This window comes from Nyctereutes procyonoides, unplaced genomic scaffold (genome assembly GCF_905146905.1).
Source record: "Nyctereutes procyonoides isolate TBG_1078 unplaced genomic scaffold, NYPRO_anot_genome, whole genome shotgun sequence".
Classification (NCBI taxonomy): Eukaryota; Metazoa; Chordata; class Mammalia; order Carnivora; family Canidae; genus Nyctereutes; species Nyctereutes procyonoides.
In genome coordinates this window covers 16141996-16286174 of record NW_026575130.1, presented here as the reverse complement: position 1 = coordinate 16286174, position 144179 = coordinate 16141996, and the positions used below count along the sequence as shown (strand labels likewise).

General features: G+C 36.5%; 1 protein-coding gene and 1 pseudogene across 2 annotated transcripts; one reads left to right on the top strand and one right to left on the bottom strand.

Moving 5' to 3' along the window:
* Positions 1 to 24779: 24779 nt before the first annotated feature.
* Positions 24780 to 25710, top strand: LOC129521179 (tubulin alpha-1B chain-like; annotated as a pseudogene).
* A 5883-nt stretch (positions 25711 to 31593) lies between these two features.
* EMCN (endomucin) lies at positions 31594 to 127059 on the bottom strand. Of its 2 annotated transcripts, XM_055342549.1 has the most exons (12): positions 126855 to 127058; positions 90684 to 90815; positions 84749 to 84826; positions 75971 to 76081; positions 64342 to 64380; positions 53168 to 53260; positions 52687 to 52740; positions 50782 to 50877; positions 46320 to 46344; positions 44644 to 44705; positions 38856 to 38929; positions 31595 to 32892 (listed from the first exon to the last, which is right to left on the bottom strand). In XM_055342549.1, exons 1-11 carry the CDS (start codon positions 126922 to 126924, stop codon positions 38895 to 38897), a joined length of 795 nt encoding a protein of 264 aa, XP_055198524.1. In that variant the 5' UTR covers positions 126925 to 127058; the 3' UTR covers positions 31595 to 32892; positions 38856 to 38894. The 2 variants fall into 2 exon arrangements, with proteins under 2 accessions (XP_055198525.1, XP_055198524.1); XM_055342550.1 differs by lacking the exon at positions 84749 to 84826 and having other exon boundaries at positions 31594 to 32892; positions 126855 to 127059.
* Between the last annotated feature and the right edge of the window lie 17120 nt (positions 127060 to 144179).

Genomic DNA, 144179 nt, shown 5'->3' with positions numbered 1-144179 from the left:
TGCAACCAGATCACTGCTGTGCTTTATTAAAGGCATAAATCTGAACTTGTGCTGAATATGTACAAAGGAAATTTGATTTGTACATCTTTATAACATCAAAGAGTTACTCTAGTTTCCAAAGGCAGCCTATTTACTGTCTCATTAAAGGATCAGCACCACAGTAATATTTTCTAACGGTTGATGTCACCGACAGGTCTGAAGTCCCTATGTTTTACATGCAGTGGCAAATGCAACATAATCATAAATAACATCCAAGTTAATACCTACTCCTTCAATTTGTCAGCAATTTATCAGGCATAGAAAGAGTGATAATTTTAATCAGAAAGGGAGACAGAACATGAAGACTCCTAACTCTGGGAAATGAACTAGGGGTGGTGGAAGGGGAGGAGGGCCGGGGGTGGGGGTGAATGGGTGACGGGTGCTGAGGGGGGCACTTGATGGGATGAGCACTGGGTGTTATTCTGTATGTTGGCAAATTAAACACCAATAAAAAATAAATCTATTATTAAAAAAAAAAGAAATCTCACAGAGGAAGGCATAGACATGGCCAACAAGCACATGAGAAGATGCTCCGCATCTCTGGTCATCAGGGAAATACGAATCAAAACCACAATGAGATACCACCTCAACCAGTGAGAATGGGGAAAATTAACAAGGCAGGAAACCACAAATGTTGGAGAGGATGGGGAGAAAGGGGAACCCTCTTACACTGTTGGTGGGAATGTGAACTGGTGCAGCCACTCTGGAAAACTGTGTGGAGGTTCCTCAAAGAGTTAAAAATAGACCTGCCCTATGACCCAGCAATTGCACTGTTGGGGATTTACCCCAAAGATACAGATGCAATGAAACGCCGGGACACCTGCACCCCGATGTTTATAGCAGCAATGTCCACGATAGCCAAACTGTGGAAGGAGCCTCAGTGTCCATCGAAAGATGAATGGATAAAGATGTGGTTTATGTATACAATGGAATATTCCTCAGCCATTAGAAACGACAAATACCCACCATTTGCTTCAACGTGGATGGAACTGGAGGGTATTATGCTGAGTGAAGTAAGTCAATCGGAGAAGGACAAACATTATATGGTCTCATTCATTTGGGGAATGTAAAAAATAGTAAAAGGGAATAAAGGGGAAAGGAGAAAAAATGACTGGGAAATGTCAGAAAGGGAGACAGAACATGAAAGACTCCTACCTCTGGGAAACGAGCTAGGGGTTGTGGGAGGGGAGCTGGGCGGGGGGTGGGGTGACTGGGTGTTGGCTGCTTAGTGGGCATGATCACTGGGTGTTATTTTATATGTTGGCAAATTGAACACCAATAAAAATAAATTTACAATAAAAAATTTAAAAAGTGCTAATTTTATTATTGTAAAAATTCAGTGAAAGATTAAGCTTTTTGGTTAGAAAAAAACTTTAGGTATTTAAAGAATCTAAGGAGAAGGAGATAACAGAAGGAGAATGAAGGGGGAGGAAGGGAAGAAAGTCAAAGGATAGCTACCTTTATTTGACTGGAGAGAAAAATAATGATGTTTTCATAAAGATTTGGGTAAACATTTCCAAGATCTGCCACCAGCAAAAAAGTCAACAGAGTCACTTTGATAATGGATTCAGCCAAAAGTGCAAATCCTGTTGCATAAATACATTACTTCAAAAGCAGTATTGCCACTCTCAGTGACAAGTTGTTAACCCTACCAGGTCAGTGTATCCAGGAGAAAATGATGTTTGTGTGTGGAGTTTCACAAAAAGAATTGGTAGGCACAGTGATATTTTGTAGTCTAGCTGAACATGAGGGAAGTGATTTCTCACTGATGTCATAATCCAATGAGGATTAGTCATATGTTCCCATCCACCTGCAGTGAAGGCTGGGATATGTAATCTGTGACTGTGAAGCCACTTTCAATGTCATCTCTATACTCTGGTAATGGGGGGGGGGCAGTTAACTCTTCCACATGAGCCATCACTGCACTCAGGAAATAGCGATGGATCCCCTTTTGATTTACTTTTCTGATAATTTCTTTTATTTATTTATTTTTTTAGATTTTATTTATTTATTTGACAGAGAGAGAGAGCACAAGCAAGGGGAATGTCAGGCAGAGGGAGGAGAAGCAGGCTCCTCACAGAGCAGGGAGCCTGATGTGGGGCTCGACCCTAGAACCCTGGGATCATGACCTGGGCCCAAGGCAGATGTTTAACTGACTAAGCCACCCAGGTGCCTCACTTTTCTGATAATTGCTGTTCTGAAATGCAAACATCTAATCTATATTCAATCCTCTGCATTAGAAAAAAATTATATTCAGTTCAATTGAATAAAAATCGTTGTACTAAGTATTATAGGAATCTGATGTTCTTGAGTTTCAATGTTAGATTCTGTGAATAAGATATTGTTAGGGTTCTCAGGGAACTCACAGGGGATATATTCTAATATAATTCAATTTCCATAAAACGTAGTAAGTGCCAGAAGTTTCATATATATTTTTAAAGATTTTATTTATTTATTCATGAGAGATACAGAGAGAGGCAGAGACATAGGCAGAGGGAGAAGCAGGCTCCCCACAGGGACCCCAGTGCAGGACTCCATCTCGGGACCTTGGGATCATGCCCTGAGCTGAAGGCAGACTCTCAACCACTGAGCTACCCAGGCGTCCCGAGATTTTACTTATTGATTTATTTTAGAAAGAAAGAGAACACAGGGGAAGGAGCAGAGGGGTAGAGAGAAGGAGGGGGAAAAAATTTCAAACAGAGTCCTCACACAGCATAGAGCCAACATGGGGCCTGATGTGGAGCAATGTGGGGCAACGTCGCGCTCAACCCTACAATCCTACAACCCTGAGGTCATGACCTGAGTGGAAACCAAAAGTCTGTGGTTTAAATGACTGAGCCACCCAGGTGCCCCTATTCTTCCTATATTTTAATGAGGCATCATCATTAGAGGATCATCAGAAGTTCAGATACACTGTACTGACATTGGAATTAAGTTTATGTCACATGTCAATAAATGAGATAAACATTAGGATTTTACTGTATCTCTAAAATGTAACCATGTAGAGAACTTTACATTGCATTGAAAATGTCTAATTTTGAAGAAAACTCTTCTCAATTTTGTATTTCCAAAGTGGAGGAATAGCAAGGAAGCAGATGCAGACTAGCTAATTTTTATTTCATATCTAACACATGCAGTCAGTTTTCTATTGAGAAAAAATAATCAATATTTTATTCTCATGAGCTTTAGTTCAAGAAGTTTTCCGACTAAGGAGTTTAACATGGCACCGCAGGATCATGACCACAGCGCCTACAATAAACACTTCGTCTCTCCTACATCATTACTTGCTATGTTCTTCGGTGGCCTCCACAGTCAGAATCACTGCTTCTCATTCCACTCCTGTCTTTTTCGATAAAGAATCAAATGCATTTTTGGATCATCAAGTGGAATTAGGTATTGTGATGGCAAGAAATTAAACCCTAAAGGCCTGGGGTCTGGTGTGACCTGAAATATACATTTAACCATTCAGTGTCTTAGTTCCTTCATGTGTGAAATAGAGTCTCAGAGTAATGAAGCTTCAATACCCTGTGTATTTTGTTGAGTGAGTCTATTATTCTAGCACATTTATGCATTATTATGTTGTCTATGCAGGGAATTCCGATTTTAAAAAATCAAGCCTGGTGGATATAGGCTCTAGCTGTTTTGTTAGTTAGATATAACTTACCTACCTGTTCAGTTTGGAAATCAGTTGTTTACACTACATTCTCTTTATGTCTTTAGCTTCTTCTAAGCTCTTTCTTATCTCCATAAATACAAATTACCGATTACCTGAAGCTAACTTCATAAGCTACAAGCTTAAATACTGCACAACTCTTATGTTGGGCAATACTTTAAGGAGGAAGATAACGTATTGAAAATAAATAAGCTTGGTTTTGGGAATGCTTCCAATTTTGAATCCTTGGCAGGGGTGGACTTCCACTGGAAAATAAAATTAGCCAAAGCTCTGGCTCAAAAATCTTTTGAAAGATAAAGCTACGGGGATTACTCTAATGTATCCAAGGTGTCCGTGTGCTTTGAGTACAGCTAATAACAAGCTCCCTGGAAAATATGATGAAGATACTGGCAGATTATCAAAGTTCAGCAAAAATCGACTGCGTGCACATCTAAGACTACCATTTCCAAAATAGATTGGTAGATTTTAGGTTTATTGTTTCATTTGGAATGTTCAGTTTGGGAGTGTGGGAGGCATTTTCATAATCACAGGGAAAGGGACAATAAGCTTTGCCTCCTACATACAGTGTGTATCCTCATGCTGTTTTATCTTAGCATCTGAAATTCAAAGTATCTTCCTCCAAAGCAAAAGGCCACCCAGGAGCTGGAATGAAAGGAGCATACGGAGAAATCTGTGGTGAAACTTGGCCACGGTCCCCGAAAGCCCCCCCCCCTTCCTGTATTTTTAAAAGAGGGTTGGGTAATATTTGAGTGCTCATAATGTCATCAACGCTCTACCCACCAGACTCAGTGTTTAGGAGTTCTAGAGCAGCACAGTATTCTCAGAGTGATTGGACTCTGGGAGTGACAGATGATATGACTTGCCTGTTCCAAGTTTGGGGAAAGTAATGAAAAGTTTTCAGATCACGAGAATTTCCCTAGTAATCCAGCCACATCTCAGGTTCATAGAAAAGGGTTTAAGTTTCATAACTGGATAAACTCCCTTTCTTTTCAGGAATTATATAACTTCCAGCAGTCATTTTCAACTAAGGAGATGAAATGAAGGTTGAATCAGAGTCACCCGTGACACTGTCAACACACTCTCTCCTCTCAACAGGCCCCATTTTCTCCTAAAGATTCTCGCACATTCTTGTCTCGGGGGCAGCATGGATAGACTCTGCCACTGTGATCAATAGTTACTTATAAGAGTGGGATTGTATCTCCCAAATACTGGGATGGGGAAAAGGTAGAGAAAGAACTCTGTTGTCTTGGAGCAACATTTCTCAACAGTGTCCTAGGTCTTCGAGTATTTGTGAAGTTAGCAAAAGAGACCTGCAGGTAATGTTCATTATTTTTTAAAATAACCTTATGGAAACTTTATATCTACTGACAATAAAGCTGCTCTAGCTGCTGGCTGAAACCATGTCTCTTGTCTTCAAGCTAAAATTATATCAACTGATGGTGATGAGGTGACTAGTGTAAAGTATGCGGAAGCTCTGCTGAACACTTACATGTTCCTTGATGAATAGAAATGGAAAACATGAATTTCTATTTTAATTAAGTCTAGTCATTTGATGGACTATTTTCAAAGATACATAGAAGAAAAATAATTAAAAGGCATGTGGCACTAAAATGTTTGGAAACCACTGACCTCAAGTGAAGCAGGTTTCAGCACAGAGGAAATGTCTTGATTTTTCTTTAATCAATAACTTCATTATTGATATCAACATCTATAAATTTCTCTCTATATATACATATATATGTGTGTGTGTGCACAGATCTATAATAAAGACTGAAGAAAGAACAAATCTCTTAAGGATAGAGTTCTTTATATATTGACAGCTGTAATCATTTATTAATTTTAATTAGGATCCTTTAAAATTATTCACGTTTGATTAATCTTCAGTAAATTTGAATTCCACACCCTTGCTCTTCCTGGAATGGGTGCCGTGGGTGGTGAGATCGTGGGAGGCTCAACTTCAGAATGCATTTTTACAAAATTACTATCATCAGTAAGTTCTGGGTCTTACATAAGTTATGAATGATTGACCTTAAAAATATATCTCCAAAGATGATGTTTATTAATATAGTTCTTGCTGCTTTTTTGTATAATGGTTGATAAATGAAAGTTTGGACATTCAGGTGTCTGTCTTTCTTTAATATTAGTGAGAATTTCTACCAGCAAGCTGTCATTAAGAAAGTCATTACTAAGGAGAGAAAATCCTAATGGGAGACCCTGAAAGCTACCGGCTTTTAACTTTTGGGGAGCAACAGAAAGTTATTTGTCCTTTTTCTACGTCCTTTCTAATACCAATTAGAATTGCACAAGAGTGGCAGTGCTTTGTTAAATGGCAGTGAGGAGGGACGCCTAGGTGGTTCAGCAGTTGAGCGTCTGCCTTCTGCTCAGGTCATGATCCCAGGGTTCGAGGATCAATTTCTGCATCAGGCCCCCTGCAAGGAGCCTGCTTCTCCTTCTGCTTATGTCTCTGTTTCTCTCTGTGTGTCTCTCATGAATAGATAAATAAAACCTTAAAAAAAATAAATGGCAGTGAGGAATAAGGGCACGTGAATGGTGACATCAGTTCCAGATGAACAAATTTCTCGATCTGTTGGTTTTATCTTTAAAGTATCAGTAAGAAAACAGTGGGGGGCACCTGGGTGGCTCAGTTGGTTATGCATCTGCCTTCTGCTCAGTCATAATCCCAGGGTCCTGAAATAGAGCCCCACTTCTGGCTCCCTGCTCAGCAGGGAGTCTGCTTCTCCTTCTTCTATTCATACTCACTCTCTCTCTCTCTCAAGCAAATAAATAAAATCTTAAAAAACAACAACAACAACAACAACAACAAACAAAACAATGGAAGAAGAAGGCTGACCCGTTGATTTTCCTTCATGGAAGAAAGATGTTTAATTCTGAAACTAAAGTGCCATTCTAGAAGAATTCCGCATTTTAAGGCAATAGCCAAACAGGTTTTTGAGATTCCAGGTCATCCTTCCAAGTTGCTTGAGCAGAGAGAAAACAGAGAGAGGAGAGGTACCAACCCCAATTCATTTACATATTTATTTAACAATGTTTGGGTACCCTTGGAGTGATCTTGGGCTTTTTTATTTATTTATCCGTTAGTGGTCATAGCGACTCCTCAGTCAGATTTTAACACAAGGAGGTCGGACAGAGAAAGAAAGGATGCAAACCTTTGCCCTGTGTGAAATACTATGTGAATTCACCCTTCTGATCCCTCTTCTTTCATCCTGCCTGTTTCCGTTGTAAAGCGGGAATGATAGCGGGCAACTCCGGGCAGTCAGACGCGTTTCCCACCTGTGGAGTGGAAGATCCGCTCTGCATGGGTGCCAGCTCCTCCTCTGCAGGACTAGAGGACCAGCCCACCGCGGCCCGCCCGGAACAAAGTCAGGAGGGGAGCTTTTCCAGGTTGATGTGGGTTCTGAGAGCCTAAGCAACAATCGCAGGGCAAAGTCAGAGATCACTGCCCCCTGGTCAGCAATTCCAAAGTTACCCTCACCCCACTTTTCACTTCTCAGTGAATTTTGTGTCCTTTGTCCTCTTCCTCCCCACACAGCCCTCAGCGTGGCGCCGTGCACGCACCTCCGCACCTCTGCAGCCCCGAGCAGGTTGGCTGTAAGGCAACTTTGCGCGCGTGGATGGAGCGGGGTGGGGGCCACGCCAACGCTCCGCTTGGATCCCTTGGATCCGCCGTGGGAAGCCTCGGGGCCCGAGGTCTCCCTGCTGCGTCCTGGAGCCTGCCTCCGGTGCTGAGGGAAAGCCCATTGCCGCGCCGGGACTCCTCGCCGCTGACTTTGGCCGCAGACTCTGCAGGCCGGGCTGGGTTGCAGCGTGAGCCTCTGCCTCCCAAGCCTCCTTCCTCTCCCCCTCCTGCTGCTGGAGTCACACCTGCAGGCCACCCCGAAGCCTTCCCCTGTTTCCTCCAGCGTACCCAGCTCTGCCCTCACAGGGTCGTCTTGTTCTCCCGCAGATCTCTTGCGGTCTCACACTCTCTTGGCAAAGGCTCCTCAGAGGGCCTGAGCAAACACAGCAGGGAAGTCGGCTGTGTCCCATGTCTTAAGGCTCCACGTCTGAATGAGAACAAGGTGCTTGGACACCCACCGATTTTCTGCCTCGGGATTCCAAAATACGCTTGGCCATTCTCCCTCTCCCTTAACTCTTCTACCGCTTCCCAGCCCTGGAGCAGGGATCAGCCAACTTTGTTGTAAAGGGCAATATAGTAAATGTTTTGTGCTTGCAAGTGATGAGGTCTGCGGCTCAGCTACTCAACTCTGCTACTGTAGTGTGAGAGTCACCGTAGGCCACACATAGAGGAATGGACGTGTCTATGTGCCTGTGTTTATTTAAAAAACAGGTGGCAGAGCATATTTGGCCTGTGGGCCATAGTTTGCGGACCCCTGGTCTTTCAAGTACACATCAGAGATTTCCTTTGGCTGACTTACTGAGTCATTTATTTAGACCTCTGGAAATTGAGAAGATCTTTTAAGCTAGGAAAAACAGGAGGATCTGTGTTCTGTACTGGCATCTGCTCCTTTGGAAATGCCTCGCTCTGCAGTCAGCTTTGAAGGCTCTCTTCCCTGGGGGTCTTGTGAGGGCCCTGTGATACCTGCTCCCCAGCTCTCTTTCATTTTGCATGCAAATTGCTAAGCACCCCACTTCCTATTCTAGCAAATGAAGCTTTATTTTGTTGTTGTTGTTGTTGTTGGTAGAAATCTTAAAAACTGAAATATGCAGAGGATGACTGCATCTTATAAAAGCTTCTAGCAACTACAATAGGAGTCACCATAGCAACTCACATTTTTTTTTTTTTTTGGATTAAAGCATTTTGGAGTGGGAGCTGATGAGAAAGAAAAAAAAAAGTGTATGCAGCCAATTGAGGATTTGACTTTAGCTAGAAAAATACCCCAAAGTTTTCCCAGAGGCATAGGAGTTGGAGAAAAGGAAGTAGAGCTGATAAAACATCCCAGGGCTGAGAACAAACTCAGGTAGGAAGTCAGTCAATCATAAAGCCAAGTATTCTACAGTTATAGGTGAGATGGGAAGATTTTTACCTCCCTGATATGCTTAATTGGTGGTGAACATGGATATTTTGTGATCAATGTTTAAATGCTTACTGTTGTTTCATTTATGGCTCTGCTTGGGTAGTCTACTTGGATTGTACCATCCTCAAAGATAAAATTTAGACAGCAGCACTGGGCCCATTTGGATTGTATTTGGCACTAGTTTCAAACTCCAAGACAGACTGGAAGATAATGGTCTCTGTTCTTGGATGTGGGGTGGTGGCAACGTAAACCTTGGCTCTACCTCCTGAAAGAGATCTTCAACTCGGAATGGATTTCCAAGCCATCTCTCTGTCTTTTGGCATTTCACCCTGATCCTTTGTCCTTCCTTTCTTCTTTGTTTTTGCTGAGCACTCAGGCAGAGCCAAGGCTGCAAAATAAGCAATAGGTGATAAAGTTTCATTTACACAGAGCCTCTTAAGAGGATGACAGTGTGCAATACTTTTTTTTTTAGATTTTTATTTATTTATTCATAAGAGACACACAGTGAGAGGCAGAGACATAGGCAGAGAGAGAAGCAGGCTCCCTGCGAGGAGCCAGATGCGGGACTCGATCCCAGGATCCCAGGATCACACCCTCAGCCGAAGGCAGATGCTCAACCACTGAGTCACCCAGGCATCCCAGTGTGCAATACTTTTAACAACGCGTCTAGAGAGGTGAAGGTTAATCTTCAAACTAGTGTCAACATAGCATATAACAAATATAAATCATCAGGAATAATAATTTTTACAAAGTGATGGACTGAGAATGACTGCAATGACTACTACAGTAATGATGAAATGTGTATCATCTCATTTGATTTTCACAGCATCATCTGTAGTTGCTATTTTACAGATTAGAAAATTTAGTCTCAGGGTTTAATTCTGATGAAATGATCCAACCAAGGGGATAACGCTGACAATTCACAGAATGGAAATTGCTGGCTAGTCTGGCTTCTGATGGCTGAGACAAGTGACTAGGCTCAGGATTCTGGAGCCAGATGATCAGGGTTTGAATTTTCATTCTCATGCCTTGCATGATAAATTACTCAGCTTTCCTGTGTCTGCCCCACAGGGTTACTGGGAGGATTAAGTGAGCACTGTTTGCAGAACATTCAGAACCATGTTTGGTATATGTACCACATCAGTGTTTGTAAAATAGATAAATATACCATGTTGCTTTCAGGAAGCTGAATACATTAGCTGACCTGATCATTCTAAGCTTCATTTTCTATTTAACTTCAAAATAGAGAATAGTAATAGTACTTATGTTATAGCTGCTTACGAGGCTGATTGGACTTAATGTAAAGATCTTAATACAAGGCCTGGAACTTATGAAGGGCTCTATTCTGGTAGCTTTTGAAGTAGCCTTGGTTCCCCCCAAAACAGAACAAACAATATATATATATATATGTCTGTATGTGTATATATGTGTATCTACATATGCGTATATTATGTACATATTTACTATAAGGAGTCGCCTTATACAACTATAAAGACTGAGAAGTCCAGTATCTGCAGTCAGCAAGCTGGAGAACCCAGAGAGTTAATAGTGTAGATTATAATCTGTGTCTGGGTCTAAAGGCAGAAGATTTATGTCCCAGTTCAAAGGCAGTCAAGCAGAAAACACTCCTTACTCAGCCTCTTTTTCTATTCAGGCTTCAATGAGCACCACTCATACTGGGCAGAGTGATCTGCTTTGCTCTGTTTATCAATTCAGATGTGAATTTCATCCAGAAACACTCATGCAGACACACTCAAAACTAATGTTTATATTCCTCCAAAATTCATATGTTAAATTTCTAAACCCTAAGATGATGATTTAGGGGGTGGGGACTTTTGGGAAGTGATTAGGTCATGAGGGTGAAATCCTTGTAGATGGGATTAGTGTCCTTATAAAAGAGACTGCAGAGAAAGAGATCCCTTGTCCTTCCACCATATGAGTTTATAGCAATAAGATGGCCATATAGGAAGCAGGTCTTCAACAGACACTGAATCTGCCGATGCCTTGATCTTGGATTTCCAGCCTCCAGAACTGTGAGAAATAAATATCTGTTGTTTATAAGTCATTCACTTTATGGTACTTTTGTTATAGCAGCCCAAATAGACTATGACAGTGTTTAACCAAATACGTAGGTACTCCATGGCCCAGTCAAGCTGTTGGGCAAAATCAACCATCCACATTATTATGGTTGTTTTCACTTCTGTTGTATTGTCTTCATATGTGGAGGCAAAATCTATGCAAGTACATCAATCACACTAACATTGAATTGTATACAAGTGTAAATGGTTAACATGGAGGATAATGTGTATAATATTTAAAATTTCTTAGATCACCCATATTATTCAAAGATTAATCCGCTTGGCTGAAAAAAAATTCCAACTATATTTTAAGGACATTGCTTTTTCTAGAGAAGCATCTTGTTCAGGCATTAGACTACTAAAGAGCAGTAGGTTGACCGAAAAGACAGTGGCCTCAAAATAGACCGATGTATAAACATACTAGGACCTCCTTAAGTGTTGGAATTTTAATGCATCAATTGGGCAGCAGGCTTTTCAAACTACTAAACTAAGACAGAGTTCGTGCAACACAAAGCACCTTTGCATGTGAGGGGAACTTGTGAAACATCACAGGTGGCTTGCTAAAAAAGACCCAGAGGAAATTCCTACAACCTACTTGAGTAAGGGCTGTGCACAGCTCCCTCAACCTGCCACTAGGACTATCAACACACAGCCTTGGTAACCTGGGAAGACAAGGGGCTTGTGCCACCATGCACCCTGGCCTCCCCTCTGGCTTTCTTTCTGTCTCCTCCCCTTTTCTCTCCTTCACTTATACTGGACTTTCTGAGTTTTATCAGTTAGCCATGCTTATCCTTAGGTTCAGGCCTGTGCGAAAGCCATTCCTTTCAGTGGGGGTCATTCTTTCCTCACTCGTGGTTAACTGCTTTTCATCTTCTCTTAGCTAAGATAACATTTCTCCAAAGACGGTGTCTATGATGGCCCAGATACGATCAGAACCTGCTGAGATATGGCCCAAGAGTATATATGTTACCCTCTTAAGCACCATCTTTCATTTAATTATTTTTCTTACTATATTTTTTAATAACTACATGTACTAAGGGCAGGATCCATTTTCACTCTATGTTCTCAGTTCTTACTACAGTGCCTGACATATAGTAGGACCTCATTAAATAGTCTATCTAATCGAATTTAAGATGTATCGATTGTCAGACACATCAGTATTTCGTATACCTCTAGAGAATAAAAAACTTCCAATTAACTATGACATAATGCTTTTTTAATAATTGATCATTTTTATTCTATATTTACGAGAAGATGTTATTCAGTATAATTTAGACATAGGTTTTTATCACGTTACTCTTGTACACATATGAAGAGAATGAAATAAGTTGGTTAGTACATTTCATAAATGCCTTCATTACAGAATCTGAGTCTTCTCAATTATTTATTGTATTTTTTATTGTGGAAAAGTATACATGATGTAAAATTTAGTATCTTAACTATTTTAAAGTGGACAGTTCAGTGACATAAAGCATATTCACATTATTGTGAGATTTATTTTTTTTTACAGTTTATTTATATACACATGCCCTGGCAATGACAGCTCCACCATAACTGCAGCTGGCCAAAGTGATTTGAGGATGCATCCCATTTTCAGAGATGTTAAAAGTGAAACAAACAAACAAACAACAAACATAGTATTTGCAAAATAAATACTGTAAACTGTATAAATACATGTAAGAAGGTCTAAATATATTTATGTAAATAGGCAGGTAAATAACAATAACATCTTGTGCTCAATACGTGTGTGAAAAATGAGAAGTCCTCATCTGATTGCCTATACACAGGCTTCTTTGAGAGCTTTAGAAGTCAAGGCAGGAGTGTGGCATGATGCACTCTCCTTTTTCTCTTGCTTCCTGCCTCTCTAGGGCAGGGCAAGAAGAGAGATGGGGCTTTCACTTTTGTGGAAGAAACTTGGGTATCTCTTTCTTTTGAGATTTCATACTTTTTTTCTTCAGCATCTTACCCTTTCATTGCGATATCTGACTGAATTTATATACAATGACTTAGGGTCTTGATTCTGGTAAGGCTTTAGGACACTATAAATATTATCCAGTCAAATCTTTATTTTATAAAAGAAAAAAATTGATATCCATAGAAGTAAGAAGCAACTTTTTCATAGTCACAGGTAGACAAATATAAAGAGCACATGGAGTAGATACTCCAGTGTAAGGTCATAGGCTAAGCAGCTGGGAAACCTAAACTCATGCTATGTTCATCTATAATACATCGGGCTGATTGTGTCCTCTCAAAATCCGTACCTTGAAGCCCTAATCCCTAGTACCTCAGAATGTAACTATATTTGGATATGGGGTCTTTAAAGAGGTAATAATGATTAAATGAGGCTGCTAAGCAGACCTAGTCCAATCTGACTTGTGTCTTTATAACAAAAAATTGGGATGTACAGAAAGAGATATATAGGATGTGGCAAGAAGACAATTGCAAGCCAAGGAGCAGGGACTCAATGGAAGCCAACCCTGCCAGCATCTTGATCTTGGACTCCCAGCCTTCAGAACTATGAAAGAAATTTCTATTGTGTAAGACTCCCTATTTGTGGTATCTTGTTATGGCAGCCCTAGGAAACTAATACATCTTAATGAGGATTGAGAAGAGGGGATTCAGAAAGATAATTACAAAGGAGGAGTCCACTAGAATGTCCTCAGTAACTTACAGCAAGATTGGGTTATTAGTATAGTCCGAGACACAGGAGAAACTAAATCCTCCCTCAAACCACAGTCCTCTTCATCCTGAGGCACTCAAGGAAGATATGAGCCAAAAGCAAGTCTACAACACATGGTGGTGAAACATGGCTTGGTGTGGAATGCCATTAGAGGACTCTGGTCTGTTAGGCTAGGGAGTAGGATGAGACATTTTTTCCTTGAAGTGAAGTTGCACCTGTTTTAGCCTCTTATTGCAAGAGGACAGTATACACAAGAGAAGAAAATTATATCCTTGGCAGTTTCGGGTTTTTATTTCCTCTTGAGTAAGTCTGAGCTACTTATATTTCTCTATAAAGTCATACATTTCATCAAGATTTTAAAATTTATTAGTGCCTAATTGTATGGAGTTTTCTTTTCTAATTAAAATAATACATCTTCTGTATTCCTAATAAAACTTTTCTTCATATTTTGTTTGTCCTTTCCATATTTTTTTCTTTGCTACTTTTTACTGCCTCAAAAGAAAATGTAAATCCTTCTAGTGTATTTGGTTCCCTTCGAATCCTCAGAATACTTGCTTTTACATGCTGCCATGGCCTTTTAACCTGTGCTGTCATGTGGGTTTCTCTGTGATATAGAGATTATGTTCTTTTCCAGCTTTTCCCTGATTCTTATGGTAGATCAGCTTTATGATCTTCTGAGTCTTCATCATTATACTCTGTTCTCTTGTCCTGCATTTGATATCTTTAACTTGCTTGTTGCCTCTTCCTTGAAGGGAATAGATCTACACCTGGTGTTTATAAACAAATACAGTATATGGGTTGCCTTTGATCTCACTCTCTAGCCACTTGATTATTTGCTTTGTTGATTCCATCTTATGTGCATGATGAGAGAAGGGCAAATTGTTGCACATAGTCCATTTCTGTGCACATTTCCATTTCTGGAGTTTGATACCCTTTTTACCCAATGCAATCTTACTGAAGTTCAACATGTGATATCCCTTCTTTAACTCCCCCATCCCAGCTTTCTTTTGTAATGAATTGAATCAGTGCACTAGATGAAAAAGGGTAGTACTCAGAATATACTACTTCTCTGGCTCTTTTCATGCCTGTGCTTAAGACCTGTTCCGACTTTCTGGCCAGTTATTTTCTGAGTGTTGTATTCTCTACATGGATACAGAAAGAGGGGTTGATGTCCTGGGGGAAGGAGAAGCTTGACAATATCATCTTGTCTGACTCAGAAAAATAGAATTCACACAGTGGCAGGATTCACACTCGATGTTTTGGTTGGTTCATATCCTTCTTCTGAGTGGGACAGTGAGGAAATAAAAAGATATTTTTCTTTCCATTAAATAACTTTTGCAGAACAACAGATCTGCTTTCTTTTCAGAAGAGAAGCAAAATACATGTGGGGTGATAGTTGTATTTCCCAGTCCCATTTCATCATTTTAATTCTAGTTTTAGGCAATTGTAAAAATTTTCATCCTTTTCAGTGACTTCTAAGTGGCATTCGGGTTTGTCATTTTGCTTCTGATACATTCACAGTGTCTGGAATACCTTAAGTGCTCAAAAAATAATTCATTTCATAAATGGATGAATGTCACATTGTTACATTACTGGATTATTAGGACAATTAGCTAGAAGAAATTTTTAAGCAAAGTTTCACTATTAAGGTTGGTTTCATTAAATTCTAGTGCCATTTTTTTTCCTACTTACTAATGTGGGTATATAACAGAAGCTAAATAAATAAATAAATAAATAAATAAATAAATAAATACAATCTTCAAAAAAATAACAGAGGCTAATAACTTGATTTGGAATTTTTGATATGTAAGAAATTGTATTGAGATCAATATTTTTTTTCACAAAAATGTAGAGTGCCTTTTTAGGTTGGCACTATGCCAAGGTAGAATTATTTTCAGCTAGGGATTTGGGGATGACTATATAAATATGAAGAGCACAAGTTCAATATGCAAATATATTTTTATATTAATAGTAATTACAACATATGTGAAATATAAAAGAGTAACGTAAAATGTGCAATGAGATACAGATGGAGTGACATTTGGGTTATGCTATGGGGTCTTTAGAGTAAATCATGAAGGCTAAGAGTTCTGAAGGATGAAGATCTAAGAGGAAGAGCATTTCTGGGTAATGTAGTAATATCCAGAGTCTAGAACAGTCAGGAATTATATATAGTTAAATGTGATTGAAAAAAGAGGGCAAAGGATAACTGGAAGGGTTTTGAAAATGCAGTTATTTATGGGTCACTGAGGATAATTTTCCCTAGAATGCATGGATGGTACTAGATTCAGAAGGGTGTAGACCATAAGTTGAGTGATAATGACTAAGTAAGATATGTGAGTACAGAGCTGTGAGAACTGCATGTGGATTTGAGTTATATAACTGGGTAAAGCTTCCTTCAAGGAAATAGATTTAAAATAGTATTGGATAGGTTAGAAGAGAAAATATCTAGAGAACTATTGTGCACTTATAGAAAGAGATGTATGTATGTATGTATGTATGTATGTATGTAGTCATAAGCACGCTTGACCTAGAGTTTGAGCCATGTTGCTGCTTCACTCAGCCAGGATTTGTCTGGCATCTCTTGGAGTCATGGCTTTAAACACTGGATGAAATCCAAGAGAGGAAAAGTACAGAAATTAAAGTATAAACTAAGAATGCTTGGAGAGTATAACAAAATGAACTACCAGGAAAATTGCTGGGGAAGCATTACCACAGATTTTCAAGGACTCTGAGCAGATGTCAGAAGAGTGGTGTATTCAGGGGATGTATAAACTTAAATAGTAAATATAAATTGAAAACTCTTAGTAAGGGATATAGAAGAAAAGTAAGTCCAGGGAAGCAGAATATGAGTATTATGGTATTAAAATCATAAAGAATGGGCATTCACTCTTATTATTTCCTTCTGCCCATCCTTTAAATGTTGGCACTTTCCACTGTTTTATTCTCACTGTGTGAACTCTCCCTGGGATAGTGTATTCACTCTCTTCAATCATCACACATGTGCTGATGATGTCTCAGTTTATATTTCCAGGGAGATATCTCTCCTGAGAGTCAAGCTTCTAATTCCTACTGCATCTCCATGTGGATAGATATACATATGTATAAATAGATATTGCCAGCTCCGCTTCTTCACAATTAAACTTACTAGATTCACTCTCACGTCTATGTTTCTTCAACTGATACCACTATTCAACTAGTCATAGAAGGGAGCCACCCATCTGGGAATCATCTAGGTTGCATCTCCTTTGCTTATTTTCATATCTTACATTATAGAATGCTGTCAATTTTCCCATCTTCTTCTTTGCAGTAATTGCCTTTGTCCAGATACTAATAAAATTTAAATGGGCTATTTTAATAACAATCATCTATATATATATAACATTAGGCTGAAGCCCCTTAAGCATAGATCTTTATCTCATTTTTGCTTTTTGGCACTATTTCTAGTTGCTAATTATTTATTGAGTGGATGTGTAATGTGACAAAAAGTAACTGATTTATGAATGTCCCTATTTTGGGGCACCTGAGTGACTCAGTTGGTTGAGCATCTGACTAAATCTTTAAAAAAATGAATGCCCCTATTTTTCCCATTTAAAAAAATAGGTTAGAGGCCTTGCCATTTCATTTATTCTCCTTTGTTCTACTTTGGAGGTTTTTGCCTTTGCTAGGATGGTTCTTTTGTTCTTTGGGATTTTGTAATAGGGAATTAAGATAAGAAGGAGAGATGGAAGGGAAGTCTTCAGGCATGCAGAAAAATTACTCAGAAAAGCTTTAGAGGAGATTTGAGAAAGTAAGTGTATTTTATGAATACAATGGATGGGACAGAGAAGAGAGTTTTCAGAATATGTTGCTGTGGTCAAGAAATCTCCCTCAAGTGTTGAAAAATACAAATGGAAGAAGATCGGAAACATACAATTCAAAATGATTTTTGGTTGCCTAATTGTACATGTACCATGACAAAAGAGTCACAGATTCAAGACAGATACAAACAATTAAATACATTACACATAAATGAGTGAGTGAGTGAGTGAGTGAGTGAGTGAATGGGTAAGATACTGATCAGCATTGTCAACTAGATGGATGGAGGGTATTTTATATCTACATAAGAATTATTGCAGGCTTTCCCAGGTACTGGGTCATAACCAGAGAATTTTGTGGCACTTGATTTAGAAGGGGTGGTTTTTATTTTCAAATTTTCAAGATCAGATGATAATTATTTCATAATAGTAAAGGTGCTTTGATGGAAATGTATCCTGACGAGCCTATTAAAATAAATTTATATGCGAAAGTGTGCCAAAGTATTGAATAAATTGATCTCTTTGATGAGATTGCTTAATATTTTCCAATTATATTGTATTTACAAATATAATTATTTCAATTTTAATGTAGTTGGTGTGCTTTGTGAGTATGTGTATATTTTGTGATGGGTAATGTTCAGCTAATATGTGTAGCTATCTTTACTGTACTTCCTATTTACAAGAGTAGAACTTATTGATTTAGCAAAGAACGGTTGCTCTAGCAGATGCCATCCAGTCACCTGGTAACTATTTAAATATATGCTGTAGATTGGGGATTTTAAAACCTAAGCTTGATTTTCACATCATTACCAATTTTTTTTCTTTTCATAAGCTTATTTCCCCTTTGTGAGCAATTTTATCAGAAAATAGCCTCAAGACAGCATTAATAGTGTATGATCAAGAGAGCAATGACAAAAAGAGAGAGAGAGAGAGAGAGAGAGAGAGCAATGACCCCATCAGTCACAGATGGTTCCTCTCTACAAATCTGCAGCATGATGAGGGGTTGGTAAAATAATCCTACCACATCCTTAACTATATTCTTAATAATAACCTCACTGCGGATACCAAGCACAAATACCTGCTGAGTTTATGTGTAGGATATTCAATTTAAAAACCTGGTGGTAGGGCAGCCTGGGTGGCTCAGTGGTTTAGCGCCGCCTTCAGCCCAGGGCCAGATCCTAGAGACCCAGATGGAGTCCCAGTCAGGATCCCTGCATGGAACCTGCTTCTCCCTCTTGTTGTGTCTCTGCCTCTCTCTCTTTGTGTCTCTCATGAATAAATAAATAAAATCTTTTTTAAAAAAATAAAAAACTGGTGGTAATATTTTGCAAGAAGAAAACTGCAGTGGGAATGTTAACTGATTATAATTTAAGATAGTTTTTCTTTATAAAGATGGTACAGGCAACACTTTATTTTGAAGAATTAATTGGATAGTTTGACAAACATTTGGTTTCATCACTAAGAACTGGCTCTGAACTCTTGATTTTAAAGTATTGCTCTATCTTCCTATTCCCCTTTTCAGTTTTGGGTATTGGAGTTACTAAATCCCAAGATTGGGATCCCTACACCATTTGGACCTAGTCTGAGCCATTAAACACATTGGTTATCGAGCATTTGAAATGTGGTGAATCTGAACTGAGATACGTTGTTTAATTGTAAAATGTACAGCAAATTTCAAAGACTTCATTTGAAAAAAAAAGAATGTATTTCTTTTGTAGTTTATATATATATATATATATATATATATATATATATATATATATAACATGTATGTTAAAGTAATTAATTTTGTCTGTTTCCTTCTAGTTCTTGATGTGCTACCAGGAAAAATTTAATTACTTATGTGGCTTACATATTTCTGTTGAATAACATTGCTTAAACTTTAGAAAAATTGTCATAGGATTGTGCATCTAGTGATGTAATTTGCTTAGGTGTCAGTGAATGTGTAAGCTTTAATAATTCAATTAGCTCAAAACATTCTGATTATGTGTCACCAAATATGTACCTATTAAATTCCTTTAAAAATTTTTTCTCATGAAGCTAATATGTTGAAAAAATAATTTGCTCTTATGTTTTTGGTGACTGAATGACTTCTTGTTAACATAATGACAATTTTTTGGTAATTCCAGGAAAGTTGGTAAGCCATCTAATTTTTCAGGTATAAGGAAAGCAAAAAAATGCCAGCTTCCCTGATGGAAATGGCTTTGAACTAATGTCTGAAGACTTGGGTTAAAGCCAAAGGCTTCTTGGTCACTTACAGACTGCATTCTCCAGTAATAAATTATCTTGCTGGGAGCCAACAGTGTGTTTTTCATATCTACAAAAAGGAGAAAATTAACAATAACTGCCCAACTTATCTACAAGGTTGTTGTGGCAAATGGAATGGTAATTTCAGTAAAATTTTTTGTAAACCATTATTACATATATAAGGTATGGTTTTGTTACCTTTTACTATAGAGGCAGTAAAATTATACGTATATTTGTTTTGTTATGTTTTTTGTTTTTTTTTTTTTTTGTTTTGTTTTGTTTTTTTTTTAAATTTTTATTTATTTATGATAGTCACACACAGAGAGAGAGAGAGGCAGAGACACAGGCAGAGGGAGAAGCAGGCTCCATGCCGGGAGCCCGATGTGGGATTCGATCCCGGGTCTCCAGGATCGCGCCCTGGGCCAAAGGCAGGCGCCAAACCGCTGCACCACCCAGGGATCCCCTGTTATGTTTTTTGAAGGAGAAAAATATATATGTAGTATTTATTTGGTAAAGCTCTCACAGTGCCTAACCTAAGATTTATATTTACTCTCTACCCCAGATTCTAGCCAGAGATAATGACCTTAAATATTTCTGTTTTCAGTTCTGCTGGGGCTCATTATTATAATTGCAAATAATAAACTTACATCTTTTTCTGTAGATAGTGGCTAATTGACCCCTTGCTATGAGTAAAAGGGAATTTAACTCACTAACACTACCTCCCAAGTTAAATAATCTGTATCACTCTTTAATGCTTTTATTGCTTCTCTTTTTAACCTTAAATAATATAATTAAACCCATTATTTTCTCCATGAACTTCAACAGTATCTCTGGGTTTCTCCTTGTGTAAAATACAGGCATTAGTTTCCCTACTGCATCTCTCACCTCTCCTCTTTCTCTCATCCCGTAACTTCTTTTAACCTTGCCATGATTTTGTATCTTCTAAGCTTGAGTTCAATCTTAAATCCTAGGGCAGCCCGGGTGGCTCAGCGGTTTAGTGCTGCTTTCAGCCCAGGGTGTGATCCTGGAGACCTGGGATTGAGTCCCACGTCAGACTCCCTACATAGAGCCTGCTTCTCCCTCTCCCTCTGCTTGTGTCTCTGCTTCTCTCTGTGTGTGTGTCTCTCATGAATAAATAAATAAAATATTTGAAAAAAGAAGAAAAAAATAAATCTTATCTACTGAATAATTCCAAAATTGAAAACCTATGAGCATATCTTAAGTTATTATGATCAGATAAAGTGTATTCGTAGCAGAATGCAGGAGTGAGGTTTGGTTTCCCTCAAAGGGTCTTTGGGCATTCTTTCTCCTTGTTGACTTAAAAGTCATGCTGGGAGAGAGAAAGAAGTATGGGCTTCTATTATTCCAAGAGGCACTTTATGTATCATGTGCTCAATACAGTACAAGATGCACTTAAGCCATTAGAGCTTGCACTTTTATGGGAATTTTTGCCTACATGAAACTTTGCAATGTCTTCTAGAGAATAGTGGAAACCTGCCTCCTCATGTCTGTAATAGGAAAATACAGATTGTAATTGGTTATTATGGTTGTCCATCACCTTGGGATAAAAGAAGCAGGCAGATCTGTCCTTCTAAGGACAGATCCGGATATCTATAGAGCTTGACCCTAGATTTTTTTTAAAGATTTTATTTATTATTCATGAGAGACACAGAGAAAGAGAGAAGCAGAGACATAGGGAGAGGGAGAAGGAGGCTCCATGCAGGGAGCCTGACATGGGACTCGATCCCAGGTCTCCATGATCACGCCCTGGGCCAAAGGTGGCGCTAAACAGCTGAGCTACCTGGGCTGCCCTTGGCCCTGGATTAATCAATTTTTTAAAAATCCGACCTTTTTAAGATAGGGGAAGAGTAGAGGGAGTTATAAAAAAAATCCAGGCCTTTGAAACAATTAAGGAGAGAGACACAGGTGAGTGGAGTTGAGAATCCAATGTGGGTGATAGCTGGTTATTCATTAATATTAGGTTGAGTAGCAAAGGGAATTTTCTGGAAATATTTATGTATGTATGTATGTTTTAAAATATTTTATTTATTTATTCATGGGGGGGTGCAGAGACACAGGCAGAGGGAGAAGCAGGCTCCATGCAGGGAGCCTGATGTGGGACTCGATCCCAGGACTTCAGGATCATACCCTGGGCTGAAGGCAGGCACTAAACTACTGAGCCATCCAGGGATCCCCACCTGGAAATATTTAGACTAATGTTTGTATGTTATGGGTGTGAGGCTTTGATTGCTTCAGTAAAATACCTTATTCATTAATCGGGCTCAGCAAGGAAGGAAATCTTTCTTGATCTTTGGCCCCCTAAAATAGACTAAGACATTAAGACTAGGAAATATAATTCTGTCATTAAGTTGTTTCACTTGAAGGTTGCTATTCTGAACATCAAAATCACATATATTCTTTTGGGAATATTCTTAATTGTGTGTTTTCCCTTCCTGCATTAAAAAAAAAGTGAAAAAGCAAAATTAAAAAAAATTATGGTTTGCTTCTTCCCTTAACCATTTCTTGCCCATAACATACTCATTAGCTGAAATATACTCACAGTTTCCTCAATACCTATAGAAGAAGAGGCAAAACTTTTCTAGGATACAGCTTCTATTTATGCTCCAACCTTGTATACCTATTTACTTGTCTGTATTTGTTCTCTGCTACATTTACATTTAATGTTTTGCTGTTGATGTTTTGAAGTTATGTTTTTCATGCTCAGTTTATATGCTAGGCATTGTAGTAAATTATTTGCATGCATTATTTTACTAAATTCTCTCAAAACCTTAATATTGCCATTTTAGAATCAAGAGGCTAACTGGCAGAAGCTCATGTCTAACTCAGAGTTCAGCATTCATTCCACTCCAGTGCACTATACCCATCATCCACCACTTGGAGAACAAGCAATATCATATAACACTAAATGCTATCTATGCTCATGTCCTCACTTCATCCCACCTGCTGCTATTAGCACTAAGTCAAGAAAAGCCCTTCCCTTTAAGCTATCTGTCTTCTCTTGTACCAGACAGTAAATTCTTAGAGGGAATTATCACTTATGATGTCTTTTTGTAACTCGTGTGCCCAAAATAATACTTTGGACTAGTAGGTGGTAATAAAACTTTATTGATTATAATAATGATAATAACTATTAGCACTTGGTATTAATAGCTGATTTCAATTTCTATTCCCTTCCCACACACATTTCTTAAAGCTTCAACCTTTGCAATCTTCCCACACTTCTCTAACCAGTTTGACTTCAGATCCATACTTCACACTCTGAACCTCCTCAGAGTGGGAAGTGCAGCTATCAGAACTGTTCTTTTTAAATGAAAATTCATGCCAATTCTAGGGAGCGGGCCAGATCCCAAAGACAGGATGTAGCTGAGGCTGAACATATTTTCTAGGATGCAAGAGTTCCATCTGATACTCTACTGAACCATAATTCTTAGGTAATAGAGGCATTAATTAAAAACTGCCTCCTGTAGCACACACGACAAACAGTGGTACTGCACTCAGCAAATAAGTGGGCTTTAGTGTAAAGCCAGGGAAAACCTCATCTGTGCCATTTCATCTATCAAATCATCTAAGCTCTTTGAGATAACTAAATGGCATTGCAATGGGAGCAGCAGTGTCCTGGCTGACAGTTTTTATTTTAAATGTTTTCATTTGCTTTAGTTTTAGTTCTAAGCAAAATGCACAGTGCTTGCGCTTATAATTTAGATGCAGCATTATTATGCTGTACTGCAACACTGGCGGAAGATAGCCCTTACTCTGCTAATATATTGCCAGCACACCAAAGAAAGCTCCTACCTTTTAGCACATGTGAGCTCTCTCTCTCTCTCTCTCTCTCTCTCTCTCACACACACACACACACACACACACAGGCTTGGTTTATATTTGTAAGCAAGGAAGTGCATGGATATCATGAACATCTGATCCTAGAGGAGGTTAATGAAGACCTGACTCTAATTTGAGTGAACACATAAGCTTTTGTACCCTAAGACATTGCAAACACTATCTTAAGTGTACTTAAATCCACGTGGTCCAGGACTACATTTGGCCAACAAAATATACATGTTCCAGAAATCAAACAAATCTGTATCTTCAAAAAAGTTTTCTCGAATCACTCATCCTTATCGCCTTTTTCCTCATTATCAAAAAAATCCCTAAAACCGTTGGTAGTTAAAATAACTAATCGTTGCCATGGCATGGGGGATTGGCTTGTAAGAACAAGTGGCCTCACTTTTGCCAGAAACTATCCTTTCAGGTGCTCGATCCTGGATAACACTGGTCCCAGGGGAGGGACCAGGAGGGCTGCTGTGGGGGCACTGGGGAGAGAGTAGGCTTAGGATAGCAGCTATTTATCAATGATACTGAAGCATTTCAATATTTTAACAGCTTATCAGATAGATGTTAACGTGGTTAAAATCTCATTTATGCTAGTAGGTAATACTAGATTCGTGACACTTTGAAATAGAGAAGGTTCTAATCTAGTGGTAGACTAGAAGGGTTTAGAAATTCTCCCAGGTGTTGGAAAGGGATCTCAGTTTTGCCAATTAATTTGGAATATAAATGCAAGTAGTTTAAACCCTGGTTGTTATTAGAAAAATCAAGAAGGAAAAAAGTTAATTTATCTTGTGTCCTCATCCTAATTTCATTTAATTGTCTCAATAATCCTGTAAGACTGTATTAGTTTACTAGGACTATCATAATAAAGTACTACAGATTGAGTAGCTTAGCTTAAATGAGAGAAATTTATTTTCTCACAATTCTAGAAGGAAGAAATCCAAAATTAAGGTGTCAATGGGGGCTGATTTCATTCTGAGACTTCCTTTCCTGGCTTGTAAATGGCTGTCTTCTCCCTGTGTCTTCCCATGGTTTTCCCTTTATGTGTGTGTGTGTCCCCTAATTTCCTCTTCTTATAAGGACACTAGTCATATTGGATTAGGGTTCATCTTAATCACATCATCATTTTATCACTTTAAAGACCCTATCTCAAACACAATCACATCCTGAGATTATTGGAGGTAATGCCTTCAATATATAAATTTTGGGGAAGCACAATTCGGTCCATATCAGAAATTTAGTAATATAAACGCTCCTTTTAGAAAATAATTATAAAGCCAGTGCATTACTTACCTCAATTCAGCTTGTCAGGGATGGTAACTGGGACCTGGTATCTCCTCCTGTCACCTGCATCTGCTAACCTGTAGCTGCCATGCACAAATGCATCTCTGTGTTGGCCAGACTGGTGTCCAGATCAACAATGCCTGCTGGGAGTTCCATTCCTTGGAACATTGCATCCAGCTCAGTGGCCACATGCCAGGTGACAAGACCACTGGGGGAGGAGATGACTCCTTCAACACCTACTTCAGTGAGATGGGTCCTGGCAAGCACGTGCCCAGGGCAGTGTTTGCAGACCTGGAATCCGCAGTCATGGATGAAGTTTGCACTGGTACCTACTGCCACCTATTCCCACCCTTCCATCACAGGAAGGAAAATGCTGCCAATAACTGTGTCCAAGAGCACTACACCATTGACAAGGAGATCATTGATCTCATCTTGGACTAAATTCAAAAACTGGCCAACCAGTCCACAGGTGTTCAGGGTATCTTGGTTTTCCACAGCTTTGGAGGGGGAACTGGTTCTGGATTCATCTCCCTGCTGATGGAGTTATCTAACGATTATGGCAAGAAGTCCAAACTGGAGTTCTCCATTTACCTCCCCACCCCCAGGTTCTACAGCTGTAGCTGAGCCCTGTGACTCCTCCTCACCAGCCACATAACCCTGGAGCACTCTGATTGTGCCTTCATGGTAGACAAGACACCATCTATGACATTTGTTATAGAAACCTTGATATTGAGTGCCCAAATGACACTAATCTGTTGCATTAGCCACATTGTGTCTTCCATCACTGCTTTCCTTAGATTTGCTGTATCCCTGAATGTCAGTTTGACAGAATTCCAGACCCACCTGATATCCTATCCCCACATCCATCACCCTCTGGCCAAATACGCCCTTGTCATCTCCGCTGAGAAAGCTCACTGTGAACAATTCGCTGTAGCAGAGATCACCAGTGTGTGCTTTGAGCCAAATAATCAGATGATGAAACGTGGCCATAATTAATAAATGGCTTGCTGGTTCCCAAAGATGTTAATGCTGCCGTTGCCACCATCAATACCAAGCATCCCGTTTGTGGACTGCTACCCCTCTGACTTCAAAGTTGACATTAATTACCAGCCTTCCACTGTGGTACCTGGGGGAGACCTGGGCAAACTATAATGAGCTGTGTGCATGTTGAGCAGTACCACAGCCATTGCTGAGTCCTGGGTTCACCTGAACCACAAGTTTGACCTGATGTATGTATGTCAAGTAAACTGTGTTCACTAGTATGTAGGTGAGAGCACAGAAGGAGAGTTTTCTTTTTTACTTTCCTTTTTTTTTTTTAGATAAGGGAGGGGCAGAGAGAGAGAGAGAGAGAGAGAGGAAGAGAGAGGAAGCTTAAGCAGGCTCCCTGCTGAGTTTGGAGCCTGACTCTGGGCTCCATTCCATGACTCTAAGATCATGACTGAGATCATAACCTGAGCTGAAATCAAGAGTTTGATGCTTAACTGACTGAGCCACCCAGGTGCCCCAGAATGAGAACTTTCTGAGGCCTGTGAGAACATAGCTGCCCTTCAGAAGGATTAGGAGGAGGTTGGTGTGGATTCTATTGAGGGTGAGGTGCATGTTATGCACGCAACATTGGCTTCAACATTAGCTGACAGGCATTAAAGCTTTCTGGTTAGATTGCCTTCACTTTTAACTGAGATCGTCTCTTATTTTTCCATGTGTACTTATAGAATTTTTCCATTACGCCTCAAAGTAAAGGGTGTTTGTTTGTTTGTTTGTTTTTTCAAAGTAAAGGTTTAAGAAAGAAAAAAGTATTAAAAAGTTTATAAAATATTTTTAAAAGTCAGTTTTAGTAAGGCATATTTTGTATCTAAAATTATACCCATTTTAAGTGTACAGCTTGAGTTTGGGCAAACATGTGTACCATCTAACCCCCATCACAATCAAATTACAGAAATTTCTATCATCTCAAAAAATTGCCTGTGCCTATTTCCTGGCATTCCCCCTTCACTCCTGGCTCAAGGCAACCACTGGTCTCATTTCTTTTCTAGTGTTTCATATAAGTAGAATCATAAAGTATGTATACCACCATCCCTGGTTTCTTTTTTTTACCACATGATGCATAATGCTTTTGAGATTCATCTTTTTTTTTTTTTTTTTTTTGGTGTATCAGCAGTTTGTTCTATTTGATTGCTGTGCGGTAATCCATTGTATGACTATACCACAATTTGTTTATTGTTTATAGCTTTTGGCTATTATGTAAAGAGCTAAAATGACCCTTTGGTTATAGGTCCTGCCAGGACACATGTTTTCATTTCTTTTGGGTAAATACATGAAAGTGGAATACTGTGTCATAGGAGAAGTATGCATTTAAGTTTTGAAACTTTTCTTTTCAAGAAGAATCTGCTAAACTGTTTTCCAAATCGTTGTATAATTCTACATTCCCACTAGCAGAGTATGAGAGTTCTAGTTCCTCCATATTCCCTCCAACACTTGGTATTTTTGTCCTTTATCATTTTAGTCTTTTCTGTGGATATTTAGTTGTATCTCATTGTAGTTTTAAATTAGCATTTTCTTGATGACTAAATGATATTGAGTTTTCATTTGCTTATTGGAAAAGCATGTATCTTCTTTTGTGAATTCTTTTCAAATATTTTTCCTGTTTTTAGTGGATCGACTTCTTATTTTTAAGTTTTCTGAGTTCCTGATATGTTCTAGGTATAAGCCATTTGTCAGACATATGTAATTTCAAAATTTTCTTTTATTCTTTAGCTCGCATTTTAGGTTTATTAGTGCTCATTTCAAGAGCAAAATTTTTACTTTTCATGTAGTTCAACTTATCAGTTTACTTTTAGTTTTGCCCTTTGGTGTCCTATTAAGGGGGTCTTTACTGATTTTATAGAAAGCAAATGTGATGGATCTGCATTTAATGTTTAAGTTTATGATACAGTTCAAGTTAGTTTCTGTGTAGTATGATGTAAGTGTTGACCTTAGTTTTTTATGCACATGAGTAAACTATTGTTCCAGAACCATTCCTTTCTCCTTTCTGAATTAATATGGCACCTTGGCCAAAAATCATTTGACTATATATGCGTGTGTGTATAGGGGGACATCATCATATATTTACTTATTTCTGAATATCTTATTTTGTTACATTGATTAAATTCTATTCTTAGGTCAGTACCACACTCTTTTGATTACTGTAGCTTTATAGGAAGTCTTCCAATCCAGGAGTGTGAGTAGTCCAAATTTATTCTTAAAAAACAAACAAACAAAAAGATTTAGCAATTCTAAGTTCATTTTATTTTTATATAAACTGTAGAATTATCAATTTCTAGAAAAAATGAAAACTGGATTTAGAATAGAATTTTGATAAGTCTATCACTTTAGAAATGATGTCAATATTGAGTAGTTGAATCTATGATCTGATGCTCTTTAATTTAAGAAGTTTATTAGTTTTAAATGTATAAAGAGTGCACTATTTTGTAAAATTTATTCCTAAGAATTTTATATTTATTGTAAATAGTTTATCTTTTAAATTTTCTTTTTTTTGTTACTAAATAAATCAGTTGATTTTATTTATTGATCTTACATTCTGTAATCATAACAATTTTACTTATTAATTCTAGAGCTGTTTTGGGAGTCTCATAGGATTTATGCAGATTTTATCATCTTTCTTTCCAGTCTACATATGTTTTTATGTCTTGTACTATTATTGCATTGGCTAAGACATAGCCCATCCTCCCCAATCTAGTCCAGAACAATGTTGAATAAAAGTGATAAAAGAGAATATGTTTACTTTGATTTTAATTTTAGAGAAATATTTATTTTCATCATTTATTTGAGCTAACTGTAGATTTTCATAAATGTGCTTTCTCAGACTGAGGAGGTTCCCTTTTAATCCTAATTTGATGAAATATTTTATCATAAATAAATATTGAATTGTATCAAGTACTTTTTTTGCATCTATTGGGGTAAACATAGGAATTTTTACTCTTCATTCTACTAATATGTTGAATTACAATGACTGATTTTCAAATGTCAGATAACTTTGGATTCCTAGAATAAATCTCACTTAATATTTTTTATGTTGGTGAATTTTAGTTGCTAAAACTTAGTTAATAGTTTTTGGTTTTTTGGTATTTATGTTCTTGAGGACTATTGACCCATAGACCACCTCCCAGAGTGTTTTTTCTCCTTATTGTAAGGGTTTTTATTTTCCTTATTGCAATGTCCTTGGCTGGTTTTGTTATCAGAATAATAATACAAGTCTGTTTTAATTACTTGTGAAGTATCCATCATTTTTATCATTTATGTGTTCCTTTTTATTAACTAACTTTTCTCATGGTTAGAGGTCACAGCTTACTTCTTTGGGGGCATCTATATCATTTTAGATTGGATGATGAATATTTTGAACTTTATGTTGTTGATATGTTATTTTTGCTGTATATTGTTTTTATAAAAGATGGTCACACTTTGTCCTGGGAGGCCTTTAAATGTGTTGTTTTTTCATTTCTTCAGGGCTTGCTTTTAGGCTATGTGAAGGTTTATCTAGAGTCACCTTTACTCTAGGGGTATTTTAGCGTGACTACTGAAGGGTGACTCATGTGGGGTCACTAGTCAAGGTGATCACTAAGGATTTTCCAATATAGCTGGTCAGATCTTGAATATCTTCCTGCCCTGTATGATGTATAGGAATTTTCAGCATATAGCTCTTTTTTGCCTGGTTTCATCCTAAGTGTATGCATAGCTTAATATCTCATTATCAACATAATTGGTCTGAAATGTGTCAAAATCAGGCCTTCACAGGGCTCACAATTTTATTTCTGTCTTCTCATGGATCATAGTCCAGTTCTGCCTTTTATCTATTGTCTGAAACAGTAGTTTAGTTTTTTAATTGTTTATAGGGGGATGATAAATATGGTCCCTATTTTTAATTCTCGACAGGAGTATAATGCTTTCACCCCTTTTTATAGATAAACTTAGATTAGAAAGACTAAGTAACATAGTGATGAGGAACAGGGATTTGGGATTTAGGTTGGAATCCAAATTTTTTGCCATTAACTAGTTGTACAACCCGGGTAAGTTATGTAAATTTCTGTCTTGGCTTCCATATCTTTAAAATGGATATGCTTATGTTTATGCCTACAATGATAATAACAATAAGAAAAATAATATTAGAGATTATTTCTTACTATTATTGTTATGATTAACTGAGATGATGAATGTGAAGTGTTTAACCTAATGCCTAGCACCTAGTGAATCTTGGGTATGGTGTTAGCCAACTAATATTATTGTCCATGATCACCTCAGTAGAATTCTGACTTAAAGAAAAAAAAAAAGAATTCTGACTTTAAGGTCAGGAATGTAACATTGATGAACATGATAGATGTTTTTCCATTATTTATCAAAACTGCTTTCTTTTAAAAAGTATCTACAACAGGAAAACATATTCAGGTCCACCCATAGGCCAAACCCCCCTGAAGCAAGGGTAGAGTATACTCATTTGATTAAACATGAGAAATCTAATTTGTGTTGGTGGGAAATTTTTAAGGAAAGATCTGAGGATAATCCATCATGAATTCTTAGTTCAGGATAACTATTATTCAGTTAGCTACAATGATGGTATCTTTAATATAGGTAATAATTAACAGTTTCATAGTTTTGAGACTAGTATCATCCAGAACATGTCTTTTAAAGGACATGTCCAGTTTTCTTTTTGGAACATAAAACCTTGAATAATCACAAGTAGGACTTAACAGAGAAAAATCAAGGAAAGCTAGCATGTTCATTGCTGAAGTTTTGTCAATGTCCTAAGTTGATCCTTATGATGGCAGGTAGACAAGAAATAAGACACAGATTTGTCAGATGTGTAATGGAATATTTCAGCTCAGCAAGGGGAATTTAGAAGTCTTTCTCTGCTGGCAGATCACAGCCATAGTGTCGGCCAACAACATCTGCTTATTCTCAGATGACAACAGTGCCAGTTAATTAGCCCTTGTTTGTGTTTTGACTATTGATAGACTTAAATTATGTTCATATTGTCATACAGAATAAATACATAAAAAGGTTTAGCTTTGATCTAAATACAGCCTTTCTATTGCTGCAGTGACATTTGAACTGTATATCAGAATAAAAAGATTATAAGTCAGGCATAAAAGTAGATCATCTAAATAAGATAATTAAAAAACATCTGATTAATGATAATTTTGGCTTGAAAACAAAATACCTTACTTCAACAGAAGTTTAAGTTGACTTATAAAAAGGCAGACATTATCTAGGAGAGATATTTGGTGCTACAAAATGCCACTAATATCTCTGCAAAGTCCTCGATCCTCTTTTCACTTTGTTTTAAAGATTTAATGCTATATTTGTTAGTATAAAGAATATTCTTTATGGAAAATTCTTGAACTAGAAAGAATTTCATTGTTTTATGGCCATTAGAAAGCTTTCCCTCTTCTAATCATTGTAAACTCTCTCCCAACAATACTTATGAAAAGTCGAGTAAATGGTTTTTCTAGAAGCCAGAATAACATATTACTTGTGGCAATTTAAATTGCAGAAAAGTTTGTCTTTTTGCAATACATTCTGTGTAGCATTCTAGAGATGTTGGAATATTTTCCTTCCATAGACAGATGCTCTGTGTTTGGCTTGCTCCAGCCATTGCTGTTCCCATTTAAAGGCTTCTAGGTTACAGCTGATCATAGGCAAAGCACCCCCCAAGGGAAGTGTATGTACTAGAAATCCTTGCCTTTTTCCTCTACTTTCTTGCTTGCTTTTTTTTCTGCCCCCAAATCCCCCGTCTCGCTTCTCAAAGAAACACAAAGAGACACCAGTCAGTGACATAGATATGCTTGCTTGGTGTACTTGTTTGGAAATAATCCAGACATCAAGAAGCTAAAACCAAGATGATTATTTATATAATTCTTACAGCTGGAGGTTTTGAAATACACTTTAAGAAAAAAGAAATTTTAAAAGGCAAGTTTAAATACACTATTCTATCTCCACTATACTGCCTTCACATCACTAAGATAACTTAGTATTGAAAGCAGCCTAGGTAGTCATAAAAGTTAAAGAGCTGCCTGCCACTGGCAGCTTATTAGTTCCAAGGCTTTCCATAGAACTTCAACCAACATGACATTTTGATCCCTTGTGTCTAAGAAGTGGTCAAGGTTAATCAGTCAGCTTTCAACAGAAGAATTTGCTCCTGATGGAGTGGCAGTTATAATCGTATGATATTTTTAGGAAAGTGATACACTGAAAAACAATATCATAATTATGTATTTATGAAGTGTTGGTTTCTACAAACTGGAGATTTGACAATGATTGCTAGAACACATCATTACATTTCTAGAAAAAATTAAAAATGCACAGACACTGTCAACCAAATGGATTACAAAAAATCTCAATCCTGTTATCATCTTAATGAATGCAGTACAGAGCATCATAAATGCCGTTATGTCCTTGTCATATAGTATGAATTACAAATAGAAAAACCAGAGAAATAGGAAACTAACTTCCCTTTAATGGAGTCTGATTCGTGAACCCTTTGTTCATTTCTCACTTATTGTAGATGTCTTTCAGTAGTGAGTTCTTATAATCAAATGATCAGCTCCTAGATATTCATAATTATATGAAGACAATACCATCGCCATTTTCACAGTCACATTACAATATCTTTAGTGAGTTGAATATTGTAATTTTTTATTAAAAGTAACACATGAAAATATGAATAAAATATCTTTATGTACAAAGGGGCATGGCATGATTTCTACCTAATGTTTAATAAGACACTTGCAAATTATCCCTGCATTAACATAGTACAAAACAATAAATACAAACATCAGGTAATATAAGGACACTGAGAAAACAGAGAAGTCTCCATGGATAGGAACTGTCGACTTTGGAAGCTTTAAACTCAAAGGAAGGTCATGTCATCATGAACCCACCTGCCTGGGCTGTCAGGTTAACTGCTCACAAATGTCCTTCCTAAAACTTGATCTCCTAAGATTGTTCCTATAAAATGTGGTAATGTGCTTTTTCACATCTCAAATGACAGGAGAGGCCCAGGCTTCCTTTGGATTCTATGAAATTATTGCATGTCATCTGGACATCACTATTGGGACAGGCGACTGGCACAGCCTGGAGAGCAGATCTGGAAGTCAGGATTGAGTCCACAAAGCTTTCTCCCTTCCTATTCCTGGAGCACAGAAGCTGAAGATTAAGCCTGTGGGGGGGAAAAAAGTTTCAGATTCCAAGAAAGTGAAGAAGTATATACATAGTGCCATAGTATATACATGGTTTAGTACTATCCATGGTTCCAGGCATCCAGTGGGGGTCTTGGAACATATCCCCTATGGATAAAGGGGACTAGGGTGCTGCCTGCCATACTTGACTCCTCGCACCATACAATTCCAATCTTTGCTATAACCCCCGTGGTCCATCCACCCAGGCACTCATGCTGGAAATGTGGGCATATCTATACTCCTTATCTTCCTCATTCCCCACTGCCCACATTCAATCGATCATCACCTCTGAAGAGGTTTACCTTCTAGACATTTCTGTATTCCATTCTGCCTCTTTACCACCATCCCTACTGTACCTGCAGAACTGGTGAAGTCTTTGTACTTATCCTAGGGAATACTGCCATAGTGTTTTACCTTCTCTGCTTCCAGTCTTACTCCTCTTGAGATAATCTTTATTAAACACTCAGTGATGTGTCCTAAGCACAGATCTCATCATATTCCGCTTTTGATGAAAGTCCTTAACTCTGTTCTATCATTAATGGAACACAGTTCAAAGTGTGTTGCTTGGGGTGACAATGTGAGTAACAAAGACATATATTGGCAACTTTTACACTTTGCTGCTGTGTGCTTATCAGGGTTAAGCATGAACAGATATCTCTCTACTTCTCCTTCACAAGAAGGAGAGAAGAAAAGCCAGGGCTTTGCTTTGTTTTATTACTTTAGGATTTTCTTCATTTGCAGCACAGAAACAACATTCTCTGTTGCCCCCAAAGGAGCAAGAGATGGAGGGTTCTGTGCCTAAGTAGGAAAGGGGAAGCAGTTTCTTATCCTGCAAGTCTCAACTCAAATGCCAGAAATTTCTATGCAATTCGCCATTAAATTTCAAAGTACCATGTCTAACTTTACATACCACTGTCCTATTATTTCCCATATCAAAGTAACATTATTTTCCTTATGTGTATTTCTCTTTACTTCTATAAGCTTCTTGAGGACAGCAACATGTCATGTCCCTCTTTTGACTTGGCCTTGTGCTTGGCAAAGAGCAGGATCTCTGTCACTTTTTGTTCAACTGACCCATACTCTTCCATAGGTGAGTTCCCAGGTAAAGTCGAGTTTGTAGCACAAACCATCTAGGGAAACACCTGGATTTATGTGAATAGGATAATGCTCATGATTAATACTATATTGATTATTTTTTCAAGGATCAGCAAGCAAACCGAAGTTTTCATTTCATACTCCACATTGATAATCTTTTTTAAGACATGGACTCTGCTTCATTAACAATTTTTTTCATTAGTTGGAAGTTTCAATTTGAAGGTACCAATATCAGTATTTGCTTCCTTTCTGATGTTATAATCTCTCTAAATTTAGTGTATTGTCTACAATAATGACAATGCATGACCTTATGGTCACTGAATGTCTCACCATCCTAAAATTTTATAAATTTGCAATTCTTATAAAGAATAAATGATCACTTTTATAATAAAGTATCATAATAGATTATTTAACAACACTGACACCACTTTAGCAAAGAAGCAAAATGGTCTTAAAAGAAAAGATCTCCCAGCCCTAAATTTAATAGTTGTGCATTACTAAGAATTTTGTTTAGGGCCATTACTAGGATAAGAAAATAGAGCTCTTTCATGATGTTTTCTTTTTAGCTCCTGCTAATCTGTCTTAAAATGTAAGAAGAATAATTGAAAAACATGCTAAGTTTTTCTGGAAGTTCACAAAGATGCATTTAGATTATCATGGTACCATTGAGAAACGACAGAAGTAGAGTGGATTGTATCTGGGAGAAAAGCGAAATTTGGTACTATTCCATATTGCTAAGGGTCTGTGGGATGAGATTTTCATAGAAGCCACTGGTCTGTCTAGTGGCTAGTTCTTATCTGAAACTCCCTTTGCTTCTTAAACGGTCAGGCACTTGGAACAATGGAGGGAGAGCCAATTGGTGAGGAAGGAGGCAGGTTACAGTAGCTCCCTCTCTTCCTATAGCACAGAATTGGTTCTAGAACAATCAAATGCTTTCTGTTCAGTTCTAAAATTGTCCTCCTCCCTCATTTAACATATATCTTGGACATGTTTGCAGTAATTAAAAAATTGTCTTGAGAATTATTTTTGCTTAGTTATATAATGTCACTGATTGGATGAAGCCTAATTTACTTGAAATTTCCATATCATTACACATTTAAACTGTTACTAAATGTTTGCCACTATTCTGTGTACATTAACTTTTAATATAATTTAAAATTATGTCCTTATGAAAATTTCCTAAAGGGAAGTTACAAGGTGACAAATGTGAATTTTCTAATCCTTTAGTGAAAATACCATCAAGCTGTTCTTCAGAAAGATTAATCTAAATTTATACTTTCAAATGCAGCATATAGATATTATTTGCTTCACCAGTATGACTTTTAAAAATTATGAAAAAAGGTTTAAGTAAATTGAACGTTATAATTTTCGTGGTCTTAATTTACTTTATTATTATTACTATTATTATTATTCTGGTAGCTCTTCTGTAATTTTATATTACCATTTCTATTTCCTCCTTTACAAGTTGCCTGTTCCTGGCCTTTGCTCATTTTTCTATTTCCTAATCTGTATAAATGCCTTTGGTATATTTAAGATATTAGTTAAATGATCTCATATTTATAGCAAACATTTTCTTAATTTGGTTTTTGTTTCATAATTTTCTTTATGATAATTTTTTTATGTTTGGACATTTTAAGTCATGATGTGAGAGAATTCTTATCCTTCCATTGAATTTCCTCACATTGTTTTATGTTTCAAAAAAATTAATCAGTTACTTAATAAAACATACATAATTTTTCATTTACTCTCTTCCTCTGGGTATTTAGTTCTTTTTTTTTTTTAAGATTTTATTTATTTATTCATGAGAGACACACACAGAGAGAGGCAGAGACACAGGCAGAGGGAGAAGCAGGCTCTATGCAGGGAGCCCAATACAGGACTCAATCCCCGGACTCCAGGATCACGCTCTGGGCCAAAGGCAGACGCTCAACCACTGTATCACCCAGGCATCCCAAGGGTGTTTAGCTCTTTATCCCTTTCCCCATATAGACACTACTAGCTTATGTCCCCACCTCCACACTCATTATTGGCCGATTTGTTCACTTATTGGCATCAATGAAGAAAGAATGTACTTTGCCTGCTCCACATTTATGCATAGGAAGTCTGGCCTTAGCAGAAGTTCTTTGTGACAGAGAATCAGTTCCTTTAGCTATATTATCTGTACCACTCCTTGTCATAAAAAAATTAATCTCAAAAGAAAATAACAGCACATTTGCATTATAAATGAGCACAAATATATATAGAAACGTATATCGCTAATATATTTCTAATCTTTGATACTGGTGGCCTTCAAAACTTTACACAAATTATTTTTGTTATTAATGCTTATTTTGACAGTGATACCAGCAAATAGTTGGGACCAAAGTGAATTAGACAAAGAAAGTTTAAGATAAACAATCTTTTTCTTATTCTTAAAAAGTTGTGATCCCCAAATGGAGCAGTGCTACTGCAGTGAAAGGATAATATTTTTTGAAACTCTTATCAGTCTTCCTCTTGTTGATATAAGTCTTGAAGATTTTAGAATCTGTTTGAATTGATGAATCAGTTTCAATCATGGTCACATAGTTTTTAATTTTTCTCTGATCATTACCTTATTTCTTATATGTGATTTCATGTTACCATGAGGCAAATCTTTGCAGAGGGCAGGCAAAGATCACAGATTATAAGTATTTTGGAATTCTTGTCTGTTCTGCCAAATCACATTAAATATAATGCTCTGCACAAAATAGAGGATCAATATATGAAGCAGCAAGCATTAAACTATTCTGGAATTTGATTTTTAGATGAGAATTTTTAACATTGTTAACTTTCCACATTAGTGTTTGCTGCTGCATACAGATCCAGACTTCTCAACGTCTATTCTCAAATCTTCTAGTTCTGATAACCATATTCCTATTTATTCTGAATCTCTGAGATGATACATGATTTATCACTGATCATCTAGAAAGTCATTAGTCACTGGCTACTACATTCAAAGTACAATGATTACCAAGAGAAATATACTGGAAAAAAAGTAAGATGAATAGTAGAATTGATGTGTCAAACTTGTTCCTTCCCTGTACTTTCTGATCTTTATAGAACATTGTTACATAATTCCAAAATTACAAAGAAGAGCAAGAAAAGGTACTTATTTCAGCAAATTAAAAGACATGAAATTAAAGGGTAGGAATATTTTTTAAAGTATGAAAAATGGGAAGGAATGGGGAACTGGACAATAGTTTGTTGAGCTTGTTTGGGTCACTACTATTCCTTACCTATGTATAGTTTTTCTTTGTAGCTGAAAAGAAGACTTGTCTTCCTCCAAATTGGATGATTAGTTGATCATTTTGATGGTTTAGAAAACATCTTTTAACTAGTCATGAGGTTGCCAAGAAACCAGAGCTGGTATGCGAGGAAGCTTTTCATATCCTAGGTAGGTTTGGACCACCTGTCTCAACAAACTTCTTAATTTTCTCAGCTTCTCAAACTTTGCATCTCAAAGTGTCCATTGTAAAAGGATGGGTAGACTCTCATATTCCTCTCATTCTAATCCGTCTTTGATGACCAGAAAGGGATAGGATTGTGATACTGGTGCTCGTGTCTGGATGGCACTCTCCTGTTTTGATCTCCTTCTACTGGCCAGAGAAGCATCGCAGGCACTCAACAAGCCCTCTCTGAGTGTCATAACAACATTGTCTTAGTGGCTGGGTAATAGGCCTAGGGAGTGGATACAACAATAATATTCTTCCCTCTGGACACTACCCAGAGTGCCTACCATTGTGGTCAGGTCAAATCTGGGCATATACATATTTATTAGATTTTGCTTTTTTTACTCGTAGCTACCAAAGGGTAAATTCTTCTGCAGGTTCTAAAAAGCATCAAACACTAATTGTGATGGCACTTAATCAGTGCTTCCCGTGAAAACTAAATTAAAATCAGAAGAAACCCTTCTTACCCAACTCTTGGAAAGCAAAAGACAATTCCATGCTAAACTGAGAAGGTTAATTTCAGCACACCAGAATCTGGCCTGAGCTGCTTTACTGAAATAAGACAATGTACCTGGACTGCACTGACTCCTGGTCAAAGCAGAGAACATGCAGAATAACAGGGTTGCTTGTAACCATAGTTTGGGAAGGTTTCAATTATTTATTGATTCACAATTGCTGTAATGAGATTGTTGGTTTGCATCTGTTCTCACAGAGACACTCTGGCAGGCTCTGTCCCTCGGCTAGTTATACAGCAGCAATATGCCCTTGTGACCAGCTGGGTATAACAAACCCCAGCTGAGACTACCTTTCTGGATCATCTTGTTTGAGGTGCCTTGTGTACACACCCATGTTTCCTGCATCCACAGGGAAAGAAAGTATATCCTTGTACAGACTTTACAGAGTGAGGACAAATGGACCTCCTACCTGCCTTCTCTGAACCCCTTCCCCTGAGCCAGGCTTTGGCTGTGATGCACATCCTTCCTTTAGTGCAGCTGCTGCAATGAACTGAAAATGTGTAAGCACTGCCATTCTGAGACCTCCGTTAGCAGTAGAACCCTGTCTCACCACTACCCTTAGTGTGCATATACTGACCGAGGCAAAGGCAAACTGCATTGATATGAAAACATTACCAACAGGCAGAGTGAATTGTGTCATCTCTGAGGTAGGCAAGGCAACTGGAAGAATCTTCTACGGCCCCCAATATATGCATTTCTCTGGAAAATCTTAGAGTTTGTTTTTAGACAAATAGACAATGATGGTTTCACTGACACAAACCATTAACTTTTCAGCTTGCTAAAGTCTTGAAATAATCTAAGCTGCAGCATTCTCAAAAAAGCAGATATTAATGAGCATCTCAGTGAATGAAATTAAAAAAAACTTACATATTTATGGCCCAGGTGTGGGGAGGATTCATCAAGTTGTCAGTTCTTGCTTTTTCCTTGTGCAGAGTGCTCACCTACCAACAGAAGATATGTTTTGATCTGTAAGCTCATACAGCGACTAAGGATGAAAATAATGTTTCCTGGCTTGTGTTTTTATTTTTGCAGGAAAGTCCAATTTCCCTGCAAGAATGTCCTTAGAGCCAGAATTTGCCACTTGGTATTGCTTGAAAATTGTTCACCAAGATTTATGAGTTTTTTTTTTCCACCATCATCTGTCTTCACCCTAAAGGAGCAATGCCAACTAACTCCCTGGGACTGGGGGGGGGGGTGTGAGTTACCAAGAAAGGTTCCCCAGGGAAGGAGGTAGAGATTTTTGCTTTTTCCTTGAGCCTAAGCAAAACTATGTTATATGTTTAAAGCACCATTTTATCAGGAAGTCATTTCTAGGGTCCTCTGTTTAAATAACTTAGTGAGAGCTTTGTGAAAACAAATTTAGAGGCCAACACGAACTCCTTGGTGATATACAGAGCAGCCCAGGGGATGTTACTCAAAATAACCTGATATTCCAGCAGCCAATATAAAGATAAATGTTGACCTAGACTGATGGGGAAGCTGAAGATTCCAAGTGTTTTTATTTATTCATAAAAGACACAGAGAGGGAGGCAGAGACATAGGCAGAGGGAGAAGCAGACTTCTTGCAGGGAGCCGGATATGGGACTTGATCCCAAGACCCTGGGATCACGCCCTTAGCCAAAGGCAGAGCCAAAGCCTCAACCACTGAGCCGCCCAGGCATCCCTAAGATCCCAGGTTTTAAATGCCTCTAAATTCATGATCAACACACTTCACACCACCTGCATCTTTCAGGTAGATTCAAGTATCAACATTAGTCACACTCTAAAAGTAGAGTGGGTCAAAGTTTCTGGCTTTGAGAGTAAATATCATTGCTTTGCTCCAGCTTTTGCCTGTCATTTAGAAACCTGTCTCCTGGGAACTCTGTTGATGTTACCTGTCATCAGCACTATCATGGTGATAATAAATAGTGCCAGAGACCGACAAGGAGCACCCGGGCCTCCCTTAAGAGCCTCTTAGGTGCTGTGCTCTGAGAAATGCCGGCACAGAGTGATAGCCCTTTTAGCCTCTTTCTAGCACAACTCTTCACTCACTATCACTATTTTGCAAAAAGCACAGAACTTCCTAGAATCCATGGCTATGACGTACAGGAATGAGAAGTGAATAAAATAAACACTCATTCAACCCCTACTGTTCGTCAGAGTCACCTAAAGCAAATCATATGAAAATCATTCCAATTCTTAATATCTCCTTCCAAGTTCTGTTTTATTAGGAATAGAAAATATGAGAAAGATTCAATATGAATCCAAGAAATTATAATAATAATGATGCCTATGGTAAAAGCAAATGAAACACATACCTGGGAACAAACAACTGAAAAGAAATATACCAATGCCAATAGTGATTGTATTGTGTTGTATTTCATGAGTAATCTTGAATTCTTTTTCTAGTTTTCCCTCTTCTCTATTATGAATAATGTGGTCTAGTATGAAAACAGCAGTTTGAGCCATGAAGAGATATTACAAGGCAGTGATACAGGTTGATTTGGCAAATGAAAAAATAAGTTCAGAAGGGGGAAAGACCATGTAGACCATGTACACCAAAGGACAGTCAAAGAAGCCTTGGTGGAAATGCAGGGAATAGTTAAATATTGAAAAGCTGAGAAGATAGAAGCTGAATGATGCCTTTCTAAATGATGACTTTAAAAAAATGATTTTATTTATTCATTAAGGACACAGAGACAGGCAGAGACATAGGCAGAGAGAGAAGCAGGCTTCCTCTGGGAAGCTTGTTGTGGGACTCATTCCCAGGGCTCTGGGATCATGCCCTGAGCCAAAGGCAGACGCTCAGCCATTGAACTACCCAAGCACTGCTAAAAGATGACTTTCTAAATCTCTTGATCTTTTTGCTCACCATCAAACTTTTATTCATTCACTCATTTTTTTATTTGAAAAAATAAGCAAAAAAGTAACTGTACATTTAGTAATTACCATAATATACTAATTAGTATTGGTATACTAATAATATACTAATAATGTGGAATTACCATAATGATGAACTGGTGGAGTGTCCCTTCACAAAAGGGACCCAAGCACCATCTCCTCCTTCAAAAGAGCTTGAGTTCAGCGAGGAAGACAGGGGCAGGAGATGAATGGTGTCTGGTGAATATGAGTTAGTAAATGGTTCACCAACTGAGCAAGAGAAGTCTGATGGATTACGAAAGGTCTTGTAGACATGCTAACATGTTTGAACTTCATCTTAGGTAATATAAACTTACCAGTTTTCTAAGGAGAGGAATATTATAATGAATTCAGAACCACTTTTTCTTCTTTCAAATGCTTCAAAATCAAATAGTGCTTTAAAACTAAATGCAAAGATACTATGGTTGTTTTCTTCTGTGAAGTCATGTATTCCTTAATTAATTTAAGAGGTTTTTCTTCAAGATTCTTATAGTCTTTTATATTAGAAATAATACAATGGATATTAACTTTCTTGGATATGCTGTAAGTGGCAATCATGTTTAAAATGCATCATGTCACATGTATATTTTGCAGTCAATCATGGTGATGTTTAACTTAGCAAGATTTCTTACTAAAGCTGAGTGGGATCATCTATGTTCTCATAAAGCTCTCCTTGATCTGCCATATTTGGTGCTCATTTGTTTCCGAAAGCAGATTCCTATTGTATTCTAGCAAACGTTTTCTTTTACATTAAAGAAAACTCCTAATTTAAATAATCAAAATTTAAACATTTATGGGTTACATTTTCAGCAGAAGAACATGATTGACAGAGAACATACTTGAAGAAAGCAAGGAATGTGGATGGATAAATACCATGGCCTAACATGAGGAGGCTTTCAATCAAGGAATTGTCTTATTAGGAGCAAATGACCAGAACAAGAGCCATGTCTCATGGAGGCTTCTGGAAACCCAGACACTTTAGCATCCACTGGCACATCCCCTGAAGATGGGTTACTGCAGAGCTCTGTTTCCTTGGAAACATAATTTATTGACCTCCAAAATGGCCCAACTTATCCTGAGATACAATATCAGAACTTCTAAATTAAAGTACTGACAAATCCAATGAGTTCTTATGACCCTTGAAGCTCAATGTTACCATATAGGCACATTAACACTACATTTTTTTGGGCCACAAACAAATAACATAAAATGTAACAATCAGCAATTCTGAGTGGTGGGTAGTCAGATATTTGTTCTATCAAATTCTTTTCTGTAATTTTCAGATTTCTAAAAAAATTTATATATGAGATAGTGGAAAATTGAGCTGAGCCTGTGCATTTATATCAAACCTACTCATTTCAGATTTTATTCTAGCTATATTTTAGGAAAAGTGTCACTGTTGTGCAAAAGATATTTAGGTAAAAATAATTATAACAATGTGACTTCTGTTGAGTATAGTGAGCATACTTTTATTTTAAAAGAGTATATTTGAATAAATTTAAAAGGAAGTGAACAGAGATTTGTTGATGGTTGTTTCAGAAACTAGACTTTAGTAAAAATTTTAGTAGTACAAACAGCATTTGAAGATCATTATGTTTTTACATGATTAATTCTAGACTATTGAAACTGACTCTGAATGAGCAATTTCAGTTTTACCTTATCACCAAATATTTTCCATGGTAATCAGCAAGGTTGACCATTGAGAGGTTATTTCATTAAAAGAAGTATGATTCCTAAGTTAAGGTTGGCAGAAATAAAAGAACCAGAGAATAGATTTTTTTATTTCCATGGAAATATTTTCTCCTTAGACCTGTGACTTGAAAATTCACTTATGATGAAAAGGAATCTTGGAGAATTAAGGGTCTTCTTGACTATCCTCCCATCAGCTACCACAGTGACTTGTTGCCACAGTGTCTATGTGAGTGGGAGAAATCAGTTTATTATGTCAAATTGTCCCTGGGCCTTAAAGAAGAATCCAATATTAAATTTCAATCAAGAAGTAAGGTTCTTGAGAATTTTCCCACACCCAATCCTCAATTCTGATGTCAGTTGTCATTTCCCCGGTAGAATTGGGGGGTAGGGCAGGTGGTCCTGATCTTAGGCCTCTCTTCACAAGGGTAACCGGGGGCTCCTAGATGGTGGAGCCAAATGCTGGTTAGCTCACCATCCCACAGCTCAGAGAGCACTGAGGCTGCAGAGTGTTTAGTTAAAGCCCCACGGGAGTAAGAAGAGTGTGTGAAATTATTGTGATGCTTACTTGCAAGCACCAGGCAGATTCCTGAGAACTTTTCTTGGCAAATGGCATGGTCACACTCAGGATCCTTACTTAAGACTAGTTCACGTGTTGGCTGCTCTTCCCTAACCAGGTTAAATAGGCTTGGCAACTTAGTCAAGACTGGCAAGTAACCGGGGGAAACCTGTAAGTGGTTTCCAACTATCCTATGAATGAATTTTACTCCTTTGACCATTCAGATGGTTATCTCCAAGAGAACTGTGTACACATAAAGGAAATATGTGCATCGAAGTGTAGAAGAGATAAAAGAATGAAGAAAGTCTCTCATAAGAGACAATGATTCCCACGAAGGGTCAGGGCATGTCTCTGGATTCTAGGTACTGTTAGTTTCCAAGGCCTCTGCATGTTGTAGTTTGTCCTCATTAGAATTTCCCACCTGAAGCCTTTGATTCTGTGTTTGACAAAATTGTTTTTTGCTATGTATATATATAATGGAGTTTGTTATTCCATAGCTCTTACCTGACATACCATCTATACTCTGTGACTATTTTGTACGGGTAAGATGAGGGACTGAATATTGTAAATGTATTCATGTAACTTGATATTTAAATTGGATTCACATGGATTGTTTTGTAGAGAGAATAATTATTTTTTACATATGTTTTGGAACAAGGAGATTTTAAATATTTGGCCTACTCAAAACAAGAAAAAAAATAGGTACATTTTCATGCTTAAAAGCTACCTAGCATCTCATTTTTCATTACTCTTGATTCAAATATAATTCATACAAATAACACCTATATTTTGAAAAACTTACACATTTAAAATCCAATTTAAAAACCTCAATAATTGGAAAAAAGAAACAGGATATTGGGTTTTCTCCTCATTGGGAAGCTCAATTGAAATTATATGAAATGATACAAAAATAGGATTTACACTTTACCTGATGAATCCTGGTTCCAGCTACTATACATGGCCATTATCGAAAATGAAACAAAGCAACAGCAATGATAAAAACCACGTAGTACATTTAATGTTCTTTCTGCTACTACTGCAGAGTTGAAAATGTCTCAAGGCCCCATCGTTTCTTTGGAACACATAATCATATTATTAAAAGCAACCTTTAAAAGTACAATAGTCCAATGATCTTACCAAAAATGATATTTCTAGGACTCATCTTTTATATAAAGGAGAATTTTGTATTTTAGGGGAGTTATTAGTTGTCTATTTCCAAGGAAATTATGCTTTTTTAAAAAAATATTTTATTTATTTATTCATGAGAGACACAGAGACAGAGAGAGGCAGAGACACAGGCAGAGGAAGAAGCAGGCTCTATGCAGGGAGCCCGATGAGGGACTCGATCCCGGATCTTCAGGATTACGCCCTGGGCTAAAGGCTGCGCTAAACCACTGAGCCACCCAGGCTGCCCGGAAATTATGCTTTTTGATTGTGTTTCATGTGAACAAAATCCAAGTTAGATTTTGAAATAACCATTTTCAGCTAATCAACAATCTGGGAGCTTACCAGACTCATGAGAAATTGTCTTAACAGTGAGAAGCTTCACACTCTCTTTATCGGACTGAGGTCTATTTGGAACAGAAAACATAAGTTAACACCACAGTATTTAGTAATTGTATGTCTACGAAAGAAAGCATGCATGATATAAACAGAATGAAGAAGATACACAAGCATCTATTTTTACAAGTTTTTATGGTACAACCTGTCTTTTTTACACACAGACATACATATACTTTTATAGCACTTTCTCTTTCTAGAATCAAGCCAATAAATCTCTGTCACACTGTTAAACAATGATAGATAATTAAATACAAAAATGGGTCGTGCGAAACACTTGTCACAAGGTCCATATCACACAGATCTCCAGTTCTGAATTATGGAAGGGAAAACACGGGGATGTTTCCAAGTCTTTTGGGGTCATGCTGAGTTCTGGGGGTTTCCCTTTTCATGAAGGCCTGACTACTGCAGTACAGTATTTGAACTGTCTAGTCTAACCAAGAGTTCCCACCTATCCTTTCTCAGATTCTAAACAGCTTCAAACCCAGATTACTTTCCTTGGACATCTCAAGAGACTCTATTTCTAATAAAGAACAATAGGTGATCTAGGGACATTATTTTTAAAGCCCACAACCGGGATCCCTGGGTGGCACAGCGGTTTAGCGCCTGCCTTTGGCCCAGGGCGCGATCCTGGAGACCCGGGATTGAATCCCACATCGGGCTCCCGGTGCATGGAGCCTGCTTCTCCCTCTGCCTATGTCTCTGCCTCTCTCTCTCTCTCTCTCTCTCTCTCTCTCTCTCTGTGTGTGTGTGTGTGTGTGACTATCATAGATAATAAATAAAAAAAGTAAAATAAAGCCCACAACCTGATAAACATACAAAAACAGCTATATAAAGGCAGGCTGCAGACTCAGGTCAAGGAAGAATTCTTCACCACAAAACTTGTTTGTGACATTAAAACAATTTGTCTCTTTGTACAACCTTGATTGCAGCAGCTAGCTGGATTGGTAATAACTGCTTTCCTGTTTTCATAAAGTCAAAATAGAATAACTATCTACTGCTAAGACAAAGCCACTCAGAGCTGTCTCAAGGTGCAGGCATGATTACTACCTAATTGTGATAAACATAATGACAATTTCCCTGGGAAAACTGTTTTAAAACTCTATGTATATTTTCTATGAGTTTTTTCCTTATAGTTATTTATATTCATTCTTCTATCTTTGCATTTCATCTTTATTTGTATTTATTTGTTTTCAAGAGAGAGAGCGTGAGCACACAGGAGCAGGGGTAAGGGCAGGTGGATGGGGGAGAGAGAATCCCAAGCAGACTCCCTGCTGAGCACAGAGCCTGCAGGGCTTCATCTCCTGACTCTGAGATCCTGACCTGAGCTGAAATCAAAAGTCGATGCTTAACTGACTGAGCCACCCAGGGGCCCCTGCATTTTATCTTTTGATTTCTCATTTTGCTACCTTAGTCAAGCTTAAAAACAATCTTCCCTTCTGGTTGTTGGAATTTCTCTGTTGATTCAGAAAGAGTTCTGACAAACAGTCAAACCCTGTTTGTGCTCTTTACACAAAATATCTTTTAAAATAAACCAAAAAATGTGTAAACCGAAGATTAATGTTTTTCTTCCTATATAAATGGTAGGGTCAGAGCTTCTGGAAAAAGATGATGTGGCTACTTACTGGTCATTTCCATTTTCTGGTGTGCCTAGGGGAGGAGAGAATAGTTATTAGAGCTGTGAGAAGCTTGGCTATAAAAACAAACAAACAACAAACAAACAAAAACAACCTCAAGACCCCTGCTACTTTCTGTGCAGAGATGTTTGTAAAGCTATTTTGTAACTTTTATTTTATCTCCCTGGAGCACCTTTTCATATCTGAGAAAAACTAGCCAGTTTTTCCACAAAAATGGTTACTATTATTCCTCAGGTATGGCTGATACATTCACGGGAGAGTCCTAAGTAGGCCAATTCCACTGAATTTAGTTCTGGACTAATTTTAATCTTATAGTTTCATATTGCTATGTGAAACTACTATCCATTATCGCACATCCCACAGACACCAGAAAATGTCTCAGTTTATTTCAGTATCTCTGAAAAAAATGTTCCTCCAAGTATTGAATTACCTTTTTATACTAGAGAATTGAATTTTGGGCTCTCCTTTATACATTGCTCTTTCTGGAGACACAAATCACTGTATTTGTGGTGAATGACAATGGAGATGTCGCTTCTAATTGCATCTGGAGCCCACTGATTTGGCCGCTCAAAAGTGTCCTGCTAAATGTCATGGCGAGGCTACTAGATGTGACCAATCTTTTGTTCATTTTACTGGGCTGCTCCACCAGAGTGTGATAGAAGACATTTTGAGTGTAGAGTGAGAATTCAGAATGATGCATTCTGCACAAAGCCTTGGCCTTTAGGGAGGAGATGTTTCTGGTCAAATCTTGCATTATTTGTGGCATATTAGGCAAACTAAGGTAATTGCTTAGGGTCCCCCTTGTTTTGTTCCTGATTTTGCTGTGGTTTTATTCCATAGCTCCTCAAGTTTTGTCCTTTGGATTGCCTTTCACCTCTAATGTAGCCCTTGTCATTGGGATATGCCCTTTAAATACGATTCTCCTGGTGGTGATCATCATTGTTTTATAAAGAGTTTGATTTCCACTAATATTTGGGCTACTTCTATTTCTGTCACCTTGGCTGAAATACACCATCATGGCTCTTAATCCCTAGGATTTAACTCATGGTGCCATATGCTGTTCACCAACTCGATCTCACTTTGTCTTTCCAACATCAGTAGGATTTTTAACAGAATTTTTTTATTCCTCTTTTAAGTGTTATGTATGATATCACTCGTGATGCTCATAATCTTGTTTCAAAATGAGTTGATACTTTTTTGCATGCCTGTTTTAATATTTTTTCCTTCAAATATTCTAATATGGGTTCATTAGCAGATAGATGCATACCAACAGACGACCTTCTGCATAAATGCTGTTCTTACTTGGGCTAAAGCTTAGACTATTGTCAACATTATTTGGATAAGCTTAATTTCATACCGAAATCTCTGATTCATGTGGTCTTCCACAAAGCAGGAAGGGGTTACAAATTTCTGAACTTGATAAAGTCTCCCCCACATACTTGAAGAGAGATTAGCTGTGGGTGTCTAATGGTGCTAATTCAATAAAAATGATGTAGAATTCTGTTTGGAAAGCAAAGTTAACAATAACCAAATAGATTTGGCTAATTGTACAATTGCTGAACTTTTTTTTGAACTTTGTTCTAAAGTATTATATGTCTCCAAAATGACTCTCCATAGCTATAGGAATTTTATACATTTTTTCCTAAATGATCTAATTCATCCATCGTCTTCTTTAATAGAAAAGCTCAACTTTTCAAATAACTTATTTGAAATTCTTCTTTTGCAAAAGCAGTCTTTCAGTATAGGGTATTTTCACAAATGGATTTAGCACATTAATTTTTTACCTATCCTACATACTCAACATCCACAGGGTTCAACTTGGATGGTCGATTTCCCATAAAAAATAGAATTGGTGGTTTAGAAACTTAGAGTAATTAAACTGATTTATAAAATTGCTATTTCCCCTCTGGAAATTGACTAAGGAAACAAATTTCAGACATTATTAAGAAGTTTATTCACTAACTCCCAAAGGGAAAGGCATTTATTTGTTTTCTTCTTATTTTCCAATAAGAGCAAAAGTGAATACTACTTGTTTTTTGTGTACCTGTGCCTTGTACTGTCATGCTTATGCCCTGAACTCTCTGTGCAATCCATGGTCAGGGATTGGCTGCAGGAACAGCGTCCATTAATGTTCTGGGGGCACATTGTTCATGGGGTAAAGAATAGTCTGGCTTGCATATCTTATAAAAATAATAAGTTTGGGAGTGCCTAGGTGGCAAAGCCTGTTAAGCATTCGGCTCAGGTAGTGCCTTAGGGTTGTGAGATCGAGCCCTGTCATAGACTCCACACTCAGCACAGCATCTGCTTGAGATTCTCTTTCCCTCTCCCTCTGCCTCTCCCATTCATATTCTCTCTCTCAAATAAATAAATGTCTTAAAAAAAAGATAAAAACAATCCATTTTTACTTCTTCGAAGTGTATGAGACTTGCGTGATATTCTTGTTAGTGAAATATTTAGAATTGAAATGAGGAGAGGAAACCTATTTTATTGAAAATTTAAAAATTTAATTTGACAAGCATCTAATAAAGTTCTGTATATATTATGAACAAAGCAATGTGAACAATATGTGATTTGTGACTTGGAGGGCTTGCTTGATGTTACAGACTGTTTTTGTCCTTCTAAAATTCATCTGTTATATCTTAATGTCCAACGGGACAATATTAGGAGGTGGAACATTTGGAGAGTCATTAAGTCATAAAGGTGGAGTTCTCATGAATGGGATTAGTGCCCTTATAAAAGGGACCCCAGAGAACCCTCTTATTGCCTTTGCCATGCAAAGACACTGTGAGAGGGTGGCTGTATATAAAGGAGAAAGAGTGCCCTCATCACATATCAGATCTGAGGATGCCTTGATTGGATTTCTCAGCCTCCAGAATTGTGAGAATTTTTTGTTGTTGAACCCACTTACCCACCATACTTTTATTATAGCAGCCCAGAAAAAACTAAGACCCATCATGCCAGGGAAGCAGGCACATAGAGAAGTAACTGTATGACAATGTGATGAATAATATAAAATTCTGTGCAATTAGAAGTAAGAAAACACTCTATTCTTCTTAAAGAGATGGTGTGTTATAGAAAGATACTCTCAGTTGCTGTTTGAGCTAGATCTTCCATGGCTAAATTGGAGTTTGGGTATGTTATAAAAGTTAAGAGGTGAGCGAGGTGTTCTAGGCAAGGGAATAGTATGGATGAAGGCATGGGTACATGACACTACATTTACACAACCAGGGCTTGGGTCTGGAATGGAAAGATGGGTTGGTGTTGAAGACAACAGAGGGGAGTGCTGAGCCATGCGACCTGAAGGAGGTTCGAGAGAGCTCAAGTGTCTGGGATGAAAAAAAGACTGAAGGAAGACCGTAGGAAATCTAAATAAAGTAGGGATTTAATTAATTAATTACAATGTATCAATATTGGCTTATTACTTGTGACAAATAAAGCGTACATACTATTGTAAGATATTAATAATAAGAGAAACAGGGTATCTGGTGTATTGGGAACTCTCTAACTATCCCTGTAACTTTTCTGTAAAACTATTTTAGAATAAAATTTTTATTTAAAAAAGGATAAAAATATAATGCCATTATGAAAACCATCAATATTTTAAGAGGAGGAAGAAGATGAAACAGCAAGAAGAAAACAGAGAAAAACAGAGTGAGGATGTAAAAGAGAATAGTGCTATTGCATTAAGTAATTTTAGTTTCAGGAGTAGAATTTAGAGATTCATCACTTACACACACCAGTCAGTGTTCATCACAAGGGCCCTCTTTAATCCCCATCACCCATTTCACCCACCTCCCCTCCAGCATCTCCGTTTCTTCTCTATAGTTAAAGAGTAGCAGTGCTATTTTGAAGAAAAGAAGGAAGGTTTTAAATGCTATTGGAGAGATGAAGGAGGATAATAGAGAATTGTCCAGCTAAAAGCCCACTAAAAATTGCAATTATGGTCAATCCTGAGGAGCTGAATCAATTAGCAGAACACACAATCATGGAAGATACCTTCATTGGGAGGAAGCTGGGCCTCTCACAAGGGAATAAATCACAGAACACTCTTCTTGAGACTGTGGGCTCCTCTACTAAATTCTTAGCAACACTGACCTCTATTCTCTGCCACATGGAAGCGGAAAAAATCTTCACTACAGATAAGGTATGTCATTTGATGCCTTCTTTACCACCATAATCCCCTGACTACTCACAAAACTGGGGTTATTTCATTAAAAAGAATCTGTCCATATTTGATATTATCTGCCACTAGCAGGTAATCCTCCCTCCTTACACTCATCAGCATTCAATGGATTTCTCTGCCCCTTCCCCTCTATTTCTGTGATCATGCAATAGTGCATTTTATTTCTTTCTTTAACTCTCCTGTCCCCTTAAGAGTTTAAATTCAAGTTTAGACTGAACATATATTCACATTTCAGAAAATGAAATGAAAAGAAACCCTGTTACCTACCTGGGTCTGCCTTCCAGCACATTCGATACAAACCCACAAGAACAAATGCTGAAAGTGTCACTACAATCAAAGCAATCACCACTGGCAAAATGACACCTACAAAGTATTGAGGACATTGTCAATTTGAGTGCCTATTGAATTTAACAGTAAATAGTTTACTGAACAAAAGCATGCATGCATCCTTCTTTCTTTACACCTCACTCTGTTAAACTACTGTATTTTTGGCAAGGGTTTATCAGATTCAAAATTTTACTCCGGTTGTCATTTCTGATGTATCCACTTGATGTCAGTCTTGCAACCTTTTGAAATAAAGTTCCAAACCTAAGGATGCTGGTTTCCTCACCTTCTTAGAGACTACAGAAGTGAGGAGATAGACTGGAGAAGCAGAAGATGTCCTCTAGACCATGGTCAGACCCACTTCACATATTATATACTGTACTACTTTATAAAAAAGTATATATATATATATATATATATATGATATATATATATCATATATATATATATGTTTTTGCTAAAATGCAGTGTTTCTTTGAAGGCCATTTTCAACATAGTGAAGTTCCGTGAAGGTGAACAATTCATTTTTATGGAGCTCTCTGCCTGTGCAATTTTGACTTATCTTTCCATAATATATCTTAAAACTAGAAAAGACATAAAATAGCATAAGTGGACATAAATGGATATCTGAGTGGTTATGATTTCTAAAAATGAACACCTGATTCAAGAAAGATATACGTGTGTGTGCTCGCACATTTAGGAGAGTAGTATAGCGACAGTTAAATTCGGGTGAGTTTTTATTCAGAGGAGAGTTTTACTGTTTTGGTTTGGTTCTTAACATCTGTCTTCTTTTGTACAGTCTTTGCCCAGGTTAAAAAGATAGTGATGAAAAGACAAAGCTGTCATAGTCATACAACTAGAGATGTAGAGGCCACAGTTATTATTTAGCTGAGTATTCTCATCTGCTTGCATATGTACTCCTCGTATTTATCCAATTTTCTGTAGGATGGTTTATACTTCCAAAGTTATAGTTAAACATTTGTTTCATATTAGACCTTGAGTGAGATCATTAGTGCCTCCCAAATTAAAGATGCCATGAATCAGCAAGTTAATAAATGGCATGCTGACTTACTGAATGGAATGGCTTTACTTAAGCCTAGGTGATCTTTTATCATCAGTTTCATAAGCATTCATCTTATTCTTAATTTCTAGGGAAATGAGTGGATTTTTTTCTAGTCAGTCCTAACATACACGTATATATTACATCATATATGTATATGTATGTATACGTGTACATATGTATGTGTATATATATGTATACATATATATGTTTTTGCTAAAATGGAGTATTTCTTTAAAGGCCATTTTTAACATATGGTAAAGTTCTGTGAAGGTGAACAATTCATTTCTTTTTTTTTATTTTTTAAAAATATTTTATTTATTCATGAGAGACACAGAGAGAGAAAGAGAGAGGCAGAGGGAGAAGCAGGTTCCATGCAGGGAGCCCAATGTGGGACTGGATCCCAGGTCTCCAGGATCAGGCCCTGGGCCAAAGGCAGGCGCTAAACTGCTGAGCCACCAGGGCTGCTTGAACAATTCATTTCTTTGAAGCCCTCTGCCTGTGCACTTTGGCTTCTCTAAGACTAGTCTCATCAATTCACCTTGACCCTTGGTAGTAATTGCTTAGCACTAAGGTAAAAAAAAAAAATTCCAAAGCTGTGCTCATTAAAATCAGACTCAATAGTAGGAAATCCTCAAAACAGGTGGCAGTTAGGTAATATTATAATGAAACTGCAGATTCAGTAAAGTTGATAAAAGGCTGTCTGTAATCGAATCCTCTCCTTTATCAGCCACATTCAAACATTTTACATATTTGGTGTCACAAATGAAGATATGTCTGTTACTCACTGGAATAAGAGGGGCTGGCTGAAGAAGAGCTTGCATTTTTTGCATCCTCAGTACCTATTATTTTAAGAAAGAAAAAAAATAGTCACCTTTGGTTAATGTATGACAATTCTCAAAATCTTATTCCTTCCCTCCCTCCCCATTTAAGTAAGCCTCTGTAATCTCTAGGTATGATGTGTCAAGTAGAAAAAAATCTCTCTCATTCTGAAGTCTGTTTTGTAAATTAAGATTGGCAAGGAGTTAATGTACAATTTGATGAGTTTGGGAAAATGCATATACCTCTGAAACTATCACCACAATCAAGGTAATAGACATATCTGTCATTTTCAAAGTTTCCTTGTGTCCCTGCTTTACCGCAGATGTGCAATTTTATTTTGTATTTCAGTTACATCTTGATAAAGCTGTTAAAAAAGATTTGTAGGATTTTCTTGGTGAGAAGGGATCAAGTAAAGAAAATTCCCACTCATGCATACAGAAATCATACCTTGAAACTGGGAGATGTTTCCTGGAATTGTTACTGAGATTGAGGGTAATGTACTGGTATGAGAAGGCGATGCATCTGGTTGTAGAGTGCTAACTGTAGGAAAATCACAAATCCAGTCAGATGAGGGTATTGATTCTTCTTACTGAATTTCTTTGCAGAAATTACATTTTAACAGCTTGCATTTCTGAGGACCTGTAAAAACTGTTTATTGTTGAATAATAGGATGCATACAATTATACACTAAATCATAAGTTCATCTATATTTCCTGTAAAGATGATTAAATTTAGAATCACAAAACCTGGGTATCAGTATCATATCTTTAAGAACTGGCTAGAAAGCTTGAGTAAGTTTCTTATCCTTCACTGTAGCCTGTATCATCTGCTGCATGAAATTCTTATGGGATGCAAATCTATTCAAAAGCAGTACTTTCATTTCAGATATTATAATTTTGGGGAATAGAGAAATTTTCTCCAACACACATACTTAAAACAGGCATAAATGCACATTTTCTTCCACAGAAAATGTTAATTTTAAGTTAATCATCATTATTAATTTGTTTGCTTAAGTTAACATCTGCCATCTTCAGTCAGAAGGACTGAAACAAAAATTTAAATAAAAATATATTATTCAAAATCCACTCTCAATAAGTTGCAAGGAAATACCAATATTTAAATGTCTTAGGAGCTCATAGTATTTATTCTTGTGAACTTGGGATAAAGCACAGTTTGTTATTTAGAATGATTTCGAAAAAGAATTATTTTTCAAACAATGTTGTTTAAAGTCATTTCCTTTGATCACACCTGTTTGCCTTGTCTCACTGCTAAAGTTTAAGTTCCTGCAGTGTGAAGGCCGTAACTCCCATCATACTCCACATGGAGCTCTAACTGCAGTGGGTATACAGTGAAATGGAGCTGGCTGCTTGGCTGAACCAAGAGGCATCGCTTATAATTATGGCCCCCTTAGGAGTATTGAGGACGTGTATAATTGCATCAAAGAAATTGATATTGCCTATGACTGCCTTGGATCTTTCCCTCTTAGCCACCCACAGCCCAGCACGCACTGCATGCTCATGCATTTTTGACATCTGTGGGGGAAGAATAATGTTTAGAGTCTGTACCGTTCTTGCCATGCAAGAAATCTGTGGGAGGAAGCTAGATATATGCCCATAAGAACAAAGGAAAATGTCAGGCTAGTGCACTAAACAGCAGAAAAAGAAATATTAAATGAAAGTGTGGGAACTAGCTGAAACCTTGGGTACTTTTAGCTGCTTTTTCTTGTGTCAAGTGTTTTAGTGAGAACGTTGCTCTTTTGATTGTGTTGGTAGAGAACAAGATGGCTGATTAAGTTACCAGTGACATTAATCCACCTGGGATATCCCGAGGGTTAATTTTCAAGACTCCATATCCTATCTTATTACCTTCTCATAGACAAGCTAAGTGGCTACAACTCTGAATATAACTTATGTGGTTTAGATAAAACTCCAAACTTTCCTACTTAAAACATGTTGATTGTACAGTGCCAGCTGTTAGTGCTAATGATCCATAGGGTTGGCAATGGAGTTAATGGCTCTTGAAAGAATTTATTCACTCCTTGGACAAACATTTTAAAATTTTTGTTTTCTTTTAACTGCAACCTTCAATTAATAAATAATTTCTGGGGGCACTTGGGAGGCCCAGTCGGTTGAGCATCCAACCCTTGATTTCGGCTCAGGTCGTGATCTCATGGGTCATTGGATCCAGCCCCACGACTCATGAGTTGGGCTCAGTGCTCAGCAGTGCTTCAGATTCTATTTCCCTGTCCCTCTACCCCTTCTCCCACTCATGCTCTCTCTCCCTCTCTCTCTCTCAGATAAGTCTTTAAACAATCATTTCTGAATCCAGTATATTTACACACACACACACACACACACACACACACACACACACACACACTTTACCTCTATCACATGTAATCCCTTCTAGTATTTTGTTTTCTTTTATTTAATTTTTCCAGTAGTGGTCATGAATTTCTTTTGGAAATTAACTCACAGTTTGAGAAATCCTGTCTACTATCATGCTCATATTGATGAAATTATTATTCTTGGCTTAATTCATAAGTTACAACCCTAATGGAATTCTTTCTGTGACTAAGACATAAGCATCCATGATGTGTTCAGAGCTCATGATCTCTATGGATTTTGTTGAGATTCTATTATGCTACATTACTACTGAAACAGCATCGGCAGAGGAGATACAGGAGAAGTACAGTGGAGTAGTTAAAAGCATGATTCTGAAGTCAGAGTTCATGGCTTCAAGTGTGAATATAGAACTTGTTTCCTGTAGAATGCCAGGCAAGTCACTTAACCTCTTTCTGCTTGAGCTCCCACATATACAAATGGTGATTTTAATAGTTCTATATCATAGTGTTGTAAAGTTAAATGAGTATGCTTAAATTTAAATGGTTTAGAAAAGTACTTGATACTAATATATTTGTATTATTTTATAATAATATTTTATTATTATATGATTTTATATTATTTTAAAATATATTGTGATTAGGCCTCTAAAGAGTTGTACTTTTCAACCAAAGTCAACGTGTTCCATTTTCTCAAAAATTCTTAATGTATGCAATAGACTATTCAGACACCTTCATGTTTTTGGACACTTATTTTCTCTAACCAGAAACTGGAATAATTGGTGTATATAGCACTCTTAGATGACATAGATTTACTGTGGGACCCTGACTTTTGGTGATTATAATGATTATTTAATTGCAGATATGTTGTGTCATAATTTAAACCCAGTTTACAAGCTTCAGCCCAAAACTTGGAGCAGAATGTTTGAGGTAGAGACCCTTAGAACCAAATTCTTTGTGATAATGTGTATCCAAATTTACCCCACTGCATCTGACAGTTGATATAAACCAATTATTTGATAAATCATTGGGCTATAGAAAGACAGAAGACCTATTGATGTCCAGGGCCACTTTAGTGGCCATAAGAATGAGCCTCAGAAAACTCCAACTATGGGCAGTGTAACTGACCAAGCTTCCCCACTTGCTTTCTGAAATTCATCACTGTGTTCTTGCTGATGCCATGCCTCCCCCAGGCTGCTCTCAGCCAATGACTGAGCTTAGTAAAGATATGAAAGCAGTCCTGTTCCTGGGAGCCAGAAACTCCTCCGAAGAGAAACTCAGGCTGGAGGAGTCTCTGTTGCTCTCTTAGAGGAGAGTATATAAGATACATAGATATTAATGGGAGGAAAGTGTGAATGGCAGTAGAGGATAAGACATTCTATATGAGAAAGACATATTCTATTTTTATTTCTTATATGTTGTCTACATTATTTTCTAATATATGGATACTTAAAGAACTACCCAAGGGGCTAAACTCAATTGAATTGAATGATCATTTCCCATTTTTTATCAATAATTGGGACTCTTGTTTAATTGCAATTTGATGGATTCATGTCTCATTTTTAAAAATAACTTTTTAGCCTTTGACACAATAAATCATTCACTGCTTCTTAACAGCTTTCCTTCATGTGGCTTCCAGTAGGAACACAGTTTATGGTTTATTCTCTGGTCTCTGGCTGGTTCCTCCTTCTTTCTCTGAGTTGTAGACCCTCCTGGAGGGTCCTGAGGCTTAATACTTGGTCCTTATCTCCAACTACAGTAATTTCTTTGATGATCTCATTCTGTTTCAAGGCTTAAATCAATCCAATGATCCCTGAACTCGTATTTCCAGCCCAGATCTCATTCTTAAACACCAGATTCATAAAGCCACATACTTACACAGCAAATAACAAACACCTTAAATTCAACATGTCCAAACTTGAACTTCTGCTTTATCTGCAGCCTTCCCATTTGGCAATCAGTCCTTCCAACCCGTCAAGCCAAAGACCTCATGGCTATTTTTGCCCCCATCTTTTCCATCCTATCCCACATGCAGGATCACTAGGAATATCTATTGGTATCACCTCTGAAATATAAACAGAATTTGGGGACTTCATGCGACCTACCCTGTGACTACCCTGGTCTGAGCTAATATCATCTCTATCCTGGAAAATTTCCAAAGTATCTTTGCTTCATCTGGCAGTCTTCTCTTTAGCTCTCAGATTTATATTCATAAAATATGAGACATATCATGTCACTACTTTCTCAAGATGCCCAACATTCCCCATTCCACTTATAAAAAAGCCAAAGTCCTTGTGATAACCCTCCAAACTCTAGGCAATCTGCCTGGCAAATTTCCTGCCCCACTTCCTCAGCGCAGGCAATGCAACACACAGGGCCTCTCCTCATGTTCTAGCTCTGCCTGGGTGCTCTTCCTCCGTGTGTTGGTTTGCTCACTTCCTTGTATTTATTAAAATCTTTTTTAGGAAAGCTTACCCTGACCACCTTTTTCAGTCCTGCAAACTGGTCCCCACCTTTCTTCACCTCTCTGGCACTTGTGATTCCTCTTTCCTACACCGCTGTGCATTCTATCTTTCTCATCTAAGACCTTTGAGGGAAAGGATAATATTTTGCTCATTGATGTTTCCCAAATGTTAGGACAGTGTCTGGAAGTAGAGTCCATAAGTCTTTGCTTTATAGATAAACAAACTTTTTGGCAGAAGTCACTAATGTTAAAGATGACATGAATTAAGGAGCATACCTTTTGTGTCTTCATATTTGGACAGGAATATGTTTAAGATCATTGTACTATTAATATTTTCATTCATTCTACTATAAGAAAAAAATAGATACCTACACCAGTCCAACAGGAGACATTGAAAGAAATAGAGGAAAAGAGGTAGTTACTGCATTTAAGGAACATACATTCTAGTTGAAGGTGGGGAGCATAGCCCAAAGCGGACAGATGTGAAACAAGAAATAAAGAATAAGGCAAAACAATATGTCAGGGATTAAAATAAGAGAGACTCTGTTATTGCTTATTGAATTTTACTTATGAGCTAACTCTTAACAAAAAGGATCTGTGGGCTTAAGCAATGATTTATACCGCAAGTTGAATACAATAGAAATAGGAAATCAGAACCAATGCAAATGGATGAAACAAACAGGCTCCTTCTAAGAGTTAATGCCAAACATTAATACAGTTTCTGATATTCTTGTAAGAATTGATTCTGAGCATCTTGACACTCAGGGAAAGGCAGTCTACTCTAGGCTTTATTATCAGAGAAAAATGGCTTATTCTATAAGTAATTGGCATACAAGGGTTCAGACAACAAATGCTACAAGTATAGTTGGTGCCATTCTGTGTTTTGGTCGGGGTTGGGGGGATATGCTGATATGATCCCTGATGTCTCTTCTAGCTTTAAGATTCTGGATTCTTGTCAAGGTTCCTTTCAATCAAGATTTTGTCATAGCTAGAATGAATTTTCACCTATGACGGCATGCCCTGTCTACTTAATGGGCAAAATATCGAAAGGAAAGTTCTCTGTTCTCATCAGAACTTACCTTTCTGATCTTGCTGTACTTTTTTAAAAAGATCTTATTTATTTATTTATTTATTTGAGAGAGAGTGTGCATGTGCACAAGATGGAGTAGGGACAGGGAGAGAGAGAGAAGCAGACTCCCTGCTGAGCCCCAACGTGAGGCTCCATCCCAGGACCCCAAGATCATGACATGAGCTGAAGCCAAACATTTAACCAGCTAAACCACTCAGGGGCCCTGACTTTGGTGTACTCTTAAAACAATGCAAAAAAAAAAAAAAAAAAAAAAGAGTTTTATCTCAAATTTCTTCCCTTTGCTTTGAGTTATCAATGTGACTAACCTTGGGTAACAGAATCTTCTAACCCAGTGATAACTGTGAATGGAGATTTATTTACTTTATGTAACTTTGTAGAATTACATATTGAAGAAAGATGTATTTTTTGTGATTTGAATATGAATAGTTATTAATTTCCAGAAAGCTGGAAATTATACAATATACATATTGTACACAATATACAAAGAATGAATGAGGCACTGTGTTAATCATCTTATTCTGAAACATTTTTAATATTGTGTTTTAAACATGAGAGATATTGTGACTTGGAGACACAAGGTAATACATCTGACAGTAAGTAGAACTAAGACGTAAACCAAGTAGGACTCAGAAGTTTTTCTCTTCCCTTTTCAGTATATCATGAAATCAACAAATTTTAAGTGAGTTAAGTTCATCTTACTTGTTGATGGTACCATTATCAATGAAATCAATGAAATATTTTCTCAGCATTCTAAAGGTTTAGAATGTTCTTACCCTTCTCCTAACACAGATACATTATCTTACCTTAAATTCACAATCTGGATAATATGACCTGAACACACCGGAAAGTTTTACAGTATGTAACTGTGTCAGCTCTGAGAGTATGAGGGTAAGCATTTCAAAATATGGGCATGAAAACATTAAATAGGCTTTTATTTTCAAACCCTTTTGGAATTCTATGTGTCGGGCACTATTCTAAGTGTTTTACAAATATTAACTCATTCAATTATTACATTGTAAATATTTGCATTTTACAAAGTGGAAACTGAAGCCCAGGGAGATTAAATAATTTGCCCAAAGTCACACAGCAAGTAGGTAGCAGAATCAGGATTTGAATGCAGGCTCTAGAGTCTGTGCTGTCAAACATGACTTTATGCTGCCTGCTGCTGCATGTCAGCAGGAATGAGTTACAACTTCATGCCTCTTATTCTTGTCACATAAAACATAGCCTCTTTCAATTTAGACCCAATCCAGACAAACTTCTTTCCATCAAGGCAAACCATAAACACCTTCCTTCAAGAGGCCAAACCAGACCATGCAGATACATACAAGGAGACTGAGAGAATTATTCCTAATATATCAAATAAAGCACACTGTAGAGTTTATAAGGTACATACCATTAGTATTAACATTGAAGTTTATTGGTTCTTAAAGTGGATGCTGGGTAGCTAATCAGTTGAGACTGTAAGCTCTTATGACCTTCCATGTAGACTACAGAGGCACAAGCCTCTCCTGGAGACTCAGCCGATTTCTTGAACTAGAGGAGAAATCACTTAGCTATACCCAGATTTATACAATTTCCTAAGTGAAAGTTTATGTCACACCCTACCACATCAGTATTGACATCTTCCATTAGTGACTCCTTTTATTCTCAACTAATCTTTTAAACATTATAAAATTTCCAAGTTAAAAAGAAACAATAAACCTCTAGATATTGCTTTGCTACAGGTGTATTTCTAGCTTGAATGGATTCCAACTGAACCATTGTGCCAATATTCTGTCATTCAAAGTTAGAATACTCAGATAAGTAACCTTCTGTATAAAAGGACTGATGCTTCACATCATATGAATTCCTAGAGGTCAGCAACCAACTCTCAGCCATTACATAGAATGTTGAGCACAATGAAAATGCCAGGATGGAGCATTCTCCTTTCCAAAGGTCAGTGGTCAGGTTTGGTAAGACCTGTAATGTCTGTTCTGGCTTCAAATTTTCCATCAAAATTAATGTCTATAATGCAGTTGAGGTTGTGAAACACAGTTAAAGTAAAGAGGATGGTTACAATGAAATCGTTCACAAGTTGTGCTGATCACTTGTGATTGGAATGTTGTTGCAATGATTAATTTTATATGTCAACTTGACTTGGCCATAGGATTCCCAGATATTTGGCCAAGCATTAGTCTGAATGTGTCTGTGAGTGTATTTTTTGGATGATTTAACATGTGAATCAGTAGACTGAATAAAGTAAAGCAGATTGCCCTCCAATGTGGATGGCTCTCATCCAATCAGTTGAAGACCTGAATGGAATAAACAGGCTGACTCTCCTTCAGTAAGAAGTAAGGAGTAAAGAATAAACTCTTCCTACCTGATTGCCTTGAACTGGGACATTGATCTTTCCTTGCATTTGGACTCAAATTGAAATATTGGCTCTTTCTGGGTCCCCAGCCTTCTGGCTTTCAGTCTGGAACTTACACCATTGGCGTTTTTGGTTCTCAGGCCTTGGACTGGAACTACACAATACTCTCTCCTGGGTCTCCAGGCTTCCAGCCTGCTGGCTGCAGATCTTGGGACTTCTCAGCTTTCAAAATACATGAGCCAATTCCTTATAATAAATCTTTATGCATATATATATATATATATATATATATATATATATATATATATATATTTTCTCTGGAGAACTCTGAGTAATATAGTTGTATTTTCCAGAAAATTGAGGGCAAATGGTTTATTTCTTTCCCAATACACTGAGGCACATTGGTCCATTTTTCTTCAAATCTAAGGTCTTGTATCAAAGAAATCAAGAGTCTCATTTTCAAGGACACATTATTAGCTCTGCTTGTCTGTGGAAAAATGATAAGGCTGAAGAAAAGTGAATTCCATCATTGCTTAAAATTGTTGTGAAGGCCATATGATTCCTGCATATATCTCTAGGGAATAAATAGCCTTGCATCACTTTTTCTTTGCATTTCCTCATTAGCTCTGAACTCAGAGCTAGAAAAATGAGTAGGCTGGAAGCTAGAAAGTCATTTCTTTTGTGAGTCTTTTCCTCCTCTTCCTTAAACTGCTTTCCTAAATCTGATACATAACACAAGCAATGCTAAAGGAGGGGGGGGGTGGGAATCTGCCCTCCTCCAATCTTAACCTAAGGTTAAGAAGTTTGAAGTTTGTCTATAACACATCATTGTAGACCTATATGGCTACTAGAGTTATTACAGTTTTGTGTGTGGTTTTTATATTTATTTATTTATCTATCTATCTATCTATTTATTTATTTATTTTGGTTTTTACCATGCTAACTAGTCTTCCTTGGTAACCCTTAATGGCCAGCTCCATGTATCACTCATAACTCTTAGGTAGTGTCACATGTAATGGAACAAAAGGACTATTTATTAAATCCCTGGGCTAGTGGTGGTTGGTTGACTATATGGTTCTGTGTATTTAGACTAAGTTTAGACTAAATTTGTGGTCTTACTATATATGCTACAGTGAATGATTGAAGTTTGTCTTTCCCACATACTTCAGACATTGGGCATAAATTCTTCATGCCTTGCATTGTTAAATACAACTATCCACTCATACTACCTATCCTCAGTTGAATGGAATATATCTACATATCTTCAGACCTTGATCAATCATTTCCCTATTTCTATGATTAGCTTTCTTTTTTATATACTGTTAGACATCATATCTATGTACAATTTCTTATAATTGATGCTTTATTTATAGTTGTTTTTACTTATTTTGAATTCCCCCCAAATTTTTACGTAAAACAATCATCAATTTCTATACCCTTAATAATATTTTTTGGGGTCAGTAGTAAAAACATAATTTTTCCAAGAAAATGAAAGAGGGATACATAATATGAAAAAAATTGCCAAATGTGAGAACTATATGTGATGTAATCAAAGGCTAAATGCATATTAGCTCATATTTATGAAAAGGAAGCAGTGCTAGTAATACTTCTGTGGGCTAGGATTTTGCCTCAACTTCTACTTAAAAAATAAATGCTAATTATTTCTTTCTTTCTATAATATGCCTATTCTTGGTCCTATGTGTGTCTTTCACAGATTTGATATTTGACCATCTTTGATAATAAACAAATTACTGGATAAATGATTACAGTTGTCAACAGATGTATAATGGCTATTTCTTTCTTTCTATAATATGCCTATTCTTGGTCCTATGTGTGTCTTTCACAGATTTGATATTTGACCGTCTTTGATAATAAACAAATTACTGGATAAATGATTACAGTTGTCAACAGATGTATAATGGCTACTTTGTCATTATGCTTTTTTTTTTTTTGAGTGAGTCTGAATTTAGTGTTTACCCAGAACATGTATCACAGAAGTTAAAGACTGACTTTTCTCATAGTTTATAAAATCAGTTTCACTTCTTTTTAATCCACTGTTCAAATCAATGATGGGTTTATTATCTGTCTTAGAGGAATTAATTTCTATAACTCAAAATTTAAATAATGTAAATGGACTTTTTATAATAGTTAAAAATCAACTATAGTTAGAGCTGGCATTTTGTAATTTATCTCTTAAAGGATGCTTCAATCCCTCCTTAAAGGAGCTGTTGATTTTGGCAGCTTCTCAATTTTCTTCCATCTGTGACTTCCCCTGGATAACCAGTCCATGAAGCATAAAGTAAGGACTTCTCCAGAACAGTGCAAACCATCATTCAAAGCAAAGCTGCCTTGTTTGCTTGGATGCACTGTTTTTTGTTTTGTTTTGTTTTGTTTTGTTTTTCTCAGTGTTTTTTCTAGTGTATTTCTAGACTATGTAAATGAAAAGAATAAAAAAAAATAGTGATGAGGTGAAATAAAGAGAATTGATATAAAAATAACTTCTTTATTCATGAGATATATTGCATAGAAGATTACTAATTAAAAGTCTACAGCATAATCATTTCAATTTTGAGTTTCTCGAACACATGATGCAGAAGGTAGACTATGATGATTAGTCTATTGCTATGAAAATGAAGTTGGTCATAATTTTCATGGCTTTATTTTTCTGACTTTTTTAGGTTACAAGATTTTCTAAATTTGTTTCATATATTTCTCATTTTTATGTATACCAGAACTGACCAAGATTGAGAACCTAAGAGATTTGTCATTTATAAAAGTACGAGGTAGGATGTAGAAAGATAAAAGTCTCCCAAGTAGTTACAATTTCAAAACAACAGAAAAAACTCAATGGTACCATTTTCCCCAGCCCAATGATCTTTTTCAATTTCTATTGTGCCATCACCCTCAATTTATTCAGTTTAAAACCTAGGATAACAAAACATGAGCACTTTTTGGCGTGATAATATTTTAGGCTATTAACTGTAGCTTATAACATCGACTTTCAGGCTGCCAGGATCAGGCTATGAGGGGAAGCACAGAGAAGAGAGTCACAGACATACTATACTTCTGTGAGAGGACAGATCAGTCTCCAAAACAGACCAGGAACAGCAGGTTTGGGGCAGAAGACATGTCCACAGGCTTCATGCATTTACCAGGGCTGGTTCCACTCAATCTTGCCACAGAGCATTCCGGCACATCCACTGTTATGGTCTGCATTTTTTTTTTTTTAATTCAGATTCTCCTAGATATTTTAGTTGCCATGTCATATTTTCCTTTGTACTATTTCTCCCTGCCATCACACTGACTGATCTCCTTTATCTCAGTTTGGGGATTTTATTCATGAATATTCTCAGAGAGAAAAAAATTAACTTACCTGGTGTTTCTTTTGACTTGATCAAACTCTGATTCTCAGCTTTAGAGGAAAGAAAGGAAAAGAAAATCACTAAAGGTAGATATTGGATATCAGATCTGCTATGACAATTGTTATGGGTAGTAAATGGATATAGATCCTACTTCATTTCCAATTCAGTTTTCTTCAAATCATAAAATCACACAGGCTTCATGATTAGAAAAACTTAAAAGCATGATTAGAAAAAACTTAAGAGCAAACTCAGCCTATTTTTTCTTAAAGGGCCAAACAATAAAGTTTTAGGCTTGGTGGGTCATAAGTCTCTTGGAGCAACTATTCAACTTTGCTATTACAGTGTGAATATAGCACACATAATACCTAAAGAGGAGGTATGGCTGTATTCCAAAGAAGTTCTAGTTAGAAAAATAGGTGGGGTGCTGGACTGGGCCTTTGGGCCATAGTTTGCTGAATCCTGTTTTAGAGCATCTGGTCCAACTTCACATCCTAAATAAACCAGGATGATGCAGACAACTACAGTTCCTTTGGAAGGGGCTTGTTGAGTGGCACTGCCATGTGTCATAGTGCCACTAAAGTATGACACCTCTCCTGACCTAAGAAAGTTTCAGGAAAGTTCAGACAGATACCTCTCAAACCTAGGGAATTCCTTTAAAGTAAATATGATTCAGATGAGCTTTCTACAGTAAAATTACTTGAGAAAATTATAATCAAAGATCACTTCAACAACTGAGTATATGCACCATGAATAAAATCTATCATGTGAAAAATATAGAAAATGATTTTAAAACAAAGAGAAGCCCACTAATGATAGTTTAAAATATCCATTTGCCACTGAAACTGGGTGGGTCAGTTCAGGTTAAGCCTTGATTTCAGCTCAGGTCGTAATCTCAGGGTAGTGAGATGGAGGCCCAGGTTGGGCTCTGTGCTGGATGTGGAGTCCACTTAAGATTCTCTCTCTCTGACCCTCTGACCCTGTGCATGCTCATTTTCTCTCTCTCTCTCTCTCAAAAAAAAATCCATTTGCCTTCTTTGTGTGTTCACTTGACTGTCTATCAGCATCTCTAATTTAAAGATGCTTAAAACAGAACTCCTGACTGATATCCTTGAATCTGCCTCTTCTTGTGCTTTCTTGGTTCAGGGCATGGTACAGTTGTCCCCTGGCTGCACAAACCAAAAAGTAGTGGCCTTTCTTGATTCTCCATTTTTTCACCCCTATGGGCTCTAGGTTCAAAATATATTCCAAGTATACTCACTACTTAATTGGCTGCTGTTCATCTAGTATTCACCTCTCTCCCTCCAATACCACCTAGAAAAATCTATTTAAATTTAAACTTCACTGATCTAATATGGTTCCCTATTCCTTTCACTGTGGCTGGTAAGTCTTTATAGGCTATGGCCCCTTTCCTTGCTCCCCATTTTGTTTCTAATCATTTCACTCTGGTAGATAACATCATGGGGTCATTCCTGCTTTGGGCTTCTCTGCTTGCTCTTCCCTATGCCTTGGTCCTCCCAGCCTATACTCTGGTTTCCTTCTATCTTTCATGACTCTGCTCAGATGTCTCTTCAACAACCTCACCTACAGTGGTTTCCTTCTTTCTCTTCAAACCAGTCTACCACTTGGCTTCATTTGCTCAACAGTACTTTTATTACTATAGCAACATTTATTTATTTATTTATTATTATTATTTTTAGTGTGTTTGTTGTCAGTGGAATGTAGTTCTGTGAGGACAGAGATTACTTGTTTTATTCAGAGCCACAATTCCAGTACCTACCACCAGGTCTCTAGTAAAAACATGGAATGAATGAGGATAGAAAATAAGAATAATAATAAATAAGACAAATTCTACTTTCCTGAATTCAATTTTCGAGGAAAAAGAAAGATTTTATTTAAAACTGCTAGTTGGATAATGATAGCTACCATTTTTAAAGGAAACTCTTTTGATCAGTTCTATATATTATTTGCTGATGTCTGCAAGGAAGACATCATTCCATTCCCTCTCCACAGATCTACAAATATTAGCTGAGAAAAGTGAAACTACTTTCTCAAGATGGAGACAATGACTATAAATCAAGTCTGTCCATTCTAATGTCCATCCTCTTCTCCTAAAAAACACAGCTTTTCAATCCAATAAACTACTCTGCAAGGAAAGCCTATGTAATTAATTTCTATTTTGATAACTAGTTAAAATACTTTTGAACATGAATAATGCTGGATATGGAAGATGCACTTAAAATATTTATCAGCTGCTAGAGAATTAGGATACAAAGAAAATCAGAACCCTTTGTTCCTCTTGGTATTAATATCAGGTCATAACCTTTCTTGCTGATAGACTTCATTAAGAGTGAAAAAATTTTAAACTTGTATCAGACAAAACCTTCTGACTATTCTTTGAGGTTTTTTATATCAACCTTTAGAAATGCATAATAATTTTAGAGGGACATGTTATTTAAAGAAAAATAACTATGCCTTAAGGTTTAGCTGAATCTTAAAATAATAATAATATATACCAATTCAAAACCCTTATATTGAGTGTACTCAGAAATCCAGACTTTCATATGTTAATGCATATATTGTTATTCTGAGGACAAAATTCTGCTCAAATCTTAAATATTTAATCAAAACTGGTATATATATATATATATATATATATATATATATATATATATATATACTTTTTTTGGTCTGAAATCAGAAATATTATTTTGAAGACAATAAAGTGTTTTCATTTGGCATTTCAAATTTTAACTCAGTTCATCGATATAAAAGCTTAATAAAGATGAATGCTATGGAACATGGGTTAAGTGTGAATTAATGAAATGTGAAGATATTTGAGATTATTCCTGAGTTTTACTTATAACTTTCATAAAGCACATGTTCTGAGGAAAGTCTAAGCTCTGATCTATAGTAAAGTGAATAAAATCAGACAGCAAATGAGTGTAGTGCATTCTGTTAAGCTATTCTCAAACTTAGATATTTAGTAAAGACCGAAACCTTAGGGTGGTTGGCAACTTATAATCTGTGCATTGTGTTTGATTCTGGAAGTCTTATGAAATGCAAACAAACTTCTAAATTTCTAAAGTTTCATCCACATTAAACTAAAGCTAAACTTTACTCAATTAGTATTTATTTATTCTTAAGATCTTATTTATGTATTCATGAGAGACAAAGAGAGAGAGAGACAGAAACATAGGCAGAGGGAGAATCAGGTACCTTGTAGGGAGCCTGATGCAGAACTGATCCCAGGACCCTGGGATCACAACCTGAGCTGAAGGCAGACACTCAACCACTGAGCCACCCAGGAATTCCTACTCAATTAGCTTTTAAAACAGAAAGCTTAAACAGCAATACAACAAATAACTTTGCTAAATACCAACTTACAAAGGATATTGCATTCCTATCTATATATGCATATATAACTGTATATGGTTGTGTGTAGAACATATTATTAACAGGAAAAGAGAAAGAATATATACAGCCATTCCCATATATATATTCCATATATAATTCTTTATTGATTTGCCTAAAAATAATTTACTATGACCAATTCAAGTTTTTCTTATCATTCACGTATATATATGGCATTGGCCAAGTCTATTATAAAACAGTTGACCCCTGAACAACACAGATTTGAAATGTGTGGACCCTCTTATACACAAATCTTTTCAATACAGTATAGTATTTTAAATGTATTTTCTCTTTATTATGTTTTCCTTAATAACATTTTATTTTCTCTAGATTTCATCATTATGAGGTTATAGTATATGACACACAAAACATGTTAATCGATGGTTTATGTTGCTTGTAAGGTCAACAGAAGGCTCTTAGTAATTAACTTTTGGGGAGGTCAAAAGTTCTACATGGACTTTCTTTCTACTGCTCAGGGAGTAAGCACCTTTCTACTGCTCATGGGAGTCAACACCTCCCATGTAGGTCAAGGGTCAATTTGTATTTCTGGTTTGGCTAAACCATGACTTATGTACGACTAAGACTGTGTTATCCTGAGAATTCCTTTTGTATCCGCCAAGAGAAATGATACAAACAACTTAAATATCATTTAAGAAATGTTCTGGCTAAGTTCCCAAATAAGTGACATAGGTAAATGGTGCAACTCGCAAAAGAAATACTGAAGCTGAGTGACCTGATAAATTACTGTTTTCCAAAGATTGAGATGCATAGCATTGCATGAGAAGTTCCATATGGCAGTACTGGAAAGTGACATTAAATAAAATTGAAACATTCAATGAGAGAGTTATTTGCTACTTAGCCTTCTTCCAGTTTATTTGATTATTTCAATGAGGAGCCTTCAAAATTACAATTTAATGCAAATGTGTCATTAATATCTATTTATCTATTGTGCTTATCTTGATTTATTTTTTTTTAAACAAGAACGAACAAGTCTCAAACTAAAAGCCTTTGGCAAGCAACAAAATCAAGCTATAATTTAATTATATTTTGTTTATATTGGTGACTTTACTGCTCCTGCTGAAAGCTAGTGAAACAGTTTTTTCATTTATGATAGTTTTCAAGTAAATTTAAGAAGAAAAAGTGCATCAATTTAAAGAAAGCACTAAATAAATAATAGTGCCAATGATTCACATATCTCATGACACTCGTTAAGTTGTGGGAAACATTTAGGTAAAGTCTTGTAGAGGCCCTTGATGGATTTGTAGAATCAGAAGAAACAGTTGAAGGAAAGAAGAGGGGAAGAAGGAATAGAATCATGCAAACAAGGAGGGCAGGATGAGAAAAACCACAGTCAAGAATAAATCTGGCCTGGTGGGCGACAGTGAGAGAATCACCTTTCTTAGAAGCACAGGCTTATGTTCGGGGAGCCAGCCAGTCAGCCAATTTGTGTTATAATTATTGAACACTTACTTGTCAAGCAGATGATATACCCAATTAAAAGCAGGTTGTTTTATACTACCTTTAGATACTTTATGTAAAATAGTTGTAATGAGAATAAGTGTGGTAGAAAAACTGCTTTAATTTCATCCTTTGAATTTAACCCTAGCCAAGTCATTTAGTCTTTCTGAACCTGTTTCCTTGTTTGTGAAACTGATGTCATAAATATTAACTTTGCCTGCTTGTATAAGAATTGTTATTAAGGGACACCTGGGTGGCTCAGTGGTTGAGTATCTGCCTTCAGCTCAGGGTGTGATCCGGGATCGAGTCCGGCATCAGGTTCCCCACAGGGAGCCTGCTTCTTCCTCTGCCTATATCTCTGCCTTTCTCTCTGTGTCCGTCTCATGAATAAATAAATAAAATCTTAAAAAAGACTGTTAATAAAACGATAGCTAACATTTGTTGTGTTTACTTCCCAGACACTGCTTTAAGCTCTGTATATTTAATCTCTTTTACTCTTCACAAGAATCCCATAAGGTTGTAATCTTATGGCTATTTTACAGATGAGGAAACTGAGGCACAGAAAAGTTTAATAGCTTGCCAAAGGCCACACTACAAATAAATGATTGTGCTACTATTTGAACCAAGCCATCTCGTTTCAGAATCATGCTTCAGAATCAATAAGCTAACTAACTTCCTCTTGGCATGATTGAGATGCCTAATTTTTTAAAAAGATTTTATTTATTTATTCATGAGAGACAGAGAGAAGACAGAGACATAGGCAGAGGGAGAAGCAGGGTCCTTGTAGGGAGCTTGATGTGGGACTCGATCCCAGAATCCCAGGATCCCATCCTGAGCCGAAGGCAGATGCTCAACCACTGAGCTACCCAGGCATCCTGAGTTGCCTAATTATATTCTATCAAGGGTTTATGCCTTAAAAAGCAAGGCTTAGGCATTGGCCATTCTCATGTTCAGTCCCTAGTATACGTAAAATATCTGTTTGGTTATTGCACAATTATCTATGCTTTTTGTGTAAAAATAAATTCCATATTGATCTAGTATAAATTATACAAGAAGGATACCTATTTGATAAACTAGTTACTAAAGATAAATGTTATTAACTCTTACTTAATAACTTACTGGTGACTTATAGATGTTATTCATTTCTACTAGACAAAAGCCAGATTTTCCCTTCAGATTTTAAGTCAGTAATATTATATATGCTGAGGTAGCAAAAAAATCTTTCTTGGCAAAACTCTTAGAGGTATTTCTACCAACTCCTTGCTCAGTAATGTATTGGCATATTGCCCATCTCAATTTGCCTTCTACCTCTCATCTTATTCCACATTCTTTCCTCAGCCAAGTGAGAATTCACAAGAGAGAGAAAGCAATAGTTCACCCTTCCTGGCCAATCTCTTACGGCGTGCACCGTGCCTGCTTTGACATTTGGTTACAGATACCTGAATCACTAAATTGTCAGCAAGAAAAGCACTATTTTGCTTTCTCCTCTCCATTTTTCTCTTCCTTGTCTCTTCCCTCCTCAGAAACCAACGAGATGTGCCAGTGATGGGAATGAAAAAAAGAAGTGAGAGATGATGCCACACATTTTCAAGCCCTTAGCAGAAATGGGACTCAGGAAGAGGGGAAGTTTTGTACTTGTACAACAGTTTTACATGCGATCCCTCTATAGTTTAGCTGTGTTGGAGAGCAGAGACTCCTGTGATTGACATTTCCTTTGAATCACCTCTCAGTGCTCAAAGAGGTAATCTTGCACATAGACAAGGACAAATGCATGGATGACAGAATCTGGGTGTGGCAAAGGTAGTTCAAGATCTGGTCTGGAGCAGGTTAAATGGTGAGCCCCTGTCCCTAAAAACATGTGCACCAGGAGCCTGTGAATATGACCTTATTGGAACGGGTCCTTGCAATTGTAACTAAGCTAAAGATTTTGATAACTCCAGATACCTGTATAAGAAGAGAACCCATGGAGAGAAGAGGAGAGACAGGGAAAGTCCATGTGAAGATAGAGATTAAAGGGGGTGCATCAACAAGCCAAGGAATATGAGGGATTGTTGGCTATCCCCAGAAGCTAAGAGGCATGCCAGGCACACAGATGCCCTCCAAAAGACTTGCAGTGAATAAACTAATTTATTAATGAATTCAATGGGCCCTCATGTATTTAACTGTAAAGTCAGAGCATTAAATTAGTGACAATTTCTATCTTTAAAATTCTAAGATTCTAGGAACATGTCTTCTCTAAGGCAGAATGAAATAGTTAAATAGGAGAAATACACAGAAATTTAAGAGAACAGGAAATGAGCCATGCCTCAGTGGTCAGTCTGTTAGGCAGCTGGCTCTTGGTTTTGGCTCAGGTCATGATCTCAGGGTCCTGCAATTGATCCCGAGTGGGGCTCCACACTCAGCTCGTAGTCTACTTGACATTCTCTCATTCCCTCTCCTTCTAATCATCCCACTCACTCTCTCTCTCTCTCTCTCTCAAATAAATAAATAAATATTTAAAGAAAAAGAGAGAAACACGAACAGGAGGAGGGGAGGAGGGAGAAGCAGGCTCCCTGCTGAGCAAGGAGCCCAACCTGGTGCTCAGTACTTGATCCAAGACCCAGAGATAATGACCTGAGCCAAGAGGCAGATGCTTAAACAACTGAGCTCCCAAGCACCCCTACATCTTTCCTTTCTAGGGAGTAAAGCAATAAACCTCACTAACTCATCTCTACATTATTTGTTTAATTTTTAAAAATTATTTATTTATTCATGTGAAACACAGAGAAGCAGAGACATAGGCAGCAAGAGAATCAGGTTCCCCATGGGGAGTCTGATGCAGGATTCCATCCCAGAATCCCAGGATTAGGACCTGAGCTGAAGGCAGACACTCAACCACTAAGCCACCCAGGTGTCCCACTCTTCTCTACGTTAAGTCAAATCTGCACTTGAGACGGCATACTCACACTGCTTCTATTTGATAGTTACTATCAAAGGGCCCATTGCCATGTATTTAAGGGGGAGATGAAGCTTCCACTGTTCAACCTTCCCCTACCAGTAGATTGCCTTGTTCTCCTTCCATCTCTCTGCCTTGGCTTTTCTAATTATGAACGTTTATGTGTGTGATGGGTAGAGATGGAAAGGGAACATTACTCTGCTAACCAGGAATCTGGGCTTGCTCCTGGTTTCATTAGACACAATAGAAATCTGTGCAAACTCATTATATCAAGTGGATTCCATACTAAGTAGGATTTACCTTGAGGAACCAGAGAGCTGTGGGGAAGAATGACTACCCCCCAAAATGGGTTTAAAACCAAATATCTAAAGGACTAGTATAGAACTGGTTAATCAAATGGCAAGTGCAAAGGGTTCCTATAAATGCCCTTATTTCAATATCTTGCTTTCCAGGGTGACTTAGTTTTCAAGAAATGGCTTTGTGGGCATATTTAAAAAGAATTGCTTAGAAGAAAGTACATGCACTTCAATGCTGCATGTAGAAGCTAAATAAATATAATAGTCATCTAGCAGAGATGCAGTAGGCATTTTACTGCCTAAATCAAAGTAAAACTGAGACTCTTAACTGACTCGTGGGGCTGACCACACACTTCTGTATAAGTGCTAATTTAATAAACCATGGTCCCTGAATGACATTCCTAATCAGTCACTTAATGAGTGGGTATTAGGGTAGAATACAAATTATTTGAGTTTAACCTTCAACTGCTATACATTTTGAAGAAGGAAATTTACTTTTATTCTTGTTTATATTTGGGACAATCATAGTATGAAATGGATAGGATTTTGGTCTGCTAAAGGTGCCTTTCATATATATTTGGCCTAAAAACTAACTTTAACTTGCCAGAAGCCAAAACACTGCCACAAGGAAATGTCTTACATATGAAGAAGAAAAGACCCTGCTCTTTAAATTCTTCTCTGTGGTGATGCTCCCATTAAATAAAATCAATAGTTTCAGTTATGGCATGAAATTAGGTTCTTTCTATGTAAACTTCTTTATGTTCTGCTAAAGAGAATCACAATAAAATAGGAAAATGGATGTTCCATAGTGTCTCTAGACAAGAGTGGGACTGGCACATCTCCAGTTCCCACTTGCCATCTCCTTCTACCTTAGAGATCTCCCAAAAAGAGCCTTGGAGACTGTAAATCATCTATAGCTGTTTCTTATAAGGACTATGAACATATGTTTATAATGGATAGTATGTGATAAGCCATTATGGCAGATGACTGACTAGGTTTTCAAGCCAGGATATTTTAATTTAAAGTACAGATTACTTCATATCACAGAGACCAGGAATTGGGAAGTGCTTGTATTGATGATAGATGTGGTTGGAGCTAGAAAGTTGTCTGAGCTCAGAGTTCTTGGTCCTACTGCTCTGTCTTTCACCAATAACTTCATCTTGCTCAGGGGGTCTCCTCATCTTTCCATTCTTCCCAGCAATTTTACTTCCTCATAACAATCTGCTTGCTCATGCCATAGGTATGCCCAGGAATCACCATGGCTGTCTCAGACTCACTCTACTGGAAACTTGAGCTTTGGGTTTCACAGCTAATCACCCTTTTCTTTAGGTTTTCTCATTCAGATTGCACAGAAAGGAAATTTGTTTGGCCTAGCATAACATGTTCTTTCCTTTTGTTTTTAAACCAAGCTTTGTAAAGAAACTCACAACAAAATGCACTCATTTTAAGTATACAAGTCAATAATTTTCAGTAAATTTATGGAGTTGTGCAACCATCACTACAAGCCAGTTTTAGAACATTTTCAACACAAAAAAATCCTGTGGGACCTTCTGCAGTCAATCCCAGTTCCACCTCCAGCTGTAGACAACAAATTATGTGGTTTCTGTCCCTATAAGAATGTCCATTCTGGACATTTCATATAAACGGAATCATACATTATGTGATGTTTTGTCAGACTTCTTTCACTGAACATAATTGTTTGGGGTTCATAGGTTATAACCTGTATCAGTAATTTGTTCCTTTAAATTGCTGAATAGTAGTCCATTGTATGGATATCCTATGTTTTAGAATATTTCAAATCCATTTCAAATAGAAAGTCCAATGGATTATCCATCTCACCAGTTAATGGGCATTTGGATTGTTTCCAGTGTGACTATTACGAATAGTGTTACTATGAATATTATTTCAAAACCACCTGTCTTAATTACTATAGCTTTAGAGTAAGTTTTGAATTTGGCTTGTGTAAGTCCTCCAACTTTGTTCTCCCTTGACAAAACTGTTTTGGCTATTCTAGGTCTTTTTCATTTCCATAAATTATTTTGGATCAGCTTACCAATTTCTAATAATTTGCTATGATTCTGTGATTCTGATAGGGATTTAATTTAATATATTAATCAATTATTTATCAACTTAGGGAGAACTGCCATCTTAAAATATTGAGTCTTTCAATCCATGAATATGTAGCATCTCTCCATTTATTTAGATATTTAATGCTCACAAAAATATTTTGTAGTTCAGTATGCAAATCTTGTACTTCCACTCTTAATATATTCCTAAATATTTTATTCTTTCTAATGGTTTTATAAATGTCACTATCTCCCTAATTTTATTGTTGGATTGTCATTGTTAACACAAAAATATGATTTATTTTTGTTTATTTTATAGCTTGTGATAGGAAATACTCTATTCTAGTTTTTTATTGTGGATTTTTTCCACATAATGATGTAGTCTGCTAAGAAAAACTTCTGTTTCTTCCTTTCCAATTTGCAGGAACGGATCTATCTATTCATCTACCTACCTATGTACCTATCATCACCTAATTGTACTACATAGAACCTTTGGTTGTAATTTTGAATAGAAGTGGTGAGAATGGCCATCTTTGCTGTGTTCAAGAATTTAAGAGTGAAGCATGAAATATTTAACTATTAAGTATGGTGTTTGGCATACATTTTTCATAGATGTCCTTTTCAGTTTGAGCAAGTCACATTTTATTTCTAGTTTATTGAAATCTCTAAATAAAAGTGAGGGTTAAATTTTGTCAAATGTTCTTTCTGCATCTACTGATTCTACTAATAGAGTGCATTGCTGTCCTTGATTTTCTTGTATTAAAGCTGTCATACATTCCTGGAAAACTTCACTTATTTATGTTTTCTATCCCTTTTTATATGTTACCAGAGTTAGTTTGGTAAGGATAGTTGCCTGATTAATCATAAAGGGTATTGGTCTGTAGTTTTCTTTACTTGCTTTTTCTTTTCTTTCTTTTCTAGCTTTGGTGCCAGGATAATGCTGGCCTCAAATAATGACTTGTGTAATATTCCTTCCTCCTCTTCCTGAAAGGGTTTGAGAAGAATTGGTATCATTTCTTTTGAAAATATGTAGAATTCAGAATTGAAGCCATTTTCCTTGAAATGTTCTTTATGGGACCCTATAAGACTTTCAATGCAATATCTTTAACTGTTTTTTTATTTGTTCAGACTACCTATCTTCATGAGTCAGTTTTAACAATTTGTTTCTTTCTAAGAATTTTCCCCACTTCATAAAGTTTTCTAATTTGTTGTCAAGCTCATTTTTTGTGTCAGGTAATATCATAGATTACTGTTGGCCTTGAATCACTTTTTCTTGGCATCCACCCATTTGTGGCTATGGAGGGATAAAATTCCACGGTACAAAACCAAGTTGCCAGATGGTTGTCCCATTTGGTAGAGATTAGAGAAGACAGGTGTGGCACTGTTCTTTGGTAGTCATGGGCTGGAAAACATTCTGAGTTTAATGCAATCCACCACACAAGTTTAACATTTCAGCATAAATTTTTATACTTACTCTTGTGTTGGGGACTTTGTAACGTTAAGACAGCACTTAAAAGCGGAATCTTTGTCACTGTTGCATTTGTGCCAGTGAAATCAGTCTTCATGACATCACTGGTTGTGGTTCCTAATTATGTAAAAACAATAAGCAGCCATCAGGGGTGTAATCAATAAAAAGAAGTCTTATTAGTATTAATATTAACATCCAGTTACAACTTGAATATTAGTTACTGAAAATCTTCTGATCAAGTTTTAGAAAGCTGACATTCTAGCATTTACCTTTTGGTGTCTGGTTAATCACATTAAGAAAACAGAGGCATAGTAGACTCTTCTACATGTCTGCTCTAGTTTATCTCATTTGACCAGAACAGTAATCTTATTAATTAAATAATAATTGTGATCATAATTTTATATATAAGACTCAGAAAAGTTAATTTCCTTATTGTCACATAACTTGTAGTAAGAGAGAAGCAGGATCTGGATCCAGCCTTTCTGATGCAAAAGTTAACTACTCAGCTACCCTAGAAAGGGGATGTGGTAAGGAAGTGGTAGTACTTGAAGATGGTACCAAGGTTCCCATGCTGTCTGGGAAAGAATCTTCAGGTAGATAGAATAGATGGCAGGAGAGGGATAATAGGAATTCCATAGGATAAACTTTTATTTACATTTAGTTCCTTTTTTTGGAGGGGGAAGGAAAATAAACAACAAAGAAAAGAACGTGAAGTAACAAATTGAGAGAGAAATCTTTGAGAAAATGAAGAAATATCTTATTGGCATAGATATTGATGTTCACAATAGCATGGAAGTACAAAAGATCACCCAAAAGGCAGAAACTCAACACTTGAGGATGAAGGGACATGTGGGGATAGAGATTTGGCTTCTTATAGTAACTCCAAAAACATATTCTTGGAAAACCCTGGAACAGGATTTCCTCTTTAGAAATTTTTGGTGAAGAATTCTTCTGCTGAGTTAAAATAGAAAACCATGAAAAAGCAATCCTGGTGGCCTAAAGAAATTCCTAGCATAAGGCAGACTCAAGAGTCTTGGACATGGAAAAGAGGATATATAGTTAAGAAAGATGTGGAAAGCTGGAAGATTAGAAAAATACAAAGAAGAGAGCAGATTAGTGGAATAGCTGGGGATACAATGCCAAAGAGTTGGCTTCGAGAATTATCTATTATTGATGTGGATTATACTTCATAGAAGAGGGTAGAATGAGAATGAGACCCCACACTCAACTCGGGACAAGTTGTTAATTATACAGTGTCCTGTAGGCAATGGAAGGAATCTTGCATGCTTTAAAGGTAACCAAAGTATTTTTAAATATACCTACTGGACCTAAAAAAATAAAGAGAAGGAAAGATGTGGAGACAAATGCTGCAACAGCCATAAATTTTGAAATTTTACTAGTACACTGAAATGTTTCAAATCCTAGACTCAAGAGACAAGAAAATGGGTGACCTACATTTATTAAGAGATGAAAATCATAGTCTCGTATTAACATCTTGTTTGAAAAATTTTCCCAATTGCACTTTTGGTTTGTACTTAGTAGATTCTGGACGTCTGCCAGGAAGTGATTGACATCTCAGAAAAAAAATGAAACCAATCTTAAATCTGTTGTTTAAATTTATATTGTTTGCTCTCCTTCAGTTTTTCTGTCTGGCCATTTTCCCCCAGAAAACACTATGTATCTGCTTTGGTCTACAGGTGTAAATTGTACTGTAAGCCTAAGTAATATATGTATTGGAATATGACAAACATTATTTTGCTTGAGAAATACTAATTTAAATTGTGACATCAAATAATATTGACTCCACTTTTAGGATTTGTGAAATTCATGCCCTTTTAAGTCTTAGAACTTTGGTATAGGTAGAGTGAATGAAAGATAAAATATAGGAATTCTAAAACCATATTCGACTTGGAATAAGAAAAGCTTCACACAAGATGCTTGAAAAGTCACATCAATACCATAGTATAAGAGCAAAGAAAATACCTTCCCTGAAGCCATACCCTGAAGTGAAAACCATTGGCTAGAACAGAGTAGAATGAAGTGAGGGATAAGGGGTTGTTTTATAATTGCCTTGAAATTATTGATGTGAAATTCATTTTGTATATTTCAAAATGATTAAAATTTTTAAATAAAGTTTTGGGAGGAGGCAATAAATATATTATCTATATTAGGAATTTAAGATGTGTTTGTAACAAATTGGCAATTGACTTGAAAGAGAGGGTTTGTGGAGTTAAAATTCTGCAAGGCGTGGGATTAAGCAGCTTTATTCCTTTGGAACTATATAGTTTGAATTACAGTATTATTTTATCTAATGCACATAGCAAAAGCTGCTTGTGTGGTCCCTTTGTCTTCAGAAATAGAATATAGGATAAGTGACTTTTTGACAAAGTTACCATTTACTAAAACATATGCTAAGAATACTAATACTGTGGTATGTTAATTTGGTTTTATGTTTAAGAAAAGACATTTTGTAGTCAAATTAACTGGAACTACACAGATTGTAAAAAGGCCAAATGGATGTCTTTGTGATAGGATTACTAAAATTAAAAGAAATGTTATTATGCATTGTGACACCCCAAGAGGGTAGTCTTTTCTAAAGCAATTGCCCAAGGACCTTCATTTCCAGGGATCATTTTATGGACTACTTACTGCTCCATAGAAATTCCGTATCCATGGTAACATAGGTAGTCTAGGATAAACTTAATTAAAGTAATGTCCTGATTCATTTAAGTGACTTCTGGGGGTAATATTAAAGAGTCACTCATGGAAAGATTGGGAGGAGCCTAAATACTTACACCAGTGGTCCTATGGAGATGCATCAAAGCAGCTGCAAAGGCCAGAAATATGCCTCTTAAGATTTTTTTCAGATTTTCTGATCTTAGCATTCAAATGCTAAGCCCAAGAAAATATATATATAAAGGGGTGTAGGCCAAACACCTGAACAAGGAGAGCTCAGGACTGCAGCTCCTCCAGTACTTCACTCAGATAATGGAACCAGGCTACAATGGAGTTCCAAAGAATCTGAAGAAAAAATGGTGATGGTGGAGGTCAGTGTAGGTAAAGTAGGACTAGAGCTCTCAGGGAGAGACAAGAAGAGGAAGGAGTTTTATTTCTGTGTGAATTCTGTATTTCCTTTTCCTTATTATTTAGATGGGTTAAGGTATGTATGAAGAGCCCCTTGAAATTGTGCATTTGCCAATAACCTCCATCTTGCTAGACCTAGAACCTAGGTATAAACCCAGGGAAAGTGAGAAAGAGTATTTAGGTGTCTTCAGGATCTATCCATTTTCTAACTCAGTTTATAAAGCGAAGATCATATGGGAATTTGGGACTGATGCCAGGCCAGGTACAAAGTGTTACATATATTGACAGTGGCTCTTTGCTTATATACCCAAGAAATCAAGTGGTTTACAGTAGTTTGGTGACCTCAGAAGGATCTAGTAATTTATGATTCTTTTTAAGCCTTTGTTCTTCCTTAGAGACTTCATTAATAAGGAAATATTGACTTTCCACTTCTTTATTTTTTAATTTTTTATTTATTTATTTATGATAGTCATCACAGAGAGAGAGAGAGAGAGAGAGGCAGAGATACAGGCAGAGGGAGAAGCAGGCTCCATGCAGGGAGCCTGACGTGGGATTCGATCCTGGGTCTCCAGGATCGTGCCCTGGGCCAAAGGCAGGTGCTAAACCGCTGCGCCACCCAGGGATCCCTGACTTTCCACTTCTAAAAAAATCTAGTTTAATAGTGTTTCTTGGAGCCAAACCAAATATTAATAGGGTTGTCTCCTTCATTTTCTCAGATCTACTCACCCTATTTATCTACATGTTCTTACACCATCAGTGAATAATTGACAACAGTGCTTATGGGGACATTTGAGCTGCCCCTTTGAAAACTGTGGTTCATAACAATTATAAATAGGGTTACTCTCATGTCAGATGGTGGGTATAAAATAGTTGTTTTGTTTGTTTTCTGGTTGTAGAATGCACATTACTTCTTAAATTTTATTGTGAATGGCATTTAAATAGCATAAAAATACCTTATTTCAGTAATTTTAAACTGTACTACTGAAGCCCTAAGGGCTCAGTGTAGAAGCCTCACAGACCACCGTTAGCAGTAAGAGAGAGAAGCAGTAGAAGTCGACCCTGCCTACATATACATACCACCACCACATTGCTTCAAACAAGTAGTTCAAATGCAATTTGTTTGATATATTGGCATTTTGACTTCCTCATAAAATTTTATATGAAAATGTATCTGTCAATTAAAACATTTAGATAATAATTGTTTTACTTAACAATGAGGATCCTAAAATGGTAACCTTGCCTATCTACTCTAAAAGTAAGACGAAGAATGTCGGAGTAGGCGGAAATCAGAAGATCTACTGTTATTGTGAAATTCAGGTGTTAATAATGAACGGACACTATACACAAGAACATGGCCTTTCATCTGGATATATTTAATCTTTTTAATTTTTAAATTTTTTGTTTATTTTTTAAAAATTTTTATTTATTTGAGAGAGGGAGAGTGAGCATGCACATGCTCAAGAGAGAAAGACAGAGAGAGAGAGGGGAGAGAGAGAGAGAGAGAGAGAGAAAAGAGAGAGAGAGAGAGAGAGAGAGAAAGGGAGCACCAGCAGAAGGAAAGGGAGAAGCAGGCTCCCTGCTGAGCAGGGAGTCTGATGAAGGGTTCCATCCCAGAATCCTGGGATCATGACTTGAGCCCAAGGCAAACACTTAACCAAATGAGCCACCCAGGGGCCCCCATATTTATTCTTTTTAAAATACAATTCTGACAAGCTTCTCAGAGAAATTAATAAAATAAAAATTTGGTTCTTTAAGAAGATTGACAAAACTGACAAACTCTTAGACTGACAAAGAAAAAAGAGAGAGGACTCAAATTGCTAAATCATGAATGAAAGTGAACATCTTTCTAACATCCTTACAGAAATAAGAAGGGTTATAAGGCAATACAATGAACGATCTAAGATTTCACTTAGATTAGATTATATAATCTAAGTGAAATGGGAAAATGCCCAGGAAATCAGCAGTCACGACCAAAACTGAGTCAAGAAGAAATAGAAAATCTGAATAGACCTGTAATGAACAAAGAGATTGGCTTAGTAACAACAACAACAAAAATTCACAAAGGAAAACCCAAGACCAGATGGCTTCACTAGTAAAATCTACCACATATTTAAAGAATAATTACCATGAATTCTTCACAAACTCTTCCAAAAATTGGCAGAGGAAGGAACACATCCTAATTCATCCCAGGAGGCTAGTATTACCGGATACCAAAATGAGGCAACAATATCACAAACCTGTATCCCTTGTGAATATAGACACAAAAATTCTTAACAAAATAATATAGATCAAATCCAGTAACATATAAAGAGCATCATACACCATAACAAAGTGTGATTTATCTCAGAAAATCAAGGTTGGTTCAGAATATAGAAATCCATATTAATAAATTAAGGGATAAAAATCACACAACAATCTTTATGCTGAGAAAAAGCATATGGCAAAATCTAATACCTTTGAATGATAAAGCACTCAACAAGCTAGTAATAGAAGAGGACTTCCTCAACCTGATAAAAGGCATATATGAAAACATCATGCTTAACACAATAGCATCATACTTAACGGTGAGAGACTGAAAGCATTGCCCTATAATTAAGAACAAAACAAGGCTGTTTCCTCTTAACCTTTCTTTTTTTAAAGATTTTATTTCTTTATTCATGAGAGACACAGAGAGAGGCAGAGACATAGGCAGAGGGAGAAGCAGGCTCTATGCAGGGAGCCTGATGTGAGATTCGATCCCAGGACTCCAGAAACATGGCCTGACCTGAAAGCAGACGCTCAACCAGTGAGACACCTAGGCATCCTCCTCTTAACATTTCTATTCAGTGTTGTACTGGAGGTTCTAGCCAGAGCAAATTGGTAAAAAATTTTTAAAAAGCATCTAAAAATTTAAAAATAAAAAACATCTAGATTGAAAAAGTAAAACTATTTTTACTTTGCAGATATTTGCAGATAAATCTTGTATACAGAAAATCCAAAGGAACACACATGCACAGATTAGAACAAATAAATAGATTCAACAAGGTGGCAAGATACAACAGCAATAAATGAAAATAAATTCCATTTCTATAGTACTAATGAACAATCCGAAAACAAAATTAAGAAAATTATTCCATTTACAATAGCATAGAAATGAATGAAATGTTAGGAATAAATTGGACAGAATAAATGCAAGTCTTCTACATTGAAAACTACAAATGTTAAAAAAAGAAGTTAAAGAAGACCTAAAATAACAGAAAGTTGTCCTGTATTCATGGATTGGAAGACTTAAGATCATTAAGATGGCAATACTTCCCAACTTGATCTGCAAGTACAATCACAATCCCAACTGCCACTTTGAGAAATTGACAAGTTGATCCTAAATTTCATATGAAAACTCAAGTGAACCAAAATGGTGAAAACAATCTTGAAAGAGAAGAAATAATACTTAATACTTAATACAAATGATAATCCAGAGTGTATGATTTTGGCATAAAAAATAGATATAGAGATAAATGGAATAGATTTGAATCTAGGGGAAAAAAAGCCTCATACGTTTATGACCAGCTGATTTTCATGAAGAGTTCCAAGACAATTCAAATAGGGAAAGAATAGTTCTTTCAACAAAAGGTGTTAGGACAACTGGTTAATTATATACAAAAAAATGAAACTGGACATCTAAGTCACACCATATACCAAAATTAAAGACTTAAGTAGAAAATCTAAAACCATAAAATTCTTAGAAGAGCTAATTGGCATAAATCTTTGTGACGCTGAGTTGAGCAACGGTTTCTTAGATTTGATCCCACTGACTGAAGGAAACCTGAATACATCACCCTGAAATATGTCTCTTTGACATGAAAATGATTTTTTTTAAATATTTTTTTAAATTTATTTATTCATGAGAGATGCAGAGAGGGAAGCAGAGACACAGGCAGAGGGAGAAGCAGGCTCCATGCACCGGGAGCCAGACGTGGGATTCGATCCTGGGTCTCCAGGATCGTGCCCTGGGCCAAAGGCAGGCGCCAAACCGCTGCGCCACCCAGGGATCCCATGAAAATGATTTTGAATTGCTGCCAAGTTTTGCAGCAAAAGTTTTTCTGCTTAAGGGCAGGATATAAATTCTCCTTTTACTGGAGACAGACTCTTATCAGCCCAGAGAAGGCACTAGAGGATTCTGCAAACAAATCTTACTCCATTAGTTTCATTCCAGATTTTTATCTTCCATTAGTTAGCCACCTTAGGAAGCCTAAACTACTTTCTTTTGTATAGTCATTTCTCTACAAATTTGTTTTTTTTTTTTTGTTCAAGATGCTTTATATAAGCCAAAATTTTAAACCATTGCTTCGAGTTACTCTTTGTTTCAAGTTTCTCATGTTTTGTGCGCTGCCAATGTTAATAAACTTTTTTTATCTTGTTAAGTGTCCCAGCTGAAAACCTAAAATGGGTCAAGTTTTACCTTCTCTACATGACAGAAAAAATATAGATAAATTTTCCTACATCAAAACTAGAGATTATAGTGCTTCAAAAGATACTGTCAAGAAAATGGAAAGACAACCTACAGAGTGGGAGAAAATATTTCCAAATTATCCATCCAATAAGGCTCTAGTCTCCAAACTATATTTAAAAAATGCCTACAACTCAACAATAAAAGACAACCCAATTTTTCAAAAAAATGGGCTAGAATTAAATAAACAGTTTTCTAAAGAAGATATACAAATGGTCAACAAGTACATGAAAAATATTTGACCATTAGTCATTAGGGAAATGTAAATCAAAACCACAATGAGATACCTCTTCATTTGAATGGCTATGATGAAAAAGATAGCAACAAGTATGGATTAGAAAATGGACAATTAGGGATCCCTGGGTGGCGCAGCGGTTTGGCGCCTGCCTTTGGCCCAGGGCGTGATCCTGAAGACCCGGGATCGAATCCCACATTGGGCTCCTGGTGCATGGAGCCTGCTTCTCCCTCTGCCTGTGTCTCTGCCTCTCTCTCTCTATCATAAATAAATAAAAAAAATAAAACATTAAAAAAAAAAAAAAGAAAATGGACAATTAGTGTCCGCCTACATTTCTGGTGGGACTTTAATATAGTGCAGCTGCTTGGGAAATCAGTTAATCAAAAAGTTAAACATAGGGTTACCATGTGACCCAACAATTCCATTTTAAAATACATACCACAAGATAAATGAAAAGATGTGGCCACAGAAAAACTTATATAACAATGTTGATAGCAGCATTATTTATAACAGCCCAAAGTAGAAACCACTGAAATGTCCATCAACTAATAAATAAAAGTGGTATATCCATATCATGAAAAACTTTTCACTCATAAAGAAGAATGAACTACAGATAAATGCTATAGCATGGATGAACCTGAGAACATTCTGATAAGTAAAGAAGACACAAAAGATCATGTACAATATGATTCCACTTATGTGATTTTTTTGATGTGAAATTTCTAAAATAGGCAAAGAAACAGAAGGTAGGTTAGTGGTCCCTGGAAGTGGAGGAAGGAAGAAATGGGAAGTGATTGGTAATAGATACAGGGCTTCTTTTTGGGTGATGAAAATATTCCAGAATTGGGTAGTGGTGACGGTTGTACAATCTTGTGAATATACTGAAAATCACTGAACTGTACATTTCAAAAGAGTGACTATGATGGTACATGAATGATATATATGAAAGAAAAAATGATTAAAAATGATCATTACTCACCTTCACTTTTAACTGTTGTCATTAATGAAGGATGTGTTGGCCCCAAAGATGCATTTAAGGATTTCTTACTGATTATTCCTAGTTTGATAAGATAGATGAAATTATTATTAATCACAATTTCATCTCTCCTATCAAGGAATACATAAAAGTTAGTCAAACCTGAAGCTGAACTAGCATCTTTCTACAGAGGTACTGCATCAGCTTTTGCCTATCTTTAATTTTTTTTCATTTTGTGTCTCCTTTGTCTGAAGTAAGGAATGTAAGTACTGAATGCTTAGGTGACCCAATGACAACCGTCCCACCCATTCATACACACACATATGCACACACATTTTTTCTATGATAGGCCCCAAAAGCAAATTTTCACTGCAGATTGTTACTTGGGTATCTTTAAACATGCAAAATATATATATATATATATATATATATATATATATATATATATAGTAAAAACAAATGATTTAAAATGATCTATGATATACATTTCATTTTGTTGATTTAATTATGACACTGGGACTCCCAAATTAAGAAAATTATAAAGGAGCTTGCAAACTCTTTAATTAATTAATTTGGTCATGTATGAAACATTCATTGAGTTCCTGCTCTGTGCAAGACCCTTTTCTAGACTCTTGCGGGCAGTATCCAGCTCTTAGTCATATTTTTAATCTAAGTGTATCAAGGATAGTTCTTGGCATATGGTAGGTATGTAGTAAATGTTGTTTCAGATAAGGTGGCATTCATTGAAGACATGGGATCCAAGAAAAGGACAAAGGTTTGCTTTACATAGTGAATATGACTTACCTGTTTTTGATAGCCACAATAGTCAACATCCTCTTTTTAAAACACTTTAGGATATCCTCTTATGATTAGGCATAGGTCCTATTTTTATTGTGATATATATATGTGTGTATATATACACACATATATATATGTTTAATACTGGTTCATAAAGGTATGCATGCTGTATTTGGAGGATAAACAATTTGGCTCTGCACAGTTTAACACTTTAACACGTTCTTCTGTCCCTACTGTTTATTAGAGAACATAGGTTATTATAGAAATGGAAAGAGACTTTAATATAACAGGTAGATTCTTGGAATTATAATGTGAAGAGTGCTGAAGCACTTAAGACTTTCTAAGTCTTCTGCATCCAAGATGTGGTTATATTTTAAAAGAAGAAACCAACAAAGGAAGTGTTATTCCTAGAAGCTAAGTAGGTTTGAGATTTTGTATTGCCTGCTCATAGGGATGCCATCGTTTTTTTTTTTTTTCTTCTTTTTTTTTTTTTTTTTTTTCTGAGAGAGAGAGAGAGCACACTCAAGCTGTGGAAAAGGCAGACGGAGATGCGAGAGAGAATCCCAAGTAGACTCCTTGCTCATTGCAGAGCCCAATGTAGGTTTGATTTCATGACCCTGAGATCATGACTTGAATCCAAATCAAGAGTTAGATGCTTAACTGACTGAACCACTCAGGTGCCCCCAGAATGCCATCTTAAAGTGAAGATGTCCCTTCCAGCCAGATGTAGTGAATTTGTTTTCACTTCAGCACTTCTCTTGGCATTCTTGGTACCAATAGCAGGTTGAATTCAATTTTTACAATCACCTTGTTTCATATGCTTCACTGGGATATGTCTCATATATCTCTTGAAAACTCAAGAATGAAGATGATTATAGGAAATAATTGGGACACATATAACAATAATCATGAATATAAATAGAAGAAGTATCGAGTTACCCAGTTCTTGAGTTTCTGAAGCCCTTGACCCTTTTCTTTTATACCTATCTTGACATCATGTTTGATAGAGGGAAATTATGTAACAAATTTGATCTTTGGCCCCAGAATTCAGTCCAAATCTATTCAATTTCAATTTCAGCCTTGGTCTTTGGAAAGCTGAATTGCTAAATGGCTATCCATTTCTGGTGTTCCTGAGCTTGTGTGTGAACAGTGATCTTGTGATCATGCTCATGATCATTGTATCTAACCAATGTAAATATTTCTATAGCAGAAACAGAACACAACTGAAATTAGATTTATTATTAATATATGAATAGTCACCTTCAAATATGGATAAGCATTCTATATACATAGCTTATAATAAAACTCTAATGTGCTAGATATGTTGAAATTCTGAAGTATAAATGCATCCTTATTATTGCAAAAGTAAAATGTTGCACTAACAAGGGTTGTGATTTCTGTTAATTTTTTGTGCAAAACAATGGTTAAGTACTTATTAAGCCTAGTTAATAAAAGAAATAGATTGAATTTAGCATCAATAATAAAAGAATAACATATAGTTAAGGATATTATATAATTTTGAGTCAACTATGTTTATAAAAATCACTAAAATATAATTATACTCTGTGAAATTTTTAGTAAACTACAATTCATAACATCTTCCAAAATAACCTTTTAGAACTGTTTAATTCCATTTAGGACATCAGAGTTTTGGGAAAATGTCTAATTTGCAAACATATTTTATATCTTGTGAGTCTAAACTAAAAGCAAAATGCCAACTTTATCATTTCAAAATTCCATGAAAAAAGAAGAACCAAAAAATCTTCTACAAAGATATTTCAGGTAAGTCATTTCCAATTCAAACTCCACAAGGAATATAAAGACAACAAAGAAAGGAAGAAATACATGAAGAAAAATGTGGTACGTAAACTTATTTTCCCACCAATATAAGAAAGCTTATAAGACTGCCTTTTAAAAGTCCTTTCTTTACAGTTTCATCTTAATTTCTAGAGAAGAAGTGCTCTGTAAACATAGCTGGCACCCTATGTAGAAGAGATGGCCAAAAATACCTGGCTTCTCTACTGACCTTAGTTGAAACAACATCTATTTAGTATCAGAAATGTGAAATATTAGTGCTAACAAATTAAGTCAGCTAATTAAAAAATGTTTGACTATTAAATGCTTGAAAAAACCAATCTGACTATTAAATGCTTGAAAAAAATCAAGCCGAATAATTATATTTTAAGAATGAAATTTCAGGTTTATTTTTGTATCTTAGAAGTTCATTTTATGATGTCTGCCAAATGTTGATGTTAATTCTGGCCACTTGGCCTTTGAACAAAACAGGCAGTGTAATTGATACATATCTAGAAGGGAATAGAGTTCCATCTCTCTAGCTGGGTAAACCTCTGAAAGCAAACCTTACTCGAAGCAAAGCTCCATCAGTCATCTCTAATACTGTGGCTACGTCGCTGCAAGAAGAGTTTCCATCTCAGTGGCACATTTTCCACTTTTCTGATGATGGAATTTCTGTCATTGTCAAGAGAAAGAAAATTTATGTGCTTTAGATGGACATAAACACTATTAAATCAAGTATCTTTAGACCTTTAAACAAGAAAACTTGATTGGAAAGCTTTAAAATAAAAATAAGTTTCTCCATGTATTTTTTTTTGTAAATATTTTATTGTGTCTAAAATGACTATGGTATCCAGGGCACTTGGGCAGTTCAGTCAGTTAAGCCTCCAATCTTGATTTTGGCTCAAGTCATGATCTCAGGGTCATGAGATTGAGCCCTGCATAGAGCTCAGTAGGGAGTCTGCTTGAGTTTCTTTCTCTCCCTCTCCTTCTGCCTCTCCTACTACCCTCTTCTCAAATAAATAAATGAATCTTAAAAAAAAAAAAACACTTGGCAGCTAAAAAAATGGAGAAAGAAGAAAAAAGGAAAAGGAAGATAGGAAGGGAAGCAGAGAGGGATTAAGGAAGGGAGAGAGGGGGAAAAAAGAAAAATGAAGCAAATATGATAAAATCTTGATAATTATTGATTCTCAGAGATGGGGATACAGGATTAATTATAGTACTCTTTATCATGGGTACATCTGAACATTTTATAATAAAAAGTAATAAAAATAAAAGCTTCATTGGCCTATTACAATTTGTACAATTGAATGTAAATAATTTAAAATTCATCTGGGAAAACTTTTGAAGAACAGACTAGAGTTTAGTTTTTGTTAACCGAGTAATATAAAGCAGTGAAAGTGCCAAAAAAAAGAAATTTAGAGGAAAATATTTATGTGTGTGTGTGCGTGTGTATGTGTCGATCTGATTTCAAGTGTTTTCCCAAGCAACTTGTTTCAGATAAGGGGCTTCAGTGACCCACTACAGCAGCCACCAGTGGTAAAGTTGTTAGGATAGTCTCCTCAGTTTATATGAGCAGGTATAGAGTTTCTCTTCCAAGCTGGGAAGGAGGGATGCATTCATTCCCATCTTTACAAATGACAGTTCTGCCTGAATTCCTTCACTGAACCCTCCACCTGTCCCTTTCTTGGTCACTTAACTCAGTGGTAAGGATCTGTGTTATTTGGATATTGTTATGCCTCACAGGTCGCTCTGGTCGGGCTAGCAATCATCTCACTGAGAAAGCCTAAGTTCCAAGGATTAATGTAAAAATTGCAAAACTTCAACTCTTTGAGCCAGCACTCAATGTCAGCACCCATCTTCTCTTTATTGGTACTTTTGGGGTGATGTTATTGATAACAAAAATAACATACTTTTACCAAATTAGTGCAGTTTTATGCCAAAAAAAAAAAAAAGCTGCCAACCTACAGAGAGAGGGGCAGAGAGAAAGAGAGAGAGAGGGAGAGAGAAGCAGCAAATACTTATACTTTGTAAAAGTCTGATCTGAGAATGCCTCTGCTAAAACCCTGAAAACGTAGGGTTGAAACAATTTTTAAAAATAAAATAAAGGGCAGTCTCCCCTTGGCTGTCCTGCCTGCTGTTCCTTTGCAATATATTTAATAAACTTCTATTTATTTAAAAAATAAATTTTAAAAATTAAAACTACAATATGCAGGAGTTGGCTGGATTCACCATGGGTCCTGGTTTTTTTGACTGTGTCATTTGGAGTTTCCCTTGGTTGACAATATATGTCATATGACATTCTGGGAACAAAATCCCCTGTGCTGCCCTCTTCATACAATGCTTTCTCCTGGTTTGGTAGAGAAATTCTAGAACGGGTTTGGTTTCATCTTAGAATTGCACATTTCAGAAATAATTGACTATATTCATCAGACACTTTCTTTGAAGATCATCACCCCATTTAAGTCCGGTGAACTAGCTCATTGGTTCTCTACATGTTCTTGAACTTGGTCTTAGAATGAAAATTAATGAGGAGTAAGTGGAGAGGCAAAGAAGACAGCAGAAGGAATTTCAGTTATCTCCTCATTAGGGAATATGATTTTTTTTGGGAATATGATTTTTTACGTCCTCTTATGACCTTAGTATTCTAAGAGAGTTTCTGCCTATAAGGGATAAACAAGTAATTCTATTTTTCTCTCTCCATTGATTATAGAACCTGAATGATATGCCTCATTTTATGTGTGCTGCCAGATGGACAATGCAATATGCATTGTATTGATAACCTCTTGGGGTTTTAATTAAATGACCCCAGCGGCTCATTTTACTTTTCATGGATGCTTAGAATACCTAGAACCATAAAACATGGTATAGTTGTCACTTAGTCCAGGAACAATAATGATGATATTGCTACTGAACTGCACAAATTAAATCTATTCTTGGCCCAATATAACTAACAAGATCAGTCAGTTATTAAATACCGTTTCACCTTGTTAACTGTGCTGCTTAAGTGGACAACTGGAATATTTAGAAACATATTCTTATGACTCAGGAAATGGTAATTTTTTTTTATTCTCTAAAAATAAACTTTGTGTATGTAACATTCACAATAGGATTATTCTCAAACAGGAAATGATCCAAAGGGATATCATCAAAGAAGCCCACTGTGATCTCAGCGTTCTGTATTCAACCCAAAATAACACATAAGTTTCAAAATAGTGAAATAGTACAGGCCTTCATACTACCAATAGATATACGATCTCAAATTATTTCTCAGTGATTAAATTATATAGATGCTACTATATCATCTGTTAAAGTTAGAGTAAATTTCACTAAGAGTTAATCCTACCTTTAGAAGACGTTCCATCTGTCAATTCTGTAACAGGATTTGACTTTGTAGTTGGTGTTGTTTGTGCTCTAAATGTTTGTGCCGCAGAAAATGTTGTTGTTGATAATACAGGAGTGACTGTATTGTTAACATCTGCAAAAAGGAAATTGTGTTAAAGTAGTTGCATTAAAGTTTACATTTATTTTGCCAAATAATGGACTAATACATTTAAGCAAAGTAAACAGTAAGTAGGGCATGGATTTGAAATTAATTCTCTAATTGTAAAGAATTCAGTTTTCAGTTCAGTATTCATTCACTAACTCCATGTGCTTCTCACCAATGGCATGAATTTCCAACATAGCTGGCAGGAGTAGTCTGTAGTTCTGAAACAAAATGATATCTGACAAAACTAGTGAGGAATAAATGTATAAATTTGAAATGTAACAATATTTTTAAGCCAACTTAACTAACATTGTCAGATGAAATAGTTAAATGGATGTTCTCTGGGCAATGGATGTTTTACTAAATATTTTCATAGCACATTGAACTTATTAAGTAGTAAAATGTCAGTATTAATTCATCTTTTCCTGATATAAAACATTTCCCTCCACTTTCTCTCTATATATCTATTTCAAATGAAGAATAAATTTTATTTTTTTAAGAAAGATAATAAATTTTAAAGAAACTCAACATTTTAACATGCCTAATTTGGGGGATCCCTGGGTGGCACAGCGGTTTGGCGCCTGCCTTTGGCCCAGGGCGCCGATCCTGGAGACCTGGGATCGAATCCCACGTCAGGCTCCCGGTGCATGGAACCTGCTTCTCCCTCTGCCTATGTCTCTGCCTCTCTCTCTCTCTCACTGTGTGACTATCATAAATAAATAAAAATTAAAAAAAAATTAAAAAAAAAAAAACATGCCTAATTTTTTGGCAGTGGAGCCACCATTAATCTGCATTTTCAAGTGATTTAGTTCTCTAAATTGTAACACTCAAATGCACAGAAATGAAGTTGATACATTACATATATGTTTATTTTTAATAATTCTTTTTTGTCAATAGAAAGTCAATATTTAATAATTTTTAAAACTCCCATTAAAATACTATCATTTTTTTCAAAGTGAAGTATTCCCAGTGATTTATGGAAATATTTATTTTACATAATATTACTGAATTTATTCACATTTATAGAATCCATTTAATCCTGCATTTGTTGATTTTGTCTCTATACACTTACTGTTGTGATGAAGAGCAGAAAATAACAAACAAATGTGTACAAAGGACTTGGATAAAGTATTCACGTCCATGAAAGGCATTGTTTCCATGTTGTTACTTCTGTATAGAATATATACTATAGCACCTTAGTTAAGAGGATGGACATTGAGTGACAAAGACTTATGTTTTGATCCCAGTCAAACTGAATATGTTGTTAGTATGAAATTAATTCTCTAATTGTAATGAATTCAGTTTTCAGTTCAGTATTCATTCACTAACTCCTTGTGCTTCTCACCAATGGCATTAGTATGACTTTTCAAACTTAAATTTTATCCAAAATTTTCCTCTTTGGATCTGGGAAAGCTAATAATCTTGCACATCAGTGAAAAGCAGTATTTCAGATGTCATGAGATAGAGTGTACTTCTTATTTCATTTTATAGACTTGAGGTGCTTGGAAGTGTTGGCACTTAGCACTGGCTTTGTTTATTAACAGTACACAGAAATTGCTTGATGTATTCAGCATATATAGATCTGTTCAGCACATTCAGGAATGACAGAAGTGCCTTTTCACAGGCTTTAAAGAAATCAAGTCAAAAGCTCTTTTCACCTCTGGATATACTTCACATGCTTGCTCTCACTCACCTCCTCCAGCAGGGAGAAGGAACACAGCAAGCATGCATGAGGTTATCTTTTCTGTTCATTTTGTTCTCGCTATGTAACACTGATTTCTAAGTTTAAACTGAAGTTGAAGAAAGTTATGCAAAGAAGCACATACTGCTTTGACTGGAAAATTCACCTATAAATAACATAAATGATCCCTATCTGTGGACTTGCTAAATAATAACAACCTCAATTTCTGAGTACAGTCAACATCTCTAGAGACTTTGTATTTCTTTCCTCTCTCCCATCCTCCCTTCCTTCTTTCCTTTTTCTCTTCCAGAAACACTTACTGGGTAATTAGTGTGAAAAGCATGATTAGATCTAATAATAATAATAAAAAAAACTGTATTGTAGTACATGATATCACCTGTGAGGAATTCTCAGTCTGGTAAGGAACATAATGCCTATACACAATAAATAATAAAGGTATTCTGTACAGGGTGTATAGACCAGTATTTTTCAAACTGCAAGTTATGATACAAGCAAAGAGTAATTAAGATCTATTTAGTAACTTGAAGTCAGAGCTTTTGCCAAATGAAAAAGGAAAGAAGCATTGGAGGGATATTACAAATAATGAGGATTAAGTATTGTTTCATGAAGTTTGTGTGCATGTGTATGTGTCTTTGAATAAAACATGTGTCAGTGCAAAATATGTCTCCTGTTGTGATTCCAGTTAAAAATTTGAAAACGACTGGACAAGGAATTGAACAAGAGTTTATAAGATAAACGATGCCCACCATGCTGGCAAGAACAAGGATTCCTTTATGAGAGAGTTGACAGAGGAGCTAGAGTTTGAAGAATAAGTAGCAAGTCCACATAGCTAGAGGCAGTGGCATGGACAAAGGTCTGGAGGGATAGTGAAAGGTAATTGAGAGAATAGCAAACAGTTGTCTTTTGGTGGGATTGCTCTACGCTATGAAAGGATATGGTGGGCCTTGTCTGGTACAGTACTGGAGGCTAGATCATAAAGGACTTTGAACACCAAACCAGGGACTTGGGACTTTATTAACAAGTCAGTGTGGAGCCACGGAAAGTGACTACTTAGAAATTCTACTGTAGAAAAACAATGGGGGAAAGGGTGAGGCAGAGAATGAGAGGACACCAGCTGAACTGGATGGCAAGTTCACATTTTTCTGTTTACTAATTTTTCTGTTTACCATTCTGTTTACCATTTTTCTGCTCTGACTTCTTGAAGTCATCATATGAGATCAGTGACTTCATATACATAAGATGACTTGAGGCAAACTACAAGTAGACACGTTTATTAGCTGCTGGTGTGGTAAGATTGAGACTAGGATGTATTGCAAGGCAGTACGAAGTTACTCATCGGACTTCAATACAGTTGGCCACTTATTTCCCTGAGCAATATCGTAACCCAGTAGTGCTCATTGACATCTCCATTATTAGTTCTTCAGATTGTCCAACAACGAGAATGTCCTCCTTCAGCAAGGGCTGACAAACAGTATTGAGTAGTTAACTCAATTAACATGGGTGCCAGGTTCCACACAAGCACTTTGTGTGGATTACCTCCTTTAATCCATAAGAGATGCTTAGATGTCCATATTCATATGATCACTGTTGTACGGATGAGGACACTGAAGCTCAAAAGAGATAATCCACTTGCCCAAATTATACAGTGGGAAGTAACACAGATGGAATTTTAACCCAGGTCCCTTTGAATCCAGAGAAGATACTCTTAAACACACAGATCTTGCTATAGGAAGTTGGTTCCATACAAAGCTACATACTCTTGCTCAGCCTACTCTCTGCCTTTCACAAGGTATGATATTAAAGGGGTATAAGTGACTAGATGCACAGATGTTTTGCCCCCATGTACCTAGAATGAGGAAACAGACAAAATATTTCACTGTTTTCTTCTTAAAATTAATACCATTTTGTTATATACATTGCATACATATACATATAAAATGTGTCCATATATAAATATCCATAAAATGTTTAGACTTAAAGCTTTGAAAGAAATTTCCAATCTACTATAGCTATTTATGTTTGAAAAATAAAAATAGAGATTTACTCAGTTGGAAAATTCTGCAAATAGAAACATTCTCTTATGATACACGGGAAAGAGTTATTCTAACTCCTACTGTTGAAGGTTTTATTGATCGTGATGCAAGTAACCACCAGCTATGCTTTAACAGCATTTTCTATAAATTACTTTTAGGTCTGATTTGATCTCATAATAAACTATTGATGAAAATGGCTTACTCTGAAGTATTTTCTTTTTACAAGACATAATGAGGTAGCATTTCACTTTTCTTTATCTCCAAAGTAATTAACAAAGAGACCTGTGCTTCACATCTTTGCTTATGCCCAACCAGATTAGTACTGCTCCTAGGATGTTGTAAGAGAAACAGATGGCATTTTGTCCTGATTCTACCCTATACCCATACACTAGCTGAGAGAGCAAGAGAGATATTATGACAATTAGTTTCCTATACTTCAAAAGGATGAAGCAGGATTGGGATTTTTTTTAATAGCTATATTTTAATTACAGAAGACATGAGAACTTGGAAAATTCAGCTTATGGCTGAGAACCAACTATCATATTTTCTCCTGTTTTCAAGTGATTAGGTCATCTACTCCAATATTCTTTGGCATGCCTTCTAATTACGTTTTGAAGTAACTCCCAAGTGGTCTCTAAAAGTTAGAATTTCATCTTTCCTCATAACAAGAAACTATCTGTCCATTTTATTTTCTCCTACTAGGTCTGCATCTAAAGTCCACTGGAAAACTACTACTAGACAGGACAGGTCTTGGCTTCTCTAAACAGCACAAATACTGAATGACAATAACTTAGAACTCTAGGCCTCAAAAGAACTTTTAAATATCCTATTTTAAGAGAATCCCTACATTTTATAGCTTAGAAAGTGTATGAGTTTAAGGTAGTTTCAAAAGATCATAACACCAATTACTAAAAAAGGTGCTTTAAGTCCCAAAAGAGAACTCTATATTATATAATATAGAATAATCTTTTTTTTCTCTGATTCTATTAGGCATGTGGAGTACACTCCTGACAGAGACAGTGCTGAAGTTTCCCTTTGAACTATGGGAATAAATATTTACTTTATGAGTTTTAACCATAAACAAAATTTCAGAAGAAAGTTTTAAGCTCTCTAAGGAAACAAAAGGATGATTTCTTTAGAAATATATGGGGTATACACAAAATGCTAATTAGTAAATGGTCTTATAACCCTCAAAGTACCATTCTTAGTAATAATTTCATAACTGAGATCAATTAATCTGTGGGATTAAAGGTAAAGTAGATAATTTTATATTTCAATAGCTTAGAATGTATTATTCCCACTAATTCATGTTGTTTTCATACAATGCCACCTCCTATACATTCCCACTTCCTCAAGCTTTTAAAAACTTTATATAGTTTTTATATTGAAATAAAGTAACTGTTAGTTGTTCAGTTATCACTTGTGGATGCTTACCCCCTATGCATCTCAGTTTATAATGAACATAGACCCACTTCTTAAATTTGCATGTGATAGTAATGTATGAATTGGGATATTATAAGTGGTGAGAGGGACGGTTTTCAGTAATTTGTCAGTAATTGCTAGTATTACAATCTTGTTCAAATGACACCTTATTTTTAAAAATCTTTCTTAAAAAATATTTATCTATTCATGAGAGACACACAAAGAGAGGCAGAGACATAGGCAAAGGGAGAAGCAGGCTTCCTGAGGAAAGCCAGATGAGGGAGTCAATCCCAGGACCCCGGGACCATGACCTGAGCCTAAGGCAGAAGCTCAACCACTGAGTCATCCAGGTGCCCTAAGTGACACCCTATTATCTTCTTTGTTAATAAATAATCATTAGTGAAGTTTAAATTGAAAATTTCAATTTTCCCCACTCATCCAAAAATATACATATTGAAATATATTAAAAATATATAAATATAATATACTACAAATTGATGTAAAATACATTTATATTTAATATAATGAAATAAACACACAAATAAATAGAGTAATACTTGCTATATTCCCATCGAAACAGTATCTTCTGAAAGACAAGACACCAACTCCTTTTGATTAGCAGTATCTTATCAACAGTCATGCTAATTGTTATCTTTCTCTTTTAAGATAGCTAAATTTTCTTTGGTTTATTGCCAACCCAATTAATTATGGTTAATTTTTTATCAAATTCAAATAATTATTATGTGATGATGTGTCTTTGATGATTTCTATTATTTGCACTGACCCCCAAATTTCATAATATCATATTTTGAATCTATAAGTAGCTCACTAACCAATGAACTATCTACTTCAATAAACAATTAGTAAGCATCTGTTTCTTTCTTTCTTTCTTTTCTTTTTTTAAGTTGAGAGAGAGGAGCACAAACAGGGGGAACGGCTGAGCCAAAGGCAAACACTTAACCAGCTGAGCCACCCAGGTACCCCAAGCATCTATTTCATCAGGATCTAAGCAAAAATAGAAAAACATATTTTTCCCAGAGGAACTAAGAATTTATTTTGATACTCAAGCTATGCCTCTGTGAAACAATTATAAGATTATGCTAAGAGGCCACATAAAAATGGTGCTTATTAATACTATGCACAACTGGTTTTATACAATGTTAAGTGAAATCAAGGTAAGGTGATGTTTCTCTATGTGTCAGAAATAATCAGAATCACTTTCTTGGAAGAAGAGATTCCAAGAGGAATCTGGTAATTGACTACATCAAGGGGGGAAAAATGTTTCATGGGAGAAAAGGAAGAAAAGATATTCACATAGAAGAAGAAAGTCAATAGTGCCAAGTAAAACAGGGGCCATATAACATGAGGCTTGAAAGGGGGCATTGATGATATTAGACACTTCTAAGCAGAATTTCGAGGAGAGGGAAATCTCATTTTAATTGAAAACATCAGAGGTAGCGGCAACTCTTGAAAAAAGGGTTTTAAATTTGAAGTACATTTTCAATTAAGACTAACAAAATACTGTAGCAAGCACACAAGCTTTGAAAATGCTTACATTTCCTAGGTAGAATGAATTTGGGAGAAAAAGAAGAAGAAAAGCTCATCTCTCACAGTGAGGAAAAATTCAGATAAGTGGGAGAAAGCTGTGCCCGAAAGAGGAATCTCCTCAGGTTGCCAGCCATCTGTGAAACGGGGAGGGAGCGCCAAGCCTGGCAGGCTCCGAGTGTGGACAGGTGTCTCAGCCACCTGGCCACTCTGGAGAGAACAGGAAGGCAGCATCACATTGGCAAGTTTCTTAAATAGAAGACAACAATATCTGCAAAATGGACCTGAGAATTCAAGGTATTTTGGCTAAGGAATGGATGGAAGTGTACAAGGCAAATTTCCTCCACTCTCCCAGATGTAGTTTTGAAACGATAGGGCAGTGCAATTATTTCCCTTCACAAAAGTAACTGTGATTTAAACAAACAAGCAAACAAAAAACATAAGAATGAGATATTTGGGACTATGGACTTTAGTACAAGCGGACTTTTTCATAATGTACTGGGTTTGGGAGTTTCAACTTCTTGAGGCATAAAAAGACAAAGGTTGGATTTTAATATTTATAGGGGTGGGAGTAAGAAGGAAAAGGAATAACCTGGCCATACTCTTGGGCTTTTAGGCAGTTGTCCCATGATCCCTCCCACTGGGCTGTACTCTCAGGCCAGAGAGAATTGTGGTTTCGCAGCTCAAACAAACATCTTCCAAAGAAACAAGATGTTTAGGTATCAAACGTTCTTGTAGACACCAGTAGACTTTACAGGCAAGTCTCTTGGGCCCATCTCCTGACTTCAGGAGGGGATTGGATTTAGAGGGTCCTCAGTCCCAGGAGGCACAGAACTGCCCTGTCCTTTCTCTGGGCTCCATGGAGGGGTAGCGATTATCAAGGAGCATGCAATCCTATTCTCTCTCTAATGGCACCTCCAGCTTTTCTCTGAACTTCGAATGTAGCCACTTAAGATCTTGGGTCTTAACTCTAGGCTCTCCTGAGAGGCTTCTTTGGAGGATAAGATCTCCTAAACACTGTCTTCTCATAGATCATGTTTGTTTGAAACTGTAACTTAGACCCTTGAAGTGATATGACAGGAGATGGAAGAAAAACCCAGACCTGGCAATTCTGACTTCAGCTGACTGCAAAGTGGTGTGAGTCACTCTACCTCTCTTGATGTCAGTTTCCCCTCTATAAAAAGTGTCCTCTGTTGAACAACTTCACTTCAGCAATGAAGTTGAATTACCTCTAAGATTAAGTTACAATGTAAATCTATCTTATGGCAAATAATAAAGTATAAGTTGTACTCTTATATACCAAGTAGAAACTTAGGCTTTAGTAGTTATATACAGTGGCTTTATGGAGTTCTAACTTGTTACCTGGGATAAATCTGAGCCCAAAAGGGAATTCCATATTTCACAAGGTAACAATGGCTACATTCATTTGCAGTCTGATAATGTTACCTGGACTGAATGTATTCCCCTTTAGGGCATCGGTCTACCCAGAACTGGAGGAAAATGTGAAAGACTAACTTGGAAGTAGGCATTGAGAATACTTTATTTTGGAATTTTCTTTTTAAATAGAAGAGTAAGTGTAAGAAGAAATATTTTGTATAGGTTGGATTAATTCCTACATGAATGAATAGAGCCCATAGCAAATAAGGTAGTCAACTCCGTCTCACTGGTGTGTGTGTAGGTGTACACTCATGTCTACTTCCAAGTAGTGACAAATGTGTTTCCAAAAATACTCTACAGTATTGCATTTGAAACCAGAAAATGGCATTTGGCTAAATTTGAGATATCTTATTAATCATTTCATCTACTTTTATTTTTGTCTTCTCTAAATGGAAAGAGAAACTCTCTAGCTGAGACTGTGCTTTTAGTTATAAAGGAATAGAGTAAAATAATAAAAGAGCTATTTCTCTTTTCTGAAAAATCAAAGACAATCTTTTCTTGCCCCGAAGAGAGTTGCTAAAAGGGACAAACAAAAGAAAACAAAACAAACCTGTAAATGATAGATATCCCAAGAATACAAACTCATATAACAATAATTATTTTCAATTATATCAGTTGACTTTTTTTAATTTTAATTTATTTATGATAGTCACACACACAGAGAGAGAGAGAGGCAGAGACAGACAGAGGGAGAAGCAGCCTCCATGCACCGGGAGCCCGACGTGGGATTCAATCCCGGGTCTCCAGGATCCCCCCCTGGGCCAAAGGCAGGCGCTAAACTGCCGCGCCACCCAGGGATCCCATATCAGTTGATTTTTAACAATTTTGTGAAACAATTGAACAGACAAAATTGTTATCTGCACTTTATAGATAAAGAAACTGAGATCCTATCAACTGATTGTGACTTGTCAAGATGCAGAGTTAGGAGGTATTAGAGCTTTGTTTACTTTTTTCTAAATGTTTACTATTTTTTTTAAGCTTTTATTTATTTGAGAGAGAGAGTGTGAAATCACAAGCAGGGGAGAGGTGGAGGGAGAAGGAGGAGCAGACTCTCCACTGAGCAGGCACTGACACAGGACTTGATCCCAGGATCATGACCTGAGCCAAAGGTAGATGCTTGACTGATTAAGTTACCCAGGTACCCCTAGAACCTCACTTAAACTTAGATGTTTTAATCCCTCTTTCGCGTTCTTTTCCTCAACATTGGCTAGAGTTTTAGAACTATAAGATCACATTTGCAGTGGCGGTATTGCTATGCCGCTACTTTAGTACTTTAATGACTTTAGAGTAAAATATTTTTCACTTATTGCTAATTATTATGAAAATAAATGTAAAACTAATTAAGGTATGTAAAATATTACAAGAAAAAAAAAACAGTGATCATCAGTAGTACTTCTGTTTTTGGCTGACCAAACCACCTTATCCATGAGATTATTAAATAAATCAAAACAAAATCTCTTAGTTCAAAGTTTTATTTTATCTTATCTAAGACTACTAGGACATTCATGTGAAACTGTTTTACTAAAAAAATTAAAAAGGAAGAAATTCAACTTTTATTGTAATATCAAATGATTCAGAAAATTTGTGAATGGCTTTTGAAGGTATGACCTTTTTTACTGTCTTTTTCACTTTATTTGTTACTTGTCCTGGATTTAGGGCAATGTTGTAGAAAGAAATGTTTCTTTTCTTGCTTAGTAATAAAGCCACAGTGTTATTGTTATGGTAAATATATTATTGTTCGGTCTCACTTAGTAAAAATCATTCATTACCTTGGTCACATCAAAAAACTATTTTGCTCTCTTAATTTTATTTATGGGGATCCCTGGGTGGCACAGCGGTTTGGTGCCTGCCTTTGGCCCAGGGCACGATCCTGGAAATCCGGGATCGAATCCCACGTCGGGCTCCCGGTGCATGGAGCCTGCTTCTCCCTCTGCCTGTGTCTCTGCCTCTCTCTCTCTCACTGTGTGCCTATCATAAATAAATAAAAATTAAAAAAAAATAAGAATAATTTTATTTACGTCAAATTATTTTTTAAGATATATATCCAGTATCCCCTGTGAATGTAAGAAAAGACACTAAATAAAGGAAAATAATATCTTAGCAGGGTTATAAAGCAAGGGACAACGTAGGGCTGGTAGTAATAACAGCGGGGTTCTGGGGTGTGTTGTACAATATGAGCCCCAGCATTGCCCGGCTTTGTGACTTTCTGCAAATTGGTTAACCTCTTTAGCGTTAATTTTCAATATGTGCATGGAAGCCTACCTTATACAGTTTCCGTAGAGATCAAACAATTGTTACACATCAAAGGGTGAGAGGTGCAGTTAATACTTGGGATACGCCTGAATTTATCCCAATTGAAAACTCAATGAAAGGAAGTACCTTTTAGAGTTCTACCATTATGTCAGATAAATTATGTTTCTGACTTAATACTGCACCTGAATAGTTGACTAACTGCTTATGGGGCCATGTTCCACACAGTCAGCAGGTTTGAGCTAGGAAAGTTTGGAAAACCTTAGGCTCCTCCCTAAACCATAACCTAATTTTCCCTATTATGTCCTAACTTTCACAACCATTTTGCCAGATTTTATAAATTATTTTTCATTATTCTCATTTTCTATTCTCGTTATACAATTTCTTTCAAGAACCTACTATAGTAGCAGAACAGGAAGATTATAGGATAGAAAAAAAGAGAACTGGGCAGTTGGTTTCATGTAGTAGAATAAAGAGGTTTTTCATGTTGTAGTCAATAGGCACATGATTGTTGCTATGCTCTGAGCATGGCACTGTTGGAATCTGCAGAGTTTCTACCAAAGGTCACTACATCTGTGTTCACACTTGAGCGCTAGACGATGTATGTGGGTATTGAATCACTAAATTGTACACCTGAAACTTACATAACACTCCCTGTAAACTACACTGGAATTAAGATAAAATAAAAATTTTAAAAATATCTATTCACACTAAATATTTTCTATGTATTGAAAAAAAATGATCACACATATATGCTACCATTTTAATATATATATATATGTTCTCTATTGTTATTAATAAAATGCAAATTTTAAATAATTGCTTAATATTTAGTGGCATTCTATTTCTTTAACTAGTGGGTGCAAATATTATCTTAGTGGGAAGAGAGTGCAATTTTTCCATGTAAATGAGATATTTCTCTTCAAAAAGTTTGAGGACCACTTCCCTGTGGATCAGAGTATATCAATAACAGTACAATTTTGTTAATTTGGCTGAAGGTGTCACATAGCATCACAAAACAGCCAAAATTTGAAATCCTGTCTTATCCATTGCAATACAAAGTTAGGGATACTCTTCAAACCCTATGACTCATACTTTTTAATTAGAAACAAGCAAGCAAGCAACGACAGAGAAGGGGACTTAGAGCCCTTTTTGTTCCAGCATATGCCAATTCCGAGTACTAGAACAAAAGCATATCTTTCCTTCTTCTGAATTTCCCCACAGTTTCTCCACATGGAAGATGGAAAAACTGCTCTGAACCACATGCCCAGTAGGAACTCATCATGTATTTATACAAGAACTGAAAAGTAGTCAAAGTGTCCACTTTCCGATTTCAGAGTCTAGGTTTTATATGGTATATTTTCCAAATTAAAAAGATTTTGAACATTCCATTAGGACATCATCAAAGGAGTCACTTGTAGTGGGTTAATTAAATCTAACACATTTAAAAATAACTCTGCATGTTGTGGGACAGATGCAGCCTTTGGAAAAAGAAGGAGCCTACACTAAACATTGCAACAGATTTTTGTATTTAATAGTAGGCAACAGACACATTTCCAGAATATGCTCTCAAAGCCTGTTGGGAAGTGTCTTCTCTGCTGACAGCAGAAGAAAAAAATCCATACATAGAGTAAAGGGGAACAAGAAGTGAATTGTATACTTTTACTTCTCAATTAACTCAAATTTACCACATTATTTAAAAGTAGTACCCCATTGCATGATATTGTCCAATTTTAACTTGGGGAATGAACCACTCCAAGATCCTTTCCCAAATGCAAAGACAAAAACTATGATGGAAAATTTGTTCTTACCTACAATCAAATTGTAGGGTATACCTTCACAAGAGGTAATTTTGGAAATTCAAAAGGATGTTCAGGACTATAACAGATGTAAGAGAAAGGTCTGGAGAGAGCTGAATTGCTCTACCCCCAAAAATGGACTCAATGTTTTACCCCTAAGAGTAAGACAGAGAGATGGGGAAAGAGGAGAGAGAACAGGCAAAGAAAGAAGGTGAAGTGTTCAAAGGACTTTTCAGACCGGAGATGTCTAAAACTCACTCTTAACTTTGCATCCTTCTTACATAAAACCTGGTCATTCGGTAACACCAGCTACTATGCACAAATTCTGCAATTATCCACGAAGACTTTAAGTGGATCTTTCAGGAAATGCATGAAAGAAAAGGACTTTAAAAAGTGGAGTTCAAAAAAGGTCACAAGAAACCAAAAGGAGTACCAGATTTGACGGATGCAGGAAGTAGTAAAGGAAGGTGGAAGCAGGAGAACTTAATCCTTCCCCTTGTGCATAGGATTTGCAGAAACCTGGGACATTGGGCATGTACCCAGAGCAGAGAATAAGTCCAGTCTGAATGTGCTTTTTTATTAAAGGGTGGTGACATCCAGGTGACACCTGAGTTATAGAAAATGATTTCTTTATTTTATTAAATCCTGTTTACTAGACTGAGAACCAGATTTGCTAAATCACAATTATCGCAACACATTTACTGAGAAGAGGATAATCATACATTTGTTCTATAGAAAATTGTTACAGACAGAGTAGAGTGGGTTACAAATTGTTTGCTTCACAAATTTGGAAGGAAAGATTATCAGAACAAATAGACCCTACAGAACAAGAGTATCAATGCAGTATATAATTACTTAAATCTGAGATATCAGCACTGGTGAGCAATAAAGTATTTTCTAAGTGTGAAGGTTACCATTAGATTGCAGTTGACAGGGCAACCTGGGTGGCTCAGTGGTTTAGTGCCTGCCTTCAGCCCAGGGCATGATCCTGGAGACCAGGGATTGAGTCTTGCATTGGGCTCCCTGCCTGGGGCCTACTTCTCCCTCTGCCTGTGTCTCTGCCTCTCTCTGCCTCTCATGAATAAATAAATAAAACCTTTTTTTAAAAAAAAGTTAAAAAAAATCACAGTTGACATTTGCCAACAGTAAACTGTTTTTTTTTTTGTTTTTTGTTTTTTGTTTTTTTTTTTGGTTTTGATGACAAATTCATGCCAGAACAATTAAATTTACTTTTCTGACAAAGTTACAGATATTAATAAGGGAAAACCAACATATAATCTCACATTGTTATCAATATTTACTTGGTTTCTTTTACTGAATATGCCCAAGAAATATGATGCTCTGTATAAACATGGTTATTAGTTTAGAATCATTATATAAAATATGCCAGAATGATCAATTTTCAAGCAATTCTAGTAAATAGCATTAACATATATCTGTGTATCTTCAGCTATTAGGCCCATATTAAATGTTAATTAAATGGTAACTATAAGTTAATTTTTCCTGAATAGCCAGAATGTTCAAAATATTGCAATTATTCTACCATTTGAAATAAAATTACCACTGGGCACGAATAGAGAGTAAAAAGCTTGGGTTGAATTTATAGTGAATATATGACTCATTATTGAAACTTCACATTGAAATAAATTTTCCCCATTTAATGGTAAATCATTATTTCTTACACTTTACTACTAGTTGTAAACTCATCTCTGCTCTTATGTGACCTCTGTAGTGTTGAATAGTGGATAAATTTGGATTTGTGATATTTTTCCTCATATAGGGTCACTTCAAAATCTGGGGATAATTTGTGGGGCATTTTCTGTGTTGTTGGCATTTTTTCTTACCTCCAATGAGACTTCTGTAACATTTGAAATCATTATTCTTCATATTCTCCTGGTGACAAAGGTTGAGGTAAAATGTATTTGCTAAGTTCAGAAGAGTCACTTACCAACTACCAAAGTGTCCTCAGACTGCTTGTTCATTTTAACAACCCATTAGCAAGGAAAAAAGAATTGGCAAAGGAAACACCAAAGTTGGCTAGAGTAGCCTCCTGATGTTTAACCTCTAGGAAAGTGTGTCCAAAATTTTGTCCACTCCTGTACCACTTTTGTGAATTTTTTCATATCCTTTATCTTTTCCTTTATATCCTTCACTCTGTTAGTCCTTATTTTTTTTCTTAAAAAGTTAAATTGCTTAAAAATTTAATCCAGTTGTTAAAAAATATTATAATAGTTCCACAAAAGAAGAGTAAGATCTCTAGTTATTAAAGTAACCAGAAAAATAAAAACTATAAAAAATCATATTCCACATAGGTACTATGGTGGCCTCATGCTTGATCCTGCAGGGTCTATGTTGAAAGGCCTAAAATTAGTGAATGTTAGGCTATAACAAAGACATAAGAACACCAAATATACACTGAGATAACCAAAAGTATAATAGAAATTCAAGTCCAAGTTATTTAACTCCCTGACATTCATTCCCTAAATTATCTCAAGTACCACCAATTGTACTCAATATGTGCCCTGGAAATACTGTTCCAGGCAAAAATCTTTTAAGGCCACCAATTAGTCATAAAGTACCTTGTAATGCACCAAATTATAATTTTTCCATAGCAGAAAGTCAGCCCTATTTTCTATTCTTCCTTTTTCTCCTCATACCAGCATACATTATTCCCAAGTTCTTTTAAAAACAAAGTCAAATAAGCTTAGAGCTCCCTGGCATTGTTTTAGGAACTGATAATATAGCAGAAAGTATAGACTGAATAGGTGATTAATAATCATTGAATGTCTTAAATATTAGACTTACCTAGAGACCTACAGCAATAAATTTAGACTTTAGGAAAGCTTTTGATTATTGTCTCATATGACATCATCAACAAATTAGGTGAAATATAAGGCAGTAAAGACAAGAATCAATTTATGAAAATAACGTAGCACTGCATTTCAAATGAATCCAATCTTTACATTGAAAACAAAATCCAGGGACACTTGAGCAGCTCAATGGTTGAGCATCTGCCTTTGGCTCAGGTCATGATCACAGGGTCCTGGGATCGAGTCCCACATCAGGCTCCCCACAGGGAGCCTGCTTCTCCCTCTGCCTACATCTCTGCCTCTCTTTGTCTCTCATGAATAAATAAATAAAATCTTTTACAAAAATCCAAATTAAGTTTTTAAAGGATAGTATGTTGAACACTTTTTCACATTTTGGGTAATAAGGAAATTAACAATATTAATATAATTAGATAAATTATTGTTTATTTATAAGATAAAGTTCAGTCGCAATAAATATCAAGTGAACAATAAAAGAGCAAAGTAAAGAGTATACCAATTTAGTAGAGTAGTATAAAACTAAGTACATCAGGTAAAGATATAAAGCCAAAGGAAACTCTAAGTAAAAAATAATGAATTAATATAATATTTTATCTTAAAATTATACTTGCAAATGGAACTATAGTGATAGATCTTGTTATATAACTGAGAAGTAACAATAGCTATTTTGCTTAATTCTGGTCAGATTCTTATTTTAACATGAATTCAATTTTGATCTCTGCATTTTAAACAAATAGGAGCAAAACTGCCAAAGAAGAACTAATGTGAATAAAGATGGAAATTGGATTCCAGTAGAAGAAAAAGGAGTTGGAATGATTTACTATTTAATCTGAGAAAACAATATCTGACACTGTATTTAATCCTTCTCAAATTTGCTTCTGTAATATCATTTGTGTCTTTAACTTAATTTTCCAATATGTGAATAAAAGTGAAAATAATTCCACCTTAAAATCTCTGATGTTTCACTAGATGAAAAAATTACTAATTATTTTACCAATATTCAGAGATATAAATGCGCAAATATAGTTACCAGTAATTGTCATGTAAGCACATCAAGAAATGCAAATGAAGACTAAGCCAAATTCATTAGAAAAATGTATTTTCAAGGAAAATAACATTATAACTTCTATTAATTACAATGTATAACTTTTACAGTATCTATGTTGGTAATAGAACTATAGAAAAAGGGATCCCTGGGTGGCGCAGCAGTTTAGCGCCTGCCTTTGGCCCAGGGCGTGATCCTGGAGACCCGGGATCGAATCCCACGTCGGGGTCCCAGTGCATGGAGCCTGCTTCTCCCTCTGCCTATGTCTCTGCCTCTCTCTCTCTCTCTCTCTCTCTCTCTCTCTGTGTGACTATCATAAATAAATTAAAAAAATTAAAAAAAAGAACTATAGAAAAAACTATGTTGCTTATAAAATGTATTGCTATTATAATTTTTCTAGTACTACAAACAAGTTGATAAAGCAATATTCTAGTTCTATCTGCACCAGTCTTCATCAGCAAATTAAACCTCTGTACTTTAAGCATGTAATAGGAAGAGGCAAGAGATATAATCTTAAAGACATTCTATCTTTATGGAACAAGTAAATAATGGATCAATTAAATAAATTCAGTCAGTATGAATTAAACATGTACTGTGGATAGAGTTTGAGAGAAAATAATTTACCCTGACCTCTAGAAAAATTCCCTTGATACAAGGTGTTCTTTCTGAGCTGAATATTAAATTTCCATAAAAAACTTGAATGTATTACAAATTTGAATGATGGCACTTAATATTAGCCATACATTGCTGCACAACAAATCATCCCTAAACACATGTCTGTAGACAGTTGTTTATTATCTCTCACAATTTTTGGGGGGAAATAACTTGAGAGCAGCTTGGAGCAATTCTGGCTTTGAATCTCTAAGAAGATAGCAGTCTGCAGAGATTGCAGCTGGGACAGCAATCAGCTCAGGGTGTGATGGGTCTGGAAGATCCATTTATGAGATGGCTCATTCACATTGCTGGCAAGTTGGTGCTGGCTGTCAGTTTTACTCCACTAGGTCTCTCCACAGGGTTGCCTGATTGTTCTCACAACGCGATGGCTGGCTTCCCCCAGAGAAAGCAATCTGAGAGACTGAGGTAGAAGCCATAATGTTTTTTACTGCCTAGGCCTTGGAAATCACACAACACCCCTTTCACTGTATTCTGTGAGTCACACAAATCAGCCTTAATTAAGTGTGAGAATGTTCCACCCAAATGCTTGAATACCAAGAAGCAAGGATCATTGGAGGCCATCTTGGAGATTGGCTACCACAATACTTACAATTTGCTGAGTGACTTTCAAGCCCAGAGATTATTAAATATTGAAAAATGAATTTCTGTATTTTAGAAAAAAAAAACTAAGTTTTATTTATAACCTGAATCTACACACACAACCTTCCCATTGTTTCCAACAGATAAGCTGGTTCCTTTGCCATCTCTTAAACATGGCATTTTTTTTTCTACTCTGAGGTTTTGCTCATGTTTTTCCTCATTTTTAGAAAATTTAATAAAAATCTTAGAGAACATGGATAATTTTTTTAAAGTTCAGCTGAAGTTGTGCCATCTGCATGAAGCCTTACTTATTAGTTCTGTCTACAATGACTATCCTATCCTTAGATTTTCTATATATGCTATTCTTAAACCACACAATTAAAACTTAATGAGTACTTTTAATTCACTTAACAGACAATAACTGAATCCCTACTATGTACTAGTGCTATACCGAGTAATGGCATAAAATTAATTATTTATTTCCTTTATCAATCCAAAGAATGTAATATTATCTTACTCATGATACTAATATTTAATGTGTTCTGTAAGTGTACTTTCAAGTTGGTGAAAGTAAGTCTTTTTTAAATGTCTCTAAGTACACATTTAATGTGCAGAACATGTTTTATAGAAGTTAATTCAGTTTTGGAAGTATATATTCAACCATTTTTTAACTCATAGAATGAAAAATCTATTTCTCTATTAAGCATTTGTGTTCAATTAACAAAAGATATAATTCTATTTATTAATAAGAAAATTTAGCAATCACCTTAGAGACTGTTTAACATTTAATCCATTTATATATTTGGTTAAACTCACTTAAATATGTAAAACCCTATTAATAAATTGAAAATAGTTAACATACACCAGTTTGTCTGCATTTTAGGATTTTGTAGAGATCATGTATATAAAAGTACTTTGTAAACTCTTAACTAATGTGTAAATATGGTATTACTGTTATTAAATCATAAAGTCACATGTGCTTCCATAATGAAATAATTCAATAGGAAACAAACACTTGGCTTTGCTCCTAAGTATTTTATTTTTTATTTGAGAGAGAGAGTTAGCCAGAGAGAGCACAATCCAGGGGAGGGCCAAAGGGAGAGAAACTCAAGCAGCCTCCCTGTTGAGTGGGAAGTCCAACATGAGGCTCCATCCCAGGACCCTAAGATCATGACCTGAGCTGAGGACAGACACTTAACTGACTGAGCCACCCAGGCACCCCTACTCTTAAGTACTTTTAATAAATATTTTATCCATACTTAGGATGACTACAAATGTTTTTAAATAATACTTCTCTTATCCTGAATTAGATGGAGATTGGAGAAAGTTGAATTTAAATGAAATTAAAGTCTTCAGGAGAATTAAACATTGTTCCAGCTCATGACTGTCTTGAACACCAAGAAGCATAGCAAGCAAGCTTTGATGTGAACATCATAAAACAGATTCCAGCCTCAAAGAGCACCTGTCGAAGACCAGAGATCTTGAGGTGCATTGCTAGGCATGGGTCTCAGGCCAGCATTTAGTCTCCTAGAACAAGACTTACATGTCAATTCATGCATATCAAATTAAAAAGAATGAATGCCTCTGAGTGCTAAAGTAATTCTAAGTAGTGACATCCAACAGAAAGCTAGCTCAAAACAAGGAGCCAAACCCGAGTGGAGGCAAGTCTTACATGGAAAGCTTCTGATCTCAAAAAGTACAGTAGAATGAAAACCTAAAATTTGAGAGAGAATGAGATTGAGAGGAAATTGACAACATTTAAATGAAAGCTTAAAGGTATACAGTGTTAAGAAAAAGCTACAATATCCTCCTTATTCTTACGAGATTTGTACTAAAGATGCGGCAGGGGAGTTGTGGTGAGGGCTGTGTGTGTGTGTGTGTGTGTGTGTGTATGGAAACTCCACATATTGTATGAATAACAACAATAGAGATTTGCTAAAAAGAGATCACTTTTGTTATCAAATGCTTCAGAGGGCTACTGACATTTCTCTCCATAGTTTTTATTTTCTTGGTGTTTCTTAAGGTTTTCTGATTAAATATATTAAGCTTCTATTATATATTAATTACTCTTAAAACCTTAAGGAGTCTTATCATCTACCCAATAAGACAGCTTATTTTCTTTTTAATAGATCCCAGCTTCAATTTTAAGTTTCTTAAATTCAGGTTCTGTATTTTATTCATACCTCCCAACTCTTGTTATAATTATAAAAGGGTAACATAGATGGAAAAGTGCAAAAATATACATATCATGATAGATATTAGCCAGAACGTGGTGTAATTATGACCAGATTAAGACATAGGATATTCTTAGCAGTGCAGAAACTTCTAGAGAATATTCTATGAATTACATGCCTCTCCTACTGCTCTAAAGGGTAGATACTAATCTTATTTATAGTAATAGTTTCTAGCCATTCTTTAAAAAAAAGATTTTATTTATTCATGAGAGAGAGAGAGGCAGAGACACAGGCAGAGAGAGAAGCAGGCTCCATGCAGGGAGCCTGACGTGGGACTCGACCCCGAGTCCCCAGGATCATACCCTGGGCTGAAGGCGGCACTAAACCACTAAGCCACCTGGGCTGCCCTCTAGCCTTTCTTTATAGCTTTACTGTTTATGTGTACATCTGAATATGATAGAATTTGAATTTGAATGTTCTTAACTTTATGTAAATTGCAATATATTGCAGTATTTTTTGTTTTGTTCAACGTCATATTTTGAGATTTTTTTTATTTAATTGATTATAGCTACAGTATGTTCATTGTTGTTGCTGCATATGGTTAATTAAATAAACCATTATCTACTTACTAATTTTGTAATTCATAGACTTTTGAACTGTCACTAATTTTTGTCTATTCTAAAAAATGTGCTATGAGCATACATGTATTTCTTTTTTTTTCAAACATGAAGTACGTATTTAAGACTACCAATTATTTTTGTTTTTGTTTTGGGATTGAGTTCATTGTTTTCATTTTACTTACTGATTTGTAGTTTTTCTGCATACTCCATATGCATCTTTTTTTGGTCATTTATACCCATGTCAAATAACTTGTCCCATTTTGTGGCTATCTTTTCACTTTTGCTGTCATTTCTTTTGATAAACATAATAATTAATTTTAGTGCAACAGAATATATGCCCTTCATTTATAGTATTTTTGTGTATTTTCCTAAAATAAGGTTATATAGATATTCCCCTATGTGTACCATCTTTGTTTCATATCAAATATCCATATATCTATAGGTCTGTTTAAGAGCTCTTAAGTCTATCCACTGATCTATGTGGCATCAATGCTACCATTCTTGATATTTCTACCATACACCAATTTGACAGTTTTAATTATCTTTATTATGGGACTTGAAAATTGATAGAACAAGTTCTCCTTCTTTATTTTTCTTCTTTAAGACTTATTTTCAAGATTTTCTTGACTTTATGCATTTCCACAAAAAAAATTATAATCAGCTTCTTATATTCTACAATAAAATTTATTAGGATCTTAATCAGAATTATATTGAATCCTAGGTCTATTTGGACAAAATTAACATCATTTAAGTGCTGTGTTGCCCAATTCAATGGACATGGTATACTTTTCTAACTTTTAAGTATTTCTTTAATCTTTAATTTTATTCAATCAATTTTATTCTTCTTCTCTTACAAATCATGCCTATATTAAGGGAAAAGGAATCATGGATATCCTTTATTAGAATTATTTACATGCACTTGGTGTTCTTTTTTGATGTTTTTCTAAATTGTATTTTGATACATTTTCTTTTTCAAATAGCTATTGCATAGATAGAAATACAATTAATTTATGTAAATTCTATATCAAGAAACCTTAGGTCTTTATTTCTAATAATTTATCAGTAAATTCTTATAGATTTTCTATTTTTACAATCATAACATAATATGTCCAAATACTAAGTTTTTATTTTTTTATCCAATCATTGTAATATTTATTTTTCTTATTTTACAGTACTAGCTAGCATATTTGGTACAATGTTTTATAAAAGTAACATTACTGGGTTCCCCTGGGTGGCTCAGTTGGTTAAGCACCTGACTCTTGATTTCAACTCAGGTCATGACATCAGGGTTGTGAGATGGAACCCCAGAGTAGGCTCCACACACAGCAGAAAGTCTGCTGGAGATTCTCTGCCTCTCCTTCTGCCCCTCTTGCTGCTCAATCTCTCTTTCTATCTCTCTCTCTCACACACACACATACATTTATATTGTATAAACATATAGTTTTGAGAGGCTATATTTTTTAGAAATTTATTGATTTTATATAAATTTCAAAAATTGACAAAACTTCTCATCACATCCACTTAAACTTTTAGCAGCATCTATAGTCATGTCTTCCTTTTCATTTTTGTTTGTTTCTTCTTTTCTTTTTCCTGATTAATATTGGCAGAAGTTTAGCAGTCTTATTATTATATACAGGAATTCTTTGCATTTTATGTTTCTTTTGTAATTCATTAATTTTCACTATTACTTTTCTTATTTTTTTCCACCTACTTCATTTGGGTTTATTTTGTCTTTTTATTTTTTCCTTTCTAGCGTGTACTTTTAAGACAATAGAGTTCCCTCTAATCACTGAGTTAGCTCCATCATACCCATTTTGGTATAAAATATTTTATTTCTCTTCATATTCAACATATTTTCTAATTTTCATCATTATTTCTTCTCAATGATCCATAGCTTATTTATAAGGAAATGTCTTAATTTCTAAACATATGGAGACTTTTATTGTTCTAATTATAATATTGGTTTATAGCATAATTAAACTTTGAGAATACACACATTGAAGTCTTTGTTTCAAAGGAAAGATTGGCACAAATATCTGTATATGTGAACATTAAAGTTTTATTCAGTTACTAATGTATGTGATATCACAAAGTTCTGAGACAAATAATCATATACAATTTTTCATATAAAATATCTAAAACCTGTTCTGTGGACACTTGAATCTCTTTTCTTACTCTGGAACATGAAAAAACTAAAGGGGTGGAGATAATTACATAGATACCATTTTACAGGAGACTGTCTTTGCAAAATACTCCTTTTGAATCCCATTCTCAATTTCTTCACCCCTAAGGGGCAAAGCTTGTGTGGTCTGTTATGCAAATCTATCTTAGAAATGTTTTGAGTCCTGTTCCACAGTGCTATGAAGAGAGTTGGGCTCTTTAGTATCTAAAATTCTGGGTTAACAGAGGATTACCAGTGCTTTGGAAGAAGCAACCAGTGGATTCCTCTAGGAGGAGGATCCATTCTTAGGAACCAAAGAGCTGCAAAGGAGAAGAGGCCCAAAAGCACACCTTTGATGAACCCATAAAAATGCACTATTCTGCAGGCTCTGGGCACAACTTATGGTGTTAGGTCAAGTAATACCTTTCATTTAACTTTCTCACACCTTTTTCACTCTGTTCCTAACATAGAGTGGTCAGAAAGAGACTGGAGAGGGGACAGGGAAGCAAAAAAAACAGAGAAATTATAAAGAACCCACTGGATAGAATTCCATCCCACACTGACATGAGCTGTAGGAGAGAACTTTATTATTTTGGATTGTATATTCCAATTTTGAACTGATAATGCTGCAAACTTAGTTGTCCATTGGATTGTTCCCTTAAGAATGAGCAAAAAAACTGTGGGCCGTCAATATTTTCTTAAAGGCAGGAAGTTTTTTTTCACCAAATAAATTGTAAAGAGATGGTAGGAAACAAAAATACAGTAGAATTTTAATCACATTGTATGATTTGAAAATTTAAACTCATTTTCTAAGTTTTATGCTTTCCTACAACTATGAAAAAAGTAGTAATCCATGCAAAGTTAGTTATTTATAGCTATATTTCAATAGAAGCATTCTTATTTATGAAAAATGAAAAAATTTGTGACTGGAATATTGCTCTAAAATTCTGAGATTGAGCTAGCAAGCCTAATCAATTGTAGGAAACTTCTCCAGAACCCTGTCCTTTCAAAATCCATCACATCAACACAAACATGGTAATATATTTGAACATTCCACATTTAATGTTTATATGAAATCCTACAAACTCTATGAAATAAGTGAAGGAATTAACCCCAGTACTCACAGAGTTTCGACAAAGAGGTGAATGAGAGATTCAGGAAGGGTATAAGCACACATATGTTTGTAGAAGACAGAACATTCCACAATTTAGAGGGGTATGTATTACTGAGGTTTAACTGAATGCTGCCATGAGGGAATATGAGGCCTGGAGTTACCAGAAAACCTGAAAATAAGATTGTTAATTTCCTTCTTTGTTAACTGTTTTGTGAAATTTTCTTATTTTCAAATATTTTCCCGTAGTCGTAAAAAACTGTGAGGCCAAACAACACCCACCTGTAGGTTATGTCAGAGGATGCTTGTTTGTGAACTCTGGAAGAGAGTTTGTTGATTTCTTCCTGTAACTTTTTTATTAAGTAATGGCAGGTGATAAGCCAGTTGACAAATTTCAACTTGTCATTCTCTAATACTAGAAATTTTCCTGCATATCTAGCACAGATTCATAGCATCACAGTTTCTTAATTTCTTTTCATGCTTACAAGATATTTACTAACATTGATCATTTAATTCTCCACACCTTCTCAAGCTCCTCTGGCCCCAACAATTCAACCAGAAATATTTGTGTTGGGATTATTAGACACATTCTGACACCACTTAAAACTTTGATGGGAATGTTTTAGCTATTTCTCTATTATGTGAGGTAGTTAATCTTGAGCAGCAATGGAACAGAGGCCCAAGGTCTTTCAGGGTTAATGAAAACAGGAAGCAGATTAATAGCAGAATGTAAAGGAATCAGTAGGATCTTATAATGAGTATGGAATTTCCTTACAATGGGACGGTCAAAAAGGCTAGAGTTTAAACCTATGCATCTATGGAGATTTCAGTGCTCTAACTAATATTTGTCTTGGCCAAATCTAGTTTCTATTATACTAAACTAGTACAAAAAAGAAAAAAAATCACAGTGAATTGATACCAAAATTCTCTCTGAAAGCACTAGATCCTAGCACTTTTCTTTAAAGGTAAACACCTCTGGTCATCTTGTGCATATGGGGCAATAAGAAGAGTTCAGATGACAAGTCAGGAAATTGGAATCTAGTTCAGGATTTCTCAGAATGTATGTTCATATACCAGTATATAAAAATTATCTGTAGTAATTGCTGGGAGTGTATTTGATTGGATTTTACTGGACGAAGTCTTGGGACCACGGGGGGGTGAGTCCTAGGAAAATCTATTTTTAACAGTCACCTTAAGTGGTTCTAATAAGTAATAAATGTTAAGACCCAATGATCTCAATTACAGTGTGTGTGTCCTTGGGCTCTTCTCTGACAATGAGCCAATAACACCTGCACAATCCCCTAGGCAATGGCAAAGATTAAATGGTATAATTGATCAATGGAGTACTTTGAAAAATGTACAGTATTTTGCAAATAGAACAGATGGAGGAATGAAAGACTAGTAAGAGATTTAATGATAAGAAGAAAGAACCTGAGGCACCTGCATGGCTTAGTTCGTTAAAGCCTCTGACTCTTGCTTTCAGCTCAGGTCATGATCTCAGGGTCATGGAATAGAGCCCAGCATTGGGCTGCTCCTACAGCACGGAGTCCACTTGAGATTCTCTCCCTCTCCTTCTGCCCCTCCCCCCGCTTGCTCTCTCTCAAATAAATAAATAAATAAATAAATAAATAAATAAATAAATCTTTTTTAAAAAAGAAGTAGAAAAATTCTACTGAATACCAGGTCTTTAAGAGTAGCTGGAAGGACTGTGGGGAGTGCTGCTCCCAAGTTGTTAGAGCTTTTGTTATATATCCTTCTCCCTGACCTTTTTCATTCCTGATTATTTCCCCATTCCAACCCTCTCCAAGAGGCTTTTTTTCTTTCTCCCAGCCTCTGGCACTTTCTCAGGCTCTTTTAATCTCACCTTTACTCTCAATCTTTTTCTGAATGTCAATCAGTTTCTCTCTCTCACTTTCTCTCTCTCTCTTTCTCTTTCTCTCTCTCTGTGTGTGTGTGTGTTTTAAAAGAATTCCTCCCGCCATCACATGTCTCCAAAATATATACAAAAATTCCACATAGAAAATGGAAAAAGATGTCTTCTGTTGATGTGTATTCTGAGAAATGTCTCTCATGGCAGAGAAGTGACCCTTTACATGTGAATCAGATACTTTCTTAAAGTCCTATCTGAAAACTCCTAAAGGAAACAAACATTAGGGAATAGAATTGAGCATCTTGATCCAACGTGAATAAATCTACAAAGAACAAGATGAAAGTGAAGCAAGATAACTTGAAGCAAAATATACAAAAATTGCTTGTTACAGAGAGAACAGACAGCTGTAGATCTGGAAAAAAGCTTTAATATCATTTAGTCAAACTGCACTCCTATTATTGACAGGGAAATTAAAGACTTGATAAGTTAAAACATTTGCTTGGCTCAGTCACACAGCACACTTGTGGCCCCTGGTAGCTAAGATCAAGGGCTCTTGGCTTAGACAACAATATATTCCACCATTGCACAGGGTTTGCTTGTGACACTAGTCAGAGGTCAGTGAAAAAAAAATGTTATATTGCCAAATATATGTGAATAGCTAAAGTAGACTTTAAATGGTGTCTATGTTGTAGGTGCTGTGTGTTTTTATGTGGCAAAGTAAAAACCTGTTAATTCCCTGTCAGCTGTCCAAAGGGAATTTTATTATTTACTGATCAATGAAATTTTTAAAACCTGGGTACAATTGAATTATCTAATGCCTTTGCTTCTGGACAGTATTACAATAAAGTTAATTACTCAAGATCGTAAATGAAGACTTCAGAGTTAGAGCAGTAAAATCTGTAATCAATGCATCTTTACAATTGCATTTCCATAACTTTACATTTTAGTAGGGATGAGGAATAGTGTGATCTAAGTGTTTCAGAATTACCCAGTGAATGATACATAGAATTACAGGATACCATACTTTTCTTGTGAGGGAGAGACAGGAGTGACTCAATGCTTGCATTCTGATGATCACACCATTCCTATGTGATTTGAACAGTCAGTATAAACCAAATGTGGGTGTTTTTTGCTAATCATACAACAATAAGATGGCAAGTCAATTTCATAAACCAAAGCAAATCAGTTCTGCCAACCAAGAGAGTATCCCAAAATGACACTCAAAACTTCTCCACAGTACAGGCCAAGGATAAAAATAAATATTGTCCTCAAGTTACTGAAAACAAATTCAGGAATGCCTTGTACATTTTCAAGTCTGCTGATTTTTGAAGAAATACAGTTCTCCAAATTAAAGCAAGAGTTAGTTAGTAAGCATCGCCTATGTGTCCAAAGATAGGTCCTAGGGAAAAAAGATCAATTAGACATTGTCTTTGTTCCCAACAGATTTACATTCAGTTAAGTTGTAAATGGACTCTTAACAGCAGGTTTTTAAATGGTTGGTAGCAGTGTCGTTTTTCTTTCTTCTACTTTGCAAATCTATAGAGTTGTAAACTTTAATTAATATAAAACTTGTGCTCAACAAAGACTGTCAGCAATAGAAAGAAGAAAAGAAAAATAATAAGTTTATGGATTCACATAATTTCATTATCTTAATTCCAACAATGCAATTACTATTAATAAATCTTTAGTTAATTCTGTGCATTTAAGATGGTGGCTCTCATTTTTTAAAATTGGATTTGCAGGGAGAGATAATTGAAGGATGTCTCATTGTTGGAGAGAGAAGTTGTCACAATGGCCATGAGCTGACGAATGCAGGAGTGGCCTCTGTGCCCCAGGGACAGAGTCCAAGAACTCAGCGTTTATGTCCTCACACTTGCTGAAAGCCCTAAGAAGGTGATTTCACAGTTCATACCACAGAAAATAATTTCTTTTCCCATTTCAGTTAAAAATAAACTCAATGTGTGATTCAAATGCTTTTTTGTGTTTTGTGTGTGTGGCTTTTATAACTCAAGCGTTATTCTAACACATGGCTATTTGAATGTGTAGCAGCCATAGAAAAACATATAAAGGTATTACAGCTAAAAAAGCAGTGGTGGAATGGCAAAGACCCATCAAATAAGGAAAACTTCTCAAATTTATGAAATGCCCTCCTATTAATCCCTTGATTCTGTGACTTAAATGTTAGCTTGCATTCTAATAACTAGTATTTAAATAGTAATCTATGACTTACAGAGCACTTAAAATAGGTTTTTTTGTATTCTCATGTAACTCTAATACCGTATCAACAAATATCTTTTTTCTCATATTTAGACAAAGAGTTAGAGGCTAGGAAGCATTTAATATTTTTATCGATTTCAGCATACTAAGAAGATGGACACAAACCTGGTTCTCACATTAAAATCAAGGTTCCTTCCACTAACATGTGGAAGCACCTCTCAGATTGAGCAGTGCTCAATGCTTTAAGACAGGTAATAACATGTGAGGATGTTGACAGTTCTCAGGAGTACAAAGTTAGAATCCAAATTAAAAACGAACATAATTTTATTTATTAATTTGAGTGACTGGTGAGTTAAATAACCTACAAATCTGAAAGACACTCTAGACAATAGAGTCTGCATCTATCAAGTTGTGCCTGTATATATTCTGATCAAAAATATAACTTTGCAATCACCTTTCTAGTATCTCATATGGATTCTTCCATGAAAAACTTTCTTGTGCTGGTTTTTCATTTTGTAAGAATTAACATTATAATTATTTAAATGTTTGCTGATTTTTGCGTCAGAATCAATTTGGAAATAAAGCCATTTATCTAAGGAATGGGATATAATAAACTATAGGACTCTGAGTTCTAAACCTCAGCTAATCTTATAGAGTTATCAGATGTAGGCACTATGGTGGGTACTTTGTGTACATCCCTTCATGTGATCCCCCTAATCCTCCCATGATGTAGGCACTGCACTCATTCCATTTTACAGCTGGGAATGCTGAAGGTTAAGTAACTTGCCCAAGTTCACATAGAGAGTAAGTGGCAGAGCTGGAATTTGAACAGTCTGGCTCCAAAAGAATTATAAATGTGACACTAAGTGATTAATGCATTAATAGTTATTTCCTCTGCTTCTTTTCTTCTCCTCCAAGTCCCATATTAGCTGCATTAACATTTATATTGCAGCCAAGCACATCTTTTTTTTTTTCAACTAACTTAACAAAGGGTAGGTAGGCAAATGCCTACAACTCTTTTCATTGCATCCTCCACTAATTAATTGAATCCAGCATCTTAAGAGAACCATTATCACTAAACAGAAACTCATTCATGGCACTTAGTTTGTGGTTTAAAGGAAGTAGAAGATGTTATGAGAAGCAGCAGTGGCTTCTGAATTACTCAATTGACAAGTCTCTATCCTTCCTATTAGAAAAATTCAACTACTGCAATTTCACCACATTGGGAGACAGCAAGCTATAAGGAAGATTTTTGAAGAACAACATCCTCTGGTTTGATTTTAGCCACATTGCTCCAGTAAAACTTTATAGCCCCATTTCCTAATCAGTAAAAATGAGAATCATGAAGTGGGCCTTAAATATTGTGATGGAAATAAGCTGTGTAAAGGGCCAGGCACCATGAATGGTAGACACCAGTAAATGTCAGAATGATACTCACCTGGGTTAACTAGGACCAGTTCTGATTGAGTCTAGGTTTTGACACAACTAATTTGGATTCAAGCCACAATATGAATAGACCGATTTAAAAAGCAGTTCATATTTCAGATGAGCAGTACACCAAGAAAAAAGTCAAAGACTTCAATATTTTTGGCTACTCACCACACAATATAATTCATGACTGACTCTATGCAAACAGGCAAATGTTATCTTTTTTCTCATATTTAGACAAAGAATTGGAGATAAAGAATGTTCTTAGAACTAGACCTGCTCAGAATATGGTTTACCATAGTCATCAAAAGATTGACAAAGCTTTTTGTTTGTTTTTTAAGTGAAGAGGAAGAAAGATGGTGAATAGTAATTGAAGTATTGGAGAAACTGTAACAAGCCTATATCTCGATATACACTACCATGCAAACCAAAATGTTCCCGTCAACAAAAATATTAAGTTCCGGATATCCCCAGAAAGCAGAGCCTGAGACAAAGGCTTGTGTGAGGACAGTCTGTAAAGGAAAGTGAAGTCAGGGGAAGGAATAGAGGGCTACAGCAGTGAAATGGAGCAGGAATAGAAGAGGAGAGCATTCATTCACTGGCTCCATTCCCCCTTTCAGCAAGAACTATCTCACAGAGGGCTACTGTTCCTGAACATCCAGGGCAGACATACAGTAGTGCCAGTGGGGGTTTTGCTGGTGACGCATGCCTTGGTATTAGCATAACAGCAGACAGGAAAGCAAAAGGTAAATATTCACATGAGGTAAGGTGCTGTCAGGCTACACTTGTGTGTAGCAGGTTGCCATAGCAATGGCTGGAGTAAACACAGCCAGAGAGCACATAGGGAAAGACACACAGGTGTCTAATACTCACACAATGGCTGCTTCTATTTAAAGACTAGTTATGATTATCTCTGCTGATATTTCTACAAGGCACAAAACTTCCATTTAAGTTTAGAAAACTATTTTTCTTTTCATTTTTTAAAAACGATTTTTTTATTATACTTGTCCCAAATTTGGGAACTATGTGTACTGGCCTTTCTGGATGTGATTGGCATCACTAATGTTTTTCCCATTGACGCTGATGTTGTGTCTGCAACAGTACAAAAAGGATCTTGTTTGCTAACTAAGAGTTTCTTTTAACACCCAACAGGCATTATTATCCTACCCTGATAGAGCTTTAATGACCCACAGGAATTCAGCAACAGGAAAGGAGGCACTTACCAACAGGAATTAAATGTCTCTTAGAGTACATTCCTGCTTTGACATTCAGTGTTTAGAAATGTGCATCTCAAATTGTTTTCAAAGATGAAGAGGAAGTTGGAAAGTGATGACTAAAAAAATGGCATGGAAGTTGCTTGAATCAGATAATTATTCACAAGTTAAAGTATTCACCTGGAGCTTGAAATGTACCTTCATCAATGAAAAGGACTGGCAATGATCCAGTAAAATAAAAGCGTTCTGAAATCCTCACATGTGCATCATTTTTTCCCCTCAATTATCTGAATAATTGCAATTAGCAAGATAAAATCAGCAGAGAACTTAACTGGTGACAACTGTTATGAATCTCTTGAAAACAGGAATTCTAGAATGATCTTTTCTACTTTTAAGTAGAGACTCTTAAAAAATGAGTCCTGGAAAAAAAAAAAAAAACATTAAATGGTTTGGGGACTAAATACTTTCCCATTGGATTTGTTTGCATATAGGTTCATTCTTCCTATAATCACTCATTTTAGGTAAAATTTTTCTGATAGTGGTGAAACTAAACAGAAGTAATAAGTGAAATGACCTGCTCTAAAGCAATGCTATCTAAAATAACACGTGAATTAATGATATGTGGTATTTACTTAACTTTCTTGAACTTTCCTTTTTGGGAACTTTGCTTTTTCGGAAAGCCATTTTATAATTTTAAGAAATTGAGAATAAGGTTGAAAATAAGGTTTCTCTTTGAATATTTCTAACTATAGGAAGGTATTACATAAGGGATCCCTGGGTGGCTCAGAGGTTTAGCACCTGGCTTCTGCCCAGGGCATGATCCTGGAGTGCGAGGATCGAGTCCCACATCAGGCTTCCTGCAAGGAGCCTGCTTCTCCCTCTGCCTGTGTCTCTGCCTCTCTCTGTCTGTCTCTCATGAATAAATAAATAAAATCTTAAAAAAAAAGAAGGTATTGCATAAAGTATTTTATACCCCAAATGAAAAAGTAGAGCCAACTCTCTTTAGGTATCCTTCCCCCCAATGATTAAAGACAGAGCATTTTCTCCAGATTTGTTGTAAATTACTGTCACCTGGTACTAGGTTGTCCATCTCTCCCTATCACCTTCTCTCCTGGCTACACTTTGGGAATTGGCTTACCTTTGATAAGAAGCACATTTCCCCTTATATTTGGTGCCCATTTCCATAGCCAGGGATCAAAGTAATCCACTTGTGTCCGTATTATATGCTATGAGTCATACATCATGTCCATAATCTTTTCACAAGGACAAGGCAGTAAACTGGTGAGTGTCATTGGAAGAAATTGAAAATGGAAAAAATAAAAGAAGGCAATTGTAGTATTCATTTATGTGTTCATTCAGCTATGTCCTTATTATATACTTAGAACTGCTACTGGACAAACTAACTACATATGGTAATATATCTATATATGGCCTCTACTTTCAAGGTACTTAGAGTCTGGCAGAGGAAATAAGCTATGCCTACCAATCATTAGGATAGAATTTTTTTAAAAAGTGCGGTAAGAGAGTTAGAAATATGAGCATCTAGGTGAGAATTAAATTGTTTTTCTATGTTATTAATCTTACAATAAGCAGAACTAAGAACTTCTGGGGTTTTCAAGAGTAAAGAACACTCAACCCCTCAGGGGCATTCCAACTACCCACGGATATTAATCAGGGGCATTCCAACTACCTAGGGATATTAATTTATCCTGAACATCTCTATTTAAATATCTTATTAGGATTTCGAACTCACCATGTCCAAAATCAAATATATCATTTTTCTCCTTAAACTGCCTCCATCTATCCTTCCCTTCTCCTGCTCCCAAACCATTCCCCTGCTCCTAATATTCAGATAATACTCTCTGTACATCTCAGTGACTTTCTCCCTCATTGCCAGTTAAGAAAATGTCAAATCTCAAACTTTCTACTTCCTTTAAGCTCTTCCCCAGATCATTCTTTTCATTGTATTGACAGACTTTCATACTTGAAATGACATTTGTGCTATTTTCTTTAACTTTTGTCTCTCCTGATTGCAATAGTCTAACTTATATCCTGCTGACAGTTTAATCTTCCCAATTTATAGCCCAATCATATAACTCCCACAGTCAAACACATTCAGAGACTCTAAATTAATTCACTATTCATTTGTAACTATGGACTCTTAACTACTTGACATCTCTCACTCTGGTAGTTGACATATCTTGAGGCTCTATTTCCAACCTTATTTTCCACAACTTACCTGTGTCCAATCTGTGACCTCCTTACATGTGTACACTAGAATATACTGATGTTTTCATGTTCTCAAGAAATTTCATCGATCTGGAACCTCCTGTCTTTCAAATGTCAAAGTTTATCATAATTTCCACTTTGATGCGAAGCCCTTTCTGATGGCCCTCCTCTCATGGTGATCGTCTGGCCCTCAGTGCAAAGGAGACTAGAAGCTGGTAGCCCAGTCTGGCCCTTCCCCTTTCCTCCCTGCACTCCAGTGCTCCTAACTGGTCTCAGGCAAGGCAAAATTACTTTGAGTGGTTGGGCAGGAAGAGATGGATAAGGGCGAACCCTAATGGAGTCTGACCCTCAGGGTAGGAAGATCCAGGCCTCAGAAGAGAGTGGCCACAGCTACCTTATTATTTACCTTTTGAGACCTACAATATAATCATACTTACCATTACTTGACTGTGCTTCTCTCCCCATTTCAAGGGCCATGGTGGAGTCTTACTGATCTCTGCGAATCTATAGCATTTAGCATACTATCTGTTTTACAGTCTATTCAATCTATTTTTTTCCCTCATGAAACCGAATGTTCAATCACTGACAAATGAATTTCTCCAAGCAATTCAATTCTCCATATACCAATAAAATGATGTTTGTTCCTGTCTGCAAATGCCTAAAACATTTTAGTCTTTCCTAAATTAAGGTAATATTCAAAAAGTAAATGGCACTTGAAGAGTACATTGTTTCCTGGGCCTCCTTTCTCTTAGAATCCCTCTTCATTTAACTTCTCTCAGTCCTGACACTCAAAGGCTCATCAATTTAAGCTTAAAAGCAAAAGGGGTTTAAAAGCCACAGGAAGGGGCTGTTCAGGTTTAAATACAATTTTAAAAACCTTGGGAAAGAATGGCAGTTCTTTTTCAGGAACCTCCCATACGTATTTCAACAGAACAGCTTTCCAAATTGGAGGTTGTAAAATATTATACCGTCAACCAAGTAATAGAAAGTCACTGGCTGCTATGTAGAAAGATTCACTTGATTTTCACAATGAGCACAAAAGACTACATTGTATTTATTTAAATCTGAGACTGACAAAAAATGTCAGAAGGAAAAAGAAAAGTAGTCAATTTCTCTAAAAGATCATTATTTAGGAATAAATTACTATGCAAAGAAGCATGGATCTTCTTGACAACTTGTGAATTTAAGGCATATCAAATGCCTCCTTCCTCATTCCTAATAATCAACTCTACGGATGAAATATGGTAAGCATTCTAAGTTTGGGGAATGTACAAAGCTTTGAAATCAATGTGTTTCCGGTACAGAGGGTTAGGGAAAGAACTTAATAAATTAGCTTAGGAAATGCTTCATTTCCTGCACCATAGCTGGGAAGGGAAACATAAGACAGGCAGAGCCAGGTGCAACAAAATCATACACCTGGATGGAAAATCTCTTCCAGTTCCTTCTAGGCACCACTCAGATGGTCAATTTATGCTCTTGAGCAAGAGCTTCCTTTTCTAAGACAAATGAAGTAGTTTTACAGACTCTTTCCTTAAGTTAACAAATAGAGCTGTTGGCAGAGGTTGAAGGAGATAGTTATTATGTAGTCATTATCTCTGCTCAAATGAAAAATTATCTTACTTGGGCTAATAGTTCATTAGAAAGAAGATACCATTAGCAGGTTGGGCTCATTACCAGTGAGGTAAAAAAAGTTGGTATTTTCCTCATTTGATCATAATAGGAAAACCTGCCAGGTCAGCTCTGCATCGTCCTCCACTTTGCCGTCTTTCCTTACAGCGAGGTTTTGCAGGCTGATTCTATTGATCCTGTTTCATTTTTGCTTTCAGAAAGACTCGTAATCCATTCAATGTTTAACAATGCCAGGAAAATAGTATACTCGATGGTGCTTACAGACCTGGAGTGGTGAGCAGCCTAACCCAGACTTTTTTTTTTTTTAAGATTGTATTTATTTTTTTTTTAATTTTTATTTATTTATGATAGGCACACAGTGAGAGAGAGAGAGGCAGAGACACAGGCAGAGGGAGAAGCAGGCTCCATGCACCGGGAGCCCGACGTGGGATTTGATCCCGGGTCTCCAGGATCGCGCCCTGGGCCAAAGGCAGGCGCTAAACTGCTGTGCCACCCAGGGATCCCATAAGATTGTATTTATTTACTCATGAGAGAGAAAGAGAGAGGCAGAGACACAGACAGAGAGATGCAGACTCCATGCGGGGAGCCCGATGTGGGACTCGATCCCGGGTCTCCAGGATCTCGCCCTGGGCCTGAAGGCGGCACTAAACCACTGAGCCACCCGAGCTGTCCCCAGACTTTCAAATTTATATTGATCTGACATCTGTTTATGAAAGTGTTTTCCATGGCATCAAGATTTCCCATGCATATCAAAGAGTTACTTATAAGCTTACACACTGATTTCTGTGGCCCCTCATAAATACTCTTTATTTTTTAAAAATCAGATGCTTAGTAACTCTTTTAAGTTAGATTTCTGGCCTTGATACCTGATGCAACTTAACTCCAGATAAACAGTCATATATGTTTTTGAAGTGTTCAGGATTTCGCCCTAAATTCATTTATGTATTGTGGGAAATTAATGATAAATATCTCTGAAGAGGTGTGCATGATTTTTTCCTACATTATCATTCTAAATTAGAATATTTGTAGGCAGCAAACTTTTGAAAAGAGAACAAGCAAAATAAAATTAGAACTGATTGTTTTCCAGGGCTTTCAGAATCAATATTTCCCAACTGTGTCCTTTTATGATAGTTTATACTTTGGTTTTCACACTTATTAAATCTGTCTCATATTAGTATTACATATTTATTTCTCCCAACAGTATGTTTACACTGTTGGTAAGGACAATGTCTTTATCATTTATATATTCTTTGCACTGATGAGTACATAGTAGGATCCTAATAAATATTTGTTAAATTTAATTGCTTATGGGGAATCCTTCAGAAAGGGCAAACAGTCAGATGTAATAATCTCCTGCAACTCGTCATTAATATCGTCAGGGCTTATAGTGGTTCTTATATATCTGAGTTTCTGAAACTGCAGTCAGTGGGTAGGATTTTTATGTCTATAAATTTCTGAAATGTGTGTATATGTGTAGACATGTGCTTATTTCTGGAGTAAATGTTATTAACTTTAATCAAACGACTCTCCTCTTTACCCATCCTACACCGTCGACAGTAATATTCACTTCCCCAGGCAGCTTGATCCAACCTTTCAATTTATCAAAGCCAAGAGATAGTTGGGAAAAATATAGGCCAGCATCTGCAATGCAGTATTTCTGATTACAGCCTTTCACCCATACTTGACATTCTTGTTATTTCTAGACTTAAAGCCTGAGAAGAGAACATTTTTGAGAAAGAAGAGTACATTTTTAAGTATCATTTCATCCCCAGATTTTTACTCTCAAAAAAATGCTATCATGTATTCTGAGTACCTTTATGGTGCCCTCAGATATACCGCAGGTCCACATTACCAGCAAACATTTTCCTTTCAGTAAAAACAAACATCCCTTTTGTCGAGCCTTTTCCATGCACTCCCCCAATCAACACTCACACATTTGATTCAGCCAATGAATTGCTGAATCCAAGTTTCAGCGGAAGCTCCCTGAAGGTAAACTGAGGCTAAGAGTCCCCTACTAGTGATTTCTGATCCACACCATCAGAGGAATAAGAGAAAACGATACCTGTGTCTTTTTTACCGCTACAAAGACTGGACAGAAGAAGACAAAGGATGGTCACTTGAAGGAATTTCATGGTGCCCGTGGATCGTCTCAGTGGCTTTTCTCTCCAGAGTCAGGCAGAGACAACTCCCTTCCAGCCTGGCAAGGCCTTATTAGCAAATGGAAAAGGTGTGCTGAATGTGAACAGCCACTACCCATTCCCACTTATTTCGGGGGCTCTGATAAAGAACGGGAGGAAATACACACACTCCCTTTGGGAGTTCAGCAGAGAAGAGATTTATTGTTTCAGCCTCTTACAGGAACTTTTTTTTCTCTTCCTTTGGCAGCCACTTGTGTTTTTGTTACTACATTATTTTGTTCTTCTTCAACAAAAAGGTCAGGGCGATTCTGAACAGAAACAGATCTTTCTTGAAAATGGTTCATACAACTTTCTAACTTTTGTTTTGAAAGTGTGTTTCGGACTGGTTATAAAAGGGGCCTTATTAACCAGAGACTCACTTTGGATAAAGAGGCTTTAATTGCCTGAGGGTTAAAGTTTAGAGCAAAATCCACAAGAAATCAACTTTTCTTCTTTCTTTCCAACCTAAAAGCCAGATTAGCAAAGACCATCTTCTGGAGACTAGTGCAAAAACCATATTACATGGGTTCTGCTCTTCTCTTGAGTTTAAAAAAAAAAAAAAAAAAAAAAAAAAAAAAAAAAAAAGGACTTCTTAGGGATGTCCAGGGAGGTTTTTCAGGATATTTCTAATAGACTTAAGCAAGGATATGATCACTTACTGCTCATTCCTGGCTTTTATTGGTGGAATTTGATGAAGAATAAAGAAAAATATACAAGTATCCTCCCCTTTTGGAAACTAGTGTTCAGTGTTTGTGTTATAGTGAGCTGTTACAAGGCAGCATGAACCCTGAGGGTCCAGAGTGGCCCTGCAGAGCTCTTAGCCTGGAACAACACTCAGCACTTCAGCATCAGGCCACCGCAGCTTTGAACTGTATCTTGGGAACTTCTGAGCTTTATTTCCATTTATCGTGTGCATCCATTAGCAAGATGTGTCCTAAGATAGGAGAAAAAACTAAGAAAGATTATTTTTTTTAGGGCGGATTGGGAATGCTCAAAAATTTCTCCATATAAATTAATAACTGCTTCTTCAATTTATGCCATTTCCACTTGGGAAAGTTTTCATAGGAATTCTCTACTTTCAGATAGCAAGGGAAGCCTCTAACAAACCCCTCACCTCACCCTCAGGATACTCTTCTCTAAGAAATATGATTGAAATGGCACTGGGGTAGAATGGTCTCCCAAATCAGTGAGGTTGAGAGAGACAGATTCTTCAGACCAGAATGCCAACCAGGAAAGACCTTGGGTATATTCGAGGTCTCTTTGATGTTAGTAGCAATTGATTAAGACATGGCAAGAGCACAGCCACAATCCTGTTTTCCTTAGCCACAGTCTACACGTCTAATATCACCCAATGATCCTTTTATATACCTTTAGAGCATGAAGCCTCATGGACAAATGAGTGTCAGTGGATCAATATAGATCCATCTGCTTCCCCATGAAAACTATTCCAAAAGTATACTTTTACCTGGTGATAGTGAAGACAGAGATTTCACTGCTGCACTGTGCTGAGAACTCATTACAAAAGTGGTTAGAGCAAATCAACTGATCAAAATATCCTAAACACTAGCTTGTTTCTTCTTAAATTATACCAAGTCTCAGAAGAGACTCCAAGTTTATATTTTGTTCATAAACAAGACTGAATTTTACCCTCTCTTCTAATTAATTTTCTAAAACAGACCGCCTTTCGACTTGATACTTTATTTGGCATATCCCGAATAGTATAAAGATAGTAATGTATGTGAATAGTTGTCACATGCACTTCCCAGAAATAAATTGAGGTGTGGCCATGAATTCACAGTTGAACACTCGCATTGCCTCACTTCCTGCTCCTTGCTCTGCCCTAACTGTGGAGTTTTCAGCACACAGTGTCACCACTGGTGTTGACTATGCTTGTTACTATGCTGGTTCCAAGAGCGTTTTGATTTCTCAGCCCTAACTGCTATGCATTTCCATAAAAAGGACTAGATACTTATTTTGAGAATGCTTGACAATAGAATATTATGTCTATTTAAAAGATAGGACCTGTAGATGAAAAAACTAAAACTCAAACATAAACTAAGAAAATTCATTCTTAAAGTATGGAGGTTCCTTCCTCAAAAAGTGAAAAATAGAACTACTCAGCAATTGCCCTGTTAGGGATTTACCCAAAAAATACAAAAATACTAATTTGAAGGAATACATGTGACCTAATGTTTATAGCAGCATTATCAACAATAGCCAAAGTATGGAAAGAGCCCAAATGTCCATCAACTGAGGAATGGATAAAGAAAAGGTGGTATACATATACAATGGGCTATTAGCCATAAAAAAGAATGAACTCTTGCCATTTGCAATGACATGGATGGACCTACAGAAAATAATGCTAACTGAAATAAAATAAGTCAGTCAAAGAAAGACAAATACCGTTTCACTCATATGTGGAATGTAAGAAACAACAAATTATCATAGAGGGAAAAAAGAGAAGAAAACCCAGGAAAAGACTTAATTATAGAGAACAAATTGATGGTTACTAGAGGAGCAATGGGTGGGAAAATGAGTTAAATTAGTGATAGGGTTAAAGAAGGGCACTTGTTTTGATAAACACTGTGTGGTAAATAAGTGTTGAATCACTAAGTTGTACACCTGAAACTTATATTGCACTATATGTTAACTAACTGGAATTTAAATGAAAACTTGAAAAAGATAAAAAAAAAGAAAAAAGTTTTTAAGAGAGAGTTTTAGAGAGAGCATGATTGAGCCAGGGGAGGGGCAGAGGGAGAGAGAGAGAGAGAGAGAGAGAATCTTTTTTTTTAAGATTTTATTTATTTATTCATGAGAGACACAGAAAGAGAGAGAGAGCGAGAGAGAGAGAGGCAGACACAGGCAGAGGGAGAAGCAGGCTCCATGCAGGAAGCCTGATGTGGGACTCAATCCCCGGACACCCTGGGCTGAAGGCAGGCGCTAAACCACTGAGCCACCCAGGCATCCCAGAGAGAAAGAATCTTAAGCAAACTCTTCACAGAGCATGGAACTAACTTGGGGCTTGATCTCACAATCCTGAGATCATGACCGGAGTTGAAATCAAGAGTACGACACTCAACTGACTGAGCCACCCAGGTACCCTAAGAAAACCATTCTTAAATGCTTAGGGGAAAAAAAGGAAAATAAGAGTAATATTATTATGGGTCATAATAATGACCATTATGATGGGTCAGTTTTGTTAAGAGAAGTTATTTTATTTTATTTTTTTAATAATAAATTTATTTTTTATTGGTATTCATTTGCCAACATACAGAATAACACCCAGTGCTCATCCCGTCAAGTGTCCCCGCTCAGTGCCCATCACCCATTCACCCCCACCCCCCGCCCTCCTCCCCTTCCACCACCCCTAGTTCGTTTCCCAGAGTTAGGAGTCTTCATGTTCTGTCTCCCTTTCTGATATTTCCTACACATTTCTTCTCCCTTCCCTTCTATTCCCTTTCACTATTATTCATATTCCCCAAATGAATGAGAACATATACATGTTTGTCCTTCTCCGATTGACTTACTTCACTCAGCATAATACCCTCCAGTTCCATCCACGTCGAAGCAAATGGTGGGTATTTGTCGTTTCTAATGGCTGAGTAATATTCCATTGTATACATAGACCACATCTTCTTTATCCATTCATCTTTCGATGGGCACCGAGGCTCCTTCCACAGTTTGGCTATTGTGGACATGGCTGCTAGAAACATCGGGGTGCAGGTGTCCCGGCGTTTCATTGCATCTGAATCTTTGGGGTAAATCCCCAACAGTGCAATTGCTGGGTCGTAGGGCAGGTCTATTTTTAACTCTTTGAGGAACCTCCACACAGTTTTCCAGAGTGGCTGCACCAGTTCACATTCCCACCAAAAGTGTAAGAGGGTTCCCTTTTCTCTGCATCCTCTCCAACATTTGTTGTTTCCTGCCTTGTTAATTTTCCCCATTTTCACTGGTGTGAGGTGGTATTTCATTGTGGTTTTGATTTGTATTTCCCTGATGGCAAGTGATGCAGAGCATTTTCTCATGTGCATGTTGGCCATGTCTATGTCTTCCTCTGTGAGATTTCTCTTCATGTCTTTTGCCCATTTCACGATTGGATTGTTTGTTTCTTTGGTGTTGAGTTTAATAAGTTCTTTATAGATCTTGGAAACTAGCCCTTTAGCTGATAGCATCATTTGCAAATATCTTCTCCCATTCTGTAGGTTGTCTTTTAGTTTTGTTGACTGTATCCTTTGCTGTGCAAAAGCTTCTTATCTTGATGAAGTCCCAATAGTTCATTTTTGCTTTTGTTTCTTTTGCTTTCGTGGATGTATCTTGCAAGAAGTTACTGTGGCCAAGTTCAAAAAGGGTGTTGCCTGTGTTCTCCTCTAGGATTTTGATAGAATCTTGTCTCACATTTAGATCTTTCATCCATTTTGAGTTTATCTTTGTGTATGGTGCAAGGGAGTGGTCTAGTTTCATTCTTCTGCATGTGGATGTCCAATTTTCCCAGCACCACTTATTGAAGAGACTGTCTTTCTTCCAGTGGATAGTCTTACCTCCTTTATCAAATATCAGTTGACCATAACGTTGAGGGTCCACTTCTGGATTCTCTGTTCTGTTCCATTGATCTATGTGTCTGTTTTTGTGCCAGTACCACACTGTCTTGATGACCACAGCTTTGTAGTACAACCTGAAATCTGGCATTGTGATGCCCCCAGCTATGGTTTTCTTTTTTAAAATTCCCCTGGCTATTCGGGGTCTTTTCTGATTCCACACAAATCTTAAAATAATTTGTTCTAACTCTCTGAAGAAAGTCCATGGTATTTTGATAGGGATTGCATTAAATGTGTAAATTGCCCTGGGTAACATTGACATTTTCACAATATTAATTCTGCCAATCCATGAGCATGGAATATTTTTCCATCTCTTTGTGTCTTCCTCAATTTCTTTCAGAAGTGTTCTATAGTTTTTAGGGTATAGATCCTTTACCTCTTTGGTTAGGTTTATTCCTAGGTATCTTATGCTTTTGGGTGCAATTGTAAATGGGATTGACTCCTTGATTTCTCTTTCTTCAGTCTCATTGTTAGTGTATAGGAATGCCATTGATTTCTGGGCATTGATTTTGTATCCTGCCAGGCTACCAAATTGCTGTATGAGTTCTAGCAATCTTGGGGTGGAGGCTTTTGGGTTTTCTATGTAGAGTATCATGTCATCGGCGAAGAGGGAGAGTTTGACTTCTTCTTTGCCAATTTGAATGCCTTTAATGTCTTTTTGTTGTCTGATTGCTGAGGCTAGGACTTCCAATACTATGTTGAATAGCAGTGGTGAGAGTGGACATCCCTGTCTGGTTCCTGATCTTAGGGGAAAGGCTCCCAGTGCTTCCCCATTGAGAATGATATTTGCTGTGGGCTTTTCGTAGATGGCTTTTAAGATGTCGAGGAAAGTTCCCTCTATCCCTACACTCTGAAGAGTTTTGATCAGGAATGGATGCTGTATTTTGTCAAATGCTTTCTCTGCATCTAATGAGAGGATCATATGGTTCTTGGTTTTTCTCTTGCTGATATGATGAATCACATTGATTGTTTTACGAGTGTTGAACCAGCCTTGTGTCCCGGGGATAAATCCTACTTGGTCATGGTGAATAATTTTCTTAATGTGTTGTTGGATCCTATTGGCTAGTATCTTGTTGAGAATTTTTGCATCCATGTTCATCAGGGATATTGGTCTGTAATTCTCCTTTTTGGTGGGGTCTTTGTCTGGTTTTGGAATTAAGGTGATGCTGGCCTCATAGAATGAATTTGGAAGTACTCCATCTCTTTCTATCTTTCCAAACAGCTTTAGTAGAATAGGTATGATTTCTTCTTTAAACGTTTGATAGAATTCCCCAGGGAAGCCATCTGGCCCTGGACTCTTGTGTCTTGGGAGGTTTTTGATGACTTCTTCAATTTCCTCCCTGGTTATTGGCCTGTTCAGGTTTTCTATTTCTTCCTGTTCCAGTTTTGGTAGTTTGTGGCTTTCCCGGAATGCGTCCATTTCTTCTAGATTGCCTAATTTATTGGCGTATAGCTGTTCATAATATGTTTTTAAAATCGTTTGTATTTCCTTGGTGTTGGTAGTGATCTCTCCTTTCTCATTCATGATTTTATTAATTTGAGTCTTCTCTCTATTCTTTTTAATAAGGTTGGCTAATGGTTTATCTATCTTATTAATTCTAATTAATTAGGTTTGTTGATCTGTTCCACAGTTCTTCTGGTCTCGATTTCATTGGGTTCTGCTCGAATTTTAATCAACTCTTTTCTTCTGCTGGGTGTAGGGTCCATCTGCTGTTTTTTCTCTAGCTCCTTTAGGTGTAAGGTTAGCTTTTGTATTTGAGTTCTTTCCAGTTTTTGGATGGATGCTTGTATTGTGATGTATTTCCCCCTCAGGACTGCTTTTGCTGCATCCCAAAGATTTTGAACAGTTGTATCTTCATTCTCATTTGTTTCCATGAATCTTTTTAATTCTTCCTTAATTTCCTGGTTGACCCTTTCATCTTTTAGCAAGATGGTCCTTAAACTCCACGTGTTTGAAGTCCTTCCAAACTTCTTCTTGTGATTTAGTTCTAATTTCAAGGCATTATGGTCTGAGAATATGCAAGGGATGATCCCAATCTTTTGGTGTCGGTTCAGACCCGATTTGTGACCCAGTATGTGGTGTATTCTGGAGAAAGTTCCATGTGCACTTGAGAAGAATGTGTATTCAGTTGAGTTTGGATGTAAAATTCTGTAGATATCTGTGAAATCCATCTGGTCCAGTGTATCATTTAAAGCTCTCGTTTCTTTGGAGATGTTGTGCTTAGAAGACCTATCAAGTGTAGAAAGCGCTAGACTGAAGTCACCAAGTATAAATAGTGTACTATTATCTACCTATTTCTTAATTTTGTTTATTAATTGATTGATATATTTGGCAGCTCCCACATTCGGGGCATATATATTGAGGATCGTTAAGTCCTCTTGTTGGATAGATCCTTTAAGTATGATATAGTGTCCCTCTTCATCTCTCACTACAGTCTTCGGGGTAAATTTTAGTTTATCTGATATAAGGATGGCTACCCCTGCTTTCTTTTGAGGACCATTTGAATGGTAAATGGTTCTCCAACCTTTTATTTTCAGGATGTAGGTGTCCTTCTGTCTAAAATGAGTCTCTTGTAGACAGCAAATAGATGGGTCCTGCTCTTTTATCCAGTCTGAAACCCTGCGCCTTTTGATGGGGTCATTGAGCCCGTTCACGTTCAGAGTTACTATTGACAGATATGAGTTTAGTGTCATCATGATATCTATTCAGTCCCTGTTTTTGTGGATTGTTCCATTGGTCTTCTTCTTAAAGGGGAATTTTGAGAGTCCCCCTTAAAATTTCTTGCAGAGCTGGTTTGGAGGTCACATATTCTTTCAGTTCCTGCCTATCTTGGAAGCTCCTTATCTCTCTCTCCATTCTGAATGAGAGCCTTGCTGGATAAAGTATTCTTGGTTGCATGTTCTTCTCATTTAGGACCCTGAATATATCCTGCCAGCCCTTTCTGGCCTGCCAGGTCTCTGTGGAGAGGTCTGCTGTTACCCTAATTCTTCTCCCCATAAAAGTCAGGGATTTCTTGTCTCTTGCTGCTTTAAGGATCTTTTCTTTATCTTTGGAATTTGCAAGCTTCACTATTAAATGTCGAGGTGTTGAATGGTTTTTATTTTTTAAGGGGGGGGGATCTCTCTATTTCCTGGATCTGAATGCCTGTTTCCCTTCCCAGATTGGGAAAGTTTTCAGCTATGATTTGCTCAAATACGTATTCTGGCCCTCTGTCCCTTTCGTCACCCTCGGGAACCCCAATTAAACGTACGTTTATCTTCCTCAGGCTGTCATTTATTTCCCTTAATCTATCCTCATGGTCTTTTAATTGTTTGTCTCTTTTTTCCTCAGTTTCCCTCTTTGCCATCAACTTGTCTTCTATGTCACTCATTCATTCTTCCACCTCGTTAACCCTCATCATTAGGACTTCTAGTTTGGATTGCATCTCATTCAATTGATTTTTAATTTCTGCCTGATTGGATCTAAATTCTGCAGTCATGAAGTCTCTTGAGTCCTTTATACTTTTTTCTAGAGCCACCAGTAGCTGTATAATAGTGCTTCTGAATTGGCTTTCTGACATTGAATTGTAATCCAGATTTTGTAACTCTGTGGGAGAGAGGGCTGTTTCTGATTCTTTCTTTTGAGGTGAGGTTTTCCTTCTAGTCATTTTTCTCAGTGCAGAGTGGCCAAAAGCAAGTTGTATTGGGAAAAGGAGAAAAAGAGAGAAGAGAAAGAAGGAAAGAAAAGAAAAAAAGAAAAAAGAAGAAAAATAGAAAAAAAAAAAAAAGAAAGAAAAAAGGGGCGGGGGAAGCAAACAGAAATCAAAAAGAAAAAAAAAACAACAAAAAACAAAAAAACAAAAAACAAGGGGGAGTATCCTCTGATCTGTATACTGTATGTCCCTTAACTTCCCCTGGAACTTTCCAGTGCTGCTTGGTCAGTAATTTGTTTTTCCCCTGTCCGTCTAGCTGGTCTTCTGGGGGAGGGGCCTGCTGCGCTGATTTTCAGGTGTTAGCACTTGGGGGAGCTGCTCTGCCCCTGCCTGCTGCAGGGCTCAGTGGGGGTTGTTTACCCCGTGGGGCCCCAGGAGGAACAGCAGCAGTTGCTATGGCAGCTCTGGAAGCCTGGATTCAGCCTCCGCAGGAACTACGGGGCTCGGGGCTCTCTGCTCTCCGTCCGCAGGGCCTGGAGGCTCCGGGGCGGGGCCGCTGATCTGCTCAGCTCGGGGCAGGAGCGTCCTCGCTGTCCTGGGCCCTCCCGGCCTCTGCCTGTCCCGGGGGAGGCCGGATCCTGGGCTGTGTCCCGGCGCCCTGTGCTCCGGGGCCTGCGCTGTGGGATTCGCGCTCCCGCCCCGCAGCCCCCTCCGCAGAGCCGCTCCCGAGCCCCTCCGAGCTGCTCCGGGTCCCGCCGTGCGCGCTGCAGCCCTTAGGGAGCTCGGCGCACTCTCCCGGGCGCAGGTGTCTGTTAGTGTCCCCGGGAGCCCGAGGGCATCCCCGCCCTCCTGGGTCCTGCTCCAACTCCCTGCGAGCCCCTTTCCGCCCGCCCGGGAAGGTTGGTGCAGCTCCTGCTCCTCCGGGACGGGGCTCTCCGTCCTGGGGACACTCGCCCCGGCCTCAGCCCGGCTCCTCACGGGCCCCTCCCCCTCGGAGGCCTTTTGTTCCTTTATTTCTCTTTCCCCGTCTTCCTACCTTGATAGAAGCGCGGACTCTTCTCACTGTAGCATTCCAGCTGGTCTCTCTTTAAATCTCAGACCGAATTCGTAGATTTTCAGGATGATTTGAAGGTTATCTAGGTAATTTGGTGGGGACAGGTGACTTGGGGACCCTGCTCTTCTGCCATCTTGCCCTTCTCTTCCAGAAGTTATTTTAAAGTAAAATAATTCATTAAAATGATGGTAATTGCCAAAAGAGACAGATCAATGGCATAAAATAGTAAATAAATACTTAGATATATTTGCATTATGTATATGTGTGTATATATATGTACTTAGACATATATGCAGATATGTGTATGTGTAAGAGATTAGATACAGGGAAATTTAACACATAGTACATGTGATGAGTAGGATGTATAATTTAATAAGTGTTTTTTGACAAGCTGTTAATCATTAAAAAATAAATAAAATTAGGTGACTATTTTGCTTCAAGTACCAAAAAAAATTTTTTATTTGTCAAAACATTAAAAGTGACAAACAAAAGCAAGATTCTGGAAGAGAACATGGCCGATGTTTGCATATAGCTAGGTTGATGAAGATATTTTATACATGACACAATAAGCAGAGTACGTAAAAGGAAGACTTGATCTGTTTTCTTAATAAAACTTAATATGTTTTTGGCTCAACAGACCCTAAAGTGAAAAGGCAAACAAAAAAACTTGTAAATAATAATACAAAATAAAGATTTGATATCCTTAACATGTGAAGACTTCTTGCTAATCAACGATAAGCCAATGACTCGGTAATTTAAAGACAGACAAAAGAACGTCACAAAAGAGGAAGGAGAAGGCCAACAAAATGGAAAAATATATTCATGTCACTAGAAATCAAAGAAATGGCTATTTAAGAATTGAATTAATACTTTTGGCTTTCAAATATATTCTCTGTCAATATTCAGTTTTGATGAATGCTCAAAGAAAGTTACTGTCTTATTCTTAGGGTATGAGCTTTCCAGGATATGACTTGGCAATATACACCAAAACTCTTAAAAAAGCACCCTCTTTGAATTTGTAATTATATGTTTAAGAACTTATTTTAAAAATGAAGATGCTTATTAAAGTTCATGTTATTACAAACATTTGCCAGTAACATTAATTGTTGGGAAATAAGATGGGATATTATTCTTACACAAAATATTATTAGAAACTTTTTCTTTTTTTTTTTTTAAGATTTTATTTATTTATTCATGAGAGACATGGAGAGAGAGAGAGACACAGGCAGAAGGAGAAGGAGGCTCCACGCAGGGAGCCCAGTGTGGGACTCACTCCCGGGACTCCAGGATTACACCCTGGGCTGAAAGCAGGCGCTAAACTGTTAAGCCATTCAGGGATTCCTAGAAACTTTTTCTTAGACATGGACATATATTCATGGTATTTTGTTGCACTTGTGAGAGAGAGAGAAAATGCCAACAGTGGCTTATCTCTTGATTGTGCATTAGGGATAGTTTTTATCTTATATTTGTGTTTTTATAAGATTTTCCAGAGTAAATGTATCTTTACATTTTTAAACAAACCTTTTATTTTACTTGATACTTTTTGTTTAATTTAATCTGATTTAGTTTTGAGGGAATATTGATATGTTTTGGATTCCAACCTACTGGAATGCTTGAAATTTTAGGAAGTGTGTGATTTAAAAGCACTTTAATGAAATAAAGTAGTGAAGACAACTAAACCACCCTAACCTGAGAGATGAAAAGATGTTTTTGCTTTTATTTGTATACAATTCATCTTCTGTATTCCTTGTCTAATCCAAAGGATAAGTTCTTGTAAGGTTATGCAAGAACCATCTTAGAATTCTTTAGAAGCACATATCAAGGCTTGTCACTGCCACCTTTGACACTAAAAAATTGTATAATGAAGACTGCAACACTGATGAGCTTATGTTAACTCCTGTGGTGCTGAGAAAATTCAACTGGCACCATTATCAAGCCCTCAAATTAAAATTCCTTCCCATACTTGTCTTATTTCTCTCTGCCAGCTTGTCACTGAATGAAATCATCTAAAATGGCAGGAATGTCAAAAAGTGATCTTATGAACTATCAAAGAACATGAGTTCTGGTTTCAAATTCTGACTCTCTGCCTTAATCATGTGTGACTTGACTGAGTTACTTGGACTCTTTATGCTTTGGTTTCACCAGGGAAAAATGGGAATAATCACTATGGCAACTATAAATGTTGTTCAGAGAATTCGGTGAGAGTTCAGAAAGTCTTCTCAAAGTGTATGTTAAGCAAGCAAACAATTAATAGTTTAATTCCTTAAACTTCTGGAATATTTAGGCTAAAAGAAAGTATCTTAGTTCAGTGATATAGTTTCAGGTTGTTAGGATTTTACATAAACCATCTCATTCTAGGGTGATTAACCAATTTCTTAAGAAATATTTAGGTGATGCAAGTCCCAAAATATTGTTGAGAACAGATTAAATAGATTTCTAACTCCTATTTTCAGGGATTCATTCCATGCTCCACTTTAAGGTACTTTAAATATCAAGTACTTTCTTCAATGGAGATAGAAACTAACAGCTTACTTTTATTACTTGCCTATCTGAAATGGGAATCAGGAATCTTCTGATGGTATTGGGATCAGAGCTGAAAATAGATATTTAGGGCCCATGATACTGGAAGTATAAAGTCTCCCTCCTACAGAGCCAAAATGGACAATGAGCACCAATAGTGGGTGGACTATTGGGCCTCACCATTTAGCCAAGCTTATGCCAGTAAAATATCTTCCTTAATTGTTATATTTCTTTTATAATCAGCTTCCAATGGCCCCAAACCAGTGCTATTTCATATTGCTCAAGAAAGAAGACATGACAACTCACAACTCCGAGATCAAGATCTAAGTCAAGATCAAGAGTTGTTTGCTTGACTGACTGAGCCACCCAGGCACCCAGATTGGGATCAATCCCTTAAGGCTTTTGATAGATAAATACATAAATAAAAGCACAATAGCTCAGACGTGAGATATACAAAAGTTATTTTAATACAGATTCTTACCAAACATTATCATTTGTCAGGGGGATCCTTGACAAATGACAAATGAGTCTTCATGTCAACAGTTGAAATGGTTGGAACTCATTACTCTGTGAGGCAGCCCATTCTTCTGTTCAACCACTCTTCTTGTTAAAAAGTTAAATCACCTTTTCTTCATCCTCATCTGCCTTAAGAAGCTCTGGAAATCACTGTCATACATTGATTTTTTTGGTGTATGAAACTGGGTTGAAGAGTATTTTTTCCATTAATTCTGTAGGTCATATTCAAAAGGAAATGAAATTTTTCTAAGAGCTTTTGGGAATAAAATAGAATATAATTCATTTGATTATATCTATTGAAGCATAGGTGTGATGACTTCCATAAAGTTCTGGAACATGTGAATAACCTCAGAAATAAACAGGCAAGTATAAAGTTCTTCAAAAGTTTAACTTTCCATTTAGCTCAGCTGTTTCATACACCTTGTGACCAAGATTTCTGCTCAGATGTCTCATTTTTGGTGAGCCAGAAATAATAGTATCTCAGAGAAATATTCTTTTCCTATGTCAAAAGACATCTATTAAAAATTATTTTTTTAAAAAAAGATTTTATTTATGTATTCATGAGAGACACAGGGAGAGGCAAAGACATAGGCAGAGAGAGAAGCAGGCTCCCTGAGGGGAGCCCAATGTGGGACTCAATATCAGGACCCCGGGTTCATGCCCTGAGCTGAAGGCAGATGTTCAACCCCTGGGCCACCCAGGAGTCCCCCTATTAAAAATTATTGAATGTGTAGTATGTGCCAGGGATTTTTCACAGATATGTTCTTGCAAAAGTGTGACTTATAAGTGAGTCGTATCTAATGCCTTCACTTTTACTCTATAAATGATCCATCTAGATTTACTAATTTACCTAATTAGATTTTACCCCTTTTTTCTCACCCATTTTAGTTCATATTCTTAGTTTTCCAAATCCTTTTTTGCATTGTTCATCTCTGCGATCAGTTAGTAATAAATACTCAACAGGATCTTTCACAGGACTGGATCTAAACCAATTTAAAAGCATGGTGAAGTGATTTATTTACTTCTCTTTTCTAAACCTCCAGACAAATGGAGGTTAAAGTTAATTCTCTAAAAACTGTGGATTTTCTTTCCTCTCTTTTTCCAAAAAAAGAAAGCCAACTGCAGGCACAGCTTTTGAGTATTCATAGAAACCTATAAACTTAAAGTTAGAAATGAAGTGTCTGTACTTCCTCATTCCTCTTAATAAACAATACACATAACTTAAAGAATTACCTTATTAATGACTTCTGGACTATACCTCAGGGATTTAACAGCCTGTTGCTTGCTCTTTATAGTTCATTCCCAAACTTCTTTGGTCATTCCCTTCCAGGATTCTGACTTTTAACCTACTATCTGCTCTCCAGAAGAGATTCTACCTAGAGGTGTTTTAGCTTGGTTTTCCCCTGGCTGCTGTATCTGATATCAACATTCTGCTAACCATTTCCCAGATGATGATGTATATCCTCCATCCTGACTCATCAAAACTGGCTGAGGCCTGTGGTGAAGACTTTTACTGCTTACTGAATGCCCAATTTTTTTTTGTATTAGGTTGGTTCATGTGGCTGGTTCTGGCCAGGGGCTATATGCAGAATAACATGTGTCGCTTCCAAGACAATGCATAAAAGAGAATGTATGAATCTTCTATACTTTATATTTCCCATCCAGGACAACTTTGAGACCATGTATTCCTATGGTGCAGTATATGAGTGACTGTATGGAACAGAGTTCTCCATCTCCAAACCATAGATCTGCTCTGAATTTGTTTCAGCAACACACAGACATTTATTATATCAAGTGATTAAGATTATTTCAAGTTTATTTGGTTACCAAAGCCTTTTGTGACCAGTGAAGGGTCCTATTTATTATATTCTCTTGAAAACCTTGATTTGATAGAATTTAAGATCAAATTGGTCATATGCTGCAGACATCATCAGCCTCCCACACTAGATAGTAAACTCCCCGGGGGCAAAGCATATGTCTTGGTCATCTATCCCCATAGTTTAGCAGAGTTCCTGATACAAAATAATTAAATTTTATGTCAACTATGTTGACCCTTCAGCTCTGATCTTAATGTTTTAGGAAGGTCTTATATTGAATCCTAGTTTCTTGCATTTACCTGCTCCATTTTTCCTTCGCGATAAAATGCAGTGGGAATTTTATTGCTCCAGTTGTAGGCTCATTATTTGTCCAGGAGATGGGTACGGAGGAAGGAGGTCTAGACAGTTTTTTAGAGATTGTATAGGTTTCCTCATCGTACTCATATGTATGGGAGGACATATCATGAAGACATTGGCTTTGAGGCAAATAGCCTTAGCTCTGTCATTTTTCTCTATGTGACTAAGGGCAAATTAATAAAGCCCTCTAATCCTTAATGGAGAGAAAATGATGAAAAAAATAGTTTTCTCATGGAGCTATCAAAATAACACATGATGTCATATATATAAATTACCTGAAGCAGTTGCCACTCCTCCCATTCCAGTTCTGTTATATGGCACTAGAATGGAAATAACTTTTTTCTTTGAGTCTTAGTTTACGCATCTAAAAAATGACAAAGAGAGTTCTTATTCCTGAAACTATCAGACTGAGAGCTTCGTTTCAAAAATTAAAGATGATTTGAATAAAACTATTTTAATACTCAGTTTCTATATAAAAATAAGATACTGTCTTTTCAGTTTTCTGAAAATTAAGAATATGTTTCATAAAGTAATGCAGATAGTTTTAGGATCAGGGTGTTAATAATTAAGGACATGGCCATTATTAAATGCCTTGCCAGAATGCAAACAATTTTAGCAAAATGCAAATAGTCTTTGCACCAAGCTTCTCAAAATAAACCATTTCCTTTTCATCACCAAATAGAATTGTTTAAAATGTTTTCAACTTCATTAAACTAGCATTGACTTAGTATTTTCTCATCCTGTACAACTAAACACAAAAATACCTTGGATTAACAACAAAGCTGGGACACAATTCAACCCATCCTTCCAAATCTAGACTTTGGTCAGAGGAAATAACATAGTAATAGCTTTCACAAGCAGCTGAGTACTGCATTTGAGCACATTTCCAACCATAGAATTCAAATTTCCTGTCTTAGGAGGTTTAAGATTGTGATACTCTGGACTGACCTATAGCACTGGCAGTTTTGCCCACATTTATCCATGAATTTTAATATCAAAATTACTCTGTGGAGCTGTTCAAAAACATATGTTTAAGGGGCACAGTTGGCTAAGCATCCGGCTCTTGTTTTCAGCTTGGATCACGATTTCGGGTCCTGGGATGTAGCCCCACATTGGGCTCCATGTACTTAGCCCAGGGTCTGCTTGAGATTCTCTCTCTCTCTCTCTCTCTCTGCCCCTCCTGTTCATGTTCTTTTACCTTCTAAGATAAATAAATACATCTTTAATTTTAAAAAAATATGTTTAAGCCCAATGCCTAAAATTTCTATTTAGGAAGTCCAGGGTAGGGGCCAGACATACATATGAGAAAAAATACATATACTAATGATTCTGATGGTTATCCTCACTTAATAATTATTAATTGAGGTCATTATTTTTTTTAAAAAATGTTTTTAAATGTGTGTTTGCTACTTTTTAAAAGGAAGCATCTGGATTTCTGGGGTCTCACTCTGAGCATTCATTCCACAGTCTCACTTTAAGATTCTATATGTGTTTCTAATTGAGTCTTATCAAGCCTTCTCAATGTCAGCATAATGAAGTTTAAAAAATCAGCAACAATATTTCAGAAGCTCACTTCTACAGAATGTTTACTGTTTTGAATTAAAATATAAATTTTATTTATATTGTCAAATTCACAGCTAACTAAATCTGACTTGATCTTTTCAACTGGTAATGATTCCAGCCTATGGGAGGACATAATTAGTTTTTATGATTTTGAACCCTTAAATCCCAAACATTCCAAACTGCCTTGAATAATAATCCTTCATGAATCCCATTCTGAATCTCATTATATTTGCATCCTGATTTATATAACAAGAATAAAATACCTCTAAATTTTGAGGTTGTAATTATATTCCAAGTGGTTTTAGACTTTTTTCCTTTCTATGTGGCCAAGGTGTTTTTGTGAACACTCAAATTTGAGACATGGTGACCAAGGTATAATTCCATTAGAATGTCATTCTGTCTCATTTGTTTAATTACATACCATATTTTATTTCATGCTGTCCCAGGTAGAATTCTCCTCTTAGAAAAACAAAACATGTTGACCTATTATAAGGTGAGTGTCAGATACTTGGGGGGCAAGGACTATATAGAGAGCAGAAACACTGGCATTAGGAAGATATCATTGGATATATGAGAAGAACCCATAGCCTACTGAAACTTTGTGTTTTCTATTTTTTTTTAGGCATGTGTATATTATGGTGGCTATCATTTTGTGCACAGAAGACAAACTTAACCTCCAAAAAAGAAATAGTAGAGGTTGTCCCTTTTGTTGATTTTCTTCATGATGAAAATATGAAAAATAAAAACACTTGCTACATCAAACATAAATTCACTTTCCCCTGGATGTTTCAGGAGACAAAAGATTTAGAAAACAAGATATAAGGGTCCAGGATGATGGCTTTTTAAGACACCATGCAGAGCCTCTATCTGCAGGAGGCCAGACTTCCTCTCTCCCTACAATTCTCCCCCAGTCTTTATTCTGTAAGAAAAAAAAAAAAAAACATAGATTAATGGATGAGACTTCCACCAGACACAGATCTAGGGGCAAAAGCCGATTTGCCACAAAGCTAATGACATTTACGCTTCAGAGAGTTTTACTTGCATATGCTAATTTCAAGGTCATCTGGGTGGGACCTAGGAACGCTTTCATGTAATTATATATTTTTGTTGTAAAATTTGCAAAAGAAAGATGTTGTAACTGAAATCAGTTTAGACT

Coding starts and splice junctions, on each gene's coding strand:
- EMCN (XM_055342549.1), bottom strand. CDS start 126,924: ATGAAATTCCTTCAAGTGACCATCCTTTGTCTTCTTCTGTCCAGTCTT. Junction 90,816..126,854: donor TAGCGGTAAAAAAGACACAG/GTATCGTTTTCT, acceptor TCCTTTTTGCAG/ATGTTAACAATACAGTCACT. Junction 53,261..64,341: donor CAAGTCAAAAGAAACACCAG/GTAAGTTAATTT, acceptor ATTTTCCTACAG/TTAGCACTCTACAACCAGAT.